The following is a 144,179-nucleotide window of genomic DNA, read 5'->3' on the forward strand; positions in this document are numbered from 1 at the left end:
GCAATTCTACCCCTAGGTATATACCTAAAAGAAGTATAAGCACAAGAGCCCCTGTCGTAGTTAGGTTTCTAACATAAAGTAAAACATTTAATTGAGGTGGCTCCCTTACAGTTCAGAGGTTCAGTCCATTATCATCATGGCGGGAAGGCAGACATGGTGCTGGAGGAGTAGCTGAGAGTCCTATACTTTGCAGGCAACAGGAAGTCAACTGAGACACTGGATGGTATCCTGAACATAGGAAATCTCAAAGCCCACCCCAAAGTGACACACTTCCTCCAACAAGACCCTACTCACCCCAACAAAGCCATGCCTCCTAATAGTGCCACTCTCTACGAGATTATGGGAGCCAATTACATTCAAACTCCCACCTCCCAAAAACCCTACAGATGAATGTTAAGAAGCTATTCATAAGCTCTATCTGTAGATGAACAAGTTATGAAATATACCCACACAACAGAATATAATTTGGAAATAAAGATGTCATACTGATACATACTGCAATATGGATGAGCCTTATGTTAAATGAATGAAACCAGACACAGAAAGCCACTTACTGTAGGACCCAGTGTATGTGAATTATCTTGTCAGAGAACAGATGAGAATTGCTAGGAAGAGAGTTAGGGAATGACTGCCAATGGGTACTGGGTTTCTTTCTATAAACTTAGGAATGAAATTTGAAGACATCTGGTATTAGATGGTAATGAAGGCTGCATGACATTGTGAATATACTTTACAAAACCACTAGCGTGCATAAAGAATTTCCATTAAGAGGGGGACCATCTGCCAGAGCTAAGCCTCTACAGGTATTCCTTATGGTAAAACCTATGGTGAAATGTCCAAATAGAACCGGGATTTGGCCAGCACCACCAAGCTGTACAAAATATGTCAGACCATTCAATCCCATCTTGCCTTCCAGGTCTTTGTATGGCACCAGGCAGGACACAGTCTTAGTTGTTTAGGCTATTTCCCATTTGGGTGACTTTGCAGTTCAGTTTCAAGTTTCTATCTGTACTACCTAAGCCCTCTGGAACATTATAGAAGCCTTCATTATCCATGACAAGCTGGCAGCCCAAATTGCTGTTCTCAGATGGGAGTTGGATCCTTGAACCATAGCTATGCACACATCAGATACTATGAACTTGTTTTCATCTCCTGAATGGGAAGGTGAAGAAGACACCCCAACATCAGGCAGTGAGAAGTTCCTAGGGGAGGAGGCTGAGCAATGGATGAGGTACCCTTTTTGCAAGGAATCCACAGAAGGGCTGTCTTTGTAGCCAGACTGTCCATCTTTCCCCTCCTATTACAGGCCACAATTAGCTGGACATTGTGGCAGCATTCTGAATGTGCTCCTCCTACCTGGAAACAACAGGGCCCATGGTACACCCAAAACACCTACCATCTTTTGGTTCTCCACAGATGAACTGATTTCCTGGTTCATTGACAACCATCTGCTTTCCAAAGCTTTCTTTTGGTCTGGGATGGGCTGGGGGTGGTGTGTGGGGTGGCTCTGAACTTCAGAGTTCTCATCAAGTTCTGTGTATATTTCTTTAGGGTGGGTTTTGTGTGTGTGTTGTTTGTTTTAAGATATTTCTTATCTTTTTCAGGGATTTTTCTTTCTCTCCATGACAAATATCTCAAAAACAATTCTAAAACTAAAATCTCCAATTAACTGCTTTAGGATTCCTGCTGACCCAGCTCCCTAAAACAGACAAGTATAGCAGTTTGGTTGAAGTCAGTGTCCTATGAGATGTGTAAGGCTGATCTACATAGATGAATGAATTTTAGATCTAGAGCCTGGGTTTGAACACCCAGTAAGGTAAGGTAAGGGCAACAGGTCCATTCTGCCCTAGGCCAAGAGCATCTAAAGGATGGGGATGGCCAGCCAGCAGCATAACCACCCTGCACTCTGGTGACTGTTTTTACTTCTTGACTTCCTCGATATTCTGCTGGAGATGAAACTCAGTGCCTAAACCTTACCACTGAGCTGCAGACACTACCCTTCACCTCCCCCACCCCCCATACCCATGGTTTTTTTTTTTTGTTTTTTTTTTTTTTTCCTCAAATTCTTTTGGTGGGCTCATTACGTCACTCTACTAATAAGAAACCAAAGCACAGACCAAGACCAGATGCCATTCTCCGGTGTCTTGTGAAACCCTGGCTTCACCCATAACCCAAACACAGGAACAGCAGGACAGCACTGTTTAGTGACCCTCAACCCCACACGATTGCAATTCTCGTGAAGAAGCTTCTCCTAAGTAACTATAATGGAGCCTTCTAGGTCCTACATCCACATGCACAGACAAGCAAAACACTGGCTTCAGTTTTAGTGGCAGAAAGTAAACTGTCTCTCCATGCTCCACAAGGAAGGCAGCCTAGAAGGTTGCAGGTCCCGGGACCCAGACAATCTAAAGAATCTTGTGACTGATATCTCCTCGTCCTTACGTCCCCTTTATAGTCTCTCCCATGTCACTTTTCTGGGAAGTATAAAGGACCCAGGAAGGAACAATGTTTCTCTCTGTTGAGTGTCAGTAAGAAACCTAGACAGAGTTGAACCAACTTCTGATTTCCCCCTGATCAACCCATCTATCCCAGGCATTGCTGTTCCCAGGCAACCCTGGTAAGTCACCTCAGTACGAGGCCTTCCAGATTTGCCTTTTGTACATACACACCACCAAACACTCCATCAACAACTCCAAGCACAGGAAACCATTGGGTAAGACACAAATATTAAAAAAATAAGCTGCGTGACATTTATTTTGTCTTGTTAACATTAATATCTGTAGAAACATTTTTATTGTCAGTATAAAAATTAACAGGTTTTATTAAATACTTTCTCCAATTTCAAAACACATAAAATCAGTGTAATCTGCATTCAGGTCGCACGACTGTAGCAAAGTGAGTGGGGTGTATCCAAAGTAAAACACAATACTTGACTACGGAAATTAACAAGAACTGTTATCTTGTCGGATGTAGCTATTAGGCCAGATTTTTGGGTGAGGTCTTGTCAGACGAAGGCGGAAGCCAGTAGCAAACCCTTAAGAAGACAGAAGAAGCTCCCAAACTCTCATCAGAGTAACACTGGGCTTTTGATATTCTGAAGGAACAGAGTACCCGAAGGGTGTTTTGATGCTGAAGATCCTGAAGTTGTTGTTGAAACTCACGGAGAAGTGAGGCTAATACGATGGATTGTAACTCAGGCAGAAGGCCAGCTGCCAGACAGAACCCACTCTGCTATCATTCCAATGGAAGTCTGTCCCCAGACAGTGGATTAAGGCATCTTGGGATGAGGGTGCTGGTACCATTTGATTTGGGAAGCATGGTTTAACGTTACACTGGGGTGACAGAGTTTAACAGGTTCCTTGTAAGTGGGCATTGAGGTGTCTAAACATAGTTATCGGACAGCAGCATTGAAACACAGACAAATCAAACACATCATTTCCCCCCAAATTAGTCATCTATCGTAAATATTTCTCTTCTCAAAGGATCCAATAACCAGTTAAGTCCAAGCATGGATTAACTAGTCCTCTGTGCTGCCTGCATAGAAATGCCACTTAAATTACAAAAAAAAAAAAAAAAAAAAAAACCCAAAAAAAAACAAAACAAAAACCACTATAAATGATTAATCATTTCGTATATTACCAATTGGTTAATAAATTAATGTGACACCATTTTCCCTGAAAGCAAAAGTATTTTTCCCACCTCTGCTCGGTGAAAATTAAGAAATTCTAAGAACAGTATTTAGCAAATATCTATTTAAAAAAAAAAAAAAGAAAGACCAATTTTCTAGGTGCATCAGGACATCCATTTAAAATCAATACAAAAAATAATTCCTTGTAAATATATAATATATATTTATACATAATTTGAATATATTTACATACATCCAGCACCTATATACTGCATTTGTGCTCTGTAAGTATGTGCTGACATATATTTTCTCCAATTATTACAAAATTAACAAGGAAGGCAGAACACGTGTCTGCCTTGAGTCCGACTGGGGCACAATCCAGTACACATAGTGGGTCAGAGAGGGTAGTGTGATGGCTTGCGGCTGTCCACTTATCAGGAAACATTCTCCCTGTTCTGGGAAGGTGACATGCTTCCAACTGTATAAATCTTTACACATGTGCCAAATAACGCTTCCCATTATTTACTCCTCTGGTCCATATGTACAAGTTGACACACACTCTGGAGGCACAGCCTCTCTGCTCAGTGTAAGTAGGTTCCTGGTTCCTGTCCCACGTGGGACAGGAAGACATGTTCGCTCATGTTTTAACACTGCCATTTACGTGTGGATACTGAGGCAGGCAGGGTTCATAAGGCATGGGGTCTGGAGAGAACACAGAATCGTCCCCTGAAGAACAAGAGCTCCTTGTGTCGGGGTAACTAGGAGAATACTGTTCGAGAGGCTGAGTGAGGTCCAAGTATTCCTGTAAGAAGGGAAGAGAGACGTTTTATTTCATCTTGCATCAGGATAACAAGGTGAATACGGTTCGAGAGGCTGAGTGAGGTCCAAGTATTCCTGCAAGAAGGGAAGAGAAGAATCTCATTTCAAACAGAAGCCTCTGAGTCATTTCCATCAGACTTGAGAAAGGACAAGGAACTCCTCCCTCTCCCTCCCTCAGGAAGGATTTGAGAGGCCCACCTCATCCCAGCCCACTGCACAAAGACTTCCCGGAGACCTCAGCTCCATTCCTTCCAGGCTGCCCAGAACTCTTCTCTTATAACATGGCATCAGTAAACCATCAGTAAGTGATAGATGATAAAAACACAGTGAACTTCTTGTTGGTGCTGGGCAGTCAGCCCTGCCCACAGGACCTAGGTGACCCTCGTCATGATAGCTCCTGCTTGGAGCTTAAGGCCCAATGAAGTAGAAACACAACAGGACTCCTTTAAATAGCCAAGCCATGAATATGTATTTTCTGAATTATGTTCTACAGTTGTCGTTTCTAGGACCATTTTTAAGGGAAAGGCGTCTCCACTCATTGCATAATTTAACAGATGTAATTCATTACTCTCAGAAGCTCTCAGAGTTAACAACATAAACAGGTTGGGGGAAGGCTTGGATGCCCTCGTGAATGTTAAATCCATAATGGGCTGCTAAATGAAAGTCTAGGAATGGAAGATTTCAGGCTTGAAAAAACTGAGTTTGTGAAGTTTCTCTGCTCCCCAAGCATCCCTCACTGCTGCCTCTAGACCACTCAGAACTACCCTGGGCAGGGTGTGAGCTCTTGTATGTTTCTGATTGGCCCATGTTTGTTCATAGGTAGTAGAAAAATTAAATCAAAGTCATATCTTATGGCACCCAATGACATGAAATGATATAAAATCACATGAAATAATGTACAGTTCCCAGTTTCAGAGTCCATAAAGTTGTAGCGGAAGGCAGGCATTCATTTATTAACATAGAGTTGGGGTTGTTTTCATGCTAGGACAGCAGAGTTTCGACGGAGACCATATGGCCTCAAAGCTGAAAATGTTTACTCTCTGGCCCTTACAGAGAGTACTGGACAAGCCTGGTTGGAAACTAGGAAAATATTTCTGTGTCTGTTTCTCAATATGTCTCTGTCTGTCTCTCAGTGTGTCTCTGTATCTGTCTATCTGTATGTGTGTGTGTCCTTCCTTCCTTCCTTCCTTCCTTCCTTCCTTCCTTCCTTCCTTCCTTCCTTCCTTCCTCTCTGTTTTGAGACAGAGTCTCAAGTATTCCAGGCTGGCCAGCCTGTTATGTGGCTAAAGATGCCCTTCATCATCTAATCCTCCGGCATCTGCCTCCCCCAGTGCTGGGATCTTAGGTGTACACAATCATGCTAGGTTTACATAGTGCTGGGGGATGGAACCCAGGGCTGTGTGCACACTAAGCAAGCACTTGTATCAACTGAGTTACATTCCCAGCCCCTGAAAAGATTTCTAAACAGGGGCCTTTCTTTTCTCACTGCCTAATGGCACTGGCACAATAGGGTGGCTTTGCTTACATACCCAGAAGCCAGCAACTCCTCTGTGACATGTGGTTTTGCTGAGGGGGGCAAAAAGCACAGACTACAGCATAAACAGCCCCAGTGTTATCAGCAGAGAGTCCATGGAATGTTGGCGACCATACAGTTTAAAAGACAAAAACCACTATAATTCATCACCAGGGTTGGCAAGAGAAAGGGTCGCCATCCAAGAAGGGGGATGTGTCGGCTCCAACAGCATCAGCATTAACCGCACCGCCAGAAACAAACACGCCCACCACATCAAAAGAGGACTTTTTGCTTACAATGATAAAAATGAAATTTTGTCCTAAACGGAACCATTTTTCTTGAGCATGTGGTAATGATTTTAAGAAGGGAAGAAACTTCGATTTTTATATCCGTTAGACAATATGGCATTCTGCTCTCTTATTTTAGGATACATACACATATGAAGTTCAGTAGAAATGGGTCCCTCTTTAAACATAAACATATCAATGTGTAACACTGAGTCAGGGTCCGGGATCATTAAATGAAAACCTCAGTGCCCTTCCCAGTTCTAAATGAAGCTGTAACTTTCAGATCTGATGGGGAAGGCGGGGGTGGTGGTGGTGGATATCACTGGATTCCAAGCCTAAGGTTAAAGGAACTGAGGCTAGAAACAACAATTTTGGCAGGAGAAGAAAGTTGGCTCCCCCCCCCCCCAACTACTCCTTTCCTTTCAACTTCCGAAGGTCAGCTGTGTTCATTTACATGCAAGCTTCCCCTTTGTCCAGCACAAGCCATAGCCAAGAGCACAGGATAAAATTGCCGCATTGAGTCTTTATATCTCTATATTCAACTGTTTTTCTTTTTATCATTCTATTTTTTTTTAAATTAGAAACTAACTGTATTCTTTCCTTTTAAGTATTTAGGAGATTTTAAAACTTTTTTTTAATTGTTGTGAAAACAATTAAAAAATCAACCTTTTTTTTTTCATGAGGGAATATTACTTGGCACATTCAGGGAATATCTTAAAATTCAATTATAATTTCTGGCAGGTGGTTTCCTTGATCAGATTTTTTTGTGCATAGAATATTCTTTCTAAAACATTAAAGGTCATTCGGTTTATGTTAAAGCCAGAATCATGTCTATATTTAGACAAAAACAGCATCATTGGTTGGCATAAATTACAAATACAAAAACTGAAAAATTCTGTGTGTATTGGCATATGCGTGGGTGTACATGCATGTGAAGGCCTTTTTTGATGGGACAGGATCTCTCCTTGGAACTTGAAGTTTGCCCATGAGGTTAGATTAGCTGACCATTCTGCCTCCCCAGTGCTGGGATCACAAGAGAACAGCATCACGCCAGGTTCTGGGTGTAAGTGCCATGCTTGTGTGTGGATCACTCTATTGACAACTAGCTATACCCCACACACACACAACTCCATCCCTAGGATAAATACCTTAACTACAGGCACCAACTGTCAACTTAAAAATCCTGTAAATCACTCATAACAGAATTATGTAATGTAACTCATACATGATATGTGTAACACACATGTCACCCAAAGAGGTCCAAGCCACGTGCCTTTCTAGACAGGCTCACACAGGGCAGGACCACATGGAGACAATAGAATCTCGTTGCCTTTCATTAGCTGGTCAGCCCCTGAGCACCGGCAGCATTCACACTAACTACCAGGACACAGAATCCTGGGCTCGTGTTACATGCTAGTGCCTTCCCACGCACACCAAAATACTACCACAAAACAGTCCCACCTCTTCCTTTCTACACACACACACACACACACACACACACTGGGACACAGCACCAACTGTTGCCATGAGGGCAACTCAGGAGGGTCTCAGCCTCCAGCCTCATGAGTCAGAATTCCCAAAATTCAGTTCTGAGGGGAAAAACCCAAAGAAACAAAACAAAACAAAACAAAACAAACAAAGAAACAAACAAACAAACAAAAAAAAAACACCCAAATGAAAAGGAACATACAGCTTAACTCCACATGATCCCTGCACAAAAACAATAAAGCCACCACCAACTCCGACAGGGGAGTTTGCATTTAACAAACAGGCATCTCCTGAGGCAAGACCAGGCTTCTGGAAGGAAGCTTTTACCTCATTGGTTGTGAGAGTTAGAATCCGATCCAAGTCTTCTACCAACTGCTTGAATGTGGGTCTCTGTGAGGGCACAGCATGCCAACAATCCCTCATCATCATATACCTAGGAAGAAGGGTTTCTCTGGTGAGCTGATGTCATTAAACAACTGGATACACAGATGTGGATGGTTTTAACAGGTGGCATGGAGACATCACCTAAATAACAAAATATAACTACCTACACAAGCAGTAACATTACAGAAACTTTTCTACAACCCAGAGTGCTTTAGGAGGGCGACTCTGCATTCCAAATAGGGACCTCTGTGACAGTGTGACCTACCATGACGTTGTGGCACTTTCCTGTCCTGCCTGAACTACACCAGGTTTTTTTTGTTGTTGTTGTTGTTTTTTTTTTGGGGGGGGGTGTTTAAGTCTATTGACAAAAGTTCCTCAGTTTAAATATATATATATATATTCAGAAACCACAACTTGAAGGTTTATACAAACTAATCTGCCACCACAGAGCTTTGAGCGAACTTCCTGATTAACTCTTGGATAGTCCAAGCTTCCCACCTTATCTTGATTATGAGTTTCGACAGACCCTCTTATGTTAGAAAGAGCAACAGGAACACAGGCACACAATAAATGCCTTTATATAATACTCTATAAAAAGTGGCCATTCATCAGCCCTCCACTGTACACCACAAAGTGCTGGTTGGGATTACTATTCTGAAATCCCCATGAAGGAGCACATAATAGATGGCAGTCTCTGGAACAATCGCTTTCTTAGTTTGCCCCAGAGGAGGGGCAGAACCTCACTGCACAAGGCACGAGTCATTAACACAGCACAATTTTACTTACAGTGCAAGGAAAGTTTCTAGAAACCAGCTCATACTTTCATAAGCAGAAATGGTACCCTAAATATGGTACCAGGATAAACTTTGGGTTCTCTGCTTTAAAATATGGGTATCCAAACACACTAGTCCATTTCTTTCCTTCTCTATTTGTCTGTGTGCATGTGCACACATTTGGAGGTCATAGGACAACCTGAATATTGTTCCTCAGAAACCATCCACTTTTATTATTTGAGATAGGATCTCTCACTGAGCCCTGGAGGTTTGTGGCTTGAGGCTAGACTGGTTGGCTAGCAAGTCCCTAGGATGTTCCTGTCTCCCTCCACCTCTGCAGTCTTTGGGATTACAAGTGCATAAACCACGGTACCCAGATTTTTATGTGGGTGTTGGCAATGAACTCTGGTCCTCAATCTTGTGTGGCAAGCACTTTACCAAATGACTAACTCCTTGTCCCCATCACTTTTTAAAAAATAATGTATTTTCATTTTATTTTATTTAGAAAGGGTCTTCTGCAGCCAAGGCTGGCCTCAACCGTATTAGAACCTCCCTGCTCCAGCCACCATGCTGAGTTGTCATGACAATTATCAGTGACTAAAGGTGCCTTGGAAAGAGTGCTTTTCCTACTTGGCATTGCTGGTGCTGTGAAAACCTTGTACATTCTATAGGGGCAGCCCTGTGGCATTCTTGCTTGATATCTGACCTACAAGTGTTCATGTCACTGCGTGGCACAGCACACTCCTTCCCATGGACATCCAGATTTAAGGTCCACTCCATACACTTTGGAAGATTGTTCTTTCTTTTGGACAAGCCATAGTTGTCTATCTCAGTGCTGGGGTTGAGCCTAGGCAGCCTCAGTGACTCACGACTCTTCTTGCTAGAATGTGTTTAGAAAATGGGGCCCTGAGGAACCCAGGACATGTCTGGAGAAACAGGATAGATGTGAGCCTACTACTTTGTCAGCAGGGGTGGCCATAGTCCTTACAGCTCATTGGTGCAGTTGGCAGGCTTGTCCATCCTGTGTCCCTCCTTGAGCAGCTTAAAAAGTTCCTCCACAGGAATCCCTGGGTAGGGCGAGCCCCCTAAAGTGAAGATCTCCCACATTAACACCCCAAAAGACCAGCTGCAAAGTAAAAAACACAGCATTAGTAATGTGCCCGGATCGCAGAAACCTAAACATGTCAGTTAAAAAAATAAACACCCACTCGCTTCTAACATCCATAGATAAATGAGCCCTCCAGCAATCCATCCTACATGCCCTTTCCTGACCCCCCAGGAGCCTCCCTAAATGAGGACAGCATGTGAATGGTCTGATGGAATTTTCCATTAATTGACAAAGAGCCACACCACTGTCTCTTAAGGTTCTTTGTCTTTTATGTGGTGCTAACTAATGTGGGAGGTCTAGACTCCTCGACTTCAGGCTTCTTCTGTCTAAATCACCCATCTCCCTTTGTGGCTGACACAAGAACGTGGATCTACAGAGGACAGCATAAGGCCAAAAAGCTGACTCTGTCAGAGGAAGCCTATCCCAGATGGCTGGTGGAGCCCTGTAGGGCAAAGATTCTGTGACTTAAGAGTGACGCCAAGGGAGTCAGCACAGGGCTGGGCTTAGCGAGGAAGAATTCCATGCCCCCAGAAGAGGCTCAGCCAACAGAAAGTGAGAAGACCTCACAGGGCGCTGTTTATTCTCAGATAACCACATTTGGATCTCCCCAACCTACTTTGGAGGACTCAAGGCTGGGAGACAAGCAAGCAGAGAATAGCAGGTTGCTTGTGTCCTGCAGCTGTGGAAACTCATGCATCCTGACTCTAGAAGGTCAGTTTCAACACTGAAACTGTCCCTGCTTTTCTACCAAGCATGAGCAGGGGCCACAGTATTGGAGGGGGAGACACTAGTTCAGAGCCTCAGTATATTCATCTACCAATAAAAACTACTACTCCTTCCCTTTGGGAAGGCTGATGGGACCAAGCAAAACCTTTGTCCTAAGGAGTAATTACAAAGCCATAAAAACTTTTAAAAAGGCAGTGGGGGGCATCTTTTACCCCTTTCCTCCCAGTAACATCTTTCAGCTAAATTTCCCAATCTACAATATCAGTTGGAGCCTGGCTCTAACAGTAGTTTAAATGAGTCATCAGAGAAATATTATGTAATTTCTACTGTATTTTTAGAATGTTATCAGAGGCTAAGACAAGACTTAAAAACTTATAATAAGCACACTGAGCAGATGTGGTGATAATACAAACTGACCATGCCTCATCCAGCACTAAGGACAAGCCTGGGCCAGAGAAGAATCACAGTCCCCTAACCAGGAAAGGCTTCAGGGTCTTCTCTCCTCCCATTTTTATAAAGATCGGTTCACACTACATATCCCTGGCTAGCCTTGGAGTTGCTACATGTAGTCTAGGTTGGTCTTGAACTTGTGACTCTTCTGAATGCCCAGCTAAGAGTGAAGAGCGTGCCACCCACTTGACAAATGAGACAGAGTGTGGTGTGAGCATCTGCCATCCATCCGTAATGGGGCACAGTGCTTCCACTGTGGCAGGAGGAGGATGGTGCCCCCCACCTCCCAAAGGCAGGCAGATCAGTAACTAAGCCCTGGGTACCAATCTACCAAGAGCTCATGCCATCTGAGATCCCTGACTCCTATGCGTGCTATGAACATGTGGAAGCTAAGTATTTCTGCAACTCCACCCATATAAGAACCAAGGACAGAGGTTACTTACACATCACTCTGATGAGTGTAAACTCTATCAAAGAGGGCTTCGGGAGCCATCCACTTGACTGGAAGTCGCCCCTGTAAGAAAATATAGAAACCCCTGGGTTTTACAAGAGTAGTGCAGAAGGCCCAACATGGCCATACCCTATGTAAGAAAACTCTCATTTTTGTAGCCCAGACAAGCCTACAACTTACAATTTACCCATGGTAGGCTCAAACTCTTGGCAGTCCTCTGCCTCAGCTTTTGAGCTCCCACACCTAGCTTCCTAATGCTGTCAAAATTTAAAATAAAGGACTTAAGAACTACATCAGTTGGTCAGGTCCTGTAGGGGCTTCCTATATGTGTGGAAGGATATGCTGAGCTTAGGAGAAAGTCTGTATATTTGCTGGAATATAGAGGAGGTTACTACAAACAGACAAACAAACCAAGGTCCCAGATCAAGTCAGGACTTCCTGGCTGGTTCCAAGAACTGGGTCTGAAAAGTAGGTTTAGGCTCCTGTCTCTTCCTCATTTTCCTAGTGTAGTGTGTCTTGAATTTGGGCTCCAAGCCTGAGCACCCATCTAGCACCCAGTAGTAGGTATCCCATGCTCCCTCACATGCCACTCCAAGGTATTCATCTAAACCCCTGAGTGGAGAGAGAACTTTCTAATGGGTTTTATCAGTTTACTACTAAGGGCAGAAATAAGCCCCAAACCCCACACATAATGACTAAGATGCATTTCTTTGTATTCTCATTATCATCTGTCTTCCTAGCACATAGCTATATCCTAGTCAGCCTCTGGACAAAATAGAACCCAGCAAACTTCCAAGCTCTAGTCTTTGCTTTGAGAGCTGAGCCATCTTGCCAACCCTATTATGAAGGTTCCCAAGAGAGCCATACAAACATTTGGAGGTTATTGATTGTTATCCTGTATAAAAGAGTGCTCCATACATACCAAACCTATCTCAGATGTAGCTTAAATTGGCTGATGGAGAGTTAAGCAAAACAACAGAATGCAGTGTGGAGAAAAGCCCCCATAGTTCTCCCACTGATAAACTTGGGTCATTCTGTAACCTTCCCTACCCTGCTCCCCAGTGTTACATCACACACTCACATTTGTGGTCTTTTTGTAATAGTCTATGTTGTTGATATCCCTGGCCAAGCCAAAGTCTGCTATCTTCATCACATTGTTTTCTGTTACCAACACGTTTCTGGCTGCCAAATCTCGGTGGATACACTGCAATCGAGGAAGAAGGGAGAGAAATAATCCCAGTGTGTTTTAAGAATCAAAAGAAAAATAGGCTTTTAAAATAAAAATGCAAGGCAGAAAAACACACCTCAAATCATAAACTGGGTACAGAATACTATAAGAGCAATACTGGGCTCTAAAGTCAACAGGCTAACTAGCATAGTCAAGAGCCCCAAACATGACACCACAATCACTCATTCTAATTTAAATAAACAAACAAAGTTCTTAGTCATCTTAGAAAGTAAAGGTTGATTACATAAATGCATTCTCTTTTATCTGCAAGTGCCCCACAACACCAGGGTATCTCTTGCAGCTTCACACAAACTTGACAATAGATACCATTTGAAAATCTTTGAGTTCAACACTTGCTTTCTCCAGTCTGCTAAAGCCCAACTTTCAGATGACTGGGTTAAAGGCCATCTTCTTCATCTCCTTGTCCCTTCTCTGATAATGTGACCTCATGTCCTACAAACACTTGGTCTCAGTAAGGTCTAGTTCTGTCATTTCTGCCTTCTTTCCCACTCTTGCCTCTAGGCTATATGAGGACCCTCCTCGCTGTTAGACCCAACTCTAATTACCCACTTTTTCCCTCTCTGCAGCTGGACACTGTAGATGCCTGTTTCTAGAAATGGTGTCTTTATTGCAGCCTCTACCACCTTCATTCTCTTGCTTCACTCTCACAGACTCTTGACCGACTCTCCTCTTCCCCTGGCCCTCAAAAGCAAAGAAACTGCTATACGCCGTTTGTGTGTTTCTTCTATCTGTTGCAAACCTCTATCACTATCCTGGCCTCTACTGAGACTGGAGGACTCATTGTCAAGTCATTCTGGGATATTTCCAGACAGTAATGCCCTCTTGACATCTCAAAGTCAATGTTTCTACTCCCCTGACTCCTATCCTGTTTGGTCCCTAAATAGGAAGATTCACACTCTACACTCAAGTCCTGATCAATCTAGCTTAAAGGTGTCCTCAAAGTCTGTCTTTCAGTGCTCATCTCTTAGGCTAGGCTGTAGTCACTGCCCTTCCTCTGTAGACTGCTACACTGACTGTCCAAAGGCTTTCTGGATTCCCCTGTTACATTGCATATACTATGTGCTTCAGACACTATGTCCTTTCCTGGCTCACCGCCCAGCCATTGCCCATCTATCCACATTCTCAGTGCAGTCCGTTACAATGGCCAGCCTGTGCAGGGGCTAAACTGTGTTTGCACATACAACAGGACCTGGCACTTCTGTGCTTGTTAGGATACATCTAATGGGAGATTGCATTGTCCCAACATGAACCACAGTCTCAGGAAGGTCTGGTCACTATTTTTTTTTTTTTTTTTAAACAAAGGACAGACCTTTCAAAGCTATTGTGTTAGATACATGGTAAATAGGACCCCTGGTCACCCACTTCTATTTTTAGAAGAGGTGTGATACAAAGAGGCAAGCATCACCCTCAAACACCTTTCTATAGGTCACGGATCGAGGTTAACGATCACATGAAGTGGAGAGGCTTGGTGTACTGGATGAACAAACTGGGAATGACCTACTGTTAGCTCTCTATGAAATAAATGACCACATAAAAATGGAACATGCCTACGGCTCTGAAACATGAATAGGGAATTATTTTAACTCTGCCCTCACTCATGCCTAAGCATCCCCTGTGTTCACTTGCATGTGTGGGTGGGCCAAGATCAGAGATGAGGAAGCAGGAAAGCCACCCAAGTCTGCATGTCCCCGGCCAGGCTACAAGTGGGAAATGTGAGAGCTCCCAGGGCTGCCTGCAGCCCTGCCTGGGCTGGAGTGCATCGCCGGTTTAGAGGCCTCTTCAAATTCAACTTCCAAGGCCCGGGCCAAGTTCTCCTGGTGGTGTGTGTGTTCCTGCTGACATGTGTTCTTGGGTTTGGCAAGCTGAGTGGTCAGAAGAATCTAGCTTCCCCTGCAGGGGGCTGTGACCACACATGGAGGCTCACCTGGGACAGAGAGGCTGCCATAGGCTACTGCTACCGTCTTGCTCGCTCTAAATCCCAGGGTGCTGGGAAACAAACACCAAGGACTAAACTTGAACCAGTGCTCAAGAAGAAAATAGCTAAAGGCAAACCAATTCCACGGCAGCACACAGAGGTCTGTGTTGTCCTCCAACCTGGAGTGCCTCCTGTCTACAGAATGAAGGCCCTAGGGAAGTTCCCCCACAGGAGCTTAAGGAAGGAAACCCGATAAGTCTGTGATGAAGACAGAGTGCTGGGCCACATGTCTCTTATCTAATTCCCACAGTAACCCATGAGATGTCATAGGTGGGGATGTGGAACTTGCTTTGAAATAAAACTTGCATCCTTGGACTAGAAATAGCAAGGATTTTTATAAATACTATAAGGTAAAAATACTTCCATTGCTATCTAGTTTACTATATATGCCATACTGTCTCTTTCCTTGTCTGACTCCACTTCCTACTCACAGAAAAATGACACTACCATGAGGTCAGGCATCTGAATATTCCCAGAGCTGGGCATACAGTCTGTTCCAGAAACTGCCTCTGGGTTGCTGTCAGAGATCTGCGGTACCAACAGTTACTTGTCTCCATTTACAAACTGTAACTCTGAGGCCCACCACTCCCCCACTTCCTTGTTGTTCTCATTCTAGAACTTTCTCTTCTTTTATAGAAGTGCTACCTTCTAAGGAAAGCATTCTTAAGATCTTCATCCAGCACCCTGCACACCTCTTCAGAGCCTTCATTGAGGATGGGCAGGAGCTAGAGATGTTAAGACAGCAAACCAGAAAAGCCATGTACAAGCATTTACCACAGACTCTTCTGCAAAGTGATGGACACAGCCACATAGGGTGACTAAGCACAGCCTGGGACAGAGACTATTGCTCTGCCTGGATCTATAGAGAATCAGGAAAACCCTGAGGTCATAGTGTGGCTGGCAGAGGCCCAGGGAACCCAGGTCTGGAACCAATCCTTTCCCTTTTAGCCCCTGGACATACAGGTCTCATCCCAGAAGAGAAGACAGTGACGCAAAGCATCCTTCCATGCCTAGCTATCTCTGGACCTTCCTCTATATAGGGATCCTGGACTATCTGTGATGGATAACCTTAAGTATTCACAATTTGCTTGATGCAGATGCTTGCTATGCTATGTCTCCCAGTTAGTGATGAGAGTAACTACAATGGTTATCATGTTATCTGTAAGGACAATTCTATTTCCCATTGCTTCTGCAACTCCCAAATATACTCATTCCTCTGCAAAGTTCATGTGGTAGCCCTTCCTCCACTGTACCTAGCAGCTGCAAACCAAGAAGTCTCAAGTCTACAACATTGGGGTAGCGAGGAACCATCACCAGTTCTGTGACCACATGACCAGTACACTCTTCTCCAGACTCTGAGCAGGGATACACAAATGACCTCAGCTTCAGCCCAGGAACCCTTTTTGTAGCACCCAAGAGTGACATCCTGGCCTCTCAGCCTCCCTCATTTCAGCACTCCCCCCCCCCCCAGTTCACTGCCATAATTGAAGTCACACCCTTTGACCTCCTAATGATGTACGGCCTCAGGGCTGGGCTTCAGCCCATGGCTTGCTGGTTGACACCTTCCCTTAACCAGCTCTCCAATGTGAGTTCTGCATTTCCTACTGAAATCACTTTCTGCCCTGCATCCCAACTCCCAGGTCTTCCTCGTTTTGGGAAGCATTCCGTTTCTCAAGTTGGATATCTGGAGCTGTCTTGATCACCCTCACCTAATCATCCCATTACATGACAGCAGAATGTGCCCAAATACCAATTACCAACTTCTTTCAGTGTCATCGGACCTCCAAAGAGGAACTCAGAATTTCCAATGCATCACCCAAGGGCATACTATAAAGCATACACCTGACCCTCGTACTCACCCCCCCCCATACCTTTGCACAGCCCCAAGGGCCAAGCCCAGGGTCCCTGCCTGGCACTGTATGGCCCTGAATGAGTAGGGCTTTATCATAATGTTTCAAGTTGGCTATCTACTTATTTTTATTTCACATTTACTGGCATTGTTCCCTACTGCTACTCATAACTCTTGCTTCAAGGTATCAAGGATGACACCCTTAGGACATCCAAGCCCAGAAAATAGTCATCTGGGGAATATGGAGGACAGAAGAAAAGGAAGAGGCTGTTCTCCTACCACCGCCTATGGCTGACTAGCTGGCCCAGACTTCCATGTGAAATTGTTCAAACATTTCAAGGTGAAATAGTGCCATGGCTGATCACATCTGCTAGGTTTGTTTATGAAGCTCATTCACTCACCTACACACACCAAAAACAAACACACATGTACACGCATACATGCATACACATATACCTGTATATACATAAATGCACGCACATACATACACACACAAAAATGCACACATGTACAAACACACAGGCACACAAACACTTGTGTGCAAGCATACAACCTGCTTGTTTTTATTGTTGATTGCTTTAGAAGTGAGATGCAAGCAACACAGTGACTTCACATCCTGGTTCCTCACCATTTCCTAATCCAAAACTCCAAAACATTTGCAGTGCTGACAGGATGCCGTGAGTGGAAAATTTCAGAATATAAATTTGTTTTATGTACAAAATCATTAAAAACTATGTAAAGGTACCTTTTGGCCATGTGAATATAGTTCATAGAAAACAGCTGATTTTTACAGACTTGGGCTTCATTTAGATCATGTCTTGTCACGTATAGACAAATATTGCAAAATCTCACCCTAAAACTCTAACTCTGGTGTTTTTAAAGATTTGGGTAAAGCGGGTGGGGGTAGGGGTGGTGCACACCTTTAATCCTAGCACTCAGGAGGCAGAGGCAGGCAGATCTCTGTGAGTTTGAGGCCAGCCTGGTCTACAGAGTAAGTTCCAAGACAGCCAAAGCTACACAGAGAAAACCCTGTCTTGAAAAAAAAAAAAAGGGGGGGGGGTGCTCAAGAGACAGCTCAGTGGTTAAGAGCACTAGCTGCTCTTCTATAGGAGCTGGGTTCAATTCCCAGCACCCACATGGCAGCTCATAGCTGTGTGACTCCAGCTCTAAGGGATCAGGCACCCTCATACAGATAAACATGCAGACAAAACACCAATGCACATAAAATAAGAAAAAAACAAAACAACAACAACAAAAAAGTTGGGTAAGAGATATCCCAATTATGCCTCCCCCATCTTAACACAATGCCATGGTTACCAGAGCCCAAATCCAACTTGAATGAACATAGTAATGTTATTTAAGATATAGTCCATGTTCAATTATCAGTCACTCAAACAGTAAAATCTGACCTTCACCTCCCACACCAGAGGGCCAGTCTAGGATTGTCACAACTCTGCATCTGGTTGTTTCATCTCTTTAGCCTGTTTAATCAAATCTATCTGTCTCTGCCTATGTGTGTGTCTCTCTCTGTCTCTGTCTCTGTATTTCATGTCATCCAGGCTGACTTCAATTAGCTGAAGAGGACCCTGAATTTCCAATCTCCCACCTCCACGTCCTGAGCGCTGGGACCATGGGTGTGTAGCACCGGGCCTGGTTTAAGTAATGCCGGAGATGGGGTTCAGGGCTTCACACATGCCAGGCAATAGCATTCCACTGACATCCCAGCTCCCCCAGCATTTTTTTAAACTAACATGACACAGATATTCTGGGAAGGTATCTTGTCAAATGTCCCACATTTTAGATAATGTCTGTTTCTTGATGCCAAAGATTTTCTCAGGGGCAACCCTCTCTCCACCATGTACACATACACATATACAAAATAAGAACTCAAAACTGTTCAAATTTGGCTTCTTAAAACCTCTATGTCAGGAGGTTTCATAATTGAAAAAAAAAATAAAAAAATATAAGCTCCATAAGCTGTAAATTTGGAAGAAAATAGAAAAAAAAATTGATAAAACAAAGCAAAGCAAAACTGATTGCACACGATAACTCTAAGCCATGTTCCCAGGTGATGGAGAGCAGTGTATCCCTGGAGTGCCTGCCACCTGCACCTCCAACACAGGTCACTCATTCATTCTTGACACTAGCAAGGCCCCTGAGGGAATCCAGATTTATGACCCTTCAAGTAGCCCAAGCTCCAAGTGACAGACAGAGGACCACTCTCCCCTACCCCCCCCCACACACACCCAGGGGATGCTTTTTGTCCTTGGCAACCTGAGGACTTAAGGACAATGGGACTGCAGCAAGCTCCATTCCAGGTAGGAGCCAGCCCATCTCTGCTCCCCAGCACCTTGTGCCCTACCTCTACATGTGGGATTGAGGAAGGGTGTCCTAGGTACTCGGAAATACCCATGAAAACACTGAGCACCTGCCTAACAGCTTCCAGAATAACTGGAATGCTTAGAGTTCCATTGTAAGTGGTTTGTTTGGAATGCCAACCATTTACCTCAGGGGACCTGGCCAACTTCTGACCACAGACTCACTGAAGGAGACAAAATAAACAGAAATCCCAGACTCTCGATGTCAAAACTACTCCTGTGCTCAACCTCCATTCTCAGATCATTTAATTCCACATCAAGCTGATCACTCCAAACGTAACACCCAAGTCCATGCTCCAAGCTCACTCCAAATGAAGCCAGATCAGCCCAGGAGCATCACACCTGCCCGGCCTCAGAGCAGAGTCCACGCCCCTGCAGTTGTTAGTTATGAGGTTGTGAGGTTGCTCTGGCCTTTCAAGAGTCCATTAAACTGGAATCTGAGTAACACCACAAACATTTTCCAGGTTGTACAAGACATGCAAGGACTTAATCGAGCAAATGAACACATCTGAGCTGCCCAGCTTCTGCAAAGACACTTAAATGGCTCTGCAACCAACCAAGCAGAATGGGAAGGACTCACTTTTTGGGAAGCCAAGTATTCCATGCCTCTAGCCAGCTGGTAGGTACAGGACACCAAGTCCTTGAAGGTCATCTGCTCCTCAGGAACTCGGTTAATGTCGTAGGAGTACTCCATGCCAGGTGGTCTCCGAGCTCGGAGGTATTCCCGGAGATTACCTTTCGAGGCATATTCAACTATGACGTAGAGTGGTCCTGTGACAGAGAGAAGAAGCTCCCTAAGGCAGCGAAGGCAGGAACTACCCTTGGGTGACTCAGCAAAGCTTTTCGTCACTTACAACCCACTGTAGTTTTGTAGTGCTTGTGAAGTGAACCCAGAACCTTGAACACATTAGATAAATGCTGGTTACATAGTCCATCACTCAGCAACAGCCCTAACTTTTTTTTTTAAGGTTTATCATGCAGAAGGCATGGACGAAAATAGACCCTTTTTTCCCTAACCTTCCCAAAATGATGACGAACAACATGATAACTGTCAAAGGTTTAAAGAGATAAAAGACGTAGCTATAGTAATTTTCTTGTCAGTGCCCTTCTTTCTCCCTCAGCCTTCCTAATGGTGCCAACCTTTCATTCAGTTCTTCATGTTGTGGTGACCCCAACTATAAAACTGTTTTCGTAACTACTTCATAACTGTAATTTTGTTACTATTATGAATCATAATGTAAATATCTGATATGCAGGATATCTGTGACCCCTGTGTGCACATACACATATATTTAAGTATAAGTAAATATTAAGTTTATAGGATGAAATAAAAGATGAAAATTTAGATGGCTTCAAATAGCCAGAGCACGGTATATACTCCAGGGCTAGAAAGAATGGTCCCCAGGCCACATCCTGAGTCATCACATTTTATTGTCACACAGCCATGCCCATTCATATCAGTATCATAATGGCTGATTTTCCAATTTAATGGTAGTGACAAGTAATTGTAACAGAGACCACAGGTCCATAAAAGTCTAAAATATCTACAATTGCCCTTTGGAGAAGAAGGTTCCAATCCCTACACACCTAAAGGAGATGCCACACAAGCATGAGTCTACTAATTACTGTCAAGTTGATTTCTAATGTGCCAGTAGGCATTCCTGGGAGCACCCAGGGAACCATTCCCCCGGGGGAGACCTTTCTTTCCTTCCACACTCTCTCTGTACAGCTATTCTTGAGAGCTCAGCCAACTGCTGCCTATAGCAAGACAGGATTCCCCAGCCCCCATTTTAAGGGAAGAACTTCTCAACCAAAGCATGCTGGTTTTACTTCAAGACATCTCTCTTGGCCCCTCACACAACAAAAGCATCAGAAGAAAGTCCTTCCCAAAACAGCCCCCATGCCCAACTTTTCACGCCCCACCCCCAACCAGGGGCCGCCACAAACCCGCTGTGCACCTGTGGCTGGTAACATCTTCCCAAGGGTAGAATAAAGTGACGTTTAAAAACATGTGCATGTGTACATATGCATATATTTGTTTGTATTTGTGTATGTGGGCACACATGCAAGTATGTGTGCATATGTGTGGCAGCCAGAAGATAGTCTTGTTTTTTAGATAGTGTCTCTCACTGACCAGGAACTCACTGAGCAGGCTAAACCAGGGGGTGGGGGAGGGGACAATGAATCCTGGGGTCCACTTTTCTCCATCTCCCCAGTACTAGGATCACAAGAGCTCACCTCTAAATATGGATTTGACAGGTCCTCATTTTTGCAAGGCTAGCCCTCTATTGACTGAAATATCTCTCCAGCTTCTACTTTCCTGTATTTTTGAGACTGGTGTCAAACTTGTGATCCTCCTTGGATAGGTGTGTACTGCGTGTCTGAAGGAGATATATGCCCTTAAAATGCCCTACAAACAGAAACCTGACAGCCCAGTTGTTTCTAGATAACATCTGCTGGCCAGTGGTGCAGTGTGTGGACAGAAAACACACCCTTCTCCTACTCACCATCCTGGGTGCAGGCCCCCAGGAGGTTGATGATGTTCTTATGTTTGCCAATCATCTTCATCATCTCCATCTCTGACACCAGATCAGAAAGGTCTTTCTCTGTGGCATCATCTAGGAACATGAAGTAGGTGTATCATAAATCAGTTGGTTTCTGCCAGGCTGTCATTCTTAGTCATCAAACTCATTTCTTAGAAAGCCATGGAGTTGAATTTTAGAACCAGAAACATTTCCCCATCTAATCAGCAAAGAGATAAAAGCTGAGGCAGGGGAGTGTCATGATCAGTACCAAAGAAGTCACATGGTCAAGAGTTGGGACCAAATCTAGGCCCCCAACACTAAGGCCAAGCCTTTTATAGCAAAGTTCTTGATCATGAACTAACCCTATTCTCTGATGTATTTTAGGAACCTTTACAGAATACACCAAACTTCCTGATGCTCCCCCCCCCCCGACCCCCCAACAACTCTAAGAATGATGGGAAGGAAACCATAGGAGGACCATTGGGAAGTACTATAAAATTTGTTTTTACAGAGAAAAAATTCCAAACATAATCTTTAGCTTATTCAAAGTTAGGCCCAGGAAGTAGCCCAGAAGGGCATCTGTAAATGTGTATGCATACAGAAAGTCTGAGTGAGCAAAAAGCCTTCTCAATAGCTCCAATTATCACCCTAAAAGAGAAGTACAAGCCATGTCTCACATGCATGGCAGAGACCCAGCACACATGGGCTCACAAGGCGCTTCAAATGAGAAGATGGACCATTTCCAGTGTGCTCTCCTTTAAGTTAACTCTTCTGCTATCACTTTGTTGTGTGTAGTGCTAGGACTCAAACCCAGTGCCATGAGCATGCCACTCAGACATTCTACCACTGAGCTAACTCAAATACAGAAAGGAAAAAAATCTGAGCTGAAAAAAAGAAAAGAGTAAGGGCTGAATCTGGCTTTAAAAATGAAATAAATAGGTCTATTGTAACCTACATGGAAAAGAAGGAAGGGAGGAGGGAATAGAGCAGCCAATAGACACACACTTAGCATGCTGCCTTCCCTAGACCTTGCCGTACTCTGGTTGTTACAAAGGATGCTGAGAAGGCTTTGGAGCCAATGTCCTCTGACCATGATGAAAAGGATGGTGAACAATCTTGTTTAAAGAGGGGGGCCAACCCTAAGCCCCCTTTTTGCAACAGCCCCAGGGGATCTCAAAACCAGGAGTCTATAGAAAACATTATGACACCTGGTCCTCCCTACCCCACAGTACCCAGCAGGTACCAAGGTCTGGTACCTAGATACTTGCAATCCCCTCCATGGTATCAACCTCCAAAACAAGGACCATCCCAGAGTTCCCTAGGGATCTCAGGTCAATAGTCAAAAAAACAAAATGAATGGTGTTCTGGCCCTTTCTTGTCTGCATGTTCTCAGCAGTGGGGGGATGTGGTAAGCATCCCACTAAAGAAAGAAATGGCTTAACTCCTGAGCATGGCAAAAATCCCAAACTTCCAAGACAGACATCTCTGCCCACAAGCGAGGGAAACACTGGGCACAAAATCTTTCTTTCTGAGATTCCCACAATAGGATTTATAAAGTGACCTTTCCCTTTAACTCTTCTTATAAAAGAATATCATGCAAGGAGAAGTTAACAGTTAAAAAATAATTTAGGCTCCTTGGGCATCAAGCTGGTTTGGAAAGGCTTTGTACAAACATTTGGCTCCCACCAAAAAAAAGGAGGGGAGGGGGGACATTTATATACTGGGGTTACTATTTCCATGTCCCTGAGATTCTGCATTAGAACCAAGCCTTTCTGTTCCTTTTCGGCTTCTAAAGACTCTTGAGCTCCACATTTTGACAGAATGTGGCTTTCTGTTTCCTGACCCTCCTTGTCCCACTCCAATACCTACCACTCCTTGTTTGTATGTTAAAATTTGGGTCCCAAATTTGCCTTATCAGTTCCCACCTAAGCCCCTGAGCCCACGAATACACAGGTGAGGAGAATCAACTCAGAGAACAACTGGACCCAGCAAGCTACCACTTGCTCATAAACTGGCTTTTCTTTTAAGTACACACAGCTCAAGGTAAATCCACTGTCTCAGATGCTCATTTATCCTGAAAGCCCCTCAACCTCCAGGTCAAGTATGTGCTCTCTGACCCCACATCATTGCAGAGTTCACGTGCCACAAAAGGAACACTCTTGATAAGGCCCGCCCTGCCCTCCCATCCACCCACTCACCTTTCAACATCTTCACTGCCACGGTGACTGCCTCCTTGGGTTTGTCTTTATCAATTCCCACTGCTTCAGCCATGACGACTTGCCCGAAACAACCTTCCCCCAGGGGTTTGCCCAGCGTCAGCCTAAATGTGTAAATAGGGGATTAGCACAGAGCCCCTGGCTGAGGGGCACGGTGAGGGAAATACCAGAACTAAATATAAAAAAAAAATCTTCCAGAGGCATGCATATGGAACCAATGAGACTTTGATGCACGCGCGGGGTATTTTCTTAGTGACGTTCTTCCAGAATGTCAATTACTGTTGGAGCAGCTATTAAATTTCACATTCGTGCTCTCGATTTATTTTCTTTTTCTTTATGGAAGGCGTCCTTGCTAGTGAGGTGGTCAGCTTCCCTGTGTGCCAACTGTGAGGAGCTTTTGGTCTTGAGCCAATTAAATATTTGTAATTTAAAATGTCGCAGAGGAAAACAAAAAAGTGAAAGGCTGCTCTTATTTTCTGTTCCTGTAAACTGGCAGCTTTCAAATCACTATTATGCAATAGCAGTAGATTTTATGGTTACACTGCTTGCCCAGATACATGGTAGGAATCACCTGCCAGTGCATTTCAAATAATACGTAGTTTCTTATTGAAAGCAACTTTTAGAAAACAAGCAGGATGTTTTTTGACACAAGTTTAGAAATTATTATACCACCCCAAATAAACAAGAAAATAGAAAGACAGTGGCACAAATTACACTTTTAAGCATAAAATTTCTGTGCGTGTCAGATAAAATAGCCTGACATTGTTCTAAGTGTTTCATGGAAATACTTTTGAGTGTTTTTTTTTAAAGATTTATTTTTAATTATGTGTGTATGTGTTTCTGAGGAGACTGTATGTAGAGATGAGTGTAGGCACCCATGGAATTACAGACCAGACTCTGGTCCTTTAGAAGAGCAGTACAGGCTCTTAACCAGGGAGATGCCTCTCCTGCTTGAGTGTGCGTCTTTTTTTTTTTTTTTTTTTTAAACATAAGCACAAGTATTGCGTTGTTTCACTATACAGCATTCACAGTAAGTACACATGTTTTCAAAAGCTCAAAAGGGAAAGAAAATGGAGGGTAGCACATGCTATGCTGAAGGCATCGCCTTGCAGTCCAGAAATAAAATTAAATCGAACATCTTGGCAGAAAATAAACATTTGCGTTGGAAAATGGTTAATTTATGTCCTATTGCCCCGCTACTACATGCATAACAAACCTCTCTTTGTGTGACTTCTGCCTCCACTCTAATAAACGGCTTCTAAATAGCCTTCATTCATTGGAAATCTGCTCCACCAACATTTGTGCTAAACACTGCTTGGAAATGCATAGCGCTCAGATTTTCCACACTTAGGTGAGGTCCCCCTCACCCCCACCCCCACACCCCTGAGTGCGAGCTGCTGGGCAACATAGACTTGCACTGTTGACTGGTGTCACAGGTGGCCAAAAATACAGACTCAACCTGAAAACTGCAAGTTTTTAACATACGAGCACAACTCCCCAATTCAGTCTTGTATACATTGGAATGTGCACATGAACCCAGCTCTTTATGTAATCAAGCATAGCTAGGCAGGGGTCAAGAGAAACATCTCTTCCTCTATCAAAAGCCTGTAGGTAAAGAAACCATTCTTTGTGTTTTCTCTGGTACCTCACCAGTAAAAATGTCCAATAAACATTCCCTGAACGAATGAAGGAATGTTCTTTTCACTGCAGTATACAAATAAACTGGAAATTATTTCTATTGACATAAACAGAGGGCTGCATAGACAGTTACTCAGCCCTCGGCTAGGATATATGTGACAATCTCTAAATTGTGAACCAAAGTACCTGGAATTGTGTGACTCAAAGACCCAAGTGAGGTCCAAGCTTCCCTCTCCTTTCAAATTAGAACTGGCCATCCAATCTAGGGAAATCTTATCTTTGTGTTCCTGAATGTCTGTACACACACACACACACACACACACACACACACACACACACACACAGAGTGAGTGTGTTAAACATACCACTAACATAATCTTAGGAAGGCACTGCAAATGTCAAGACAGGTGGGGGGCTAGTTGTTTTCAAGAAAGCTGAGAGTTTATTCCTCCATATCTGATTCAGAAACAGCCGATATTTCCACCTTTTGCTACTCTCAAGCTGTTTAGACTCTAATCCTACATGAAGGAAGGTGCCAGGTTTGGTCTCTACCTGAAGGGTAGAGACTGGTGGCCCACCCTCTGTACCATCAGCTCTGTTAAACTCACCATCTCACCATCTTACTGAAGTTTGCAGTTTAAAGGTTCCTGATTACCAAGATACAAGCGAAAATGAGAAATTCCAACAACCAAGACTTGTGCTCAGTCCCAGGAGGTGTAGACCATGACCCTCATTTTAAAGGCAAGAAATTCAGAGAACTGAGTGAATCTGTCAGGTCTGTCCAGTATTGGCTGGCAGAACTGGGATTCCAAATCAGCCCAGGCACAGACCAAATTAAATTACACAGAGTTGCACAGGCTGGGCCAAGAGACAAAACAACTCCTAGCAGTGACCATCAAGCCTGCATGGCAACCTTGTGCCTCAACACATAACTAGATACCTCTCTATCAACCAGTAAGCAAAAGTACTGTAGACCACAGAAGTCAGGTATCAGGTATAAGATTTGAAACTTTTCAGCCCAATATCACATTAGTAACCACTAAAAACAATACAAAACAAACAAAATCCTTAAGGCAATTTCTAGTAACCAGAAGTTGGAATGTCACCTTTGTTTTAGAGACTGCATTAACTCCACTTTTGTTCCATTTGACTAGGTTTGAATTGTCTAGAAACTCAAACAATGGTAACCATATGCCATCTCAATTGGCTACTAGGCAGAACTTTGTAGTTCTGCTTCAAAGGAGATACTTAAAAAAAAAAAAAATTAATTCTTCTTTCCAGAAGTGGGTTATTTAGAAATACAATCTCACTCCTGTTGACAATGTCAGAGTAAAACCTTTGCAGCTAAAGGCCATGAAAAGAAAATGTCAATCCAATATTTCCATTTACAGCTAAGAGTTCACTGGGGCTATGTGCACAAGTACTCACTTATCTCTGGGGAACTCCCACTTTGGATCCTCCGGCAACTCGTACTCAGAAACCCCTGCTAGCATTGGGGTATCTGCTGTGGAAGACAGGCGAGTTGTTATCCTCACCAGCGGAGTGTTGGAGTTCATGGAGGAGCTAGACTCAGCCGAAACCTGGATACAAAATGCAAAGAGGCAGATGTAATTCTGGCTCTACCTGAGGAGACTAGAAGTGAGCTGGGACCCAGCCAGAACATCAGTTCTTACAAAGAAAGGGGAAGAAACCAGGTTAAAAAAAAACAAAAACAAAAACAAACAAGAACAAAGAAAAATGAACCAAAACAAAAATATTTATAGAAGTTTAATTATAGTTTTTCTTCTTCTCATAATTTTTAAAGATGGCCACTTAAGAACGTACAGACAAACCCCATGGTTTCCTCACTGTCCTTTTGCCTTTCCTTGTTCGGGGCCTGGATGAGGAAGATCTCCTTAGCCCTGCTCAGACTTCAGATCAATGCCATGCCCCTGAGATTTGCTGACATGAAGGCTGGGCCCAAGCACAGAGTGCTGGCCAGGCATGAGCAAGCCCCTGGGTTCCATTTCCAGCACCATAAAATAAAAACAAATCCAAAACCACAAACACTGGGCAGATGAGTTCTTCCACTGAGTCTGCCTTAGCCTCCACAGTGTAAAAAGGGTACCTGAAGGAAAGAAAGAGGAGGGCATACATGGGAAGGGTAACTCGGCGGTCTTTCATTCAATGAAAGCCAAGGCCCAGGCATCAGAAGGTCATTCTTTATCTCTCCCCAGTCCTTCTGAAACTTGATGATGCAGACCATTTAGTGAAATGGGCTGGCTCTTGTCACTTTAGGTTCAGTAAGTGGGACAGTGGACAAGAGGTGAGGGAAAGACACCTTCTCTCAGAACCACATGGGAGGAAGGATTCTCTCCCACCTGGCAGCACACAGGGCTTCGCCAAGTTATTTTCTCATTTTCCTTGATCTGTATCGGCCTAGGTCAGACACAGTGTTTTTCTCTTAAACACACAGTCTCTAGTTGGCTGATTCCCAAGAAAGAAAATTTACACGGAGCCCACATGAAGGCTGTGCCTAGGTATGATGACACAGCCTTGGTCTGACTGTGGGCTGCTGGGCACTGCTTTATTCTATGCCATGACTGAGGCTTTGACCAAATACACATGGAATGTAAGGTTAGACAGGAACCATCCAGGCATCACAGCAAGCCACCCTGGCTTCTGTCGCACGCCTGATTGATGATCCCCATCTCCTCAATCTAACAGGCAAAGATGAAGCCAAAGGAACTTCACAGGTGGATCCCAAGGAACCCAAAGACCTACGCTCTTCCTAGAACTGTCCCATCTGGCACATCCTTCTACTCTTCAAAAATCCCAACCACCATTAATGGAAGTGAGAAAAGGCACCTGTGGTATTAAAATCAATGACGTTCAAGGTTATCTTTGGCCACATAGTGAGTTCAAGTCTCAAGAAACGAACAAACAAAAACACAAAGCCAAACAAAAACAAATATATTAAAATCAAGGAGTGAATTTTGATGTGAAATCCAATTATCATTTGAAATATACACGGGGATATTTCTGAACCTTCTGTGTTGTCTTTGGGGAAGGGGAAAGTTGAATTTTTTTCATTAAAAATTTTATTTGTGTGTGTGTGTGTGTGTGTGTGTGTGTGTGTGTGTGTGTGTGTGTGTGTTAGTATGCATATCTGTATGGAGGTCAGAGGACAGTTTCTGAGAGTAAGTTCTTTCTACCTCAATGGTTCCAGGAATTGAACTCAGATCATCAGGCTTGGCAGCAAGCACCTTTGCCCATTAGACCATCTCACCATCCCCCAAGGAGAAGTTAGATCTACATTTTACTATGCAGACAGGGCACAACGAAAGTTTATTTATTTATTTATTTTTAAAAGAAGGAAACAAAGGACTGATTTTGTAATGGGAAGCCACACCCTCAAGAGTCCCAATCTCAAAGGAAATGCAGAAGCGAGTAGGAAAAGATGAGCTAGGGCATGAGAGTTCCTCTTGAATCCACCCCCCTTACTCCTTACTAAAGTCATCAGAGTAGAAGCTACCAAGAGCCCCACCCTGAGCATAACAAAAGATGACTCCCAAGCCTCTTGCATGGTCTGTGGTCTGCATGATGTCCAGCCTTGTGGTGGTGAGCTGTCCTCATCTGCAGGCTCCATCAGAAACCAGGAGCTTTCTGACAACATCACAATATCCACTTTCCACTGGCCACAAAATATCATCCACAGAAAAGGGGCTCAGAGCTTCGATGCTGGAAGGGAGTGCTTCCCTGGAACCACCTGCCTGACTTATTCTGAATCAGTTTCATAGGGTATGCCTGAAGGAAGTGTGTAATTTCTTTATTTATTTGTTTTTAAGATCTTTCTGGAGGTCCTCCACACAAATAGGCAAATAAATAAATGAATGAATAATCATCACTTACTGCAGAAGAAATTCATGCCAGAGGATCAGAGGCAAGAAGTCGGGGCCAAATTAGTAAATGTCAGTGCAGCAATGAGACAATACAGGGCCCAGAGAGCAAAGAGCCAGCAGAGGCTATGTGCATCCAGGACACTCTTTACAGGGCCATCAGCTTGGCCCTGCATCACTGGACCCCAAAGTTCCAGAACCAAACTGTCAGGAACCACGGTGTGCTGGCACTAGTGAGGAGCGAAATCTCAGGGGCCCACAGTGCTGAATGGTGCTAATGTCACAGCTTCTGTGTCTTGTCCCTGGGGGTCAGTGCTCCCCCTGGGGAGGCTTGTGGGATGGGATGCCACCACTGGCGTTTTCTGGAAGGATATCAAAGGCTAGCAGTGGGTTTGGGGAGAGAGATCAAGAGTTGGAAGCAGGGTAAGAAACAGGCCTTATTCCAGAATTTTCTATATCATTTAGATTGTATTACCATGGTCTTCTGTTTCTTTTGTGTTTCGGTAGGAGTTCTTTCCTTTAACTAAAATATCATTTGGAATAGAACAAGCATGAACTAAGAGAAAGGAAGGCATAGGTTTGAAATATGCAGATTTCAGTTAGAGAATAACAAGATCCTTGTCTTCACCCTCTCTTGTGCCACCAGGCTGTTTTGTGATTTTTCCATATCCTTCAATATGTGTACCCAGTGATCATCCAAAGCCATGCTGCCCTTCCTGGGTCTGGTGGGCTACATCCTGGTCTAAGTCTCAATTATAATCCATATTAAGTGAGAGTCTCAGGAGGTCTCAGTCCCAGCTCACAGAGTTATTAGCACGACAGAAAGAAGACAGCACAAGCTAAGTGCCTGCTGCTGAGCTGGGACAGCCATAGCTCATCAGCGTGCTGTGCTGTGTGGGGTTGTTGTGATGTTATACAGGATGCATGTCAACTGCATGTCTGATTGATAAGATGGGACCCTCAGCTGCCAGCCAGGATGGCCTGGGGCTCCAGAAAGCAAGAGTTTTAAAACAATATAAGAGTTAGAGGACAGTCCAGGGCAGAGGAAGGAAGGCTATGGGTAACAAAGTTCTGCTGCTGAATATGACTTAGCAGTTACCTCTAATCAGAGAGATTTACCATCTGGTCTGACATTAACTACTCTATGGAGAACCTCTGACCTAATGGAAATGAACACCACAGCCCTGTGGCACAAGTTTATCATACACACACACACTCTGCAGCAGGGCATCTCTGCAAGGGTTTAATGTGAACATTTTTCAAAATGGAAAACAGAGCATGTGGGGGATGGGGGGAACCTAAACATGACAGGGAAAAAAAAAAAAAAAAAAAAAAAAAAAAACCTTGACAGTCTTTGCTGTAGCTACTACTATTAAAACATAAAACTGTGCTTATGTGTGGGAATCTTGTTCAATATAAAGTGCAGGTTCAGATTCAATGTACAAGTCTGGGAAATACTTTGTAAAAAACACACAGAGAGAATGGGTAAGAAAATACCCAAAGTATCTGAACATACAGAGTCTGCTCTCCCTGTCCACAGAGGTACATCTTAATTTTACCTCCATGCTTTTTACTATACTTTTAAAATCCCCTCTGGGACCGTAAAGTATGACTGGCTTTCTCTTCACTCCCCTTGCCTCAGAAACTCAACCTGTCTGGAGGGCTTGGCAACACTCCGCCAGGGGTTCCCCGAGGAACCCTGTGTTTCGAGGGCTCCTTCCCTCTGAATCATGGCCCCGCCGCCCACCATGGAAGTCATCCGTTTCTTCAAAACCATCATATTACTGATTTCATTTCTCTTCTTCTTAAATTATAACATCCCTCCTCAGATATTCTCCAATCCTTAATCGAGAAACTTCAATTTTGGAGCTCCCCTGTTAGAAGTCACTTATAAACAATGAATGCAAACACTCTAGTAAACGGTTTCCCCACCCACCCAAATCTTGGCAGGCAGTTTTTTAAAGACGTGCACCCTTCACAGCCTCCAATTCTGCTGCCTTACATGGTGGGATCCCTTTACCACGCGCCATAAATCAAGCTTTTAACTAGATGTGCTTTTCATATATTTCCACAGCACATATGGGAGATTAAGGAAGGAAGTGGGTTTTCTCCCCATTTCTTTTTAAAGGGCCACCAAGAAATAGCAGCATCTCTTTATTCTGGATTAAGCTGACATCCAGAGGGGAACCTCACAGATGACACAGAAGCAGGCAGAAGCAAAGTGCAGTGGCGGCGAGGAATGAGTCACGTTTGTCTTCATTCCTGAGGACCGACACATACCCTTGGACCACAGCAGACCTGAGACACCCTCTGATTACCAGGTGGTAGATAGAGCCTTCCACATCAGAACAGCAGCCCAGGGTGTACATACTTCTGCCATAAGTCTAGCTGCACAGATCTCTAAGGCCAAGCAGAAGGCCTGCACTGTACCAAGCTTCAGGGGACTTTTAGGGGTGCATTTTCCCCATTGGATAATAAAATCTAGGTAATTACTCAAGCGTCCCCTTAAACAGCCCCTACTACCCACAGATGCTCGAATGGTCTGCCACAACAATAAAAGTATCTAGTCCAGAAATTCTGATTATACTTGACCTCATCAGAAAAAGTCCAGGGTAGATCTGGGTCAAAGAGGCTGAGAGAAAAGACAGGCTGAAGGGGGGTGGGGTGGGGAGAAAAGGCGAGAGATCCCTACGAAAGGGCAGACTCCACTAGGGTCATCCATAATTAACAGTTGTCTAAACGTTTTCTAGAACCAGCATACTGCAACACTGGATAGACAAGGATCATGGAGTCGAGCTACTAAGCAGTGAGCAAGTCAGAACTTACTGAGCTTGGTATAATTCAAGACCATAAACTTCTTGCTGCCCTGATCACAGCTCCAGAATCAAGTGTTCCTTCATCCCACCCCCTAATAACCATATGCCTCAAAGGCATGACAAAATTGTTCTCCGGTTTTCTCAGCTACCCATGCCAGTGGTTGAGGCTGGGAACAGACACTTCAGTTCCTTGCGAGACTGGGAGATGGGTAGGCAGTGGATTCATCTAGATCTGGCCAATCAACAGCTAGCTGAATCTCCATCTTACCCTATTGCAAGCTTCTGGCTTCAGAGGAAAAGCTGACACACTGTGAAATCTTCTCAACAAACACAGCACTGCCTTAAGCCAGGCTTCGTCTGTCCTTCTCTACACCCACGCTCCCCCTGACAAGGGACCTGTGGAAGTAACAAGGCAAATCCCTCCCCTTGGACTCGGGGGTTCACAAAGATCATTTCTCATTTGCCACTGATGGTGCAAGTGGCTCACAAAGGGCCCTTCTCTGGGTTGGCTACTGCCACTTAACACACCAAGTACCAAGAAGTAGAAACAAGTGAACAGTGCCTACAAAGTGTCCAGTCCTGGCCTTGGAAGGCAGAGATGAATCCTCATGAATAGGGAGATCCCACAAGCTACCAGCTTGTAAAGTTGCTTTTTTTCTCTAAGCATCAAAGTACATAACGAGTCTCCCAAAATTAATGTTTACTAGAAATTCTAAAGGCTATAAAGAATTTGATACTGAAAACAAGCAAAAACCTACCTTTTGCCTCAGGAAAATAGCATAAAGTGAAATATCTGCTTTAATCAAGTTCATGGCAGGGAAGTAAACATCAAGGAAAAAGAAGGGCTGAGAAGGAGATGGGTCAGTAGGTAAAAAGACTTTTTTGACCTGAGAGCAATCTCCAGAACCTACATTTAAAAAAAAAAGCGAGCAGGCATGGTAACTGACGCTTGGAATTCCAACACAGAGGAGGGAGGGTCAGCCCTGGGGCTCACAGGTGAGACAGCCTAGTCGAATTGGCTAGTTCCAGGCCAGTGAGTGAGAAACTGCACTGAAAAAAAAAAAAAAAAAAAAAAAAAAAACCAAAAGGGGTAGGGAGTGGAGCATACCTGAGGTTATCATTTTACCTCAGCACATATCTGGACACACCTACACACCTGCATGCATGAACGCACACACACAGAAAACAACACGAATAAATACATCAACTTTTCTTGTTCTAAAACAAAGACAAGGGTGAAATGAGTGGAGAGAGGCTGTGCACCTCCGTGCTGTGAAATGTCAAGAATCAGGGCCAGGAGGGTCCAAAGTGGCCTCTAGCTGCATCATCTGGGAGCTCAGGCCAACAAGAAACGAAGCCTAGACTCTGAATGCCTGGGAGCACCCATCCTCCAGACATCTGATTACAGGCTCATCTGTCGCCAGGTAAAGGCATGCTTGGCATCCCTGTGGTATTCACTCTGTCATTAACCTATCTTCGGGCCTTTGTGGGACTTTTCCCTCTAGCCACAGCCCAATACTCTCTTTATCCAGATACAAGATAAGCATCTTCTCCTCCCCACAGTGGGCTGTGCTTTGGAAAGTCCTTGGGAAGAGAGGTACCACACTCTAGGAAATGCTGGGGTACATCAACACCCTCTCAACTCATTCATCTCCCAGAGACTTATTTATCAAGAGGGCCTGGTACTCACACACTTTTCTTATATTGCATGACCCAAATGAAACATTTCAAAAGGACCTTGCAATCAATGGCAAATGGGTAGGCTTTATCTGACATGACACTGGCTCAATTTATTATTATTAATTTATTTTGGTGAGGTTGGGGAATGGACATGCCAGCAAACACTCTACTACCATTCATTGAGCTACACCCGCCAGTGTAGCTAGTTTAGGCCCATGCATGAAAATAAGCCGTACATCTAGTAAATGATGATGAATGAAAGAAAAGAGGAGGGAAATGAGAAGAAACTCAAAGTTTCCCTCTGGGTACACAGGTAATTTGAGAAAAATGGAGAGCTTGGGTGGAGATGGACAATGAAGAAAGTCAGTTGGCCAAAGAGAGAGGCAAACATGATGAACATGTATGTCAAAGGGAACTCAAGGGCATCTGCCTTCTATGTATGAAGCAAAAGGAAGAACATGGCAGAAGATGTGCAATTTTTTCTTTAAAAGATGATGGAGTCAACAAGATGGCTCAGCAGGTAAGATGCTCAGCACTGAAAGTCCTACCTGCTTGATTCCTGGGGACCACACAGTGGAGGAAGGCCCTGGCTCCCATGTAAATTGTTCTCTGAACACACACACACACACACACACACACACACACACACACACACACACACACACAGACACACACAGACACCATAAATTAAAAAATCCAAGGAGAGTTAGAAGAGTTTTCTTTAAAAGTGATAGGGCTGGAAAGACAGCTCAGTGGTTAAGAGAACTTACTGCTCTTGCAGAGGACCCAAGTTCTAGCCCCAGCAGCCATATTAGACAGCTCAAAACTACCTGTAACTCCAGCTCTATGGGATCTGATGGCCTCTTCAGTCAACCCAAAGAGCTTCTGCACACATGTATAAACATCCATACACATTTAAGATAAATTGTTTAAACTATGAATTAACTATGGGCCAATGGCATAGCTACATCAAGTTATAGATTTCACTTGTTTCTCCTATTATAAAAACAAATAATTTTATATAAAGACATCATTGCCTTTATTTAAACACCCTATGCCAGAGTTCCAATACAGAAGATGTTATGGAAGAAGAATGGTCCAGGAAGAAGAGATAAGAAGCTATGAAGGGGTGGCTATTCAGCCTCAAGCCTTGGCAGTACCTGCCCAGGTCAAAAGACTTTCCTTGCAACTCATTAACCCCAGCCCCATCTTGCTTCTGTAGTCCCCCAAATGACAGTAATGTCATTCAAACTGGCAACAACATTCTTGGGAGCCAGAAGGAATCCACCAGATTTCTTTGATCCCCACATTCAACCTAGTTGGTTATCGGCTGCACCTGACATACACTCCAGAGTTTTCCCCAAGCCTCTGTAAGAAACAGCTGTTGGAAAGGAGGCTGAAAGGACCTGCTCAGACCTGGTGGAGAACATCCAGGTCTGTGTCCAAACCACTACTGGACAGCTGGTTCCTAGTCCCTTCCAGAAACAGAATCTTGTCAACAGAAAGGACCTTGCTAGATGAAGGTCCAGGAAAGGCAGAATTGGGTCAAACCCAGAGAACCTTAGGGTATCACATAGCATCACCTGAGGAAGTGTTTAAAATGCAAACTTCCAGATCCACTGAATAAGAATCTTGGGCTGAGACTAATGAATATACAATTTTAACAAACACTTTCAGGTTCTACTAAGATGCACGGTGGAACCCAGCCAGTGTTGGCCATGTCAGTTTCTACTTAAAAAATAATGACAGCCTTATCAAAATCAAGTTCTATATCCTTTCATAAAATTTGCATTCACCTATCCCCAGCCCTCAGTCTCCACAAACAAGTAGAAGAATTTCAACATTTCCTTTCCCATCTACTTTTGAAGGGCATTGTTTCCTGGCACAGTGAAGATTCCATCTTGCCTCATCTTCCCCCAAAGCTAGCCATCAAAGACCAAGTTCAAGGTAAAAGGTAATTTTGTACCTGTTCCATTTAATAATCATCTTATCTGGGAGTTGGAGACATGGCTCAGTAGTTAAGGAGTGCTTGCTACTCTTCTAGAGGACCAAAGTTCAACTCCCACCACCACGTCAAGAAGCCCCCAACTGTCTATAACTCCAGTACTCGGGGATCTGACATCTTCTGGCCTCCACAGGCACCTGAACACATGTGCTTATAACACACACACACACACACACACACACACACACACACACACACACACACACAAACTCATCTTATCACTGAATCCTAGCCACACCTATAACCTACAGACAATAATATAAGCATACAATGTTATTTCAAAAAACCAGACAGATTCAGACAAAACCTAGTTTAGAAGAAATCGCAGTCCACTCTCATGCAAGCAATCATTCAGTTGTTCCTCCAGACTGTGTGTTTCTCATTTCTACTTAAAACAATAAAGCAAGCAAACAAACAAACAACTAGAGTCTCTTTCCTATTCATGGTGAACACTCCATCTGAATATCCAAACCAGTCTCATAAAGAAGTGACGTATCCCAGACAAAAACACCTATTCATCCAACAGACTCCTGTCGTTGAATCTCACCACCAACCCAGAGGACACTGCCTCCAGAGTAACTGTCCATTCCACTGAGTAGCTTGGATTTGCACACTGCTGTCCTTTCTTCCTTTAAAATTAGACCCCACCCACCAACCCCAGCCAGAGCTGCTCAGTGACTTGAGGCTTTAAGTTCCAAATGCTGATTGATCCTCCACAAAGTGGCAGGTTATACCTGCATGCTGAAGTTCACAGAAGTTAGAGGGGGAAATCAAAGCACAGGAAAAGATCCTAGAGCTGGCTGGGTGATAAAGGGGAATAAGTTTCTTCAAACTCTTTATCTACTTTCTGTTACCTGTCTCCGCAGGGGGATGCGCTTGGTCAGCTTGTGCACCGCTGGCTGGCTGCTGAAGTCCGGCTTCTTGGTCGTGGTCTTCATTCGGCACAAGATGACTGTCACCACCATGCAGGCAATTAAGAAGACCCCTATGCAGTAAATAGCTATTTCCAGGTAATCTGGGGAAGCTGTGATCTCCTTTTCTCTCACAGGTGCTAGATTTCAGATCACGGGAGAGGAACAAATAAGCAGGCCACAGAGTTAGGATACCAGAGGGATGCATCATAGCATATCTCAAAGGAATCACTCCAAAAGCAACAAGGGCTTCCCTATCATAAGTCAATGCAAAAGGGTACCCAGATGCACAACAGCCTTGTGCTTCCTGTCTGGGCCTTTCCAAAAGCTAACAAGTAGCCAAGGGCTGCTCAGTTTATCACCACAGCCCAGGCAGCCACCTTCTCTAGCCTCAAAGAGCATCTGCAGCCAGTAAGAGCTGATATCAAATTGTGATGGCAGGCTACAAGGTCACAATCCGCTATGCCCCTGGGCAGAGCAGGACACCTAGTACACACACTTTAGGTGTGGCAATGATGAGAACTATTAAAAAGGAACATGTCACTTTTTTTTTTCTAAGGAGGCAGGGACAATGCTTTGCTGTTACTAAAGGAAGCACTTCAAGGGAAGGCTCAACAGGTCCCCAGAAGATCACAGCTCCACACGGAGTTCATAATCACCTCATAGGCTTGCCCAAAAAGTTTTGGTGAGTCCCTTTATACAGTCCAGAATATTATTCAATTAAACAATATGCATCAGATAGTCACATAATATATATATACATATATGTAATACCTAATAACCATTAAAATGTTTGCATATCCAATTACATTAACTTGTTACTGAACCTTTAAAAAAAATGGTACTGCATGTGAGTAGTAACGTAATTGATTTAATATGTTCTTCTGTCAACTACATTGGTCCTCAAAAGGTCAGTCTACAAGCAGTGTATTCCCAAACATTTTTATCCTCAAGCTGCATTTCCTTAAGGGGTAGTGCTGTCAGGCAAATTGGTTAAGAAGTACCAGTTGGGCACTTAAAGAGCACAGCATTGCAAGTACAAGCAAGCTCAACAGGAGAGGTATCTCTACTTCAAGAATAAATACTCACAGAGCAGATTCATAACCAAAGGGGAAGATGGATGCAATGGTTATTGTTTTAAAGCTTATACATTTTAATCAGAAAAAAACAAATATTTGCAAAGACAATCAAAACTCTCAGCAGCACACACAGCACAAAAATGAAACGATCGATTTATTTTTTACGAGCTATAAAACAAGCATGCAGTAGGCATGGTACTCTAGAAACAAGGCATTAATAACTGGAATAGACGAGCATCATGAGCTGCAATAAACGATCTACGCGGTTTTCCAAAGGAAATGCGAGGCAATGCATGAGAGAGGGCAGCGTTTATTGAGAAAGTTGGACTAGAACAGAGGCATTGGTTAAAGACTTAGATGGCAATGGGCTTCGTTGATGTTGATTTCTCTGGAAGGCAGAAATCACATCAAGCCCGAGATGGCATACACATGCTCTGCCATGAAAGCAAACTGAAAGTCCACTCTATTGAGGCATGCAGCAAGCCACCCGATTCCCAAGGTAATACACTGCTTCTGCATACCTACATTAGAGGTGCTTCCCAGGCACCGCAATATAAATCCATCTGCACTCAAATGAGATATAAGCAAGACGGACTGAGAGGCATCAAACCACATATGGGATTTTAGCAAAGTGTAATTTGCAACAGGGAAAAATACTACTTTGAATTTCACCAAATAATTTTGACTTCCTTCTTATGAGCAAGGGAGTAGGTTCATTGAGTCACCAGGCCAGTGATTCACTAAAATTACAAGATCCCTTTAGGGTTTAAAGGTGAAATTTTACTCGACATACAAGTGTGGGATCCTCCTTGTATGTGAATATCTAAGGCAGTTTCTTGTCCCTGGGGGTGATTTTGAACATTTATTTTCTTTGCACCGTTATGCAATAGATAAAAGGGGCTATTTCTAAGAACAGAAGCTGTGTTAATTTTATAGCAATCAACCAAGAAAGGAGAAAAACCCACGGAGAGAAAGAGCAGTATGTACCTGGCAGAACTGTCAACCATGCAGAGTGAAAGGATATCCCAATAGAATTACCCGCCAAGCACGTATACTCCCCAGCATCCTCAAAAGTTACATTCCGAATATAGAGAACCTCAATCTCTTTGTCCGTGGTGTTAACACCGGCGGCCTAGAAAACAAAGGAAGCAAGAAAAAGGCTAGACATAGGAATGATTGTGGAAGGGGGCCTTGGAACCAAGAGGCCTCGTACCAGCGGCTCCAGGGGGTGCCGGCCATCAGGAGATTCCGACTGCAGCCCATCCACAAAGCCCACAACCAAGAGACACTGGCCAGCTCACCTCTGCAGGCCCATCACCACACCGGCGTCACCACCTAGACATGCATGCAATTGAACACATGGAAAAATGAGCCCACAGAGTTCTCTTTGACTTTGCTTTCATTTGGATTTGGGGGTGTGTTTCCAAAGTTTGTTGCCCAGAGGGCTAATCTAGGTTCTGGTCCTGTTGGATGCAATCTCCCATTGTGAAAAAAAGGGGAGGTTGTTCTGTGTGATAGAACAAAACATGGAAGAGAAACCATGAGGTAGTCGGCTCACACATCCCTCGGGCTCCATGGGAACCAAGGTGGGAGGTTATCTTAGTTACCAGATTTTGGTTAATTTCTCTCAGGCTAAAATCATCTCATCTTATAGAAAAACTAGATTTATTTTTGTTGTTGTTGCTGTTGTTTCCTTTTTCAATATGAATGTCTGAATGTGACTAATGATAAGAGAAAACTCAACCTTTTGCTTCCAATATCATCTAGTCACACATTCACTAGAAGATAACCAGCCTCCAGTTTCAGATAGGATTGGGTATGAAATCAAAAAAACAAAACAAAACAAAACAAAAAGTTTCATTAGGCAAATCCTATCACTCGAGCATTAATCTACAGTGTGAGTCCTGACTAATATTCAGATACTGCAGACACAGCAGGCATGCAAACTCCAGGTTCCATTGGCACTTAGACACAGTGCTCATGGGGAGTGTGCAGTCCAAACACGACAGACCAGAAAGGAGGGCTTGGAAACAGGATGGGGGTAGACGGTAATCTTCAAGCACTTTGAACATTGTGGGCATTTTTCCATGGCTGCTGGCATGATGCCAGCTGCACCACCAAAGAAAGATCATTATAAATATACCAAGGCCACAAGAGTTATTCTAGAAGCTGCCTGCTGCCTCCCAAAGCACCGAGTCTTTTCAACTTCTATATCCAGTTTTCTTTTAAAAAAAATAAAAACAAAAATAAACACAAACACAAAAACGTTGTTACCTTGCTGTTTGGGCAGGACAGTGAGCCAGGCAGACTGGTTGGCCTGCCCTATATAATTGGAGACCTTACATATATATTCCCCAGCATCCATCTCCGTCACATTGAACAGAGCCAGCACTTCTGCATTGGAGCTATTTATCCCCGAGTGCTAGAACAGACATAGGAAAACAATATAATGGCCAACCAGGAAGGACTCGGTGCTGCCTATGGTCCCATCACCAACACACCACAAGACAACAATCTCCATTAATTACTTCTAAAGGGCTGTGGGTGAGAAAAGAACAAAATAAACCGAGCGGTGGAGAACAGTAGTGATCTGATAGTACAGGGCAGAAAAGGGTGAACAGCTGGTGGGATGGATGTAGCTCTCCAGGCTGGTCATCTTTCTCCAGCACTTTGGATCCTGGGTATTGCTTGCTAGAGAGAAGACTTTATTGGTTGAGAGTTCTTCATTAGCCTCCTGGAGCTCCTATAGTTGCATAGGAAGACTGTTCTTTGTAAGCACACTCCATGTGAGCATGGTAGATAGGCAGTCAGTGGCTTAGAATTGACAACACAGGCTCAGTTCACCATGCTGAAGTGGAAGCTAGACCCCCAAAATTAAAGAGGCTGAAGCCACAAGAACTTGAGGAAGGGGAAAAAGGGATTTCTTTTAATGAGAAATACAAAGAGATGGAAGTTTTCCCTATTCATTATTTTACAGATGCAGAAACATCCCAAGTTTATTCTCTGGACCACACCAAAAAAAATCAAAAAAAGGTAAGAGAGAATTTTTTTGAAAAAGGAAAGATTTGTTTCTAAAAGTTGGCTACTAAAATTTGATTCTAACAATAAATATGACATCAAAGATCACAAAAAATAAAACAACATCAGAATAACATTAGTACAATGTCTAGACCTTTCAGTTATTTCCATCTACTCCATCCCACATATACTCAGCACACTGCCTTGTAAGCCATAACCTGACCCAGCTTTAAAGATGTACCTCGGACTAGGCTGCACTGGCATCTCCTGTAAGACCTCAGGGCCGATCAACAGCTGAATCCTCTGACTCCAAGTGTAGGAGCCCTTCCCCTACTCCACAGGCCCCTTCAGAAGAGTTACTAGCAGGCCTAGTAGTTCTTTAACACATTCTACTGACTAGTCCATAAAGAGACCCCTCAATGAAACCCAACAGGAAATCAAAGAATCTTGCCCAATCCCCAAGGGAGCCCTCCTTGTGGGCCCCTTGGGATTCAGAAAATCCTCACCTTCAGGACCTTGAGGTAGGGCAGCCCATCAGGCCCATATTTACTGCCATTTTTTTCAACATGCTTGATCCACTGGATATGGGGCTGGGCATCGCTGTAAACTTTGCAGACGAACTCCACATCTCCTCCGACCACCGCAGAGGCATTTGCAGGCAGTCCAGCTTGGAGGATGGGCCGGTGTGGTGATCGCTCTGATAGAGAGAGGCAATGGGAGGGGGAGAGAAGGCAATAAATAAATTGTGTTGTCCAGAAGGCTGTCGAGGAACTCAAGCCAAAAAGGCCTCCCATCTGCTGGCGGTCTCCTTTGGAATAACACAGGGGCCCCATGCACAACACAAACGACTTCAAAGCGGATCACTGGAGCACAGCCCTTGTAAAGGATACTTTTTTAGAGAATCCAGAAAAGAACACTTTACATTGCAAGTTACAGACTACCGAATGAACAGGGGGAAATTCTTTATTTCAACAATCTGAGAGACAGATGGAGCTGGCGGAAGGACACTTACTCACTTATTTGGCTTGAGGTAATACCCAGATTCACTTTAAACACAAACTAGGCATCACAGGAGACTGACATGGCTAACTCTCTCTTAAGGTCACCCTGGATATCAAGAGAGGTTCTTCTATACATGATCTCTCTCAGTTCATTGCTTAAAATGGTCTGGGAAGTCTGGTATTCCCTGCTTTAAAAAGTAAATTGCAAACTAATGTCCTAAGTGATGATGAAACCAAACTACCTGGATCCATCCTTTTATCATGACACTACTCTTTTCTTTAGTTAGTCATTTATTTGACAAGTACCAAGTGTCACTATGTGCCAGGCACCAGATGTGTATACATAGATATTCCTTAACTTTTTCAGATGTGGTACTAAAGAAACACAGGGACAGACTCCTGTTTCCAGGCTAAATTTTACAGTCTCAGGGGAGGCCCCATAGGAGGGATGCTTTGTCATTCTTTTCTAGCCTCAGAGAAATCTCAACAAAGCATACTCCTCCTTGTCTTACCAGAGGCTCCTCTCCAGATGAGAGGTGCTCTCAGAAGAATTGTACAGACAGATGGGGTCAGGTGTGCTGACAGCTACACTTGAGGTCCCTCAAGAACTAAATAATAGTCAATTAAAAATAGACTAAGAACTTTCTCCAAAGACAGACATACAAATGGCTAATAAGTAGTTGAAAGGATGCTTAGCATCTATAATCATTAGGAAAACTCAAATCAAAACTATCATTAAAAACATAGTAAGACAAGTTGAGGGCCTGGAGGGTGAACCTCTGCACCACTACTTCCTGTACTAGGGTAAGGTCAAGAAGTTTGGAGTGAAAAACCCAAAGCAATTCATCTGATCCTGCAACCCTCACTTCAGTGAAGATCTGAGATACATCCATTATAGGGCTATTCGCAACCAAGATTTTGATTTAATCATCTTCAATGCCCATCAACGGAAGAATGGGTAAAAACTTTGGTCTCTATATACAATGGGAAAACTAGCTTTAAAAAGATGGAAATCATGCAATTTGATGCCAACTGACAGCAGTAGTGGATCTGGAGGATATAATATAGGGAAAATACATCAGTCACAGGACAAATGCTGTGTGATCCCTTATAGGAGGGATCTAAAACTCTCAACTCCATATATCAGAAGAATAGAATAGCGGTGGCCAGGGAAGAGAAGAAGAAAAATAGAATGGGTAATCACAGAATATAAACTTTCAATCACATAAGATGAATACATTCTAGAGATCTGGTCTACCTAGGATTGAAAATGAGATACTATACACTTAAAGCTACATTAGGAGTATATCACATGTTACTAAATGAATGAACAAATGAATGAATTATTGAGTAAACAAGAAAGAATTAATAGGTTGGGCTGCTGCTTGATCTCAAATATAAAAGCACTGTAATTATAAATTTACTGGACCTTCCTCACAGCGGCTCTGTCATAGCTACATGTGCCCTAGTGGACAGCCCATTCACAAATATGTGCTTAAACACCCCGATATTTCCCCTTTCCTCTTTCTCCAACCATGAGTTCCACCAAACAAATATAGTTCAGACAGAGCTGGGCATGATGGCATACATTTTTCATCTCAGCACTTGGGGGGCAGGGACAAGTGGATTTCTAGGAGTTTGAGGCCAGCCTGGACTACAGAGTAAGTTCCAGCCAAGGCTATGTGGTGAGACTTTATCTCATAACAACAATAAAAAATAGTTAAGAGAAATAAGGAGAACTCCTACATACCATCACTACCAAACCAGCCCAACAATGGCTTCATGTTTGAGATTTCCTATGCGATGGACTAGAAGCAGCAAATTAGAATGATAGATCTCTAAGTCTTTCTGTATTGGGGCCTTTCCAATTAAACTATAATTCCGTGGAATTTGCTGAACCAGAGCCAGACCATATACAAATTGACTCTACTCCATAAGCCTGTTGCTGGCCCTTAAGGAACTTTTTTAAAAGCAAGAAAAAGTTTGAGCACATTTCATTCTGGAATCTTCCATCACTTCATAGACACCTAGATTTCCATACAATAAAGATAAGAATTTCAGAGCCCCGCAAACAGTCATTCATCTGCTCCTTTATCATCCATGTAGGCTGAGCAGAGAACAGAGAAGATGAACTGTTCATTTTTCTGATTGGAAAAATAATATCAAAACATAATTTCTTCACACATCACAGGAAAGCCTCAACTCTACAGGACGATGTGCTGCTTCTAGGCTGGGCAGAGCGACTCATGTGCCACAGACAATGACCAAGGTCTTCTTTACTCACAGCTGGGCCCTTTAATGTGGGAAGTACAGAGTTAAGTCCCCTCAACCATGTCCCCTCTGTCTTCACTAAGCCTATGTCCCAGGAGTTCTACCATCAGGATGGAAGCTCTCTGCTGGGGAGTTGCACCAGTCAAATTCACAAAAGATGCTCATTTCTACCTGTTAAATATCAAGAAGGTCTGTAGGGCTGGGGACATGGCTTTGTCAATCAAGGATCTTCTACATAAGCTGGAGGGTCTGAGTTCAACTCTAGATGAAACTTTAAAAAGCCAGGGTGATAGCACATGTCTGAGAGAAATTAAAGCAGTGGAGAGAGGAATATCCTTGGAACTCAATGGCCAGCCTCTACAAGTCTGTGAGTTCCAGGCTCAATGGGAGTCCCTGCCCATAAATAAATAAGTAAATCAGCAAATCAATACATACATACATATGTACATACATACATAAGTTGGAGGGACACTAAGGAGCACTAGTCTTTAGCTTCCACAAATGTATGCACACATGTACACTCACACACACACACACAAAGTGCTTATGTGTGCATATGAGTAGGTGTGTGTGAGTGTGTGTGTGAGTGTGTGTGTGTGTGTGTGTGTGTGTGTGTGTGTGTGAATGTCTTAGAGGCCAGAGGAAGACACCAGATCCCCTAACACTGGAGTTACAGGCAGTTGTGAGCCCCCATCATGAGTTCTAGAAACTGAACTTGGGGAGGTCCTCAGCAAAACTAGCGTGTGTTCTTAGCCACCAAGCTATCTCCAGCTCCAAGGAAAGAATTTTAGGTATCAGTTTATCCCTTGCCTTTGTTTTCCAATCTCGCACTTACAAATATGCTTTTGTACATGTGTGTGCATGAGCACACTATTGACACTCTTTCTTTAGAAACAGAACTACTACAAAATCTCTAAGGTTTTGAGCCAGATCTACTGAATTTCATGGCAAGCCCTTTTCCTCAGCTATATTTGTTTCTAATAAACTGTCTCACATGCAAACACTACACACGTAATACCAAATAACCCTGCCTGTGAACAAGGAGTGCTTTGAGAACGCAACATCTCCTCCTGCGCCAGCCTTGGGCAGGGAATCCGTCGCTGGGGTAACACTGGCAGGGCCTGGTTCAGAGCTTGCCGTTTTGTTTTACTTGTGGTCAAAGGGCTGCTGAGCTCCGGTTATTAAGTTATTCCAAGCTATCCGGACTATTTTCACCCAAAGGGAAAAAAGAGACCTTTGCGATGGTTCAATGTTATTGCATTTGCAAATTACAGCATACCAAATGTTACAGCTCGCAGTCTTGAATTCATCTTTCCAAATTTTCTCACCTTATACGAAATAACCTCTTAACTACTCCCTCTCCCCTCTCGGCTCTTTCTCACTTTGGGCAGAAAAAACTGCAAGTACGGTTGCTGTGTAATAGAAACCTTACACCGTCTCCCAAAACTTCTTACAGCTGCGCTCAGTATAAAATGAAACCTCAGAGAATGTTATTTAAAATGTTTTTTAAAAGTCAGTAGGCCTCATGTTTCATTTCTCCACATCGGGCTTTGATTTCCTTTGCAACCTTAGTCTCTGCCCTTAAACAAGTCGAAGAATGAGGCCTGAAACGTCTTGGAAAAGGTCCCAGGATGCCAACATCTGCCAAGTACCACGCTCCTCTTCTTGTCCTCCTCAGCCATCCATCTTCCACTGGTGTCAATAGACCCTTAATAACAGCTATGGACCTGCCAGTGTTGAAGGTGCATATTTGTAATCCCAGCACTCGGAAGCCAGAGACGGGAGGAACACAAGTTCAAGGCCAACATGGGCTACATAGTGAGACCTTGTTGGGGGGGGGGGGGTGTCAGCAAAAGGCAGCTGCCAGGAAGTTGTTAAAGTGCATGGAAAACCTCTGGAAAGTTGGGGTGCAATCAAGTCAGATGGCTGATGAGGAAGCTTGGCAAAGCAGGTGGCCTTTCCAGTGGACTTAGGAAAGAGGGTGAGGGGCCGAGAATGACAGTCCTCTAGAAGCTCATCCAGCCCCAAGCGAATCACAGCCCGCACGTTTGCAACTTTTCACTGAAATAAAAGGGTTAGTCTGCGAATTATTTCTGGATGAGAGTCTGAAGCCCGGTGCTGGCTCAGCTCTTCTACGTGACACCAAAAATCACATCTCCTCCAGCAGGCAGGATTTACAGTGTGAGGCCAGCGTCTCTTATGGCATGTTGAACTCTCGGATATTATAGAAAACACATTTTTCTTTTTTTCCACGGGAGTGAAATAAATACACAAAAGGCAGATAGGCTGATGGGCAGCTTACCTCTATTTCCTGACTGCAATTTAAAATAGTTACAATTTGGACTTACAGGTTGTAGGTACGTGGACCCAAAGAGGGGAGGGAAAGGGGGGGGCTTTCAAGTAGCCCCTGTGTGAATTTCAAATTAAGACGCGACATTAAAGCAGCCCAAAGGGTGTGGCTGTGGCCAATGGGACAGTTGGCTACAGCTCTGGAATGAGGTTCCCATGAATAAATGCTTAGCTAATACAGACTGGAGTGCTAAAAAAAAAAAAAAAAAAAAAAAATGCCCTCCTGCCTGTCTCTCCCTCACTCTCCCTCTCACCGCCCTGCTTCAAGTGTCCACTTCACGACAGCAGAAAGCCCAGCTGCTGGGAGAGTAAATGGACACATTAACTCTCCTAAGCCTTGCTCTGTAGCTGGGAGCCAAGACCTAGTCAAAGAGGGTAGAAGGACAACAGCCCGCTTCATTCCAAGGTAATTATGGAGCTGGGGGGAAGAGGGGAAATACCTGAGTGACGAAGAATAAATCTTTGTTAATTGACCACTGAAACATTATAGCATGTCAGGACTCCTCAAGACAAGATGATAAGTCAGCCTACAAGAGACCTACAGCTTTTCTGTGACAGCGCAGACGCCTCCTGTCTTCAGACACAGTAAACAGGTAGCTCGGGGGTCAGAGGAGGACCGGGCTCCTAAATCACACCTATAAATTAATCAAGCCCAGAGTTCCTGGTTTCCTGGCATGTCCCAGTATCCTGAGTTTTTCTCCTTAAAAGTTCAACAGCACTTATCACACACACAGAAAGAAAGAAAGGAGGAAGGAAGGAAGGAAGGAAGGAAGGAAGGAAGGAAGGAAGGAAGGAAGGAAGGAAGGAAAAGAAAAAGTTGTAAGTCACTTTCTCTGGCACATGGCTGAAGCCATGCCGAGTTCCCAGGAAGGCCCTGGAAGCAGCCGGTGCCCTCTTGGAAAACCCATTCATTGTAGGTGTATAGATAACTTCGCCTGCTCTATCTTTAAATTGAAATCAAATTTTAATTGCCCCTCTTCCAAAATGGCAGTTTCTTAGCAACTGCAAAGGGCTGAATAGAGAAAGAACGTTCTGCGAATTGGAAGACAAGTGAAAACAAGAGAGAATTCTTTTTTCTAAAGCCAGCCTGGCTTTTCTCTCAACAATGGGCGGTGGCTGATTTTGCTGCATGAGAACGCACTACTAAACCAGTTGGTGAAGCATGGCTATTAGGAGAGGCCGCCATCAAAGCTGCTGCTCACGGATGTTCAGGGCCCAATAACCTGCTAAAGGCCTCACAGTCATTACAATTAGCAGAATGAGTTCATTGCCTTGTCAGGCCTTTGCTGACACAGTCACACCAGACAGGCTGGACCCAGCTGGGTTCTGAGTTTTGTTTTGTTTTCCCTAACTTTTTCCCAGCCTCCAGATGTCAGCACAAAACCCGGCCCAGAACTAAAAATGATCAAGAGAGGAAGGCAGTGTGGGGCTGTGATCAAGGGGGCACTGCACTTTCAGAATGAGTGCCGGTGCCCAGGACAGGGTATCAGTGCACAGTCCTCTCTCTCACCCCCGTCCCCCAATAGTTCTGGCTGTCCTGAAACTCCTATGTAGACCAGGCTAGCCTTGAACTTACAGAGATCTGCCAGTCTCTGTCTCATGGATTTTTTTCTTGCTCTGTAGCCTGAGATGGGCTTGAACTCATGACCTTCCTACTTCTGCTTCTCAAGTGTTGGGCTATAGGCCCAGGGCTCTACCACTTTTTTCTTTCCTGTCTCTCTTTTCACCTCCCTGTGGAGGCCAGAGGTCAACACTGAGTGTGCCCCCTTGGCTACTTTCTCCCTTTGTTTTATTAATATGTGTATGATGTGTGTGGGGAGCACACAACTTGCCACAGCACTGTGTAGAGTTGGTTCTCTTCTCCCACATTACCTGGGTTCCCAGGATCAAAGCCAGGTAGGTCAGCAGGACCTGTATGGCAAGCACCATAACCACCAATCCAACTCACCAACCAGCCCCTCCCCTTTACTTTTGGGACAGGCTCTCGCTGTCCTGGATTGCTCATGGACTTGGTTGACTGGTCAGCAAACCCCAGGTCCCTCTGTCTCTGCCTCCCCAGCTTTTTTGGTTGACTGCTGGGGATCTAAACTCGTGTCCTCATACTTACACAACAGGCAACTTTACACACTGAGCCCTCTCCCCAACCCCTCCCTGCTCCTGCACTACTTTTAAAAAATATTTTTATAATTTTTAATAATGTGAGTATTAGGAAGGTGGGAAGTATGCTCAAAGACGTTGGGTCCTCCAGAACTCAAGCTAACAGTGGTTGTGAGTCACCTGATGTGGGTCCTCCCGCAAGAGCAGTGTGCCTGCACTCTTAACCACCGAACCTCCTGCCAACCCTCTGTACCACCTAGAAAAGATTAGAACTTGCACTGGAAAAGGAGCCTGACTTGCGGTCTGTCTTCTGATCGTCACTGCTGTTCTAGCAGACAGACACCCCTCTTTGCCTATGCAAAGTCCTGCTGAACCAGGCTGGGGCTCTGGCTGCCTTCAACCAACCCAACCCAGACCCTCCCTCACACCTCTGCAGAGACAGCAGTCTGAGGAGCAAGGTTGTTTAGGAAAGAGATTAAGTGTCTCCCCTCCAGTGCTGAAGTCACAGAATTTCTTATGAAGGGTGCACCGTGCAAACTGCTAGAAGCAAAACAGCACCAATTCCTTTGTGATTGCTCACTGGTGTGGACAGGCAGAGCGAAGGGCTGGCAGGCTGGCTGGGCTCAGGGCTGGGAAGACCAACCAGGTAGAAGCAAAGGACCCTCCCTAAAGAATGTCCCAAAGGATGACTCAGCCTTCTACCTGCTGGGTTGTCAATTTAGGTCATCTTGGGGAAATTATAGGAGCAGAGCTTAGTGTCACTTAGACCCCAAATGTGTAAGATACCCTTGAGCTCTGGGCCTTCAGCGGTGCACCAGCACCGAACACAGTGTTTAGATTCGAAAGTGCCTCTGCTTTTCTTTAAAGGGGACTTGGCTCTAGGAGATAAACAAATTCAGGAGGCCAGACAGGGTGATATTTTCAGTGAGTTAAATATCACTAAACCCTAAACCATACCTTAAAAAAAATTTAAAATGGTCAGTTTTATGTGATCCATGTAGCCCAGGCTGGCTTCAAACTGGCTACATTGCTGACAATGAACCTAAATTTCTGATCTGTCTGCCTCCAACTCTGATGATAGGTGTACACCACACACCTGGTGTCTGTGGTACTGGGGATAGAACCTGAAGTTTCAGACATATTAGGCAGACATCCAACAACTGAGCTGTAACTCCAGCACAACCACAGCTTTTTAAAAGGGAGACGCGGCAAAGGTGGCAACATCATTGAACCAATAAGGTCTACCTACCCCTAGGGGTGGCAAACCCACACTCTTGCCTTGCTCACTCTACTAAATGGAAGTTGTTCTTTCAACATCAAGTCTACAGAGGCTCCCCTACACCCTACACCATCCCCTTTGGAGCGGATGATGATGCTGATGCCAACTCAGACGTCAGATGTCCACAGGCTCCCTCCTGAGGGTAAACACAGCTGACAGCCACCCTACCGGGTGGAACACCACAAAGCCTGCACCCCACAGCACAAGTCAGGAATGTGTGATTTTAGCTGGAGTGTGCAGAGCTGGGCTGCCCTCACAGGAAAAGCATGCTGGACAAGGTTTTGTTCTTTTTAAATTGCTCAGGCATTAAATGCACCCTCTTATTAGAAAGGCTGGACTCTGAATTAGACTCTGAATTTGAGAGACATCTTCTCTCAAATGATTTGCAAAGAAACAAACCGGGAGGCACTGGAAAACTAAAGTCGAAAATGCTAATGTCTTGGGTTTCAAATGTTAGGCAAATATCTATCTGAAAGGATCAAGTTAGCCTATCTTTAGAAATACGTCCTTGAAAAGTATTCACAGGCGCCCAGTTAATAGATGTGTACGGAGCTTATTGTGGTCGTGTTTTAATGAGAACAAGGGTATGCACAACCTAAATATGATTATATACTATGGCTATGATAGCAGCCTATAGGTCACAAGGAAGAATTTAAGAGACTGGTATGTGTAGTCTCCCATCACCAACTTTCACCATTTAGAAAGCCTCTCTTAGAGGAAGTCCAGAAAGCTCCATGCTAATCCATCAGCTGCCTTGTTAGGCTCCTGGGGTGGATCAAGCAGAAGGAAAAGCCTTCAGCCCATCTGAGCAAACAAGAAATGCCTCCCTTAGGTACAGACAAACACGAGAGGCTGAGCCATCAACTGTTTGTTTTCCTGGAGCCAAAAACAAGGGTGCTGAAAATTACTTGTGGCTCAAGATGCACTAAAGTAGTAGAAAGACTCAAAATCATCACCCAGATCCCAAGCTCTGCACTGTCAAGATAGAGGACTCGCCATCACTATACAATACAGACAATGTTCTAATGTCTCCCCTAAGCCATGACAGTGGCATCCTCTCTTTTCACAGGAGAAACAGAACACCATTCTCAAGGCAACATCAGTGTCCTTGGCCACCTCCTCCCCACAGCCTCCTGCCCTGGGCCTTCTATGTAAAAACCACACCAGTCAAAAACTACAGCCTTCCAAATCAAATCTACTGTGTTAGCAGCACAACCCAGCCACATCTCCTTTCTCCCTGTCTGTGCACATAAACTGAACAGGAAGATGATGAGCACAACAGCAGGGTGTTCTTAGAACAAACCTAAATGTATCGCTTACAAAGAGAAGAACATAACATCACAGCCATACTCATTCCAAATGGGAGCTGGCATAAGACTCAACAACATGGCCCTTTACCTCATTAAGGCAGGTACTAACTAAGCTGTATGTATTAAAAACTCCATTGTTTTTCTGTTTCAGAATTTGAAATACATTAGGATGCCTCAAACTCCAAATATAAGTTACTCATAGTCTCTCTGTTACAGGGTAAATGTGTCTTATCTAAAACTCTTGGGGCCAGAATTTCTTCTGATTATGGCATTTCTCAAATGTCAGAATACGTGTGCATCTGTTTTACTGGTTGAACATCCATAATTCTGAAACTCTGAAATCCTTACCTCTCCAAAATCTGAAACTGGTAACAGGACAATCTTTGACTCACAATACAATCAGTGAGAGAATTAAGACGTTTTGGAAATTGACTTGGCAGGTTAGGGATGTTCAACCAGAGGGGCCTATTACCATATACTGTGGTATCCATGAACACATCCTCAAGCTAGGCTTGCTCCCTCCCAGCTGTAGTTAAGTAGCTCTCTACCCACCCACCAAAACCTGCACTTTCTGTACACAGACAGCCCCAGGAAGAGTCATCTTCACATAAAAAAAAAAAAAAAAAACTGTAAGACACTAACTGTAAGACCTGACTGCAACACTTCCATATCCTCCTACTACAGATGCTGTGCCAGGACTCCTGCCAGAATTGAGGGAAATCAATAACCTTCCTTTCTCAACTGTGGGTCAAAGGGCATCTGAAGGTTTGCAGGAACAGAACAAATGTAGACTATTACCAAGTGCTGACAGGTCCCTACCAAGTTGGTACCCATGAGCTATCCTCTCTGCTCCTAGAGCTCACAAGGGGTAACTTCTTCCAGGAAAACGCTCATTGGCCAGCCAATGCCCTTGAAGCAGCTGACTGCTGACCAGACTTTGCCCTGGGAAGCCCTGTGTTAAGGCAGGAATGTGGAGCCGCTCTGAAGGCATGAAATCTCATTAAACAGCTTTGACCCCAGGGAGTTTGGAAATCCCCATCCTGAAGAAAGTACTAAGTCTCACCATTCCTGTAATCACAAATAGGTTGAATGTGTGTCTCAGCCTGGAGACAGGCGAAGAGGCATGGGATTGCCTAATAAGAGTGACCAGTGATCACCCGTGCCATGATTTAGGGCACTTCTCTCACGGCAACTCTTTCTTTGGTAGGTGCTACAAACACAGCAGGTATCACCCATTTTGGTTTGAATCAGAAATAGCCCCCAAAGGCTTGGACTTGGAATGTTTGATTCCCAACTGGTGGCCCTGAGTGCTCTGTGGCCTTTAGCAAGTGAGACCCGGCTGGCAGAGTGAACGCAGACCTAGTTGTGCTCTCCCCGATTTCTCATCCACTCCACCCCAGGCTCTCACAACAAAGTCAACTTCACTCTCTTTCCTCTGGTGATGGATGGAAATACCTCTGAATCGTGAGGCAAAATAAACCTCTCTTTCCCAAAGTGGTATAGAGTACATGATCACAGCAACACAAAATACCCCCACAGCACAGGTACTAGGGCTTCCCAAGGTCACAGAAGGCAAAAGTGGAATATAAATGCTTTTACCTTTCCCTGCCGCCACATAATTCCCACCTGACTCCCCAAAGGCACAATTTGGCAAGGGGACTGTCACATCCTAACTGTGTCAGCCATGGTTTGAAAAGATAAAAATGGCTGGGGGGATGTGTTTACCGCCAGCTGCTGCTCTGGGGCTATCTGCGATTCTGTGTTATTCACTGTGTCCTATCACCTGCATGCAACCTTAACCCTTAGCCCACTTGCAGTGGAGGGGAATTCTGCTTCCCTCCAGTTAGTCTTCCTAAGTCCAGAACTGGCAGAGAGAGAGCCAGCTCTATTATAAAACAAGCAAGAAATGGGAAAGTGTCCGTTTGCAGCAAGGTTATAAATATGGACAAATGTAGACAAGACCTGGAGGCCAGAAAACCACAGCAGGGCCCTTCAGGAGCCCAGTGCCAAAACATAGGCCTTCCTATGTTCCAAGAACGGAAGGAAAACTGGCATTCAGTGCCTTGAAACCTCCAGATCTTGGTTCACGGTCATTTCAATACTCTATCTAGCCAAGACCCCACCTGCCACATCAAGCTCTATCAGACAGAAACCAAGACTTGAGTAAAGTCTTCCTCAGCAGAAATCAAGGTAATCCTACTAGTGGCAGTTTCAATGATGAACTCAGTGGTTAATTGATTTACCATTAAACTTACTACCGCCATTTCTCATTTTCATTTTTGATACAGGCTGGCCTCAAACTCACTTTTTAACCAAAGATGTCTATGAGCTTCTAATCCTCTCCCCAAGTGCTAAGATTACAGACGTGCCATGTCACCCCTGGTTATGTGCAAGGGTGGGGATGGAACACAGGACTTCACCATGTATGCTAGCAAGTGCTCTACTAAGTGAGCCACACCTCAGACCAAGCCCCTAAGATCACTTTTTATCAGTGACAAGAACACTATTCCAGATCCACAGCAGATCCAATAATCAGATATGGTTTGAGGAACTCTGACTTCCCTGATCCCTTCCTCACTGCTCCGAGATCACACCAAAGCCTTTGTCACCCCAGCCTCCAAACAGCAAACCAATGCTCTGTGCAATATCTCCCTCTCTCACTGAAACTGCCAGAGGCTCCAGGCCAGGGGTTGGGCCACACAGCAGAGCTTAACAGTCCACCTGGAAGAAGCAAGACCTCCTTCCTGTTGAATACACACCTGAGGTTCTCAGCATATGCTTGCTACCAGCCTATGTCCGATCCTATCTAGAACAGAACTGTGGAGGATTTGTGTCAGGGGATAGCCAATGTCATCATCCTTGCCTGCCCCATCACATCTAGAACAGAACTGTGGAGGATTTGTGTCAGGGACTAGCCAACATCGTCATTCTGGCCTGCCCATAACAAGTCAAGACTGGTGGTAAAGGCTGAGCCACCTCCACCCAGCCTGAAGTGAAGAACGGCATATGATACCCCCATCCACCCAACACCTGGGGTGGAAGATGAGACTCTAGAGAATTAAACTAAGAAGGGATCTGAGGTACCATCCATATTTCCACCACACTCTGTCCCCCACATATCAAACATCAGAAGAAAGGGGTTACCAATTAGCATCCAATAGTCTCTGGGAACACAGAGGTATAGTGGGAAGCAAAATCATAACTCCAAGACAAAGGGACTACATGAGGGAGAAAGGTCACTAATCCCCCACTTCTTCATATGTGTGTATGTATGTATGCTTGCACATGTGTGGGTCCATGTTTGTGTCTACCTGTAAAGGCCTGAAGTTCATATCAGAAATTTCCTTAATTACTCTTCTACTTTATTCTTTGTGGCAAGGTCTTTCAAACTCAGAGGCCCCTAACACAACTAATCTCAGTAGCCAGCTTGCTCAGGGATCCTGTCTCCACCCTCCAAGGCTGGATAAGCCACAGTCACCCAGAATTTACCAGGGTTCTATGGATCCAAACTCTAGCCCCAAAGTCCATTTGCTCAGCAAGCGCTTTACCTACTGAATGATCTCCCCCATGCCTGACACAAATCATCTGAATTAGAGCCACAGAGAGTGTCAAGTCTGAGATGCCTGCTCTGGTGTCTTCTCCAGTCCTTGCACACATCACTGACTCCTGCTCTGGTGACTTCTCTGAGTCCTCACACACATCACTGACCCCTGCTCTGGTGACTTCTCTGAGTCCTCAAACACGTCGCTGAACCCTGCTGGGCCCAAATTTCCTCAGCTCTGAGATGGGGGTGAGGGATGGAAGGAAGAGAACAGAGGTTGTGAACATCTGTAAGTCAACAACCAAGCCATTCTAGATAGCCTGAATGAATGACATCATTAACCAGAGGTGCAAAGTCTGCAGGAAACAGAACTTCACCTACTGCTCCCCAAATGCCCCTCAATTTGCCTAATTAAGACACCTGCCTTCCAACTATGAGAACCTGGTTTGATCCCCAAAACGCATGGACAAAAAGACAAGCATGGTGATGTATACTTGCAAACCTAGTGCTGACCAGCCAGCCTAGCCTAATTGGTGAGCCCAAGATCACAGTGACAGACCTTGGGGTGTATGTGTGTTTGTCTCATAAGGACCAGCACTGAAGTTGTCCCCAGCATCCACATAAACGACTAGACACATTCTCTCTCTCATTCTCTCATTCTCTCTCTCTCTCTCTCTCTCTCTCTCTCTCTCTCTCTCTCTCTCTCTCTCTCTCTCTCTCTCTCTCAACTAAATGTTATTAAAGAATAAGCCACTACTTGGGGACATTTGTTACACTCTTTTAGGACACACAAGTGAGGTAAACATCTTCTTCCCAACTTTACTGGTTATAAAGTGGGTCCAGAAGAGCTCAGTAGCTCTTCTGGTGCCCAGATGTTCCTGCCATTGGGCTGGCTGCTCTTATCACAACACTAGGCTTTATTTGTTCCTAACATGCCAGGGCTCAGTTCTTAAATCAGACCCAGTGAAAAGAATTAATGACTCCTAGGTACCACTTAGTGGTGGCAGGACATCCATCATCAGATCAAGGACTTCAGCATCCCTCGCTTAGGAATCATGGTGAAGACTTACCACCTCCCCTAGCCATTTACTTGGCAGACAGTTTTATTATTGCCACAACCACTGAGACGTGGAGCTTCTTGCTAATTTTCCTTTGCTGCAAATGACTGAAAAATAATGGTGTCAGTTTTAATGAGGATCAAGCAAGGCTCCTAAAAGGACCTTGTAAATGAAGAGCAGTCTCCTCACACACAACCATGGCCCTCTGTTTGATTCCAGAACATGAGTATCACTTAAATTCCACACTTTCACACCACGGAGCATGCGGAGGTGGGGCCTTTCGGGCTTGCTGCATCCTAACACCTGAGCCACAGATGGACACCGGGCAGCAACACTCCACCACAAGCCAGACTTCCTGGTCAATGGAAACACTTTCTGGTTGTCTGTGTAATAAAGGGGGAACTGAGACCTGTTAACACACAGCAATGTACTGCATTTGGACTCCAGGGCCACCAGGAGCTCATTGCCTAAGCCTGAATCCTTTCTGTTTCCACTTGCCAAGATGTTCAGAACGGCTGCCAACCCTGTAAGTCTCTATGAGGTTCTTCGGCTGACTCAATTCTCATTTTATTAGTGCCTCTCGAAGCAAATGCTGGGGTTTTCAGCAATAAATAAATAAAGAATAAGAGAGAGGGAGAGTATTTCACACCTCCATCTTTACTGAGAATGCCTTATATTCCACTGACTTTTGGCTTCTATTTATAAAGAAGGTTCAAGGCTTAGAAAGAAATCACTGGGGTTGTGCTTTAATGGATATTCCCAACCAGCATTGTGTCATTATTGGCCCGGGTTGAGCTGGGCGATCTCCCAAACTTGTGACATAATCAGGCCTCTCTCTCCATTGCTCTGTACACTCCATGCTCCCTCCACATCACACCACTGAGTCATCCGCTCTTTTCAGCAAGACTGATTGCCAGGGGATTAACACGAGACAGCCCAATTCCATTATTCAGCAGCCCCATTCAAATCCCTGCCCTAAACTCTAAGAGAGACTTCAGAGCTTTCACCGGGATGAGCTGCCAGAGGGCTCAAAGGGGAGGTGGGGCGAGGGGCTTTTGAATGTTTAACACAACAACTCAAGCTAAAACCTGCTGTAAGCAAGACCCTGGGGCTACAGCAGCCCTGCCTTGACTCCTCAATTCTTGGAATGGCCCCAATCATGAATAATTTGTAGACCTGTGCTAGGCTAAAATCCCAAAGGACTCCTACAGAACAATTTTTTTCCCTCCATAATAAATTACTTAATTTTAAATTTAAGCATTCAGGACTTTTAGCTCCAAATCTAACTTTGTTTCCCTAATGCAAACACTCCTGTCAGATTCAGTCCACGAAGCCTGAAGTAAATCCCAAATCATGTGCTCTTTGATGAATGGATTTAGAGCCATTTGTGACAAAAGAAATCCTCTCACACGTCACTCTGCTGTGTGTGTGTATTTACTAAAATATCTGAGCCTCGCATACCACAAACGTCTCTATAAGAAACAGGACCAGAGCCAGGCCTGGTGATGCAGGTTGTAAGATGAGCTGCTCAGGATGCTGAGGCAGGGGATCAAGAAGCTGGCCTGCCCAGGGAACTTAACAAGATCTTGTCTTAATATATAATGTACATATTTTTTTTTAATGTCTAGAATGGTGGTGCACACCTTTAAACCCAACACTTGGGAAGCCCAGGCCAGCCTAGTCTACAAAGCAAGTTCTAGGACAGCCAAGGCTACACAGAGAAACCCTGTCACAAAAAAATCAAATCAAATCAAAACAAACAAAAAACCCCAGAAAATGTCTGGATTATAGTTCAACAATAGAGCCTAACACACAGCAGGCCCTGATTTCAGTCTTCAGTATTTAGGGATAGGGAAGTGGGAGACACAAGCCTGGCCTGGTGGAAAGCACCTATAATCTCCACACTAGGGAGGTAGAGACAAGAGAATTCAAGGTCTTCAACTACACAGCAAGTTCAAGTCTAGCCTGGACTACATGAGCCTCTATCTCAAAAAAACAGAAGCAAATAAAAATTAAGGCATAAAAGAAGGCTTTGACACTCTTTTATGGATAGTCATAGGGCAAATATCACACAATGGCCTATCACATTTTCACATTAAGCCCTCTGAATAACTCAAATACTCTTGTCACTCCAATGCTTACAGTCAAATGGAAGTTCAAGACTGTACAAATGATGCTGGGTAAGGCAGAGTCTTTGTGACTATAACCTCACTTAACTAGACAGAAAACCAATATGATTTTCTGTTTAACTATTAGTTAATTTAAATCTTCAATTAAACAAATCTATGCAATTTGGTAAATCCTATATTGAGGAATTTTTTTAGTGGTTCTTAGGCAATTGAAGAATTTGCGGAATCTCCCCTCAAATAGTTTATATTTTATAAAAGAGACAGAAAGACCCATAGATAAGATAATATCCAGGACCATGCCTAGGAAATATTGTAGGAGAGTCTTATTTACAGAGTAAGTAGGTAGACACATTTGTGGAGTTAACAAAGGCTGTGAGAAATCAAAATGGATCCCTGTGAGCCCTGAGATGAGGCCGCAGTCAACAGTCAGAACATGGAAGAGTAACCCAAAGAAGTGACTGAGGACAGGAAAGCAGCCAAGTGTCATCCTGCCTGACAAGTCAGAGCATAGACAGCTTCTATAGGGAAGAGAAATGAACCCACCATCCTCAAAACACAGAAAGTCCTAGTTGCAGACTCCTTTTGGTGGCCATGACAGCAAACACTTACTACCAACTTGACAGGACTTAGAGTTGCCTAGAAGACAAACCTTGGGGGCAAGTCTACACAGGAGTTTCCAAATTAAGCTAATAAAGGTGGGAAGAGCCACACTACAGGTGGGTACCCCATTAAGTGGACTGCACAAAAAGAGGAACAAGGTGTCTTGTTTCTGACTTCATGCCTTTCCCACCATGATAGACACAAACTGTGAGCCCAAATGAAAGCCTCCTTCTGTAAGTTGCTTTTATTGAGTATTTTGTTTAACAACAAGAAAAGTAACTAATGTAGCAACCAAGCCAATAACTTCATTAGTCACAACAAAAACTCATGATAACCAGTAAAACTTGAGAAGAATTGTTTCTTTTGGGAACTACAGGCTGCACAACCTTAAGACAGGCAATGAAAATGACCTCCTTATTTGTGACAGAGACATACTTGTGACTCTCATAGGTGGTTCTCTTTGCTCAGAGGAACATCTTCCAGGAATCAGCATAAAACTACCTAATGGCCATCTCTGACATTGACTTTTTTTTCTAGCCAGGCACAGGCTCAATCATTATACTAACTTTTTCTTTACTCTTCAGCAAAAGTGATAAGTTGCCCTTCTTTAAACAATGTTCTACGATTTTAAAAACAAAATTTTCCGGGGCAGGAAAGGCAGCTTAGCAGTTAAGAGTCCAGAGGACCTGGGATCCATCCTCAGCATCCACACTGGGTGGTACACAACTGTCTATAACTCTAGCTCCATGGGATCCAACACCCTCTTCTGGCCTCTACAGGTACCTGCAGTCACTTGCACATATCCACACACAGATATGCATAATTAAATGTTTCCTGCACACATTAAGATTATTCAGAGCAACCTTAGCTTCCAGAATGAGCTTATACCACAGCCCCCTGATAAAAGGTAGTGCTTAGTGATGGGTGATGCCATTCTGTAAATGCATTTCTCTTATTGGTTGATGAATAAAGCACTGTTGGCCAATAGAGAAGCAACATAGGTGGGTCTAGGAAATGAGGATGACTCTGGAAAGTATAGGCACAGGGAGACTCAATGTTGATCACAATAGAGTAGTAGGCCCAGACCTTTTCTATGGTAAGATTAGATTATGTGGAAATACTTATATTTATAGAAATAGGTTGGTAATAAAGACAGAGCTAGCCAATAAGAAGCCCCAGTCAATGGCCAACAGCTTTATAATTAATACAGTGCCTTGTGTGTTATTTAAGGGCTGAAGCGGTGGTGGGACCCAGATGGCTGGCGAGGAAGAGTATATGTAACAGCATAGGTACCAAGAAGATCCCCCTGAATTCCATAAAAATCTGGTTAACCAGGAAACAGAACACAGTCATATGACAGACGGAACCTTCTCAGATGACATCTTATGGGTATAAAAAGGAGTCAAGCCAGAATAGATTGGAGCTGAACCGCTGCCCAAAAGGCAAACTCACCAACAACATCAAGGTGGTATGTGTGATTGATGGACCCGTACTCATTCTCCACTAGGCAGGTGTAATTGCCTTTGTCCGATGGGACCACACTCTCCATGATAAGGCTCCAGTGCTGGTTTCGTACCTGAAAAGGCCAAAGGAAAGGTGGTTATTTATAACAAACTTAGCACCAGATATCCATAGCATACTTTCTTGACTTAAAATGAGGTTGGCTGGGGCTGAGAGTTTGTTTAGCTCAGTGGATACAAATGACCTGGGTTCAACCCCAAGAAATTAGTGGAAGCAGAGAATGTAGAAGAACTGTAAACTGCCCTCACAATTAATATTCAGAATGGTGATGAATAATAAGAAAGTTTCCCTAGAACAACCTAGCAGGCAGGTATTGGCAGAGTACACAAAGTTGTGACCCTGTCTTGGCTTTGAGGTTCCATTAGGAGAACCCACATGGCCAAGAGGTCCAATCACCAATCCATACAATGTCATACCTCACTGGCTACTAAGGCCAGCTTTCCAATGGGAGCCTTAAGTCCCTAGTACACCGTGGAATCACCAGGAGCCAACACTGGTTACCACCAGCTATATACCACACCTTCTGCCTTAGCTAATTTAATTCCCCCAGAAGCCCTTGGGTCCCATCTATTCTGTTCCTAGAACCCCTTGTTTCTTTTTCTGGGCCCCCAGATCTATGGAAATCTCAAGAAGTTTCACCTGGGACCAATGGTCTGCCCTTCCTCCTCCCTGCTGGGAGATGAATAAATGGCACATTTTCCTGGTATTCCCAGAATTCCAGACATGGGAGCAAGGACTCCAAGTTACATACCCATTTGTTTATAAGTGCCTTGAGACTTTCCAAAGATGAGAAGTGCATGTGACAGTCATGCTCGCGGCCTATCAGCTCACACTAGGTTCTAATGTTCTCATCTTGTGAGAACCTAGACTGGAGAGTAAGGAGGGCCACCTCATAGCCACGCCCTTCTAGGAATTGAGGGCAGGCTTGTCCCATGGTGTACCTGCGAACAGGGCTAAGAGTGTGCCAGTGACTGTAACTGCAGAGTGGGGCTGCTGCTGCTGAGCTCAAACCAAGACCATTATTCCCCACCAGGGTGCCATATGGTACCACTGGGGTGAGGAGCTGGATCCCTCTTAACAGCCCAAGCAAAGGGTTAGGAATGAGGCTGAGTAGTCACCTTGCTTAGATGCCACTGACCCCAACCCTTGCACAATCGTGGAGTTGCCTCAGAGTCCAGCACGGGAAGGTGGCAGAGGAAAACTGACTCGCAAGCAAGACAGGAGGGAGAGGGAGTGAATCTGAGGACTCTAGACTGGTAATGGAGACAGTCTGTGCTCTACTCATAACAATCACATTGGTCTCCTCGCAGGACCTGCAAGACAGCCTGAGAGGAAGCCAGATGGCTCCCTGACAGCTAAAAGTGCCCTGCCCCATGCAGAATGAGTGTGTTGATGGGAGAACCCATGCCAAATTCCACGGGCTCACGGGAACCGATCTAATTCCTGTCCCAGGGAGCTACCTGAAGCTGTCACTCTGTGAGATGGGTAGGAAGTGACCAGGGCTCTTGCAGAACTCAAGGCAGACCCTCCGCATCCCAGGATCTCGGGAATATCAGAAATGGCTCTCTCCTTGCCAGAAACATGGAGGGCAATTTAGGGATGCAGCCACAGGCTCCAGAGTCACCAAGCCTCATAATCCAGCCTTGAGCCCTGCTGTAAATATTCAGTTCTTTGAGCCCCCGCTCAAATGTCACGTCTGTAAGCCTTTAATCATGGCAGCGCCTCACTCTGGACCCCATCCAAACTGTCAATGTCTTTCTTGTGTCTGGATTCAGACTCTGGCACATGGCGTATTCCAAATGGATTTGCCCCTGAACTGCTAAGGGAGGTAACGTTAGCTGCCCGAGACAACAGATCTTGGCTTGGAGCAGCACAGCCGAGCAGTTGCCTTTTTGGACACCCACCCCCCCACCTCCCTTACGGAGCACATGGTCAGTTAGATGTTTCCTTGGGTCTATGGCATTCTAAGAAAGAGCCCTGAATATTAACATCTTGGAGACACACTACAAATACCAGTAAGTTAACATGGATAAAATGATATTACAATAAGAAGCACATATACCAAAGTAGGTATCTCCTCTCTTTTAGAGCCTTGTTACTCAAATCAACACTCCACCACATGTAGTGCTGTTCATGTTTTCTTTCCAACACCACTGCTCCCACTTGAATTACTCGACACACCATCAAACCCAAATTTTAAAGCTGTGGCATTTTTCAAACTGATGCTCTCAGCAACTGCCAACAGTGGAGCTCAGATACTTCTATAGTAGAGGAGAGCCTACCGTTAATTAGTGACTGCTTAACAGCAAGCCAAACAATAATAGCAACTCTGTAAGAAATGGGAACCAGCAGGGCAGTGATGGTGCATGCCTTTAATCCCAGCACTTGGGATGCAGAGGCAGGCAGGCCTATGTGAGTTCAAGGCCAGCCTGGTCTATAGGGCTAGTTCCAGGACACGTAAGGTTTTTATACAGAGAACCCTGTCTTGAACAACAAGACAAAACAAAAACAAAAACAAAAAAACAAAAAAAGAAAGAAAGAAAAGAAAAGAAATAGGAACCACAGGCATCAAGTTTAGAAATGTATTAAATCAGTATGTGCACACCAAGCTTCTATGTGACCTGAAGAGCGTACCCTTGCAGCAAGCATTGTGTGATCTGAAGAGGGTACCCTTGCAGCAAGCATGCAAACGGCACCTTGCCCTTCAGCGTGTTCTTCTTAGTGTCTCAGATCTGCAGGGCCACAATTATTTTGTCATCTAGGTCAAATGTATGTACATTGTTTTTGCTTTCAGAGAACAAGGACTGTAATCCCCCTCCCCCCACCCCCCCAAAAAATCTGAAAAGCTGCTCAGCCTCATTAGCAATCAGGGGAATGCAAATGAAAACAATAATGAGATACTTATTCACCAGATGATTAACAAAAATTAGGAAGATCAGTGTCACTTTAGAACTTGGTGAGTGAATATAAGGAAATACAGACACAACTGGAGAATCGTGAAATAAAGCCGGAGAAACCAGTCCAAGGAATAATTTGGTGGCACCCATTAAAATTAATGACATTTTTTTTTTGTTGTTGTTAATGCTATGTCTGGGTATCTTGTCCACAGAAAATAATCAGTCTAGCCAATCAGCAAATTCAAGGTTCAGTGAGAGCCTTGTCTCACAAAGATAGTGATTGAGGAAGACACTTGATGGCAACCTCCACTCCCCAAACACGTGTGCCCACACAGGAACACACAGATACAGGAACTAAAAGAGAAGGGTTCCTCAGCCATCCAATGGGTCCTAGATCCTGCTCTGGGGAATGTCCTCATCTGGATCTCTCCAGCTGACCAAGAACAAAAGGCCATGGACAGGAGGGATCCTGCATGGAGTAACATTCCTGTAACTTTATTTGCATTCCTGCCCATAGCCAAATGTGTGTGGAATTCATCGTTATTTTCCAGCTGCCAAATAACAGAATTGGCGAGCAGAGCTCCAAAACTATGTTCACCAAGGTCTTTCTTGAAATAACATTTCAGTATTGAAACAAAGCAGACCATAGCTAAGCCCCTGAGCTCTTTAGCTTGGAACACAAAAAGCAGATTCCACAACTGTTCCACACCCCACCCATAAGAAGACAGAAGGTGGTCCAGACAGTTGGAGTATTTTGTTTTGTTTTGCATCCCCCGCCCCACCCCCACCCCCAGACTCTTTCTGCTACTCCAAACCTCTCTAAGTGCCTGTTAAGGCCTCAGCTACATTCAGGTGACAACAGGGAATGAAGATTTAACATCAATACAGAACCAAACGTATCACCAGAGAGTCAAAGGCCAAAGGCCCCAACTGTCACCTGGATGTTTGTCTTCCTCATTTCGAAACAAGAAAATATTCAAAGATTTCCAAATACCCAGGTGTTCACTACCAAGTAGAATAAACACCCAGAAGCTGTACCCTGAGCCAGCTTGAAGGAGGTGTCCATGTGACAACAGATGCCTCTGTGACTTCCCAGAGAACAGCTATCGCTGTAGTCTGGGCTTCAGAAAGGTGGCCTATGAATACACCCACTGTTGTTAAGATATGGGGCTTATTTCCAGAAGGCTCCTAGAGATGTCAAACCATGCCTTCTGAATGTAATTGTGCATGGGGCTCACACGTGTGGAGGGACTGGCACTTGGGTTTGCTTATCATCACCCAGAAATGAAGGCAAACACTTGTTAATGCTTAAACCGGCATCGATGGGTAGCAGTTTGCTTTGCAGGGGGTGGGGGTGTTCAGAGAGCAGGGCTGCACCATCAGACCCTGTCCCACAACCAGTGGAAACAGAATCTCTTCACTCTGCCCCATCAACAACCCCTGAATCTCCACAAAGGCTGTGTGATTTATTCTGCAAAATGCAAGGGTGTCCACTCAACAGCCTATTACTTGAAGGCGCTAACAAAATGGGTGGCAGCAGGGCACCCAACACCTTTTGCACTCACCTCTTCAACAATACTAACCTTCAAAACCTACACAAAGAATTGTCATGTGATCCAGCAATTCCTCTAAGTAACACCCCAAAAATTGAAAGCAAGGACTCAGACACATGCACATAAATTATAACAAAAGGGGTAGGGACATCCATTTGATGAAATATTAATCATCCATCAACATGAATTAAGTTTTGACTCATACTATAACATTGGTGAATCTTGGGTACATTATATTAAGTGAAATAAGCTGGGCATAAAGGGCAAACATCCTGTGATTCCATTTACATGAGGTACTAAGAATAGGCACATTCATAGACCAAAAAAAAAAAAAAAAAAAAAAAAAAAGACTTGAGGATCTCAAATGCTGGAGGAGGAGCTGTTTCTTAATGGGTGCAGGCATTTTATTTGGAGAAACAAGGAAATTTTAGAGGTAATAAAACTGGATAAACAATATAGTATTATAGGACAATTTTTGGTGTTTTTTTTTTTTTTTAAGCCTCATAACCCAGAGAAGTGACAGAGTTAGAAGAACAAACACACACACACACACACACACACACACACACACACACACACACACACACACAGGGAGAGGAAGAGAGAGACAGGGAGACAAAGAGAACCATGCTTATGGTCAAGCTTTACTTGGCCGCTGTCACCCTCATCTCTCTGCACATATTAAAGAATATAAATGCACACGATGGGCACATTCCTGTTATTTAGCACTAAGGAGATAGAGGCAGGAGGATTGAGTTCAAGGACAGTCTGGGCTATAAAGTAAGTTGGGGATCAGTCTTAGCTACCCAGTATGTCTCTAATTAAACGGCAAGACTAAGTGCAGAATGCCAAATATTTCAACACTAAAAACAGTCTGGGTCCTTTTAGGGGTGGGGGTTGTTTTTGTTTTGTTTTGTTTTGTTTTTTTTCCTTTGAGTCAGGGTTTCTCTGTGTAGTCTTAGTTGTCCTCGGCTGTCCTGGAACTTATTCTGTGTATCAGTCTGGCCTTGAACTCACAGAGATCTGCCTGCCTCCCCCTTTTAAAAATACTTAATTATTTTTATTTTAATAATATGTATTATGTGGGAAAGATATGTGCATGTGAGTGCTGGTGTCCTCAGAGGCCAGAGACACACCAGATCTTTGGGTGCTAGGAACTGAACCCAGACCTTCTGCAAGAACAATACATGCTCTTAGCCATGGAGCCATCCCTCCATCCTGAGTTTTGATCCCATTTTTAAATTCTCTGATTTCAAGGATTTTGTGTTTTCCCTTCTCCCTAAAATGGCCCATGCACAAGTCCTCCCAAAGCATGCTGGGGTGTGGTGGCCAAGGGCCACAGAGCCATAAACCAGTAAATAAGAAAAGCTTGCAAAACTGGCCTGGCCATCAAAGTCGAGATGGGCTGCAGAATGACCGGGTTATGAAGAAACAAGAAAAGTTGCACAAATAACCAATTTTCCTTTACGGAAACTTCCAGGTCTCTGGCTTTCTGGAAAAACATACTGTGGAAAACTTGACACCTTGCTTCATTAAAAGGCAAACAGGCAAGAACCAGAGGAGTCGGGGGTTGGGACTTGGCAGGTCCTCTCTGTGGGGTTTGAGTTAGGTAGGTCTCTTCAGTTAAGTATCTCTTGTGTGATGACATGGCTCAATGGGTAAAGGCAATTGCCTCCAAGACTGACGGTGATTCCCTAGGACCATCTGGTGGAAGAGGAGAACCAATGCCCTCCCACAGAGTGTCCTCCCCAGTTCTAAGGGATGCGAAGCTACAGACTGTTCCACACAGCACCTCTGGTCAAATGTTGGCAAGTGCATTTGTTTAGAAGTTCACATAGCAATGAAGAAAATATCAAAAAGGAAACCTCTACACTGGGACCAAGATTCCCAACACTGTGCCATGAAGGCCCAGGTGAAGAATATAGTAGACAGGTGTCAGGCAGGTGTCCCCCAGGAAGGAGGATCCAGCCCCAGGAGAAGGTGTTGGTTGAAGGACCTCCCATGATTTATGACCCAGGAAGATGGGGGCAGGTTTAACACATCTTCAACAAAGAATTATGCTTTAGGGAATCATGTTTGTCCCAGAAGCCATAGGGCTCCACAGAATTTCTAAATTTCCAGTTTCACCATAATGAATGTCACACTGGTGTCAACCTTAATTGCCCTGTTGTGAAAAATCTCTATTGCACCATCATTTACATTGGACAGATCACCTCAGGGGCCACCAAGCTACAACCTCCTGCATGCACCAGAGAGAGATCAGGAGAGCAACCGGGTCAGGACCACACATTCCAAAGGCCAGCTTTGCCTTCGGCCTTTTTACCCCTTTCCTTTACCTTTTAGGGGGTAGACATGCGTAAGTATAAGTTTGTGTGCAAATGTGTACCGATGCCAGAGGTCAAATTTGGGTATCCCCCTCCCCTCCTTATTTTTATGACAAAGATATCTCTCCAAACTTAGGGATCACTGATTTGACAAGACTAGCTAGCCAGTGAACTCCAGCCCTGGATCACAGTCACACACTAGCATATCTGGCTTTTTTCATGGGTATTGAACTCGGATCCTCATGTTTGCATAGCAAACGCTCTACCAGCTGAGCCATCTCCCCAGCCCTCAAAAACAAACAAACAAAAAACAAAAAAAAACCCACCCTTTTTCCTAAACATCAAAATGTCCTTTAGACATTTACAGTTTTCAAATTCCTTTTTCCTTGCCTCCAGTAACAGCTCAAGCACTAATTAACAAAAACCCTCTAGGTGGGGTGGGAGGGTTAGAGAAACAGCCTGGTGTTTAAGAGCATTTGCTGCTCTTACAGAGGATTCACCACCCACATGGCTGTTCACACTGCAATTCCAGTTCCAGGGATCTGATGCCTTCTTCAGACCTCTGAGGGCACCAGGCAGGCATGCACAAATATACAAGTATGCAATATTCATACACATAAAACAAATTAGATAAATCTTAAATAAACAAATGGCCTGGGCATGTATCCTCACAGGCTACAGCCATTCTTCGGGGTCCTCCTGGGTGTTCTTATTTAGCACAACGCTGTCATGGGTAATTAAAACTTCCTGCACCTGTTAAAAATCAAGGGCATTCCCTCATTAAGCCCCTGTGTCTAACAGCTCCGTAATGGTAATCACTCGTTCACATTTGCAAAATGTTCCTTATCCATAATAATGATGTACAGCCCATTTATTTTAAAACCAAGAGTCTCTGGAGACTCACAGACTCGCTTTGTACCTGCCTAGAAGTTGTCTTCCTGGGTAGAATTCGGATTCTGACCACCATTCTCACAGTAAAACGGTGAAGTATTGACTATAAAGTCATAAGCTGGAGCAACTTGTTAACACAGCAACTGATTAACTAATACACCCTTGCCTCTTCCAAATGCACAGCAGACTTTCATCATAAGGTGTAATGACATCTCCCATCAATAAGGTTTCCTTAAATCCTCTTCACGTGCAAATTCCATCTCTCCCTTTTTGGGGGAAAAAAAATCCTCAAACCTTTCTCTGTTCCTCTTTTTTGTTTGTTTGCTTTTTGGTAGTTGTTGTATGTAGACCTGGCTATCCTGGAACTCACTATGTAGACCAACCTAGCTTTGAACTCAAAGAGATCTGCCTGCCTCTGCCTCCTGTGTCCTCTGATTAAAGGCGTGTGCACCACCTCTGGCTTCCCTGGCTCTCCTTTATCTCTATCCCATCACTGTGCTAATAAATACATTTCTTTGCCTTTTCTGCCATGGTGCTAATACCACATTTCCTTTTATGCCCACCAGATGCAGCACGCACTTGTGTCTTCATAGCCTCCAAACACCAGCTCTTAGGTTGACCTCCCTGCCAAACCAGGACACCTCTTTCTTGAAGCTATGCCCATCCCTGTTTGCTTTAGCTTCCCCAGTGCCTAGGTAGTGTCCTATATAAGGATACTCCGTCAATGAAGGTGAATGGATAAATAAAACCATAAGGAGTATCCCCAGGAATGTTCAATCAATGTTGACAGATGGGTGAGCAAAACTATACTTAGCAACCCAAGGAGCCTTCTCAGGGATGTCACAGTGTCCCAACTCCCCAGTGAGTGATGAGACTAAATTTTTAGGCCATTCTCTGATGGGCCCTTGACCATTTCTGGTGATGAAGGATGGGGTGGGGGGGCCCTGCCTCTGTCATTGTCCAGCATCTCTCCTGCTAAGGAATACTAGTTCATACTCCCTCCTCTAATCCAAGCTATTCACTCTTCATAGAACCCCGCCCTCACAGGGCAGCTGCACCAGTTCGTTTTACAGACCATAAAGCATATAGAAAACAGACCCTCAACTTTCGACCCCCTGGTTATTAAACTTTTCTCATGTAAAGAAGAATGCAAATGGGGACTAACTTTAAAATTACAGGGGTGTCCAGGTCCTGCCAACCTCAGAGGACTTTAAAAAAAATAAATAAATAAACAATTCAGAAATATGGGGCTTTAGATAAAAGCTCAGTCCTACCTTATAGCCTCCAATGCGATGCTCCTGCTTAAACTCCTTCCCGTTTTTTAGCCACCTCATTGTGGGCGTTGGATTCCCCCCAGCTGGACAGCGGAACTTCACAGTGTTGGCGGCAGGGACGGCATGCAGCCGCTTCTCCATCTTTTCTGTGTTGGTCCAGTATGGTGCTCCTGAACGGGAAGACAATGAAATGCACATAGATGAAGGAACAGCCTCATCAACGCCAGAAAGGTAAGACTGCTTCATTGTAGGAAAGGATCTGATTTTCTTTTGACTCTTTGAATAATATTTATGTTAGGAAAATATTTTCAGAAGTCTGGTCCAGCTGGCTTCGCAGAAGGTCCCCAGAGGAGCTGCTTATTGGGTTATGACTATTAACAAGGAAAAACAGCATTCGAAGCACCTTCTCTCTTGCTCCTGTCTGGTGCCAAAAAATAATTTCATGTCAAAGCATGCTTTTAAATGCTACTCTATATTCACAGAAACAGCCCTTATAATAGCAAGGGCCCAGTCTTCCAAAAGCACATCATTTTAGATCACCACGCCTATTAAATGGTCATATATACACTCTATGAAAATAAGCTGTCCTTAGGGACATAAACTTACCTATCAGAAATTTCTTTCTGTGTGGGTATGGGTAGAGGGGTGTTCATGTGAGTACGGGTGCATGTGCACGTGTGTGAGGCCAGAGGTCAATTTCAGGTAACATTCCTCCAGAGCCAAGGTCTCTCAGTGGTCTGGAATTTACCCAGTAAGTTAAGCTGGCCCACATGAGCCCCCAGGAATCTGAATGTCTCCATTTCCCCAGCACTGGGATTATACATGTGTGCCATCATGCCAGGCTTTTTCTAACATGGGTTCTGGGGATCCAACCCAGGCCAATCCTACTTACTGCACAGGTTCATTACCTACTGACCTAATACTCTAGCCAGCCCAAAGCAGACTTGTAAATGGCAATCAATAGCATAAGTTATCACCTTAGCATGATAATGAAAGAGATCTTTTCTCTTTCCAGTGGTGGTTATGAATACTATAACCCCAATGCCACACCTAAGCTTTGTAGGAGGCAACTAATCAAATGCTAAATAAAATCATGGCTCCTAAATGGCCCTCACAGTCACTGGTACAGTGATTTTTCCTTTTCCTTCTTTTTTTTTTTAGCTCAGAAAAAGAGGCAGCTGTTCAATGACCAAGTAACAAAGTAAATTTTATAAACAGGTGCCACATCATTAATCCAGAATGCTGCTATCGATTCTTCATGCCTGTACTAATGGCTATAGTGACCCAATGTTAATTTGCCAAGCATTGTTCCAAGAGCTTGCACAAGCTTAATGTGTAGCCCTCCCAACAACTCAGTGAAGAGCTATTATCATCCTTGTTGCAGGTCAAGGAAATTGAGGTACTGAGACCTTACTTGTAAATAGCCACAGCACTAAAAGTTATGCAACTGAGATTTCACCAAGATCGTCCTGATGACCAAGCCCCGGTTCTTTGCCCCAGTCTCCTTGCTAAAGAGACCAGCTCCACCAAGATGTCAATCATACCTTCTAGACACTGAAAACTAGACTCTGAAACAGTCAGTTGGGGCAAACACTTCAACCTTCAGTATTATCCAGAACTTCCACTGAAATGTTGGGCAACAGGTATACTTTCCACGCAGTGAGAGGCAGCAGGAGGCAAAATGGTCACAGCCAGGGAACTTATTTGTCAGTCTCCCCTCTAGCATATGCTGGGAGAGGTTCAACCTGAACATTCAGGCTCTCTTGTTACAGTTCCTCTCAGAAGTAACTGGCCCTGCCCCTGCCCCTGGCTACCTTGCCCTTGCTTTTGGCACCTGCTATGAGAGGCAGAACTGAGATGTCTTAATGAAGGGTGCACTGTGTCTTCTTCATGTTAATGCATTCCAAGGGTCAAGGTAGTTGGATTTGGGTGGCAACCTCATGACACCAAGACTGTGCAAAACCACAGCTGCTCACCCATTTGGAGCAGAGGGGGGAAAGGTAGAGAGGAGAGGCAGATGGAGGGGAGAGGGAGGGATAGGAGCGGAGGGGAGGCCAAGTGAGAAGAGGCTGCCCTATTTCTATTCACTCCAGTTGCATTTGTGATATGCATCTTGGAGACCTTGCAGCTTGGGTATATGGATGCTTGTAAACACATCTATTCTCCTGGGAGCTCACCAAGGGACCACTGGACTCCTACTTACTTATCACAAGACCCCAAGGACCTGGCATACCCTGGAACAATCTCAATCATCTTTCATTTTAAAAGCTTCTACTTAGAAAAATCCACCCAAGGCCACTGAAAGCAGTCATTGAGATCCCAAAATAAATAATGAGCTTTGTCTCTACACAAAGACTTTAACAAATCTGACCTAAATGGAAAGCATACCTCATGCTGTCAGGTGTCTGGACTCATGTCATCTGTTTAAGTAAACACAATGGCCTATTCACATGAATTAGCTAAATATTAATGCAGTCACTCTTTCAGATAGCATCAATTACTGCTGGGCTGAGCTCTGGAATGTCCTTTTTTAAAAAAAATTACATAAAAGAAATCAACAAATAGGTGCTTACAAACCATTAGGCATGATTTTCACGTTCTCTGACATCAAAAAGAAGGGTTGGTCACAGGAATTCAGAATGTTCTTTTCTACTCTAAGCTATCAATGAGGCTGCACCACCACAGGGGACTGCCCCCCAGCCATGTGCAATGTGCTGTCCTGTCTTGCACCAGCAGCGCACTGGCAACCCAAGAACCCAAGCCTTTTTCCTGGTAGCCAAGGCATGACTTAAGGAATAGGCTTTAAAAAAAAGAAAAAAAAAAAAAAAAAAAAGCTTGGGTTTCTTGCAAGTAGCTGCTTCCCTAGAGTAAAACTGTATCTAGAAAAATCTGCTCTCACAAAACAGACTCTAGCCACATACCACAGTGTGGGCATTGCTTCTTACCTCAGTCTCAGAGACCCAAGGTGGGAACTATGAAATGCAATCACTACGAGGCTGTAGCTGGAACTGAATTTCACAACAGTCCTCTGGAAGCTGAAAGGTCACCGAGCTAACTCGTTCAAGGTACCAGTGTGCCAGAGAAGGGCTGTCCCAGTGCTCTGCTGGGCTCCTGATTTTCTGGTCACTGCCACTCTACTCAGCACTACCTTGGTGCAACAGCCTTTGCAACTGAGCCTCCCCTTAGGATGACAAGTGTGCATATTGCTAAAAAAATAAGCATGACACCTGCAGAAGAGATAAAACTGTTCTATTGTTAATAGTGACACATTTTTAATTGCATGGCTCTTCCTGATGTAAACGTAAAGGATCTACATAATCTGGAAAAATAACGCTCCTATCCCATACAACCATCCTACCATGCTTCCTTCCCTAGCAGCCTCCTGCCCTTTGAGACAGTCTTGTTATATAGCCCAGGCTGGCATCAAACTCAAGATCCTGGCCTCATCTTCCCTAGTGCTGGAATCACAGGTCCAACACTCTGGACTCTGCAGTCTCCTCAGTATTCCTTGCCTGCCATTTCCACAAGGTAGCCACCTACAAACGTCCAAGCACCCAATAAGTAGAGTATTCGTCCAGAGAGACAAAGGCCAGGCATCTTAGAGAAGCCAAGCCAGCCTCTTCCCTACCAAAGCTTGGGAGCATTTCAACAACCCCGCGTGGAGCAGGAACTGCTACATGGAGTAAAAGCCTGCAGACACAGAAACCATCCTGGTACCTAGTAGATGGCCCACACACTGGCTAAGCAGCAACCTTACTGGAAATGAATTGGCAAGCCAAGAGCGCACGATGCTGTCTGAAATCAGGATGGTGAGCAGCTGCTTTCTATGCCTCCCTTGGGGATGTGCAGCACACACCCAAAGTCACCTGATTTATAAGAGGAGATTGTGGGACAGACCTCGAAAGGCAGAAAAAGTAAAAGCACACCAAGTCATTCGTGAAGCAAACCTGACATTCACAGATCTCCTCACGGTAAACACAGCAAAAGAAAAATGTCCAATTGGTCACAAAATACCAGCAATAAGCAAATCAAAAGAGATGTAGCATAACAAATACGTAAAATCCAATCAGAAAGATGCAGTCAACCCTCTAAGAACCGCCCTCCTTGATACCAGCACTGATCACCCCTGGACGATCCTGTTAAGTACATTTTCACTCTGCTAAAATGCATCTGAATGATGAGGAGGGGCCCTAACTCCACTCACAGTCCTCACAAGTACCCCACAGCTATCGTTAACCATCCTGTCCCACCATGGCAGTCCACACTTTTTCCTCTGTAAGGGCTTCGAGAACAAAACAGGCTACAGCAGACCGTGTGGAAGGATGGATGATGGGGCTAAATTTACTATAAACCAGGGAAGCTGTCCTGATAAGGTTCTAATATTCTTCCCAGGCATCCCTGTGCTACACAGGTATTGATTTTGTCAACAAATGGTAGCACTACAGGGGTTTTTGACCCTGCAATTTAAACTTAATGATAAAACGTAGGCTGCTGGGCCTGCCCCATAAAAACCCTTACACGGCCAAGTATTGACATCTAAGGTTTACAAGCTGTTCCCTGTCCAGAAGCAAAAAGCAAGCACAGCCCAATATTTTAAAGCAAAAACAGAGACTCATATTACAATGTTCCTCCATCTGGCTTAATGGCTGACAGGATCAATGTCACCCAGAAAGGTTAAGTGATTTGATCAAGGTCACAAAGCCAGAGGCTGGGCCAAGGCTAGCCCTGAGTCTCCAGCTCCCTTAGCAATGCTCTCCAAACACAGCGGGCTGCCCTGTGAACTCTCCCACAGTAATTAAGTCAAAAGTTCACGATTTATGTGAGCCCAGGACGCTGACGACTGCCAACTTTATTTTTATTGATGCAGAAATTTTAAAATGCACAGGCTGTTTCAGCTCTTAGATCAAGTCTTCCCAACTCCCTAAAGCCTCACTAAGGCCCCTGCCTTAAGTCTATAATTAGGGCTTTTAAAAATATCACTAATCAGGACATCTGAATGCTATGCCGCTAATGTGTTTGGTTTTCAGTTTTGTTTTGTTTTGTGTTTTAATGTTGCTATTCTTGCAATAGACAGTCATTTATCCACTTTTGGTTTGATATAAACTAAGAGAAACCCAATCTAGCAGAGTAAGAGATGGCCTGGAGTGGGTGGGTGGAGGTAACTTAGAAAAGAGTGTTGACTTAGACACTGTTCTAGTGCTGTGAGGAGACACCATAACCAAGGCAACTTTTAAAAGAGAAAGCATTTAACTGCAGTTTGCTTACAGTTTCAGAGGCTTAGTCTATTACCATCATGGTGCTGGAGTTCTACATCCTGATCCATAGGCAGAGAGAAAGAGACAGAGATTGACAAGGGCTTTTGAAACCTCAAAGCCCATCCCCAGTGACAAGCCCACACCTCCTAACCCTTCTCAGATAAAGCCACTCCCTGGTGACTAAGCATTCAAATATATGAAGCTTGGGGGTCATTGTTACTCAAGCCACCACAGGTACAATCTGGCTTCTAGAAATTTCTATCAAGCAGCTCACTGACCAGTGAGGTGTTTAATCCAAAACACATGCTGGGGAGAGGGGGTGTCAGCCACTCACAAGAGAAATGACTAGAGTCCCCTGGGAGGCTCCATGGAATTCCCAGTCATGAACAGTGCAGCTAGCCAGGGGAAGGCTCAATGGCATCAGCACCTTCTGCCATGAGGTGCCTGAACCCCCCTACTGATGAGGTTTCCCTTAGGAGGAATTTCCAAAACATTCGACAGCCTACATACACACTTTGTCTTCTTCACTCTTTTCAATCCCTACATTCACCAACTTGGATGCTATCCCCAGCAAGTTTTACAAACAAAACCATCAGAGGGTCGGTGACTCAGGATTGTGAGCAGCAACAGGGTAACTGGTAAAGAGCCTGGGATCTGCCAGCACTGTACTTTGGTTTTCCCTCATTCCTCCTGGCCCTACCCCTACCCCACCCATCACCCCACCCAGGGAAAAAAGAAGAAAATAGATCACTGCCTTTCTCTTTCAGGTGGAGTAAGTGATATTTGCAGGTCTCAACAAAGATGAAACCAAAATGGAAAAATCCCTTGTCATTGGAAAGGTCACCTCCAACAATGGGAATCTTGACACTGCTGTCCTGCTGTGGTCCCTCCAGTTAAACCACAGAGCCAAACTTCTACTCAAACAAGATCTAGCCAAGAATTAACTCTAAGAACCTTCAGAAACAACCACTTTAAACACAAGCTCAAGGAAATCAATTTTTTTAAACCTCCATAAATCTGCTGCCAGATAATCTATAAAGACACTTAAATTCTCAGGAAAGCAGGAACTAGGTAAGTTACCTTTCCCATGCTGATGCTATGGCCTCAACCTGATGTGTTTCAAAACCCAGCATTTGAATTGGTAACATCTGGTCCAGAGAAAACAAGTTAAGTTGAGCCTATGCTTATGATGCATCACAGGATTGCTCAGGGGAGTGAGCTAGTGCTGGCAAGGTGTAAGGACATCATCTGGTCAACTACTAAAAATATGGCCTGGGGATTCTCTTCACACCTGTGATAGAAAGACTTGGCTTAAAAGGGGATGAGGAGCCCTATCCATCCAGCTGGCCCATGCAGGCATGAGTGTGTGTTTAGCATGCTAGAAAATGCTAAATTTTAAAGGGGTCTTGTGGTCACTAGGTTTGAGAAATCCTGGAAAAGAACGCTAAACAGATGTTTTACTAGAAGACCCCGTAAAGCAGGGATGGTGCTGTCGGACTCAGCCTCTAAGCCAGGGTAAAAAGCATGAGGCGTTTCCTAAACTTGCTACAAGGTTCAAGTCACTTTCAGAAGAGGCTTATTCTGAACTAGGGTTCCAGAAAACATGCTTTGAAAAATGATGGCTTGGTTTCTTCACATATGGGCCAGTAAACACCACTCTGCTTTAGGTGAGACCCATAAAAGATGCTTGGGAAGGCTGTAAGGCCAAAAAAAAAAAAAAAAAAAAAAAAAAAAATTCATTCCATTCATTCTACTCCAGACTGGTCCTTGCTCTCAAGAAACCAATGGGTTACTGAAAAAGGCAGGCCCACAATTCCATGCCAGGTCATGTGGTAGACAATGTCACAAAGGAGAAGAGATGAGTTCCCAGAGCTTATATGAATGAGATGGGCTCCAGTCTCTGAGCAAGATCAGCAAGAGGAGAGTTAAAAGTTAGGAGCAATCCAAGTATTCAACAATATCCACCTAAAAATCGAACATCACCTTCTTACTAAGGCCACCAGCTTCTTAACCAAAACTGCACTGTTCTGCCTCATTCCATTTGTGTTTCCTTGTTTTTTTTTTTTTTTTTTTTTTTTTTGTTTGTTTGCGGTATTGGTGATGATCAATTGGGTGACTTCCTCTTAATTCCTTTCCTTAAACATGCATGCTGACTATGCTGGCTTGTTTTACATCAATTTGACACAAGCTATAGTCATTTGAGAGGAGGGCACCTCAATTAAGAAAATGCTGTAGACAAGCCTGTAGTGCATTTTCTTAATTAGTGATTGATTGGGAGGGGGCCAGCCTATTTTGTGTGGTCCCACCCCTGGACTAATGGTCCTGGGTCCTATAAGAAAGTTAGCTGAGCAAGCTGTGGAAAGCAAGCCAGTAAGTAGCACCCCTACATGGCCTCTGCATCAGCTCCTGCCTCTAGATTCCTATCCTGAGTTCTTGCCCTGATAAATGGCATGTAGCAATCTGGCAGAAGGAATCACTTGGACATTTTTTGAGCTGGAGGACAGAAACTTAAAACATGGAATGTCCAAGAAGGAAGCAGGAAAATGGTGCTGACAAAACCCAAGATTACCACAGTCGGCAAGGTCATGGGAGCACCACTGGCTAACTTGAATATCCAAGTACATTCCAGTGGCATCCTCGAGACAACAGAGGCAGCAGGGGATTCAATGTGGACACAAGGATGTTTCCAGGTGTCTGAAAATGCAAAGAATTCAGAGCCTCTGCATTTTTGATAGTAATCAGGTCAGGTATTTGACACTTGAGGTGGAAAAAAAAAATTTGTATAGTAACATCCCCTATCCCTCCTTGCCAAATATCCTAGTACCAGCATTCTTTGGTCCATACACACAGGCCACAGCTGCTTAATCTCAGCTGCCCCAGGCTGCACCTGTGAATCAGACCAGGCTAATCACACTAACAGATGGCAGAGGCCAAGTAGCCAGCTAAGAACTGCTATCACTTTAAATAGCATCTAATGTTTCACAGGGCCCCTCCCTGCAGCAGTATCTCCCTGGTACAGCTAACACCAGCCCTTAATCACCACACAGCACCCATCTCAGGGACAGAGCTGGTGTCATTTGAGAGCTAATTACCAAAAGCCCCATTGCAAGGTGAAAGTGTGGCAACCTTAATGGGGTGGCACCATTACACACCGTGCTCTGCAGCCTGATCCTTCTACACAGATGCTGAGCAGTTAGGCAAGTAGCCATAGCAATAGCCCCAGAGGTCCCCATCAGGCAAACTTGGAGACACTGAGATTCCAATCACTCGGGCTTGGTTGTTACATAAGCTATACCTGCTGTTACACGTCATGACATCACACATGCTCCTGACAATATTGTCAGGCAGCATGCTTGACCCAGCACAGAACAGTTCCCAGGTGTGCCAGCAAAACCAAGTGGGTGGAAGCTGCTGTCTCAGCCCCGGAGGTACCCACATGTGGTACCACTTGAGAGCTGTAAACAACTGTGGATAACCACCAGTACCAGTCTTTGAGTGACTTGCCTTTACTCCCTGGTCACTATAATAAAACTTGCTACTTTCTGCATTAAGGGTACCTGTGCCAGCAGCCAGCCCCAGTGCACTTCCAGAGCCGGTTTGGGAGGGTTCTACCTCCTGCTTCTGGCAGAGCCAAAGAACATCAACTATGAACAACATATTCTGCTGAGCCTGTGTTGTTATCAGAGGATAGTAAGAAAGGTAACAAGCTCCTTCAAAGCTGTCACAACTCACAGTAGCACACACTTTCACTTGCCTTCTTGGTTTTTATGAACATGGCTAGTAGTTTCTGCCTGTTTGGGGCAAATGTGTGTGTGTGTGTGTGTGTGTGTGTGTGTGTGACACAGACACGGACACACACTCCCATGCCCCTAACCAGCCAAGTCTGAAGACAAGCTTAAGGAACACACATTTCTAGAGGGTTCCCAAGCAATGCTGACACTGCTGATCCAGACCCACTTTGAAAACCACTTTCCTACGTATTCACTCTCCTTAAAGTAAAAATTATATTCTCCAAACTATTGAGACTTAAGAACAAAGCCAAATACTCATTGGAGTTGACAATATTCACCCCAGGACCTAACAACATTCTCTCTGTTAGCGAACCCGGGCTATGTGATGATGTTTTCAATAAATGGTACAGGAATAACAATATTCAGAGGCAAGAGAAAATAAATCTAGGCATAGACCTTGCAAATGGGTCATAACTGGGATATAAATGCAAAGCAGGAAGCTATAAAACCCTTCAAGGACTGCCTTTGAGTTCACTCCTGACATCTCAGAGACAACACCAAAGGCATGAGGGGACCCACAAGAGAGCTGATAAGCAAGGCTTAAAATGCTCGCTCTGGGAGGCACTATTGAAACACAGGTATTCATTCACACACTAGGAGAGAGAACTTGAATAAAGAAAAGGAGCAGAGGACTGCTATCCAAAACATAATCTCTTGAAACTCAACAATCAGAAAACAACCAACACAATTAAAAAAATAAGCCAGCGCATTTACCAGACACTCAAAGAGCACATGGAGATGGCACTCAGACCATCATGAGGAAAAGCATTCTAGGATGGCAGAAATCCAGAGCACCAGCATCACCAAATAAATGCTGGCAGGGATGCAGATCGAGGGGAGCTCTCCTTCATGGATGGTGGCAACGTAAAATGTTGTGGCTGCTTTGGAAAGCGGTTTGGCAAGCTTCCAATGAATCTGAACTTAACCACAGCATCTAACAGCTATGTTCCAAGGAGAAGAAGAGGAAGTGCGTATCTAAACAAACCCACACCTACTATGGCATCTCTACTCGTGACTGCCAAACCTAGGCAACAACCAAGACGTTTTTCAACAGAGGGTTGCATAAACCCTGTACATACAAATTAGGGGATACTATTCAGTACTGAGGAAGAATTAGCTGAATTTTGTGGAAAATTCAGGGGGAAAGAATGTAATGCATATCACTAGAGGGAAGATGTCAACCTGAAAAGCCTACATAGTGTATGAATCTAGCATATGATATTTCTGAACAGGCAAAGCTATGAAAAGATGGTGGTGGCTAAAGGCTAGGTGGGTGTATGTTAGTACTGTGTGTGTGTGTGTGTGTGTGTGTGTGTAAGTGATGCTTAGCAATGTTTAGGACAATAAAAATGTGTGTGATAGCACGATAGAGATGTATTGTTATTCATTTGCATAAGTCCCAGGGCCTACAGTGAACCCTGAGGATCACAGACCTCCTTGGGCTCCAGTGCTAAGTTGATGTGGCCTCTTCAGAGGTGCAAACGGGAGACCTGGGGCAGGGTATGTGGGTAATCTCTTAATTTTGCTGTGAGCTATCTTAATTGCAAGCTTTTTCTTTCTGATCCTCCTTCCTCCACGCCTGGAGCTGGGACAACAGGCATGAGCCACTGTGCTCCGTCATGTAGTGCTGGGGACTGAGAGGAGGGCTTTATTCACGCTGCTGGGTAAGCACTTTACCAATCAAGGTACATTACCAGCCCTGAAACATATTTTTAAGGCCATGGGTTCATTTTAGTAACTAATTGCTATTATCTATAACTCATTTAATTCACTCATGGCCAAATTTTTTTTTAAAAAAAAAAAAAAAACCTTAATACAACAGGCAAGGGGGAACAGTCCAGCTCTACCTGGAGAAGGTAACCGATCCTGTGTTTTGCCTCTTTAAGGAACGAGTCTTCACTAGCGCTGAGTCTTGGAAGCACGTGCTGTCTCCTTCAGTCTCCCTAACTTCCCAGAAAACATGGCTGCCATTCCCATCTAAAGTCCAGACAGCAAATGAGTAGTGAATCAAGACCGGAATCTGGCTGCCCAGCTCCAAGAAGCTGGCCATGTTATTCTTACCCAGAAAGTCAGCACCCTCAAGAGTGAAGCCCAGTGCCCACTGCCCTGAGACACGCCAGTACTCACCCCCTTTCTCATCACCGTCCTCAAAGTAAGACGTGCTCTCTTCCCCTCAGCATGAGGCAGGGTTGCAAAGGCTGGGGTCTCTCAGCCTCAGAGCATGTGTGCTCTGGCCCAGATCATCTTGTTAAGCTATACACTGCGTGTAAGGAACATCTCTGACCTCCAACCACGAGCAGCCACCAGGCCCCATGGAGGACTTTCCAAAATAGATCAGACAGGCAAGGTGGCTCACACCTGTGGGCCCCAGCACTGGAGAGGCTCATGGAAGGATCACACAAGCCCAAAAGTTCAAGTTCAGCCTGAGCAACCTTGTCTCCATACATGAATAAACCAGCAATAACGATGCAATACTCCAGGGAGGGAGGAGTGGCAATCACTCCTAAATCAGGAAGGGCATGATGGGGGCTATGAAGAAAACCAAGATGGCCACAAGTCCTACTAGTGGTCTATCTGTGAACACTGAGAGACCAAAGAAGAAAGTAAAACTACAGACCAGACAGAAATAGTGTTTGGAAGGAGAGCCGTGGACACAAGAAGAAAGGACAAGTGGCGAGAGGGTGGACAGCGACACAGTTTATTCTCAAGTTGGAAAATAGGGACAGCAGACATGGAGCGGGGCAGTGTGGGTCAAGGGACACAGCACGGTGGTTTGGAGGAGCTGACAGAAGACAGGTGAGGGCTCCACAGACTCCACTCCCCTCGGCACTCCTCTCTCGGAGACCTTCAGAGGCAGGTTACTTACTCTGGTTGTTCCTGTTCTCATTGACAAAGTCTTCGGAGCTATCTGTGTCGTCCTCGTCATCTCCAGATGAGATGGCATCTGCATTCAAAAGAACATATCCATGGATGCGTTTGCAAAGGCAAAAGTCACCATCACCTGCGGCTCAACTACCCAAGAGCCCAGGAGGAATGTCAGAGACCTTGTATTGTTAAGACGGTTTTAGTGGCTTAAAGTGTCTCTGTGATGTGTCCATCTGACTCCCACGGTTTTCTCCTATCTAAAATTAGGATGGTTTTTTGGTTTTTGTTTTGCTTTGTTTTTGAGCTTCAAACAGTATACAAATCACCAACAATTTTTAAAAAATTTTAATGACTTTATTTATTTTTATTTTACATTCACTGGTATTTTGCTTGCATATATTTCTGTGTGAGGGTGTTGGATCCCTTGGAACTGTAGCTACAGACATTTTTGAGCTGCCATGTGGGTGCTGGGAACCTCTGGAAGAGCAGTTGGTGCTTCCAGTTGTGAGTCATCTCTCTAGCACTACCCCTACCCCAACAAATTTTGGCTCTGTAATAGTGAATCATTGGTTTTATTCTCCCTTTTCAGCATTTGGGGTTCCCTTCAAAATAGAAATGACTCCCTAACAAAACGCAGTTTCCTGTGTGGGCCTTCTGATTGCTAGCTAACATTCTGAAGGCAGAATTCCCAACTGGCCACCAAGGAGGCCTGCTGCTACCCATCCCTTCACTATAATAACAAGGAGAAATAATAAAGGAACTGAAATCTAGATCATCTCATTTTAATTCTATACTGTAAATGCCAAAAATGCTGGGAGTGTGTGGGGGGTGAAGAGGACTCTGTGTGCTCTACCTTGGAATATGTCTGTCACGTGAGAAATCTGTGGCACACCAGGGCCCAGTGAGGAATTTCAGAAGTAGATCAGCCCAGCATAGTAGTCTATGCCTGTGGTATCGGCGTGTGGGTGTGTGCGCACGTGTATGTATGTATGTATGTATGTATGTATGTATGTATGTATATAGGTAGGTAGGTTGGGGAAGGGGATGGTGGGAGGCTGATATGAGCCTAGGAGCTCAAGTTCAGCCTGGGCAACAAAGGAAGACCTTGCCTGGAATGAATACCAAACTGACATTTTACGTGCCTGGCAGTCAATGAGTACAGCTCACTGTGATTTCACTTGGCCAAAAATAATAGCAACTTTCAATCAGAAAACAGCTACAGAAGAGACAGAGTGTCACACTTGCAAGCCCACTCACCTGTGACATTCACCATGAAGTACCAAGTGTCACTGTCTACCGTCCTAGCTGTAGTACAAGCATAGAGGCCGGAGTCTCTAGGTGTGGCGCCTTTTATCTGCAAGTACTCCCCAATAAGCACTGTCCTATTGCTGGGCCCCAAGTGCACCCCATCCTTAGTCCAACTGATCACCGCGGCATCTTTCAACATGCAGTGCAACTCTAGCGACTCCCCGGGGGCGACCACGTACGATTCTGGTTGGGAGATTTGGTATTTTGTTGGTGGCTCTGCAGAACAGGTGGGAGAGAGAAGACAGAGGCAGATGGGAAGGAGGGAGAGGAGAGAAGGTTCAACAAAGGTCAGTGGAGGCCAGTTCTTTCCCAGGAGACACTGTGCTTGTTTTACGAATGGCCTTGGAAGGTGCCCATCTCTCACCACACCCCAGAATCCGGGAAGCAGCCCCCACTCAGACTTGACTGGCAGCCCTGGAAACAATGGCCACAGAAGCAGCCAGAAGCTGACCTGTGTTGGTTTGTTTCTACATAGTGTAAATAGGGCTTTAAAAAACCAACCATGTCCCAGAGAAGAAGGAAAACCCACAAGGAAAGTCTAAAGGCGATTGATTGTCGGGCTAGTCATTCAACATGAGGTGTATGTGATACATGTTCTCTGTCTGTCTGTCTGTCTCTCTCTCTCTCTCTCTCAGACTGACTTAACTACTTACTCATGTTTCGTTTAGCCTGTTACCACAGAACCAAGGTTTTCAATGTGAAATGTCTCAAATTCAAGAGCAAATGGGCCTACGAATTCTTGGCCATTTAGGAAGTGGCAACTATCGGCTTGCTCATTTTTGTTAGCTCTCAGGGTCCAATCAGTATTGAGCTGGTTCTGTACTGGGTGAGCTGGGAGATGCTGTCTTCCTCAAAACCATAGATACCTGGATACCTTTTACATCAAAAGAAAAGAAAAGTCCCTGACAATTAATGGCCCCCTATACTGCGAATCAGCTTTTGGATAAGGATGTCCACCTCTCACATTACTAGTGAAGCCAGAGCCATCCTGCCCCAGTCCCCAGTCTCCTCAACATCCTTCTCTTCTTTATGAACACAACACCTTCCCTCCTGCTCCTGTTCAGCCCAGCTCCTCCTCTGATGCCCAGATTAATCATGGTCCTCCCTGATCCACCACCCCATATCAGTCACCTGGCTGGAAATAAAAGAGGTCTCTCCCACTCTAAAGTCCATCTGCCTGCCCACCCCACCCACCCACACACAAACTACTGGGATCCACACATTGCCTGTGAATGTTCTGACTTCCTGAGGAAACCTTGGAGTCCCATGTGGGAAAGCTCAATTCTAACAGGTCTTCATGCCCCTCTCCCATCTCCATCCTACGGCACCTTTGACATACACAAAGAAGGCAGGCGTATTGAATGCTATCACAGTCCTCGAAGAGGCAGAGCTGGATGAGAGACCACTGGCCTTCCTCAGGGCCAGGGTGACCCTGAGTGCCCTTGAAGTAAGCTTTCATGCTCACAGTGAGAGCTGTGAATGGTACCCAGAGTCCCGAGCCCAGAAAACACAATGCTTTCCATCCATTCTGGGACAATTCCAGATCTGGGCAGCAACATCACAAGGCACTTATTCTGCCCAGAGCCCACTCCAAAGAACAAATCTCCCACATGACTAAAAGACAGTCCATTCATGCTTTAGTCCCACTATTTAATACACATCTGGTCCAAGAAATACCAGCACAGCAGCAGCCAACACAAGGGGCCTGGGGCTTTTCACAGGGGATCCCCTCCAAATGCACACAAGCCAAGAGAGGCACAGAAAGAGGGAAATCCACATGAGGAAGAAGGTAGGAGTCGATGAAACAGAGAAACAAAAGGCAGGGGTGGGGTGGGGGTGGGGAGGCAGAAAACAAGACCCAACTGACAGCCGGGTAAGGCTTAAGGGTTTGTTTTTCTCACTGGTTCGCTGTTTATTGAACATCTACCACAGGCCAAAGTTTGTTCTGTATGCTCAGGAAGCAACGGGAGACAAGGCAGAGTCCCTGCCCTGGTGGACCTTCCACTCTAATGGGGCAAACGAAGGTAAATCGGAAATTGACAGAAAATATGAAGTGTGTGAGGTAGTCTTAGGGTGAGACACCTAGGTAGCAGACAGACCACTTAGAAATGGTGGGTGAAGGCCCCACGGGCTGCAGGAGCCAGCAAAGCATGGCTTGAGGACCAAGCCAGCCACTAGCTTTCATAAACAAAGACTTCTTGGAGCAGTGCCATATACTCCTTCGGGTATGTATTGTCTGGGGCAGCTTTTGTATTACAAGGGCAGGCTGGAGTCATTGCAAAAGAGGTCTCATGGCCTGCAAGCATCAAACACTAAAAGTGTTGCCCTCACAGAAGGTGTTGCAGCTTCTGTTGTAGGAGGTGATGGGAGTAGCAGGTACCCTGTGTGCTGACAGGCAAAGCACAAAGCCAGGTTTGAAAAGTGTAGAGAGTTCAGTTGGAAGGTTCTCAGATCAGGTCTCCCAGGTCTGTTTAAAACAAGAGGTGACTGAACTGAGCAGCTAACAGAATGAGGGAGCGGCAGGTCTGTCAGGACAGCTCAGAGGATGAAGGCACGCTTGCCCAAAGCCAAGACTGCTTCCCAAAACACACAGAAAGGTAGAAAGAGAGGAGGAAACTGACCTACAGGACTGCCCTCTGACCTCCACATATGCAACGTAGCATGTGTGCCAATACACACACACTCATACATCATACACACACTCAGTCACAACAATAATAAATGCCAATAATAACAAGGAAGAGAAGGAAAAGAAATGCGGAGAGGAAAGGGGACTCAATTTGACCCCAAGTCTCACATTTGTCCCAGCCACTCTAGTCCCAGCATGTCTGAATGAAAGATTCACACATTAGAAAATGGTAGGGCCTTAAAGGCTACCCTACCCACTGAGAAGCCCTTCCTCTACATGATACCAACCAAGGCTCAATACTCGCTGAATTCAGAATGCACTGCCAAACTATGCTGGACCAATTCAACCATACTGCACCACCATTTCCAGTTCTGCCATGAGAAACACAGGCTGGAGAAGGGCTCCCAGGTAGCACAGGACACGGGATGCTTGGTAAAGGGGCACTGCCCTGGGTACAGAAGGACTCCTGAGTGCATTTCCACTCTGCTCTGCACAGTCTCTCAGCCATAGGGTCTCAAGATACAGGAATACCCAGGCATTATATGTAAGGCACTCAAGAGCCATGCACTCTGGAAACTTAATCTGGCAGTCACAATCCACTGAGGCAATGTCAGTCATCCCACTGTGGTTCTAAAGCTGAAGGTTTTAACCATGGCTGTGGCAAGACGTCATGTCCAGAAAACAATGAGGAAACAACTGAGTTTTATCTCAAGACTTCACGGATGGGCTCGCATCTCAATGAATGATGAGGACAGCCTGCCATGCTCAAAATAGGATCTGATTTCTAGTGGAAACTCTCTAGTTTCCCAGGAAGATGACTGGCTTCTGAGACAGCAAAGTATCTTCTGCAAACACATAAGAGAGATAAGCATCTATGAAGTCAAGCCATTCTAAGGCCAAGGCTTCCTCCAAGGCAACTGCCTTGGATAAGGTGGACCCCTCCTGCCTCCGCGATGTCCATTCCACAAGAAGACCCACTTAAGGGCAGCAGCATCAGTAGTAAGCAATGCTACCTCCTCCTTGGGCATCCTACAAAGGAGGGAGAACAGGTGAAGGACAACAAGAGAGGGAGAGGGGAGGGTTAAACACTGCAGAGTGAGGGAAGAGATAATAGAGAAGGACATTGAGGGATGGACAGAACCTTAATAAGGAGGAGGAAGAGCAAACCAATGGCATCCCAGGCCATCTACTGTCCCCACTGATCCAGCTGGTAGGTCCCTGAAAGTGGAGCACACATGAGATCCATCACGGGCCAGGGTACTAAGAACAGGGGACCCAAGAGGCATACTGGGAAGAAGCTATCCTGTTCCTGCCTGGCCCTGGAGCCTTGCTTGAGAGCTGAAGCCTTCTGTCTGTCCCAAATCCTTCAGAGAACTTCAGGGCTGGCTACTCACACATCACTTGCTGCTAGAGTCCTGTGGTATCACATACAACTCTACATGGTAATTACCTCATAGTGTAATAAGGGGTCAAGACAACAAAGACACCGTGCTTAACACACCCTGCCTGTCTCTCCCACTCAGGCAGCCTTCTGACACAGGCTGCTCCTTGCCTGGCTCTACCAAGCTGCTCTGTGTAACACATGACAATTGACATAGGACAAGGAACTCCCTGGGAAATCCAAACAGTCCCTTTTATAGCAATATCAACATTCCTGATGCCATGGCTTACAGTTCCCTTTTCCTTAGAGCACTCACTTCCAAACTCCCTCCTCTGCACTCGCCACAGCACAATGGGGAGAGAGTTCCAGAAGCAACTCTTCTTGACACTAAATGTTCTTTAGGAAGTTTCCATAGACCAAAAAAAAAAAAAAGCATGCTCACATACATTTTTTCATATTAAATGGAAACTTGGAAAGAAGCATGGGAGCTAGGCCATTCACTGTCATTGTTACCTAAACTCTCCGAACAAATAAGGAGACAGACATGTTTACTTTCTGGGAGGGATCCACTCAGCTGTTTCTACCTGCTACAAACACATCAGTGGCTGGAAGCTCTCCCATGCGGAGGCTTAGCTGTGTTTCTACCCACAGGTTCTAATCCCTTGAGACATGCCAGCAGTTTCCATGTAGTAGGATATTTTCAGTGAGTTGAATACCCTGATAGTCATTAAAAAAAAAAAAAAAAAAAAAAAAAAAAAGAGTCCTTCACAAAGTCTGAAGTCAATAATGAAAATATCAACTGTGTTGGGGCATGGTGGCACTCAGTGGGCATTTAAGAGGTCAGGTTAGGAGGGTCATGTAAGTTCAAAACCTACATCATGACATCAGCTTCAGAGTGAGTTTAAGGCCTACCTAAGCTGCAGCAGAGTACACTCAAAGCCAGTGAGAAAAGTATATATATTCCTCTCATCCTGCCATGAGCCTACTTTCTGTGCAAGACATCCCTCATGCCACTATTCCTTGGAAGGTAATGGAGGATTTAGAAATGAGGGGCTTCGGACCCAGGTTTCTAAAAGGAAGACTAAGGCAGAATCTTCCTGACCCCCCCCGACCCAAGTCCCTCTGTAGATCCAGGGAGGTCATAGCTTCTGGGTGGGACCTACCTGGATGTTACCAGTGACAACTTGTGTGTGTTTACCCTCCTATAAATGAGCAGAGTCGGGAGACTTGATATGTGTGAGCCGTCCTAGGAAGGGAATCTGAAGGAAGTAGATGAGGCTGAGGAGGAGGATGGCCATCTTGAGGTTCCCAAACAGCTATAGCTGTTTCAGGTAAGGGAAGCTGCTTCAGGTAAGGCTTTATGTTGCCAAGCCAGCGATAGCAGCACTTCAGACTGTCACTTTTTATAATGTTTGCCCATAAACTTTTCCTGCATGGTTTCTGAAATGGCGCCCAAGTGCAAACAGAGAACAGATGGGAGCCCAAGTCCTGCCCTGGCCAATCACCTCCTGCAGAAGGCAAGGAAGATTCTCTCCCCTTGGGAAGAAGCAATCACCTCTGCAGACCACCGCTGGGGCAACCAACCACAGGGCATTTCACAAGTCAAGCCACTTCTAGGATGCTGCCAGGATGACTCCACAGTGGGTGGTCCCAAGCAGCCTCACTTAGGGAGTCTCCCCACAAGGGTAGATCTGATCCCGGAACACCTTCCTCTAGAAGGGAGAGAATGGGAGATTGGAATAGATTCTCCTAGAAGAGGGAAATACAGGGAGGGAGGGGGAGGAGGAGAGAAGAGAGGAGAGAAAACCAAGGAGAGAAGGGAGAGGGAGGAGGTGGAGGAGAGGCAGTCCCAGTAGGCATGTCCTGTCAGGGGACTGGGCTGCCCAGCTCAACTGTCCCCATGTGCCAGTACACCTTTAGACTACCAGGGTTGCTTCAAGAACACTGGGCAAGCACAATAACATGGTCTGGTGCTCTCCCAGACGGTGCCATCTAGTACAAGACAAATAAACACCACAACCACTGGACTGCCAAAAGTCGTGACAGAGAATGGGGATCAAGCTGCTAAATGTCACTGCAAAGTCACAGGACACCAGGTTCACAACAGGTGAGTGGCAGTGGGTTAGCTCTCTCTGCCCTCGGCGCCACAAAGATACACTGTAGGGGCCACTCCACAGTCCTGGTGGGCTGTGTTCACTGGCCACAGAACTTGTAATGTTCTTTGTAACCACAAATCAAAAAGGTGTCCAGAAAGCAGGGCGGGTGACACCTGGCATGCCCACCTAGGCTTTTAGAAACCTATGACATTTGGGACCTTGGAAGAGCCCCCTGTCTGTACATTTTTTGCATAGCATGGAGCTGGCACCGGAGCTCCATATAAAGATATTAAGGGCAACAAGGTCCTTTGGTGGAGTCAGGAAGAACCACCTCTGCTGGATGGCCTGTCCTCAGACACAAAAGCAACATCCCAGAGCTGCCTGCTGCAGCTCCTGCTCTCTCAGAACGTCCCCTTTACAAGAAACAACTTTGCAAATCCTGATATCAAGCTCAGGCCTTATAAGGTCTTGGTACAATTCATTCTTAAAGAGAGGAGGGGGTCAACACCCACGCAGGACAAAGATGGAAGTTCTCAACCTCAAGAAATATTGCTGCATAAAAACCTGGGGTGGGTGGGAGGAAAGAGACGTAAAGGCTGGGGAGAGGAGATGGGTGAACAGGCTGCCAAGGCTTTCTGTTTATAACCAATAGCTGGGGCATCTATTTAGATGAATGTCAGAACCACATCACCCCCACTAACAGCTACCTCAGCCGCAGTAGCCTGACAGCCCCAGAAACTCTGGCCTGGCTCAAGCTGCCCCATCAGAAAGGACTAGTAAGAAATAAATGTTTCCAATATGGGAACCATTACACATTACGTATTTAGGCACACCCCTCATAATTTAGGCTTGGCTTTGAGAAACAGGGCGAACAGCCCTCTGTGTTTAAAAGAAATTATGCTGAAAATAAAAACGTAAAAAAGGCAAAAGGGTCTAAGAATGCCCTCACTGGAGAATGAGTCACTGTATCACCCCATACTTGAACTCAAACTGGCAGTTCTACTCCTTATCTATCTGCATCGCCTCTCCCCCGACCCTAATGTGATGACTGCATCCAAGTGACATAGGGGCGATTTCACTCCTGGTCGCAACGTATGCACTCAAGTCATACATTCACAAGAGTGCGATTCCCACAGAGCTGCAAGTAGAAATCAAACCCGTGCAGTCCACACAGATCCCCTGGCTATTGACGCTTTGCTTGAGCAAGAACTGAAAAATAGAGCAATTGTTCAGACACTATATCCCAAAGAGCTCAGCCATTGGATCCCATGGCACCCAGGAAGTGGAAACTGGCGCTACAAGTTATGTCAAAGCACCTCGAGCCGATGGCTCATCGGTACAAAGAAGAGTCTGTCCACAGTCTGGCCAGCCAGCCCCAGGTCTCCCGCGTCCTGATGGCACACTTGCAGAGAAAGCATGGGTGTCCTAAGGTCTGTGGGACTCCTTGGGACACACTGTTCTGGAAACCTTGCCATCTAGGGCTGGATCTACAGACAGACAAATGCCATTGGGAAACTTCAGTGAATCTCTTGGCTGTAGGGCCAGGTGTGTCCTCCCTGTAGCTACAATGTCAAGGAACAGGTGGTAAGGAGGTCTAAAAAGGTGAAGGCCTGGATGGAATGTATCTAACCTACAATGACAGTCTTAAGGGTTACTGAAGTGTCTCTCTGGAAAATTAATTTACAGCATTCCCTGGGTCGCAGATTCCTCCCTTCCTCCTCCCCTCATTCATTCCCTTAGTGACTTGTCTAGCCTGAGGGTATACTGTCCTCACCCCCCCCCCAACTACTACTCTACCAGAGAGGCTTCTACACAGCTTTCAAAATCCAACCGAAATGTCCCCACTATAAGATTTCCTAATTCCTATTATGACAAATCCCATCATCCCTGTCCCCATGACATCACAGCCTTTGTTTTATCCATGTAGTACATACAACAAACACATTCACCCCTCACCCAACAGCGTCATGGAGAGATTTTGAGGAGGTGGGAGGAGGTGCAATGACATTGGTTTATTGTGTATAAGAAGCACCTTCTGGGGTCAGGTGGCGCTGCCAGTTCAAAAACCCTTTGTCACAGACCAGAGCTTAAGGCTTGCTGCTGGCAAGAATGAATGTGGTCACTTGTACAACAGCACCCTTGGTCCTTGAGACACCACCAAGGCCAGCTGCTGACCAATGGCGGCACAAAGAGAGAACCCAAGGCTTTCTGGGAAGTCCCTTGCGCACTCTGATATAAGAAGCACGTTGAGAAACAGTGCCCTGCACATAGTAGGGACAGTGCACTACCTGCAGCCCTGCACCAGCCGGGGACCCCTGGGGCTTGGATTTATGGGTCACAACCTGATTGGAACAGGTCAGCTGACGGGTCAGCACGTGATTTATGCAGCCCCGTGAGAATGTCACTCGCATTTCTCTGACTCCAAACCAGGGGTTTCTTTCAAATGAACAAATCTGTCACATCTTATATGTGCGGATTCCCTAAGTGGGGATTCCTGCAAGGTTCCCAAGTGGAACTAAACTTCTGAAGGTCTTGGGAGGTTCTTCCTCATCCAGCCCATGTCTAATACCTGCTTCAAGAAGCTAGTGACAAAAAAGCATACCACCTACTGTGCCTGAGGGGGCTGGTGAAAAAAGCTAGTGTGGTGGCAGGCAGAGACAGGTACATTTCTAGTGCCTACTGGCTGGCCAGCTTAGCCTATATGGAGCATTCCAGGTCAGTGAGAGACCCTGTTACTAAAACCAAGGTGAACAACACCTGAAGAAAAACAACTGAGGTCACCCTCTAGCCTCCACACAAATACAAACATACATGTATACACACACACACACACACACACACACACACACAGCACACCTGCTAGTCATCCATTCAATTAATACACACACCAGGTTACAGCCTGTAGAAAGTCCCTACAGTCAAAGATGCCAGCAGGCTGTTATCATAACCCCACAGATGCTGGGGATAAGGCCTGGGACACCAAACAGGGGACAGGCCCAAGAATCCTGGTGCCTGAAGCAGCTACAGCTTGAGGGCCTGCTTGCAATGAACTAGGGTAATTGGCAGGTGTTCCAGAGGCCCAACTACATTCCAGAGGCAAGTTTGCAAGGACTTCATGTTGCCTGTGGCCCTTTAGAAGCTGCATCTGGAACAGGCTTGCCTCTCTGACACTGAGATAAATATTCAATACATGGATACACTCAAGTGGAGATATTTGCCCTCTAATTCCCTTAAGGGGCAGATCGATGCCCAAATCCTATGTGACATTTCACTTGTTTAGAGCAGGCCCTCCCTCCTTCGCTTGGTAAGTACTTTGTGAATAAAAGAATACTTTTAAAGTGGCCTGGCTACAAAAGGCAAGGTTAAGAGTTAGCCCTAGAGGGCAGGCTGCCTCCCGCTTTTCTCTGACTCCAGACCTTTGGGGGTGTATTGTTCAGCAAGTTTATTTAAAGGGCTTGGCCTTTCTTTTCTCAGTAGGACCCTAGTTACACCACCATTCAGAGCCTGCAGATGTGTCCCCAGGACCAAACCTCTCCACAGCATCCCAGCCAATTGCAAATGAAGGGCCAGCAGCTGGAGACTGAGAAACAGATGGCCTTCCTCCTTGGGAAGGGTTTGATCCTGTTGCTGAGGCTCAGCTAGCTCTGGCCTGCATGGAAGTCACTGAGAATCTCAGCTAGAGGATTGGTCAGCAAGCAGCTGGACAGCAATGACCTCACAGAAAACTGCTTTCAGGAGAGGGCAGGGTCATCTTGGAGTTAGGGGAGACACCACTGCAGCTGGGTTAATCTGGCAGGCCCAATGAAGGCAGACCAGAGTAGTAAGGATCCATGGCACCACTACGGTTAACTTTTCTCTCCTGCCTTCCAGACCTCAGATTTGCCTGGAGGGGAGGCTTTCAGAAAGCAAACAGATCTGCAGGGTGCCTACCTGCAGACTTCACCACTGAGTCTAGAAGGTCCCGGGCAAGGTGCCCAAACATTGTGGCTTCCTGAGGACAAGGTGTGTCACTGTGCCAGGCAAGGAAGGAGCCATCACTACTCTGCCCACAACCAGAAGGACTTTCCTGGCCTCTCATCTCTGGCCATTTCCTGGCTTCCATGACAATTGGGCAAGAAACCAATCAGAGATGAAGTGCCAGGAAAGAGACATTAAGGAGCAGAGGAAAATAACCCAGCTACAATATGGCACAGCCTCCTCAGACTGGGCATAGAGTGGCTGGTGCCTGTAATCCCAGCACTCGGGAGGTGGAGACAGGAGAATCAGATGTTCAAGGGTAGCCTCAGCTACATAGCTGGAGGCCAGCCTTGGTTACCTGAGACGCTAGCTCAACCACTTAACCAATACATTGGGTAGCTGACTCAAAAGTTACTAATCACCCCGAGAATGGAAAGCCACCTAGAGCATCTTCTCTCTGCTGGCTTGGGCAGTGGTCATTGTACCCAAGGACTGTGTCATTCTGTGGGAAAGCTGCCTTGGCTCCTTCTTGTCTCCAGTGACCACGCTTCATGTCATGTCTCCACCCTCTGAGAGTCACCACTTTACTGAACAAGTGACCTCTACAAAGACCGGTACCCTGGCCAGTGCCACTCACCTCCACTCTTGGCTGGGACCAAAGACCAGAGTCCACTTTTTTTTTTTTTTTTTAAACCAAAGTGAACTTTGCTTGTTTTAAAAACAGGCTTCATTTCCTGGCTTCTTCTGCCCCTAGGGATACTCTTCTTGGCCAAAGTTGAAGGAGGAGTGGGTGTCTTGGCTTCCAGACTTTGGTTTTTGGAATTTTTTTTTTCCTTTTTTCCTTGGGGGAGAGGGGAGGAGACAGAAGGTAGGTAGAAGAGTGGGGAGTCCCTAATCGCTGGAGAGGAGTGACACTGAAAGGGCCCCCACACCTATCCTTTCCATGACCATGGGCCGAAGGAGTCCAGGTGGCCTTTGATTTCCACCTGGTTACAAGGCAGAAACGCTGGGTTGGGCAGGATCTGAGGCAGACCATCGGAGGGCAAGGAAGATCTGGGGTGACTTAGGACCAAACGGGCAAGAGCAGGATGGTCCTTCCTGTCCTGGGTGCCTGTCCAGTGACTCAGCATAAGTCACCATCCAGGACTCTGTGCAGTAATCTCCCACTGTTCCCCCCCCCCCAGCAGCGGAAGACATTTCCCTACATATCACCAGAGGCCATTATAAAGAACCACAGAATACAATTGGTGGGAAAAATGTATTGCCTGAAACTCTTCTTTGAATGACATAAGGAAGGGGTGTGGGTCAGTAAGGAAGAAACAGAATCAACCAGCCTATCCTTCAAAGTTTAATGCTCTAAGTAAGAGGAAGTAGGAGGTAAGGAGAAAACAAGAGGGGTGTCCAGAACTCCCCCAAATATGCTGTTGTTGAAGAAGGAGGAACCAGCTGTGAAATCCATCTTCCATCAGTAAATTCACCTAAGAGCTAGGTGGGTGCTTACTGTCTGTGAAGCTGTCCAGAAATCACAGCATCTCCAAGAATTGTAGTGATTTTATTCATGAAATGGGATCCCTGGGATCTGCTTCTTTAGTGGAGTGGAGCAAGATGTCAATGTACCTAGTACAGCTGAGACACCACAGTCACTTAATGAATGCCTGGCTGCTCCCATCATCGCCACCTTCACCATCATGATTAAAGGAATGGAATGAAGAGCATGACTTCATCCATCCTCATGCTAACCAGGATGGAGCTGAAGGACATGATCTCACCCTGAACCTTTACTCTCATCAAATCCTCCTAGAGGAGCCATGCAAATGAATACTCCATCACCACTCTGGATTCCATCACTCAGTTTCTTGAGCTCCTTACCTGCAGATTGAAAGACTGGTACCTAGCAACCCTAGCAGGCTGATGGAGGAAGACATTACAGGAGAAGGTGAAAAGGCAGTCACCACTGCTCTGGGAGCAGGCAGGTTCCTCTCTCACGTGGACAGAGCAGAGCACACTGCACAGCACACCCAACAGCCTCTCTCCACCATCCTTCACTGGGTCTACATTATCCTCTAGAAACCTCAAACAGAAGACTTGCCTGCCAAAATACAGCATGATAGTGTTCTCACTGTGTATGGTGAGGCTACAATCGACTTTCTTAAAAAAGAAAAACCGTCGACCTCAAAAACTTGGATTGGAAGCAGCAGAAGGGTCACATGACTAAACTCCAGGGGGGTCTTGCAAAAGCCCAAGAGAGCAAAAGGAATGGGATAAAGGAAGATCTAATGTTCTTTTCTATTTAAATGTCTGAAATTCACCATTTATCACTATAGATTACAAGGCAGCCATCTTATCAGAGTCTGAAATATGGGTTTTATTTACTTTGAGGAAGGTATGAGATGGGAAGAAATCAGCATTCGCCAAACACCTGCACTGAGCCAGGAACTACAGTCCAGTTTGTATTCAATCTGCACAATTTAGAGAGATATTATCTCCATGTTTCAGAAGGGTTATCTCATTTGGCTGAGGTCAAGTAGATAGTAGAGACATTCAAACCCAGCTCCCAAGGGCAATTTCCTCTGGGAACAGACCTCCAGAAAGCACATCACACATTATTCAAACCAACCCACTACTTCTATTTAAAATGTTCAGAGTCAAATGTTGAATCAGGTCTCCTTGGTTTTTAACGTGAACATTTCTCCACATAGGTTATACATTCAGCGGTATGCCTGCTACAGCCAGCTAAACAACAGTCTTAGCAGAAATCCAAAGGGTTGGGGCAGAGCAGGAAAGAGGTGCCTTGAAGCAAGTCACATGACTTTCCAGCTAGCCAACTGTCAATTCTCAATGTGAACTTGAAGGGTGTCCAAAGAGAATAAACTTTACAAAGATCTCCAGTCACAAACATCTCTAGTTTCAGTCGGTAACAAACACACCAAGTTGGCCATTTTCAGTGTCTGGATACCTTTAAAACTTGGTCACATATGGGGGAAAAACACTATTTGTAAACTATCAGGTGTAACAACACCCTACTGTGTAATAAAAGAGAAATTCCAGGGTTAGGAAACAATCGTGGAATTTATGAGTTTATTTAGTTAGTGCTCAGTATTGAGATGTTTCAGGAAAGCTGCTACATAAATAACAGGAATAAACATGCCGGGCTGGTTCTCACTCCTGAATCTATCAGCATTCTCCTTATGAGCCACTTTTAACATCCTCATAAAACATGCTCACCATAACCTGAAATTCTCCATGTAGGCATTCAGTTCAGAAATGACTTAGGATTCATGATACTTGGGTTGGACAAAAGTTAAAGGAGAGGGTATGTGACAGTTTAACTCCCTGACTTGGCCCAGTCAAAAGCAAGCAGCACAGCCCCTCACTTAATCACAGGGCAGGGGAGATGGCTCAATGGTGAAGACCACTGGTTCTATTTTCAGAACCCACATGACAGCTCATAGCCATCTGTAATTCTAATTCCAGGGAATTGGAAGCCCTCTTCTGGCATCTACAGGAAATATACACATACATGGTGTATATACATACATGCAAACAAAACATTTATACACATAAAAATAAGTACACCATAAAAAAATGCAAGTTTTCCAAAATTACTGAAAATTGAGACAACACACTCTTCAAGAATGACAGACAGCTGGGTATAGAAGTTGAGGCAGGAGGACTGATAGTTTTTGGCCAACCAGGTCAGTCTGGGTTACATAGTGAGACTCTCTACCAAAAAAAAATCCACCAGCACAAAAGAATGACCACAGTTTATCTTGATGGCTAAACACACTTTTGCAAAATTACAGCTCAAGTCGTGTGTGTGTGTGTGTGTGTGTGTGTGTGTGTGTGTGTGTGTGTGTGTTGGCTTTTTGAGACAGGGTTTCTTTGTGTGGCCCTGGCTGTCCTGGAACTTGCTCTATAGACTAAACTGGCCTCAAACTCGGAGATTGGCCTGCTTCTGCCTCCCAAGTGAGTTAAAGGCCACCACAGCCCATCTCACCAATTGTATATTAAAAAGAGACTACTACTAAACACCTTTGGCCACCGCTCACAGGACCACCATCTTGGCAATCATGACTTAACACAAGGGGATACACATGTGTAAAAAGGGCATGTGCAGTCAGCAGTATGTCAGAGGCACCCAATCTCCCTGGAGCTGCAGATAAAGACAATTATGAACAGTTCCCTGGGGGGGTGTTGGGGACCCAACACCGGTCCTCTGCAAAAGCAGGAAGTACTCTTAATCACAGAGCCATCCTCCCAGCCCCTACAGGGACATTTCTGAACAGGAAACCCATAATTATCTGTAAAATAGCCTGCAGCACCCCCTCCCCCAAAATAATTCCTGGCCTGTAGACCAAGCCAAGATCCCCTGCTGGATCAAGCTTCCCAGGGATTTGATCAGAAATAGAAAAATAAGGCAGACATTGATGAAATAGACTTGGCTGTCCTTTAACAACCACTATGACTTTGTAAATAGCTAAACAGTCTGCAAGCGTGGGGGCTACTGCATGCACAGGGCTACAGCAAGCATGCCACAGAGAATGTGAACATTAAACATCCCCTTCCTGTTTAAACACTACCCCAGTTATTTCATAACCATGTAATTATTCATTAAATCTGATATTGGAAACATCTCCTATTGGAATGCTCGGTTATTTGAATTCTCACCGTCAACAGAAAAAACAAACAAACAAAACCAACTCTGAAAGATCTTGGAGCAGAAGAAGATGGCTCAGTGGTTATGAGCATATGCCACCCTTGTAGAGGACTCACATTCATTTCCAGGCCCAACTTCAGGCCATCCGAAACTGACAGACTCCATGGGTACACTTACATAAACACAGAAATACACATCCATGCACCCTATTCAAAGGAATTTTGTAAAAAAAAAAAAAAAAAATCTTAAAAACAACAACAATGAAAGGCCTTTAGTGCTGACTGGGGAAGGGAGGAATATTTTTTTAAGTAAATGATCTTTTAACTGACTAAAATAAATAGGCAACACAGACAGACACACAGACACACACACACACAGACACACACACACACACACACACACACACACACACACACACACAGCCTTGCTCTGTTTGGATCAGCAGCCTTGCTCTGTTTGGATCAGCGGAAGCCAGCAAGAGAAAGTTATATAAATGCCAATTTTCTGGGCTTGCCAGGTTTTTGCTCTAGAAGTAATATTAAACACAGTTCTTTGTCTGTGAATTGTGAAATATGTTATATACTAATGAAGAATGTGTACTCCATTGTATGTTTAGCAGCATGTGCCTGCATTTGGTTTAATTGACCAAGAATAAGCCCTTGTTCCACAGCAAACTATCAAGTTACAGTCAACTCTTAAATATTCACACTCATACTGAGGAACAGAAATGTAGATAATAGGAAGCACAAGATTTATTTTAAACCATCCACTTGCACCATGCAGATATCTCTTTTCTCTTTGTTGAACTGGCAATTAAATGTGAAGGACTACAGCAGGTAGGATACTCTCTGACAGAGAACTTAAACTACCCTGAAAAACTGACTTCAGCAGACCTCACACTCATCTCCGCTCACTTGAATCCAGGGCAGCATAGCCCTCACCCTTACACCCCAGAAAACTCAAAACAGCATCGCCCAAAAAACAGTGGTTTCTTTTAAAGGCATGCAAATTACTTTCCCCAGGTTGTTGCTTTGCAGAATTTCAGTTTGCAAAGGGTGGCAAAGTAATTAAGGGTTTGGGGTTGGAAAAGCCCTTTTATTTTGGCTCCTACTGGGCTGGGGTAAACAGATTCCCTTAATGTCAACAATGACTTAATTAACTAGAGCAGGTGACAATGTCAGGGAGAATCTGAAAATAAGAACTAGGACTGGCAGTCATCAAGCTTGACAACATTGGGAACATTCGAGATATGAACCAACAGAACAGTTCTTAGAATCAGGACCACCCCTCCCCACCAGGCAACCATTGACACTGTTGTCCTTTGTCACAATGAGTGACCAGTTGGATACATTTCTATTCTGAAACACTGAGTAAAATCTTACAGAGATTACTTTCTTCTTAGGTCAACTGACTTGACCCAACTCTGCTGCTGCCACTTAAGAAAGTGTCCAGAGACACACAGGAAGGACAGGATGGGGGATGATGACAAGCACTCCATGATTAAATATAATACACAGAACTACATGACTGAATGTAACATTTCCCTAAGGGGTCAGAAAAGAAGGGTTCCTTAGTAGGGGAGCTATGGGCTTTTTCTAGGAACCCCTTGATTACATACTTCTCTGGCATTATCTAAACTGAGCTTCCAAATTAACAAACCAAAGTCTTCCATGGTAAAGCTCCAGATAATCAATAGCAAACCTAGTGTCAGCTAAAGTTCTAGTGGCACTCACTGTGGTGGATGGAGGGACATACACATGCACATATCCCATTCGGAGCCACCAGAGCCTAGCATGGAGTGAGCTGCATCTCTATCTTAGTAATCTTCTCATCACCTGGACACCAGTGCAATGTTGCTCTAACAGACAAGGAAAGAACATGAAGCATGCAGAGATCCAGCACAGCTGCCTCTTCCCAGAGCAACCTTCATCCCCCCACATAGCTTGCTTGTTACTGTGAGAACTGGCACCACCTTGTCCCCAGTTTGTTGGGGATGGTGACGGTCACAGTCACCGTCAATGCCAGAAGCTGTGCTTTCTGTTCTTTTTGTCCAGATCACTGGTGAAACACAAACCTTCTGAGGCGCTCACCAGAAGGTATCTGGGGATGTTACTGTGCAATGACTATTGATAGAGAGATTCCTCAAACTCGTCATATTGAACCCTCAGAGAGTTCTCTTTTTCCAGCCTGTTCTAGTGAAGCTCCACACCTTAAAACACTTTTTCTTTTCTTTTTTTCTTTTTTCTTTTTTTAGCATTTCCCAACTCTGCATGTGATTTGAACTTCATGCAAACTCTGAATCTAGCGAACTGAACCCAAGGGCATTGGCAAAACGTGACCTACAACTTCTGGGACTTCATGGCCTTCTTCCCTAAACCTACATGCACCTACAGGTCCCCAGGTGGTGGGATCTGATTTCAACAATGCTCACATTGTTGGATATCAATTCATACACAAAGAGCCATTCGGGGGACTCCATCCCAATGTCCCTCCTTCCTCTCCCCCACCTGTCTTCTCCCTGCACATACACACATCTTGTAACTTCCCTTAGGTAATTAGATGCAGTCCAGGAAACCCTCCAAGACCATTTTATACTCTGCGCTGAAATCAACTCATAGCAACACTGCCCCGAGAGCCCAAATGAAAAATGACAATTCTTTCCTAACTAGGGCTGTTTCCGAAGCCCACACTGTAGGAAATCCCAGTGCAGCTTCCGTAGTTTGTGCTGAGCCACACACTCCGGGGAAAACCAGCAATTAGGGGAACATCCATTTTAATTATTAGCAAAATTAAAGAAGTGCAGACCAGACTTTCAGAAACCCAATCCTTTCCCCTCACATTCAGCCCTTTGAAAGCTTGTCACAGTTGCACATTACACTCTCCCTGTTGTCACAGTACAAGTCACAAAGAGGTGGTTCCAAAACTGGCTATGAAGCTGTATGTTGAACAAGCCTCACACACAATCTCCTAACATATTTCCTTTCCAAAGACACGACAGGTGCCACAATATCTCACCTGGTAATTTATAACATTTCCGGGCATCTATGTAGCCCAGCGTCCCCCAGTCTCGTTCACAGAAGGCCAGTGACAGTGCCTGGGTGGAGCTCACTGGGGACCCATCTCTCTAGCCCTCATCTCAGATGGGTGCCTAGCCCTCCTTGTGGGCATCGTTGGGGGTTCTGTCCACCCTTGCCCTCTGGATGAACACTCTGTCCCTCAGGACCCTGATTCATGACGCAGAACCCCAGCAGCTCGGTTGACCCGCCAGCACTCAGGACCGTGACGGACTCCAAAGCCCAGCCGGCACCAGGTGGGCCCTCGGCAAACACGTTCATTAAGTGGCGATGAGAGCTGGGATCTGCAGTGTCACGCTCGGATTACCACTCAGAAAATAACTCGCCTACCAATATTCCCTCCCGATGACAGATTTCCATGCCACACCAAGCAGAGAGGCTTGGCTATCGACCACATCTCTGAAGGACCTGGGAGCAGGACCACATCTTTGCCCAGCTCAGTATTTCAGCATGTCCTCCCCACAACCAGCTTTTCACATTTGCAACCAAGTGTCGAAAGCCAAATACCAGTGAAATCTGGCATTTCCTGGGATGAGGGAGACCCCCCCTTGGCAATAATATTCACTTTGGAGTCTTCCTAACATGAAACCTGCCACTCTGTGATGCTGGGCTTAAGCACAAAGAGCTTACCACAGCTTCGAAACCATTCACCATGGCAAGGCAGTTGGTGCTCAGCTTCAGAGCCCCCTTTTCTTTTAAACAATGCAAAGAAAACATCAGCCTTCACAGGCCTCCTATTTCCTTCAGCCAAAAAACAGCAATTCAAGGCTAACCGCCATCCAGAAAGCAACTGCAGAAGGCCACCGATGACAGTCATCTTGCTAAGACACCACTCCAGAGTTCTGCAACGCAGTAGCTGAGAAGGAGCTGCCGCTGCTGCCCTCACCCAGCAGAGAGCAGAGCAAACTAATCACTCCACTCATGCCTGGGAGCCAAGACCCTCCCTTCTAAGCCCTGCTGTGGAAGATACAGAGAGGGGTCGCCCTCCTAAGGCAGCTGGTTGAAAAAAAGGCCTTTCCTTCAATGGCCACTTCCCCCACACATATCCCCCAAACAATTCCGTACCCTAAAAATGACATGTGAGAACTTACCTTCTGGTTCTAATGTGGTATCCTCAACTAAACTGAAGGAGGGCCGGGCCAGGGACAAGGTTGCCATGGTGACCAAGACCAGGCAGATGAAGTGCCCCCAGCTGCCCATGGTCACGGTGCCAATCCCTGGTCCTCTTCCATATCTCCATGTGGACGGTAATCCCATCTGCACACTTCCTCAAGGACCATGGGCTGCCTGCAATGCCTTCAGCCCACAGGGGGCTTAGGAGCCAGGGCGCTGTGGCGGTGGCTGTGCTGGGGCTGCTGCTGCTGCTGCTGCTGCCGCTGCTGCTGCTGCCGCCACTGAAAGAGATTCAGCCAGTTAGTACAGTCTTTCTCCCTGTGCCAACTCGCTTAAACCCAGATGGGATAAAACCGTTTCTCAGCCCTGCACAAACACATTCCTTTTCATTATCAAAGCCTCCATCCTCACCTCAGTATCCCGGTGTTTCCAGACTGGTCCACAAGTTGGAGTAGGCTAATCTTTTTAGAAGCTTACTTTTAGGAGACACCAAGATCAAGAATAGCCATAGGACCCAGCCACCCCGCTACACACGCAGTATGCCCCTCCATCCACTATCAAAGCTACCAAGTTGCAGAAGCAACCTGACCTTCCTTCCTTCCAAGGGCAACTGCAAAAAAAAAAAAAAAAAAAAAAAAAAAAAACGAGTTTAAAACGCTGGGCCTGGCACAAGCAGCCTCATTAACTTTTCTTACTCCAGCTGGCCTTTAAGAGGCTGACAGGAGGAGGGTCTGCTCAGAGCTGGGCTAGAGCAGTGCGGCATCCCCCCACCACCCCCTTTAGAAAGAGAGACCAACAGAATCAAAGAATCCCAGGAAGGCTACAAAAAATTCCCACCAGTTTACACTTGTCAGGATTCATTTTCAAATGCAGGCGTGTATTTTAGTCTTTCGCCAAGCAGCCACTTACAAAGAGTGAGTTTGATCCAAACGGGGGACTCAAAGCCTGAATTCCCTTCCACTGACTACAAGGCTGTGTGCAGGCACACTAACTAAATGTCTTCACCCTGCATCAAGGGGGTTAGGATCCAGAACAGACGCAAACCTCGATGAATAATGCAAGAGTTTATTAGTAATGGTGATGGTACGTGTAAGTTGTCCTGGTATGTGATTGGCCTGGGGGACTTTCAATATGCCAACCTATTGGCTAAACTTTAAAAGTGTCAGTTACAAGGGGACTCAACTTACTCTACCCAAAGTAGGGAGAATTTCCCAAGAAAGCTTGCCACAATACAAATAACTTTAAGTTTGTTCACTATCCTCACTGACTAAGCCTTGAGTCAGAATGCACAAGCTTCAGTGACCCCGCTTAAGACAGTGGTGGAGAAAGATTCCACAAAACCTTGGGTGCCAGAGTCCATGAAGCTGGGACTGGGAATGGGTGAGAGTTTTAAGAGCAAAGAGAAAAAGTCTTTTGATGCTTTCATTTAAGACACAGGAGCTCAAGGCTGCAAGAACCTCCCCAAAGGTTCTGTCCTAAAATCTGTGCCTTTTACTCTTCACTGAGAATTAAAGGGAGGATAGGCAAAGAGGATGGACACACCATCTCCAAGGGGAAAATAAGAAGTTGGTTTTGTTTTGTAAGCACTGTTAAATGGTATAGTTAACAACAAAAGCCAAAAGTGTGTGTGTGTGTGTGTGTTCCCAGCATTTTTTTAAAGATGCCTTAAAAGATTTTTTTCCTCCCCAACTCTTCTTAAAGTCAAGAGTCCCAAAAGGTAATGTCCTGTCTGTTTCTATATACCTGTCAGAGGAAAGAGCACAGACATTCTCATTGATTTACTAAGAACTTCCAGAATTCAGGGAAATTCTCCACCTCTCTAGCAACTTTACAATCAATCTCAGATTCTAGTAGGTCTTGCTTGCATCAGGGTGCTCACAGCCTTCCCCACAGCCCCTACCCAGGCGCCTAGGCTCCAGCTGGAGGAGGAAAATGGCCAGGGCCCGGGCTGACTCCACTTCAACGTTGGTTCTTGGCAGGCCGGGGCCCCACAGCAGCCCCCTCCTCAAACCTCTGTAAGGTGAGAAGGAAGGCAGCAGGTCTGTGCAGCTCCTCACAGGAGTGGACAAAAGTGCTGAGCGACCTCCTAGGCAGGATAATTAGGTCCCAAGGCTCGGTGTTGGGAACACAGGCCCAGCATGCTGCTGGCGGCCACAATCCCAGCTTCCTGCCTTCAATACCATAATCCTTCCTGGAGGCTGAGCCCCAGTGAAAGCCCCAGCGTGTTTATTTTTTCCCCCTGAAAGGGAACTCTCTTCTCAGCCTACGAGGGAGGAGTCCTCACCGACGCTCTGACGGATGGCTCTTCACGGCCACCCGCCCCTTGGGGTCACCTCCGTGCAAGTCTGCCTCCAAAGACAGGCGTCGTGACCAGCAGAAAGGGCCTGGTCGCTGGTGAGCGTGCACACTGCTATACAACTTTGCACGCTTTTCCCCATCCTCAAGAACGCAGGCTAATTGAGGGCCAGCCTGGTGTGTGTGTGTGTGTGTGTGTGTGTGTGTGTGTGTGTGTACGCAGGCTAATTGAGGGCCAGCCTGGTGTGGGTGTGTGTGTGTGTGTGTGTGTGTGTGTGTGTGTGTGTGTGAGGGAAGGGGGGCGCTACTACCTTAAAGAATCTTTCAGTCCTCAAGATGCCTTAGCGGGCTGAGCAATCGGGATTTTATTCCCAAGTGGATTTCTCGTGGGAGAAGTCAACACAACTGGCTAATATTAAATGTAGATCCCCCCCCCCATACTGGCTCAAGGGTTCCTTACTTCTTGCGGGGGCTGAACAGGGAGGGGAGCTGTCATAGGCTGAGGGCGGGGTAAGGGGGTCTTAAACACAACGAAATCCCAAACATGCAAGCTGCCATAAGGATACAATCCCTGCCCTCCTGTTTCACTGGGTACTTTGAGCAACTTGGGGTGCACATCACCACCCTACTTCATTGTAGCGTTTCTTTCATTTGTCAGCCTGGAATATCCTGTTTTGTCCTTCTTCTTGGGGCGCTAAAGAGCTCTGAGAAATCTGCATTTTAATTGACATTCCAACGAGAGGGAGAGGGGTGCCTGATTGCTTTTCTATTCAAACTAAACAGGCTTTTCAGATGAAAATGAGTCGAGGCTGGTGGAAGATTTACAGGGATTTGGGACGCCGGGAACAATAGAGTTTTAAATGTTGATAGCATTTCACACCAAACACATAATGGGTGCCCTGAGTTTGAAAGCAAGTCTGCCTTTAAGGGTAGGTTTTTATTGAACTGGGGGTGAAGAAGGACGGTCTTGGGAAGTTTGCAGGGGCGCGGAGAAGGCTCCGCGCCTGGGACCGGCCTGCCTAGCCTACTCCCTGGCCGCGACGGTGGAAGCCAGAGCCACGCAGGGCCCTCGGCCGATTCCCCCGCGCTGAAAGAATGAGCGCGCAAGTTAGAACTCGCCTGCGCTTTCGACATCTCGGCGCGGCTGCGGTCGGAGCAGCTAGGAGAACTAGGAAAAGTCGGTCCAGTTCGCCCCCTAGCCCCAGGCGCGCTGCGATCCCTCCTGCGCCAACCGCTGTGGCGGGCGACAGACGCCCGGCACTGGAATCCGGGACCCAGCCATTGCCTCGCTAAAGGTGTCACCCGGACATCTCCATCCCTTTTGGGAGGTCGCCGGCCACACTCCAGCAGTTTCTTCCCAGGAAAGAACCCCTCCCAGAGACCTGTATAGTACCGAGCTGGAGCTCCCAGAGCCCAGGCACCCCGAAGATGCCCTTCCCGAGCCCCCGCCTTAGGGCTGTGCCACTGGCAGGCAGCCCCATGGCGCGCCGGCTCTGAGCTCAGAGGAACGCGCCCAGTCGGCACGACTGCCCGCCGTAGTCTGACAGGGAAGGGGTGCGGGCGGCAGACACAGATGTCAGCATCTGGATGAAGGTGCTGAAAGAACTTCCCCCAAAGCCAACCATCCACATGTATCCACTCCCCCATCACCAATCCAGCCAGAAACCGACAGGGCGCGCCCCAAAATCTTTTCCCCCGCGATCTCCTCCCGGAGATCCTGCGCCCCGCGTCCTCCTACGGCACCCACTTTCCCTGCTGGCGAAGCTCCCGGAGGCGTACGGCTATTACCTTGAATGGCAGCGCTCCTCCGCGCTCGGTGCTGCCGGAGCCCGGAATGGGTCGGGATGGAACAGACGATGAGCTCGGAGGAAAACTCCAAAAAGAGAAAGATCCCTTGGGTTGCAGCCGACGCCAAGGTTCCAAGGCTTCACGCACGTCCGGGATCGCAGAACAGCGAGGACATGACGCCGGGGCTGCCCTCGGATCTGGGCAGCGAGAAGAAGAAAGGACTGGGGTTTGGCGTTGCCTACTCCAAACTTTGCTGGCGAGTGGCGAACACTCACAGCGCGAAGGAACGCTGAGGCCCGGGGGCTCACGCCCGGCCCCCGCCAGCCCGGAGAGCAGTCTCCACGCCGGGCCAGGGACGCGCAGGCAGCCCCCGCGCCAGAGCTTGTGCGGCCGCGCACTCGATCGTCCGTGCGCCGCTTCTGCGCCCGCCGCCGCTGCTCGCCTCTCCCGGCGCTCTCGCCGCGCCGCTCGCGCCGCCGCCGCAGCCTACTCAGGCGGGTCACGCCCCCCGCTGAAACCCGAGCCGTTTCCTGGACGGCGGCGCCCGCTCTGCCAATCAGCGCCGCGCTCTGGGGCAGTCCCGAGCCCCGCGCTGCTCCCGAAGCCTAGCAGCCGCAAAGAGACACCCACCCGAGAAGCTAGGGGCCCCGCCGCGCATTGCCCGCAGGAGTGCGAAGATGACCTCGTGGAAACTGGCCAGTGATCGATCGGATCATACGCCCTGTGTCGCCGCTGCCCCGTCCCTAGCCAGCCAGCCTCGGTGTACTGAGTGGATGTGTTACGTTTTTTTGTGTCAAGTTAAGAAACACATAACAGAATCCTATGTACCTTCAAGCACCGTAGAATATGTCTGCAGGGTACTTGGGCCAGACATTTCACGCCACGGAAGCTTTGAACGTGGAAGCAGCTAATGTTTGTGGGAAATGTTGCGTTATTTTGCCCTTCTGAACAATAGAAGGCAGTGGGGGCATGTATTTCGGAAGCCCTACTTTAGGAAGCTGACAAGTAAATAGGTAATTGTACTTCATCTGCCCATAGGCCAGATTCTGAGAAAGAAACTGAAGAACAGGGAGGTTAACACAACTAGCTATTGTTAATATGGCTGTCTCCAGAAAAAGTCTACGTCAGCAAATACCTTGTTTAATTGTATCAGTGTAGGGGCTGGAGAAATGGATGGCTCATCGGTTAAGAACACTGACCTCTTTTTCAGAGGACCTGGGTTCAATACCCAGCACTTGCATGGCAGCTCAGAACTGGCTGTAACTCCAGTTCCAAAGCAAAACACCAATGCACATAAAATAAAAATAAATACAATTTTTTTTAAAAAAGGAATAGTATCAGTGTAGATTAGCATAAAAAAATCCAAAGGAGATTTGGCTAGAGAGATGGCTCAGCAGTTTAGAATGCTTCCAAGTCTTCCAGGGGACCAGAATCCAATTCCCAGCATAATCTCAGGCCCTCACAGCAGCCTGTAAATCCAAAGCCTCTGGCCTCCTGAGGAAACTGCACATACCCCACACAAAGACAGGCACATAATTTAAAAAATAAATAAATAAATCTTTAAATGAAAAGAAAGAGAGGCTGGAGAAATGGCTCAGCAGTTAAGAGCACTGACTGTTCTTTAAAAAAAAAAAACCTCTGGTTCATTTCCCAGCACCTACAGGCTTGATCACAACCACCTCTAACTCCAGTTCCTGGGGGCCCAAAGCCCTCTTCTGACCTTTGATGGTACTGCATGCATAGTGTGCAGACAGACATACAGGCAACATCCCAACCCATCAAATAAAATGAAAAAAAAAAAAGAGACATAGATTAGATAGATAGATAGATGATAGATAGATAGATAAATAAGTGAAGGAAGGAAGGAATCGAAAAGAGTCTAGAGGACTAGAGGACTTGGAAATGCAGTACAGTGGTAGATCACTTGCCTTGCACATACAAGGACCTCTATTTGATCTCCAGCCCAAAAAGAAAAAGAAAAGAAAAGAAATAATGGAACTTACATACTTAATTCTATCAAGATCTTGAGCAAATTGGATTCTCCTCTCTGAATCTAATGTTCTTCTGGAAAGCAGAATTCCTTAACTAAATGTCAAGCCATGTTGTAAATGATTGGCATCTCCCATTTGTCTCTTCCATCTGACTATCTTGGGATCAATTATCTTCCAATAATCCCTCTCACCCTTGAGCAACTGGACTTAAATTCAAGACCGCCTAATTGTAATCCTAGCACTCCAAAATGTGACTAGGAGGACTGCCATGAGTTTGGGACCAACTTGGTCTATATAGTAAGTTTAAAGCCAGTCTGGTCTACTCAGCTATACTTTGTCTAAATAAATAACTTAAAATCTTAATTATTGAACCAAGCATAGTAGCACATGCCTGGATTCCCAGAACTTACCAGATGAAGAGAAGTTTGGGAGTTTGAAGCTAGTCTCAGGTACATGTTGAGTTTGTGTCCAGCCTGGGCTACTTGAAACCCTGACTCCAAAAGGTCACAAAGTTCAAAAAGACTCCTCCTGGGGCCTGACGATGGCAGAGCCAGACAGTGAAGTCCACCTGGGAAGGCCAGTTTGGAAGGAGAGTGGCACCACAGTCCCGAATAGTTGGACTTTGTGCCATTTATACACATGAATTCCTCAGACCCTGCATGATTACAAGATCATCTTTATTCACAGAATAGCCTGGGAAACTTTTATGCAAATCACTTAAAAGTTAGCAGTAACAAATCCATTTTCTATGCCTCTGGCAAATAGCTACAAAATTATAGTTTGAAAGTTCAACAAAAATAACAACCCAATTCCCAAACCAAATGATCTATCTGTTTAGTGAAAAGGGATGTGTTTTGGATGAGTCCTCCGGCCTACATCAGGACACCTCAGCCAGGTGACACCAAGCCATTCACTAGCAGTGCAACATGTGTTCATTCTCTGACCTAGAATTACAACCAAAAGGCTATGGTCCCACTCCAAGCTGTACTTCTATCCTTATGTTCCCCACTGATGGGAAACTACACGTCTCAGGACACAGAGAGCCCTTTCCCATACTGCAGCGGGTCCACTAGCCATTGAAAACGAGGTTAGCACATTCTCACATAAATTAATGGCCCAGGAAGCCGCTGTCCCTGTCCCCCCATTCATCCATAGCTTTATGGATGCTGAATGGGAGGGAAGTCTTCCGCTGAAAACAAAAACACCTTCTTTAACGTCAGAGGCAGTGTGCAGAATTTGTTCTTTACAGAGATGAAAAGGTAGCCATCCATCCAAAGTCCCTGATTACCAAACAGCACTTTTTTTTTTCAAGTGAGCAAAGCCCACAAATTCACAATAGGAAATTCTTAAGTTCAAAAAAAAAATAATAATAATAAATGTAAGTATGCTTGGAATTTTTGGAAGAAATCAATTTTGCATCATATTTAGACTTCAAGTGACCTCAAGGGTTCAGGGACGCTTTTGCCCCAGCCAGACTTCTGAAAGAGAAAATAATCTCTTTGCAGGCTTTCTCCCCCTCTCCTGCCTTCAAGTGGCTGGAACCCCTTTTGTCAATGGCCTCCCGTGAATGCTGTTACTAATAACCCTATTAATGAGTTTCCACGGCCGAGTGTGAATAGGTAAATAAGCCCCAATCTGTTGAGGTTCTGGGGGTGAGGGCAGAAAAGCCAGCAAGAACTCAAGGTGACAGTTTAAACTGAAGGCAGCTAGGCGGCAGGTTTCAGCTGAAAGAAACGCCAGACAAGGCCACATTCTCCACCCTCCACCCCCTACAGGGCCTCCTTTCTTCCCAATTTTCCCCTTTTACAAAATGCCTTGAGTAGTCACCCTTTTCTTTTTTCCCCAAAAGGCCTCAGGACGCCCCCTCCCCACTACTCTAGTAATGATACATCAATGGAATGAAAGAAAAATGAGGGTACCAGAACCCTGCTATCCGATACATTTCAAGAAACAAATTGTGTGCTTAGCCCATTGCTGTGAGAGGAAAAAAAGGAGAGGGGGGAAGGCTCGGCCTCTCTCTGTTGAGATTCTTATGTTTCCTTTTAATAATTTGTATTTTAATGGGTTGTGTTTCCTTCACCCTATGGAAAGATTGGGTGAACAAAGGCTTGTGACATTGAAGAGCTCTCCAGCCCTGCCAGCATGGGCCAGGCTACATGCAAAATGATGGGTTTTATAGTCTTTAAGTGACATCTCTATAAAGTCCAAAGCATGGTCCAGGAGCACAGCCAGACAGCGTACTCTAGGATGAGAAAAGAACCCAGTCTCTGCACCGCCATCAGTTTGTGACATTTCACTAAAGACAAAAAGGCATTGATCCCATGGTACTGAATGTCATCCAGGATTCTAAACTGCATGGACCTGCTTCCCTGGGGATATGGAGTCCTTCTGGAAGCCAGACATGGTGATGCACACCTGTAATTTCAGCACTAGGGAGATAGAGACAGAGAACCAGCAATTCGAGGACAGCCTTAGCTGAGCTAGGGGCCATCCTGGGCTACATGAGACAATGGCTAAAGAAGAATGAAGTCCTCCTGTTAGGACTACCTTACTGTGATGCCAAGGGAATTTGCTGTTTGAGGGTGGGAGGCCTTGTGGCACCCTCCCTCCTCATTGGACCGTGTAAACCTGAGTCTGTTACTTCATTTCTCTGAGTTATCAGTTTTCTCAGAAGTCAAGGATGGGTCATAGTGGCTCTTACATCTCAGCTGCCTTGAGAATCCCAAAGAACATGAATGGATGAGGACAGGACAGACCTAAGGTACTTGCTGGCCTTTCTAGAAACTATGGCCCATGGGAGAGGCACATGTATTCTATGCTAATCACCAACCACCCCACAGGTTACTATTCCTACCTCCCAGGATTGACTATCAAGGGATTGTGCTTGGAGCCTGCTATGGCTGCCCTATCATTATTGTGCTATTACTAATAATTAGTAAGGCCCTCCATTAATATATTCCGGAGACATCACTACTGCCATGCCCTCCCACCCTGGCAGATCAGCCCAATGAGAACCACCTGAGCCATCAGCCTTGTCCTTGGTTGCACAGAACATGGGTTGGAGGAGGAGGGTAAGGCACCTCTGTGCTGGTCAGTACCTACTGCTCCTGTGAGGTAGTTCCTGGGGGACGGTGAAAGGACTTTATGGAGCATTTGACCCTCAGGATCACCCTGCAAATCTGACATCATGTGCCCTTCTCTCTGGAGTGTACACACATAGGTGTGCATTCTTCCTCCTTTGCTGACTATTTGAATAATTTCGTAATTTTTTTAAAAAGCAGAGGAAATGCCACAGGTGGATGGCGAGGACTTTCATCTCAACACTGCCCCTTTCTGCCCTGTGCCCAGTGAACAGGGATGAGTTCCTGCCATCTGCTAACCTGAATGGGGAAGGGACCCAGCAGCCACAAGGTCAGCTATGATGCCATGAGTCTCTTGGTGGCTGGCAAGCAGCACGGGGCAGTAGAAACAGCACTAGGTCCAGGCACCCCAGGTTTGGTTTTCATTCCAATGTTGTCAAAAGGGCTAGCTGTGATTCCTGTAGTGCTGTGATCATCCCTATTTGCATAATTGAGGTTCCCCACCCCAATCCCCCCACTCCCCACCCCTTGCCACTGCGAGCATGCCACCCATCTAACCTAAAGAAAGGATAAGCTCTCTGGTGATCTATGGTGGGTCTCCTTGCTTACACCTTGAGGCCCATTACCTGTTGTCATTTACCTGTCACTGAAGGACAGACATTGTTATCACAGAAGCTCAGTGTCTACATCTAGGAACTGACAGCTGTCCACAAGCATTGCAGTTGACCCCTGCCTCCTTATAATGAGCCTCTACTGGAGAACGCCTCTAATCCTGGCTCATCGCTATTTAAAGAGCAATGTATGGCATGTCATTTCTTGGCTGCAAGCCTCCAGGCCCTTCCGTCATCATCCCCACCCTCAGCACACAGGGACTACCTCCACTATAGCAATTCACCCCACGCCTACCCCTTCAGCAGGCTGCAGAGAAGTTACGCATATGGTTGTATCTGGTGCTAAATAAAGAGGAAGAGATTCACTATCATATTCAATTCTACCTTTAGTCCCCCCATCTGGAGCCCCATGCTCCAGTTTGGTAGCCCATGTGTAGCTAGAGTTGCCATGGTGAACAAGAGATGTGAGAAGCTATTGCTACCATGACGCTGCACTGGACTGGACCAAGCCCTTGCTTGCCTCTTCCTCCTCCAGGAAGCCCTCAGGAGTTGTTCCTTCCTACCCAAGCCTATCTAGATTGTTCCCATGACTAGATAGGAGCACCCTGCATTGTCAGTAGGACTCAGGACAGTGGCTCTCAACCTTCCTAATGCAGTGACCCTTTTAAGATAGTTCCTGGTGTTGTTGTGACCCCCAACCATAAAATTATTTTGTTGCTACTTCACAACTGATCTTGCTACTGTTAAGAATCATAATGCAAATATCTGTGTTTTCTGATGGTCTTAGATGATCCCTGTGAAAGGATTGCTTGACCTCCAAGAGGGTTGTGGCCCATAGGTTGAGAACTGCTGGCTTAGAAGCCAGCACTTTGCTGTTTAGCATGGAAACAGCATGGAAGAAGCACTGGGGAGGTTTCATTCAGCAAATACAATGTTTTACTGTTGCATTACTTTCCCATCCTGAGACCCCCTTGAGTAAGCCCTTGCCCTCAGAGGGACTTTCTATGGGCCTCCAACTCCCCACACTGAGGGTCACTGTTCCCTCCAGTTCTTGGAAATTCACAGCTGTGAGCACCAAATGAGAAGGACTTACTGAATCAAGGTAGCCCTGGTCCTGGGGCTAAGCCTAGCAAAGACTCACCTTGTACAATGGGCTTGGAGACAGGAGCTGAGTGGGGAGTGTTAGACTATCACGACTGGAAAGACACAGCCTCTGCCTGTCTGGGTTCCCAGGGCCCTGCCTGCCTGGTGTATTGGAGCAGTTTGGTGAGTTCCTGCTTGTAGCTAACATGGCTGTAAAAAGATTCTCGCTTACTGCTGGTGACTGAAACATAGCATAGCCTCTTCCCATCTCTTCACAGGGTGCCCGGGAAAGCATATTTCAATGAGGTTTTACAAACAGTGAGGTCTACCTGGAAATTAGGGAGAAAAAGCCATTTTAGGGAAGACTGACTTAGCTATGTGTCACCCTTGTTTGCGGTGACCCAGTTTCCAGGTGCGAGCCTCCTTTTCTGCCGATTTCTGCATTTTCGTTATTCTATTTCTCGAGGGTGTGTGTCTATTTTGTCCAACTGTGTAAAGAAGTTGCCTTAATAAAGCAAAAGGAAGGAAACTGTTGCTGCCAGGATCCCGCTGAACTCAGAGGGGAATGCAGAGCAGAATAGCGCGTAGAACCACAAACCCTGTAACCCTTTTAGGGTCCCAGAGTGCTTGTATTTTTCTCTCCAGGTTGGGGAGAAAAACCCCCAAGGAGGGGGAGATTTCTTTCACAAACTTCTAAGAACAGCACTGAGCAAAAGTTAACTTCTTGTCTGAACTGATACTTGGGGACCCAGGAAGCAGGTGGCCCTGGGTGCAAGAGACTTCGGACCTAAGTCTGAGTCTGGGGACTCTTTGTTCCTCAGGCTCTGCACAGGGTGGTAAATGAGTAGCGGACACTAGCGCCCCCGTGTGGCCATAGTGTAGCTGCAGACAAAAGAGAGGAAAGCAAGGGGGAGGCCAGCACACTGGCCCTGGGTGGCCTGAAAAGTAAAGTGCAAGGGAAGGGTTTTCCAGGATGGCAGGAGCATGGCCATGTCCACACTGCTCCTGGCTTCTAGGGGTTCTTGCTCTGCAGCTGATGCAGTACTTGGTGGGGAGGCGTGCCCGCAGCTAGAATCCAGGTGCTTGCCCAATCCCAGCTGACATGGCCTGTTTGGGTCTGGCAGCCAACCTGAAAGCTAGCATCAGCAGTCAGAGGGTTACTACTTCAGGCCTCTTCTCTGTCCATAGGGTGGCTTAACCCCGGGCAATCTGTTCTACATGTCCTGCTTGTGGGCTCATCTCTCCACCTGGATGAACAAGGTTTCCAACAACCTCTGCAGCTTTGCCCTCAGCCAATCTGCATTCTACCCTTAGCAGACCTGACTGGAGTCCATCTGCACAGTGGCCTCCAAGCATGAGGGCCCCAGCTCCCTTCCACCGAGGCTAGTCAGTGCCCTACTGTGGGCTGTACTCTTTCTGGTCCTGGAGACAAACTATGGTCCATCTCCTTGCTATGACCAATTACCTGAGAAAAGCAATTTAAGGAAGGGAAGGTTTCTTTAGACCAAATCATGTCAGGAATGTCAAGGCAGCTGGTCGTTTTGCTAGATTTCTCCTTTTTACTCAGTCCAGGATCCCCACCCATAGAATGGTGACATGAATTTAGGGTGTGTCTTCCTTCTTCAATTAATCTGATCTATGCACAGATAACTTGTTTCCATGGTGATTCTAAATCCTACCAATTTAGTAGTCAAAACTGACCATTTCAGATCCCTTTAGGATCCCAGCCAGTTCTGCCTTCTCTCCATTAGTCACCCTGCCCAGAAATGGGGACCACTACCCTCATTATCCAAGAGGTCACTCTGAGTTTTGGTGGGTCCCCATTTGCAGGGTCATGACTCAGTACGCTTAGCATGTGTGTGTGTGTTGGGGGGGGGGTGGTTTCTGGCAGACATTCATGGGTGCTCAGTGTCCTAGCACTTTAGGGGTTATCTGATTTGAAACACACGGACCCTGTGAAGAATCCTTAGGTGATCCCTGGTAACTAGACAAGCTTCGGCATTGGGAGATCAGCCCAGAGCACTGTCATAGGGAAGAAGTGGGTTTTAGAGATGTTGACAGTGGCCCTGGGAGCTGCACCTTTGGCTGGCTGTAGCAGGCATGAACCTGGGATTTGGAATCCAGCTGTAAGGGACTTTGTGTCTGGCCTTTCCTCCCACAGACCCATGTGTAAAGTGAGTTACAAGCCACTCTGCAGATTTTCAGATCCTATGTCCATGGATTCAAGCCTCTTTTCCCGCCGAGACAGGGTTTTTCCATGTAGCCCTGGCTGTCCTGGAACTCACTCTGTAGATCAGGCTGGTTTTGAACTCACAGAGATCCACCTTCCTCTGCCTCCTAGGGTGCTGGGATTACAGGTGTGTATTACCACTGCCTGGCTCTGTGTCCATAGATTCAACTAACCAAGAGAAAGATTTGGCAGAAAAAAAATTACATTTGCATTTAATGTGTGCATATTTTGTGTGCTGTGCTATCTTTCCTGAACCACACAGTAGAGTGACTCTCTACATTATACTTACATCGTCTCAGGTATCACAAGTATTAGAGGTTATTTACAGTTTACTGGAAGATGTGCAGTTGATATGCAAACACCATACCATGACGTGTAAAATATCTGAGCAGGCTGAGCAGGTGGCCATGAAGCCAACCCCTCCCAGATGGAAAAGGACACATAGAACACTGACATCAACTTAACAACCATCTGTAGGGACTGAGAGGCCTGGTAAAGGGCTCCGTTCAATGTGAAGGACTGATCCATGCCCTTTGCATCATTTCCTTACCAGACTCTCTATCCTACCCGGGGGGAGCCCTGTTCTAACCCTGGCCTCACCTCCTGCTGTTTCTCTCTGCTGGCTGACATTAGGTAAAGGATGTGGCCCTCCAGGCCCCTGCATCCCTATTTGTGAACTATCGGCAGGCATCAGTTTACACTGTCTAGGGCAATGTGTCCCCTCTATTTCTGCTAACGGATCCTCGACATAGCCCAGAGAGCCACCCTGTTGTTAGCTTCTCTGACAGCTGGAAGACTCATCTTTTATCACTGTACTCCCATTTGTGCTGTTCTGTAAACAGGGGGAAAGATTCATTTTTTTCTTTCTTTAGGAAAATCCTCAGTGTGCTGAAAAGGGGTTTAGAAACCATCGTTAGCCTCATTTCCTCCAAATGAGACAGCACTTCAGAACTCTGAGGAACCTGGTTGTCACATCTGATACTCTGTGTGTGTGTGTGTGTGTGTGTGTGTGATTCCTTATTATATCTAAATTTGAGGTAAACAGCAACTTATTTTTTTTTATTTTACTGTTTGCCCACACAGCATCATATGAGCAAATATCACATAGGACATACATACATTAAAGCATTATTTATCATTTATTTGAAATTCTGATTTAACTGAGTATCTGGTATTAAATATGGCCTCCTGGTGCTGGATAGCAGCCAGACTCATTGATGTTCTTCTACCTTGCTTCTGTTGCTATGGTAACACTGACCAGAAGCAACTTGGGGGAAGGAGAGGTTTATTTCACTTTTATGTTGTATGTAGTTCATCATGGAGGGACATTGAGGCAGGTGCTCAGAGAAGGAACCTGGAGGCAGGAACTAAAGCAGGGACTATGAGGAACACTGCTCGCTGGCTTGTTCCCAGGAGTACAGTCAGCTTCCTTTCCATGGACGGTACCACCCACAGAGGACTGGCCCTCCCGTATCAATCGGCAGTTAAGAAAGTGCCCCGTGTACATGCCCACAGGCTGATCTCACCTAGGCAATTCCCCAGTCGTAGCTCCGTCTTCCCATGTGACTGCAGCTTGTGTCAGGTGCACAATGAAATCAAGCGGGACACATGGGTGGAGTGGCTGGAGCAAGCCCCAGGAAGACAGGCAACGGGACACCCGCCATTCTGGATTTATACAATGTGATAACGGGAGGGTAGCACTGAAGAAAGCATTGCAGTCTTTCTTGGGTTTGGTTTCCTGGGCCACAGCAGCAACCTGGGCTTGCTTCATAGGGACGGGTATATTTGTTGATAGAGTTGTTACACCTTTGGTGGTAGTTGCAATCGTAGCTTTTAAACCCACGCTTCCCGTTGAATGAGCTACTGCCCCGGGGTTGGACCTGAACCCCATCATGACAATGCTATAGGGAGCTCGGGTACAAACAGAGCCTTTGTCCTCAAAGGAACCATAGGAACCCTGCTCCAAACATGCCCTGCCTCCAGCTCTTTTATTTCTCAGTCATAGCCCCTGCCACTGGCTCTGGTCCTCCGAGCATGCTTTGTGTTGGAACACCCTCACTGTTGTCAAGCAGTCTCAGGTGACCCCGCCAGTGCTGGCTACACCCCTGCCACATCCGTTTTTACCTCTCTGCCCACTGTCTTATCCACAGATCTGCTCTGTCTGCTCTCAGTTTCGCCTGATGCTCATCTCTGCCACACACTCCTTAGCTCTAGACAGCTAACTAGTCTAGGTCTTGGGTTTCAGTTTGACTTGGGTTCCATGGCAGCTAGGTCATCTAGCCTTCCTACATTGTACACGGGTTGTGATATTTGTTCTGTAAATGTCTTACAGCAGTTACCATGAGACTAAAACCACATAAAGGAAGCCAGATGGTGGTGGTGTATGCCTTGGGAGGCAGAGGCAGATGGGTCCCTGTGAGTTCAAGGTCAGCCTGGTCTACAAAGTGAGTTCCAGGACAGCCAGGCCTGCAAAGAGAAACCCTGTCTTGAAAAACCAAATGGACAGACAGACATAAAACCATATAAGGGTGCTCTCACGGGTCTGTGGAGCACCAGTCTGGGTGGGCTCTGCTGCTCACAGTTGCTCTAGGTGGGAATCGGCCTCTGCATTCATACGGAGTACCAGCTGGATTCTGTTCTGGCACCCTGGCTCTCAGATCAGGTTCCTCATGCATTCAGCAGGAAGCATGTCTCAGCTCTCCCCTCCATTTTCAGTCAGCACAACACGTAAATGCCTCTCAGCGCCATGAAGAGCTTGTGGCATATGCTGTCATGTAACTCTGCTCCAGCAGGAAAAGTTGTCCCTTTTGTCTGTCTGCTTGAAGAGAAGACTCAGCCAAATAACTTCATAGTGTAAGGAAACACTAATTCTCTCCTATCTGAAAAGTCATTTTTACTGGGTTTGGGGTATTAAAACTGATGGGAGATGTCATTCTGTAAATATGTTTCTCATACTGGTTAATGAATAAAGCACTGTTGCCAATAGGAAAGCAAGATAGGCGGGACTAGGAGACAAGGAGGAGAGAAGAAGTAAGGAGGAGATTCAAGATGGAAGACAGAGAGAGCAGAACACCAAGCCCTCTCTCCGGTAAGATAAGACCACATGGAAATATTTACATTGATAGAAATGGGTTAATATTTAAGATAGAGCTAGCTGATAAGAAACTAGTAACAGACTTTATATCAAATACAGTCTCAGTGTGTTATTTGGGTCTGGTGGAAAAACTACTCCTAACATAAAACAGGGACATCCTGAGAAGGATAAAAGACAGAGAATACACCCTGCCTCTGAGAGAACAAAGAGAAAAATCTTCTCTTAAGGCTTCTGGAACAAAAACCAAGTAGCTGGACCAGGAACTAACTCTCTCCTGGGTCCTGGAGGCTGAAAGTCCCTAGGAAAGATGTCTATGGAGTTGTGTTCTCTCCGAAGCTCATGGAAGGCTCCTTCCTTTCCTTTTCTAGCTCCTAGAGGTTGCCTGTCACCCTGGACCATCCCAAGTATTCTTAGCACTCTATGGCTTGTGCCTTAGCTTCAGCTTTTGTGTCTCTTTACCTGGTGTTCCTCCTGTGTGTCCCTGGTTAACTTGCCTTTTAGAAGGCCATCTGCCCTATTGAATGAGACACCACTGTCAAACAGGAATGGATTCTTAGGTGCCCCAAAGATGATACTAGAAAAGCATTCAGCACAGGGCTGACCTCTAGCTGGGCATGGCCAACAGCAGCAGTTGACCGTGCCTAGGGTAGATCTCCTTTAGGTCACTGTGGGAGTCAGCCAGAATGGCAAGTGAGAATCAGTCCAAAGTCATGCCTCCCTCTAGCCTTCCAGCCTATCTGACCCCTGCCCATCTTAAAATCGACTTCCCCGCTCTGCCCTTTACTGTGGCTGGCTCCTGCCTGGGAGTGACCTTTCACCTCCTGGGCTATCCAGGTCCGTATTTTGAATGATCTTCAGATCTCACTATTCTGGGAAGTCGCTGACTTCTTGTCCTCACCCCCACCCCAAGGTGCTATGCTCTCTGGCAGGGCAAGCTGAGTAAGTAAGGAGCTGGATCTTCATTATCCTGTTACATAGCTGGCTGGAGAAAGAGCCAGGCTGTTAGGAAACTCAAAGTGAAGATGCCACTCATCAGGGATAAAGACACAGGACATTTCTGCTCTGGGGGCTGCAGTTTAGATGAGTGGTTTTCAGACAAAAGATTAGCAGCCTGTCTATCCCATACCCACAATAATCCATCTTACCATCATGACCTTCTCTTCATAGGAAGAAAAACAATGTTCAAATCCTTTGGCCAGAGTAGCCTACCCTTTTTTTGTTTTGTTTCTTTTGGAGTGGGGGACAGGCTCCCATAACCCAGACTAGCCTCAAGCTCCATATGTAATCAGAGGATGCCCAGGTACTACTAATTCTCCAGCCTCCGCCTCCCAAGTGCTGAACTTACAAAGCAGATACCACCATGCCTAATTTATGCCATGCTGGGGATGGCACCCAGGATTTCATGCATGCTAGGCAAGCACTCTACCAAATGAGCTATACTTGAAGGCCCCTAAGCCCTTTCCCCTTTTTATTGTGACCACTACCAGTACCCATCCTTCCTGCTTAATTCACAGCGGAGGCGGAGCACTGAGGATTCAGGGTAGGCTGACAGGAACCCTACTTAACTCTGCATTCTGTGTGACAGACAAGATCCGGGTACTGAGGGGATGCCTAATGCTTGCTCATTACTGACCTTACATTGGCCTGCCTTAAGCTGTCGAGGGGGAAAAGTTGATACATCCCTTCAGCCGTCCAGGGATCTCACACCATGCTCTCAAGACGTCCACATTTAATAAATCAGAACACGTGTGGATACAGCAGTCCCCAGCCACAGCAGAGTTCTGTGGAGAGCAAAGAATGACTTCCAAACACTCCAGCCATTCTGACCTTCCTCATTTCCGGAAGTGTCTTTAAGCTCACTCCCCAGGCGCACGTGGGAATGGAGCTGGAGGAAGATGAGGGACAGCTGTCGCTGCTAAGGGACCAGAAAAGGCAAGCAGAGCCTCAGACCGTTTTCCTCTTTGGAGGAAAGGGTTTCCCGGGAACTAATCTAACCATCTTTGTATCACCAGAGTCTGACACTGCCCAGGAAGGAATAACCATGGTTTTGTTGAATGAACAAATCAATAAAATTATTTTAGGCTGCTGGGGAAGGTTCTAGAATACCTCTAATCACCCACCCCAACCTCTGACACACACTGCAAATAGACGCTTGGTTTTAAACCCATGCAGTGCCAGAAGCAGGCTGCTCTCCTCTTACAGCCCACCTGTGGCCTGGCTGAGGGCAGCGTGGTCAAGAAAAATGGAACCACCACTCAGCCACAGTGGATCAGAGCTGAGAGCCACGGCCACATGGGAGGCAGAGCCCTTTGCGGCTGTTTATGTGATGTGTATCTGATGGATAAATAAACTTCATTTTCCAGGGCTGCCAATCTCTAAACATGTAGAAATATACATTCACTCAGAAACTGAAAAAAAATAAACAACTATGGTATGTTTGACTGGATCTTCTTAGCGCCCAGCTACTCGCCTTTCAGCTGCTTAATAACTCGGTTTATGGGTCCCTCCTATGGGCCTGCTTGGAGCAGTTCCGCTAGGAGAAAATGTTCCCCATCAGGCTGCAGTGGGGAGGGAGAAGGGGAAACAGCAGAAAATCTTTCTTTTACAGCACCAGATCCTTCTGGGCAGGAGACATTCATGGGTCTAAGAGGTGGCTCAGCCTGAAGTGGGAAGGCTCCTGAGGTAGCAAACTGACACTGGCCCAGGCACCTTAGATAGGCACCTGGGATTCACATTCTCTTTCCCCTGTGGGACATTCAGACCAGGGCAAGAGGAGAGGAGGGGGATTTGGTCAGGCTTTGCCTTTCTCCCCCTCAAGCTGGAGTCAGGTACCAAGAATCCTTTCTCCTTCCTCTCTTGACCCAAGCTGCCATGATGGGGTGTGCACCAGTACACCACTCACCCAGGACTCTCCCATAGTGGATCTACCCACACAAGGCCATTCATTCACTCTTTTATTCATTCATTCATTCATTCACAGAGAGCCCACACAGTAGTAGGCCCTGGTTTTTGTGCCCATTGGTCACGTTGTGATTAGTAATATAGTCCAGGGACACAGGATCCAGTATCAGGAGATAGAGGCCCAGACATGTCTTAGGAGTTTGGCAGAGGACTTAGATGACCAAAGAAAGAGACCCAGAGTCTGGGGATTACTTCTCCACAGAGAATCTTCTAACTGCCTCTGTTTTTCTTCCTAACAAAGATTAGAAGAAAAATGGGTGTTTTTCAGCTGTGCAAACCAAGACTGAATTTTAAAAAGCATTCAGATGTTATGGACAGGCTGGGTATGAGATAGGAAAGATGTGAAAATAGCATGATAAGTTTTCCCCTGAGGTGTTATGAATTGAATCAAGGGTCTTAAAATTTTTTGGTGTGTGTGTGTGTGTGTGTGTGTGTGTGTGTGTGTGTGTGTGTGTGTGTGTTTAGGTTTGTGCATGTGAGTACAGGTACCTTTAGGGGCCAGAACATAGCAACAGAACCCCTGGTACTGGAGTTATGTATAGGTGGTTGTGAGCCACTCAATGTGGATGCTGGAAACCAAACTTGGGTCCTTAGAAAGCAGTAAGCACTCTTAACCAGTAAGCTATCTCTCCATCCTGAACCAAGATTCTTTCACATGTTAGATAAGAACTCTCCACTGAGCTGCACACCCAGCCCTGCAACCCAGACTGTAAAAATAATTTGAGACCAGGGTGAAGAGAAGGATGACCCTGGGACAAAGGGTAGCCTGCTAAATGAAAGATGGATGGGGTTGTCTGCCAGGACTCTTCTGCCTGTGGTGATGGAGAAGTCATCTACTAGGCCCAGTGTGCGCTGTAAATGCACATCCTGACCATCCATAACACTTCATAAGAAATGAGGAAAATGTGTTGTCAACCCTCAGATTAGCAAACCATTTCTGGGATTCTAGGTGTATCAAATGATTCAAAATGCAGCCATCATAGACTGTCACATAGTTCTGTTGCTGAGTGGGCCCAGAAGGGTGATTCTCCTACCTTAAGGTGGTGGTCCCAAGAACTGCTCTCCTGAAACTCACGTGGCTGGCAGTCCATGCTGGTTGTCAACAGAAGTGCCTCAGTTTCCCTCCCTGCACTTCTCAAACTGTGGTCTGTTAATAGAAGTACCCCCATTTCCCTCCCTGCACCTCTCCACCTTAGTGTGGTGGTGGGTTCCAGGCAGGAGTATCCCAAATAAATGAAAAGCTACAAATCTCTAACAGCAGCCTAGGAAGTTGCAGAGCAACATTTTTCACAGCTCATTGAGCAAAGCAAATCAGGAGTTAGCTTCACCCGTGATGGGAGGTGTGACAAGAAATGGGAAGTCTTCTCCCCACCACAGGTCACTAGGGTAGGACAGTGAGCATGCTAAGACCTCACTCATGGGCTGACTTACAAGGGAAAGGACAGAAGGACAGTCAGTCGCAACCAGTGAGGAGACCCACAGCACAGAGGTGCAAAGTCCTGGAAACAGAAACATCTGTACCTTCTCATCTACATATGAGGTGGGGTGGGCACTTGGTGCTTAAGTGCCATTGGCCATCTATGTCTTCTTTCTGCTTGAGTTTTCGGGTTCTAGATGCAAACAGGAAGTGTTTGTTGATCACCAACACCCACTTCAGGTCCATGGGTGACACCAGACTAGGAAAGCCATTTCCCTTCTGCACCCAAACTCCAAACACATTTCCCAACACATGCTGTTCACCATTGGCAAAACTGTGAACTAAATGGAACAGTGCTGTATCCTAGAGCTTCATTCACATGTGGGAAGTCACAGCTCCACAGACACGGGACAGCTCACAGCTCACAGCACATACGGGACAGAAAGGTTCCTCCTCACACCTGTGTTTTAGCTCATTTCCCCAACCCTGCCTGACACACATGCAGACCACAGATGTTACATCCTCAGCCCAGCTGGGCTCTCAGGACCCCCTGCGCATCCAGAAGGCCAGTTCTATTCATTCCTGGGCAAGCTGGAGAGGGGTGTCAGAAATCACTTTAAATCACCTTCAATGCCTCTCCAGAGAGTAACACAGCAGATTTCCAGACTCTCTCACACACACACCCCCCAAGGCAATTCCAGAGCACAGGAAGGGGACACCATCCCCTGCAGCTCAGCAGCCTGCACAGGGCTGGCCACTGCCTGGCCCTTAAGCATCCCTATCCCCTGCTGCCCGGAACAGCTCATAGCCTAGAAGCAGTTGCCACATATTTGTCATTTTTTTTAAAGTTGCACTTATCCCCCGCCACACACCGTGTGCATGTGTGCGTGTGTGCCTGTGCCTGTATACCACTGTGCATGTATGGAAATTGAAGTACAATTTGTAGAAGTTGGTTCTCTCCTTCTACCATGTGAATCCTGGAGATTCACATTCCTGGGTTATCAGCTGGTGACTGGCACCTTTGCCTGCTAACACATCTTGCCAGCCTGACATATGGCTTTCTACCTTCTTTTGTAAGGTTTGCTCGAGACAAATTTAAAATTAAATGACTGAAACAAACAGGGTAGTTGATCCCCCTCACACCAAAACATGGCCTAGATTTGGATTTTTTTGGGGGGAGGGGAGTTGTTTGTTTATTTTTCAAGATAGAGTTTCTCTGTGTATCCCTGGATATCCTGGAACTCTCTGTGTAGACCAGGCTGGCCTCAAACACAGAGATCTACCCGCCTCAGACTTCCAAGTGCTGAGATTAAAGGCATGAGCCCTGCTAGAATTGGATGAAAACAAAACAAACACTTTTTATAGGGGCTGGGAAGATAGCTCTGGGGTTAAGAGCACTGACTGTTTAACCAGAGAACCCAGTTCAGTTCCCAGCATCCACATGGCAGCTCACAAGCACCTGTAACTCCAGGTCCAGGAGATCCAATGTCTTCTGGTACACACATGGTGCTCAGACAGACATGCAGGCAAAACACCCAAACACATAAGAATAAAATGAAAATATACTTTAAAAATATTATATGAGCAAACCTGCAACAAATAACCAAGAAACTCTGAACGTGTTCCACTAAATCACAGGTTGGTTTATTTATTCATTCAACTAACACTTAGCAGCAAGCATGAGCAAGATTGCCCCTGTGGCTGAGGTGGGAACACCGGTGCTGGACAATGACAAGCATGGGCCGAGGCGTTTGAAGGGAAGCCCAGTGCCCATGGATAGATCTACATACAGATATAACATCAATTAATTAAGAGAGAGGCCGTGAATTTGAAAGGGGGCAGGGAGGGCTATATGGGAGAGTTTAGAGGGAGGATCGGGAGAGGGAAGTGATGTAATTATATTATAACCTCAAAAACTAAGAATCAAATAATGAAGTGAGTCACTGGCGAGATGACTCTGGTGGTGAAGTGTCTGCCATCGAGTCTAATTGTTTCAGTCCCTGGCGCTCACAGGCAGAAGACAAGGAGTGACTCCAGTAAAGTTGTGCTTTGACCCCACTCATGCATTGTGACACCCATGCTCCATCCCGCCCACTTGCACACAAAATAAATAAATCTAATATTTTTGTAATGAATAGTAGTGTCCATTCTGCGTATGTCAGTTACAAAGCCGTTAGATGAAGTCTTATCTGAAAATGTAACCTTCTTTGAACAAATGATTGGTGACCTGTACTGACTGCCACCACATGTTGGTCATCTTCTGCTCCACATTTAGGCTGGGGAGCTAGTGCCCAAATACTATACACAGATGTGTCTAAATGCCACACCATCGGAAAGCTGTAGGTAAACAGACACGACCTCAGTGGAAATCAAGCCGCCTCTCCTGGATGGAATCCCAGAGCCCATCAGTTAAGACAAACACCAGTACTTACCTTCTTTGGGGTTTGTTGTTTGTGCTTGTTTGGGGAGTCAGTGCTAGTCCCTCAACCTCTGTTCCAGGCACCCATTCCCTGTATCTAGTTTTGCTTGATAAAAGTTCATATTAGGACTGGGGAAAAGCCCTTGATGCTCAAATATAAGGGCCTGAGTTCAGACACCCAGAGCCCACTTAAAGCCAGGCATGGGAGCATACATCTGTAATCCTAGAATGCCTATGTTGAGATGAGAATGGGAAATGGGAGAATTCCTGAAAGCTGGTTGGCCAACTAGGCTAATATATATAGCAATGCACAGAGCCTGTCTTAAACAAAGTGGAAGGCAAGAACTGGCAACTGAAGTTGTCTTCTGACCTTCACATGCATCCTATAGTGTGTGTATATACCCATATTTACACATGAACATACACACACAAAAATAAAAAAAATGCTGGCAATAATAATAATAAACTACCTTGTGTGTGCTTGATAAGGTTGCTGATTTCAAACTGCTGCCCCATTACTGCAGCTGAACCTGAGGAAATAGAGAAGGTGTGTGTGTGTGTGTGTGTGTGTGTGTGTGTGTGTGTGTGTGTGTTTTGCGTGCACACACAAAGTGCATGCGTGCATGTGTGTGTGTGTGTGTGTGTGTGTGTGTGTGTGTTCCAAAGACACAAAACAAGGGTCCAAACAAAAGGTACAGGTAAATGGGTTCTCAGAGTTAGCCCCAGAGTGGCCCCAGAGGAAGAGCCTTCCCTCAGCTGGGCATGTTGGTACCGTTTGATCTGGAATTCTGGGACACTGAACACCTTGCTTACATAAGTCATCTAAGTTGGGTTATTGCTAAGATCAGTGTGAGGACTGCAGCCATCAGGATTCAGATTCTTCCAACAACTTCACACCCAAATGGGCACATTTCCATGACTATCAACTGTAGGAGGTAAGGTACTAGGGATCCAGCTCCTGAATAACCCATTATCTTGTGCCCATGAAGTTTCCATTCCAGGAGAAACAAATCACAAACACGTAGATGAAAAGACTATCAAAGTCCAAAACAGTCAGAAGAGAAAGGAAGTTGGTGGAAATTGGCTTTGTCTTCTTGGCCTTGGATCCTAACTTTCTGTAGATAGGTAGCCATGCCCTAAAGCAAGTGTCTACCTGAAGAGCAATGCATACACTGGGTACTTGGAAGCCTTATAGAAACATAGTGTCACTAAGGGACTAGTGACCACATGGTCACAGAACTGAATGTTCTTTGAAAGCCCCAGTGGTTTCTTTCTCCAACGAAGGCACCTGAGGACAGTGCCTGAAGGACTTACAGAATTCCAGGGATTGTAGAACCTAGTCTAAGAGCAATGGATAGACCTAACCCTCACACCCTGACTCACGTGGGAGCTGCAGTAGAACTCAAAGCTAATGAGTCCTGCAGCCAGGGGCTGCTAGGAAACTAGCAAGTAAAACTGCCTCCACCATTGAAATACCTCTCTCTCTTTCTCTCTCTCTCTCTCTCTCTCTCTCTCTCTCTCTCTGTGTGTGTGTGTGTGTGTGGTGTGTGTGTGTATGTGTGTGTGTGTGTGTGTGTGTGTGTGTGTGTGTGTGTGTGTGTGTGTGTGTGTGTGTGTGTGTGTGTGTGGCTTCTCTGTAGCAGTCATGTTTGATGTAGATTTGACCTGAGGATATGAGAAATAGCTCTATACCTGGTCATGGCTATAATCACTCTGAGTAGGAAAACCACTTTGAACCCATCTCTTAATGCCAAAGACCCTGAAAGCTGCCCCCCGGCCTGACATCCCCAGAGTGCTATGGGAAATGCATACCTTGGGGACCCAAAGACATTCAAGTCAAGTTCTATCCCTAACAAGTACTCACCTTCCCAAATCCCCTGTTCCCATTCATCCACAGAGCCAACATCACCTGCCTCACTTGCCTTGTACTGTGCTGTAGCAGAGCAGAGGAGATAGATAGCTTTAGTTCCTATCAGGAGGCCTGGAGAAGGACATCCATCCACAAGATAGGCAGACTGGGACCCTTAGCTGAAGTTTGAAGAAAGACTGACAACTGCCAAGCCAGGAAGTTCTAGAGATTTGGTGCAAGATAGAAAACTTCATCAGGAAAACAGTCAGAAGCCACGGATAAAGAAAGATATAGAACAACCACTTAAAATTGCTGTCTAGAGGGCTAGGGGGCCAGGTCAGTCAGTGAAGTTCTTGCCTCGTAGGCATGAGGACCTTCGTTTGCTTACTCAGAACTCATATATAAAATCTGGGTGTCAGGGCTGCAGAGATGGCTCTGTGGTAAGAGCATGCACTGCTCTTGCAGGGGACCTGAGTTTGGTTCCCAGCACCCAACTCACAATTTCCTAACACTCAGGTCCAGGGGGATCTAATGCTCTGACCTCCCGGCACAGCACTTGCATTCACATATACATACTCATACATGCATATTCACATACATGCACATGATTTTAAAACAATAAAAATAAATGTTTTTAAAATCCAGGTATGGTTGTACCTACTTGTGAACCCAGCGCTGGGCAGGTTAAAAGAGGCAAATCTCATAGACTATCTGGCCAGCCACCCTCAACAAATTGACATGTTTCAGGAGCCCCTACTTCAAGAACAAGGTGAATGATACCTGAGAAATAATACTGAAGATTGACCTGTAGCCTCCATGTGCATACACATAGCACTCACTCACACACACACACACACACACACACACACACACACACACACAAGCAGGTGCACATACATAGGTATCTAGGTATCAAGAGACACTCCTCAGACAAATGTGTGAAACAGGACACCCACAAGTCCCATCTTTCTTTGACCACTTTACTTCTTTCCCTATCTCAGACCCTGATTTGAACAAACTAGCCATCCCTGGGAAAGTAATACTGTCTCTTTAAGGCCCTCTTAGATCTGCCCAGTTTTCTTTGGCATCAAGGTTGGGCATCTCTGGGAATCTGACCCACATCTGCCCAGGATAAAGAACAATTATCAAGCTGAGACATGCCCCCACCCAGCACACCTACTTAATTGGTGCTTTGCCTAAGCTAATGTTCAGTTGATGTGGGCCTCCCTAGAGCGCCAAGCTGAACATAAAGCCCATTTGCTGAATGCCTTCTTAAATGCCTAATGCCGCCTAATGCACACCGACATTTAAGTCTGCCAGCATGCACACTGGGCACTAGCCTAATATTCTTAGCTTATTAGCGGTGACTAAGTTCATATGCCAAGCTCTTTGAGCTTGTTTCTAGAAACTCTTCTGAGCCACGAGACTGGAGTAGGACAGCAGAGGAAGCAGTGGCTAAGAGGGGGTGAGATGTTAGTGTCATGTAACCAGGATTGGGTCCTAGTGGCAGTATGGCCTGAGGGCGTCTGCCGAACATCTTCATTGATGAAATGATGATATGATATCCTATTTACAAGGAACATTTAAAACATGTTAGCTAGGAGCTTGGGAGATGGCTCAGTGGGTAAAAGTACCTGCTTTGCAAGCTTGGGAACCTGAGTTTGAGTCCCTAGAACTCGCTATAAAAAGCCAGCTATGATTAGGTATGCCTGCTACATGGGTTGGGGGAGATGGGAATATACAATGAGCTTACTGGTCAATCAGTGAGTTTACAATTCAGTGAAAGACCCTGTCTCAAGGTCATAAAGACAAGACCTTGACACCTCAATTCCTTTCATCTATGTGTGCACACATGGACCCATACATCCGCACATCCAAGGGCATGCAAGATACACACACACACACACACACACACTAGCAGTTAAAGGTGACATATACACACTATTGTCTAACAGGAACATTTGTGATAGTGTAAAGGGCAGGCACTGTAGTTGTACCAGAGTAGCAGGTGTCACACAGGGCTGTCCCAGTGAAGCTAGCTGTGTGGACATTCTTGCTATTCTGGTTTACTAAAGGAGAGCCTTAGAAATCACCAGCTCAACCTACTGATTGAACACACGACTCTACCAAGTCCAGCACAGGCTTTAAGTGGCATGGAACACACAACTCTACCAAGTCCAGCATAGGCTTTAAGTGGCACAGAGTCACATTGCCTGTTATCAGCAGAACAGAGGTCGCAGGTCACTCCAGTTGGACCCCAGGGTCAGGCTCACCCTGTGGATGTAACCGTCCCAGCTGCTGTCTGCACAAACATATCTGAGAGACGTTATAAGGTGGCCGCTAGCCCTCACTATGGTCATGTGAGGGCTTATTTACCAAGGGCAGCAGTGAACTTCCAAGAAATTAAGAAATACATCCAAAGCCACATCACAGCAAATGGAGCTGCTGGAAAGGTAGAACTCCTTCCTTCAGGCCCCAGCAATCCTGTACTGAAACACAAACAAGGTAAGGTACAGCATTTAGTTTATTACATTCTCTCTCTCTCTCTCTCTCTCTCTCTCTCTCTCTGTGTGTGTGTGTGTGTGTGTGTGTGTGTGTGTGAGAGAGAGAGAGAGAGAGAGAGAGAGAGAGAGAGAGAGAGATTCCTGCCTTTTAAAATCGCTTCTAGGTTCTAATGCCAGAGAGAGAGCAGGCACATGCCTGGCTGGCACTATGAGTGGTACATCATGGCTCACAAATACACTTTTGCTGAATGGGAATGTTCCAGAAGCCCATCATATTGCTGACAATCCTAAAGAACCCATATTTCCCCCACGAGCCACAGAAACTCTCCACAGGAGCCCATCAGAATGTGGCAGCTGAGTGGACTGTCTCCCTCCAGTAAAAAGGGAGTGTGGCCTACTACTTCCGGGCTGAGCCTCCTCCTGCTCCTGCACGGCTTTGTCCTAAGCTGCATTCCCATTTCCACCTCCAGTCAGGAAGATGCTGGTTTTGTGTGTTCCCCCAGGTTCCGGGAACCGATGGAGCCCATTCCTTCTCAAGGAATGTTCAGGAAGTCAGATGGAGAGCTTCCAACTGGCCCTTGTAGAGGGATTCATACCATGGCCCTTGGAAAATGCTACAAATTAGGGCCTTTTCCTGACTTTCTTCAGAAGCAGTTGTTAAGCATTCACCGTGGGCTCCAAACTTCCTTCCTCACCCAGCTGCTTGTGTATGTCCTGATGCTGTTCTGTTTTCCCGGTCTCTTCCACCTCATGCTTCCCAGCAGAGCTGGTTTCTCACATGTTCTGCTTGCCCTACCCCTCCTCCCCACACAATGGTAGGTCATCATTATGCCCGGTTGTAAGATAAGGGTTACCTACAACAGAACCTTAGTCAACCAAGTTTCTTTCCCCACCAATGAGTCGGTTCTGAACACGGCTTGTAAAAATGTGTTTACAGTGTCTCTCAGATCTCTGCCTCACACATGCCTTTACTTGCTAAAAGAATTACCCAGTCCTTTTCCACAACCACCACCACCGCCCCCCCCCATGTCCCAAACAAAGTGTGATCACCATATTTTTTTAATCTCCAGCACGCCCTGGGTCTTGTCAGGCACCCACATATGGACTGAGTTTCTTTTAAACAGGCTAGAGTTTCTCCTGTCTCCATTTAGTCTTTACAGATCTGGCTTGGGCGAAAAGCACTCGCCACTTCTAAGCCAGGCTGCCAAGAAAAAGCACAGCAAAGACACCCTGCCCCCTCCTGCCCCCTTGGGGGGAAAAACAAAAACAAAAACAATGAAGAATGCTGCTTTACAGAGTTAAGTTCAAGTGGACAACCACAGACTGTCATAACCCAGAAGCGCGCTGGTGATGAAGGATCCACAAAGCTGCTTGCCTCGTGGAACCCGCCTTTCCACTTACGTTCCCTACTCGCAGTCTGTCCACTGGAGTTCTTTGAGAGCAGATACCCAAAGGTTAGGAACGCCACTGGCTCTCCCCGCCCACATTTCTTGATGATGGTTTTAAAACTCATAAATCTTTAATAGTTCTTCAGATCGCTCTTGCCCTCCTGCCCATTCTCTCACCCCCGATTTGCTCCGCAAGTGTGCAGGGAGCGTTTCCGCAAGAAGATGGGAGTCTCTGAGAGTTGTCGCAAGATCAAGCCTGATTAGTTTAGCTGTAACTCGAATATTTTGGAAACAAAACAAAGAGACTGAGAGAAAAGTCTTGCAGCGAATCAGTCCGTTGAGGAGTGGAAGAGGTGGTTTCTGGGACAATTGAGGAGCAAATGATGATCCTAACCCTGCCAGAAGAAAGCATGCTGGACCTCAACAGAAGCCCCACCTCCTCAATTCACTCTGGGGGGGGGGGCTGCTTGCTGCTCACTGACAGTGCAGGATGCATAAGATGGGGAGGGACTTGGAGGTGAGGGCCACTAGGGAAGCTGGAAACCATATTTTGAGTAGCATCAGGTAGAAAAAATTCAAGCAAGTCCTTCTAGTTGGCTGCTCCCTCAGGCACAGTAAATCCCATTGCGTACCTGGTCCCCACTTCTGGGCTCAGAGCAAAAGCCCTGTGCTCCCTTAAATGCCCTAGCATACACACTGCTATCCATCACTGCTTCGTGTCTAATGATTAGGAACCCACAATGTCCATAGTCACTCTGGTAGTGAGCATCGCCATAGACCTTAACCACTACCTACTTCTAATTCTGTATGGTGCAGGTGGCTTGCATTTGATGAGTGCTTGCTATCTGCTGTATGTACAGTTCTTTCAGTGAAATGGGCTGTCTAGACTTCCTCATCTCAGTCACCATATGCGCACATTCAGCCAGGATCTAGTACATTCAGGGTTATGCCACTGTCACCACCATCCATCTCTAGAACTTTTTCAGCTTCCAAATGGGAACTATGCCCATTTGCACTTTTCAGCTCCCCTGTTCGAGAGGCCCTACTGTTTCTCATATCTATGGGTTTGACCACTCTAGGGACGTCATTTGGTGGGACTGTAGTGTGGTCATCCTTTGGGATCTGCCTTGTTGTACTTAGCATACTGGGATTTCTAATTTTTATGTCTTGGATTTCTTTCTTAATTTAAAAAACCAGTCTTACCCACACAGGCTATATGAAAACTGGTAATGGGCTCCATTTGGCTCAAGGCCATAGTTTGCCAACCTACCTCTCTTCTAAAGGTTTTCATAGGTACAAGTCTCATCACTTTCCCTTTGATAAACACTTCAAATAAGGCACAGAGAGACCAGCATAGTTATCTACTGGCGTGGTGGTGGTGGCACATGCCATTAATCCCAGCTCTCGGGAGGCAGAGGCAAGAAGATCTCTGTGAGTTTGAGGCCAGCCTGGTCTACAGAGCGAACTCCAGGACAGCCAGGGCTGCACAAAGAAACCCTGTCAGAAAGGGGAGAGAGAGAGAGAGAGAGAGAGAGAGAGAGAGAGAGAGAGAGAGAGAGAGAGAGAGAGAGAGAGAGAGATCTACTACAACATAACATAGCAAACCAGAAACAGGACATAAATGCCTCATTTGTTCATGAACATTGTTCCATGCTGTGAAACACAGCAGGAAGTTACCATCATCTCTGGCAAACATGTAGAAGAGGTCTCTCAGTCTTCCAGCCAGGGGATGGGAGATTGGTGATGCCGGGAACACTGCTGAGTGACAGGAAAAATGTCAAGTATGCATTTGTCCTCTATCATTCAAGTCACACGAACCAGGCCCAACAGTGACTAGTCAGCTTCATACACATTATTTCTATGTATCTCCAGATGCTTAAAAGATGCATTTTAAAGGACACTGAAGGCTGCTCTGCTCCTATGAGGTGACCAAGGCTATCTTGAGTTTGTAGTCCCAGGCTCTCAGCAATAATCATCCTGCCCTATTCTATCTTTCCTTTTCCCGGGAAGTCAGAACTCACACACTTGGGTTTTTCAGTATGTCGGCAGTAAAATCAGGGATGGGATAGTGGACCCAAAGGAATATCACCACGTTGCCTCAGCAATGTGGACCGTGCTGCTGGCCAATGCTAGGCTTCAGCATCCCAGATCCTGCACCAGCAGATGGTAAACGTGTCAAGGGCAGGCAGAGATTTTTTTTTAACAACTGTCTTTCAAAAGCAGGAAAGGGAGAGGCCATGTGTCTTTTACTGGGTCCTCTGGATGAACTCATCATTTTCTTTTTCACAGCCCCTCCCCCCCAGGATCCTGGAAGTCGAATTTCTGAACAGTGAGCCCTGGCTCCAACCTTCTCTGTTGGACAATACACAGTGTACTCATGAAATAGGATATGGCTCCAACGCTTGAGGTAGCCCATGCTGTCCCTGCAGGAGCCCATGCAAAATGAAAACAATGGCCCAGCTTTTAATCATTGAGGGACAAAATTTTGCAGGGTGGTGTTGGGGTTAAAGTTGTCTGACAAGGGGAGCCCTGCCTTCAGTGAGTCTGGTTCATTGTAATTTCCAAACTAGCTGTCCTGTCTGATTAATAAACCAGCTCCATGGGAATGAATAACAGTGACAGCAACTTGATGATAACATACAGGAGATGGGGGGGCAGGCAGTTCTGGTTGCTTGTCCAGTAGTCAGAATACAGTTCTTCTGAAAAGGCCGGCCCCCTCTGTGGAGCTGGGAACCCTGAGCTGCAGTGATGTTCATAAAGGGAGACTGGCCCTCAGAGGTCCATGGTCCAGAAGAGAGATGACACCCACTGATCAAAACCTGTAACCCAAGGCCAATTCAAGGACAACTGATAAGGTGGGGTAAGCAAAGGGGAAAGAGAATCCAGAGCTTCCAGTGTCTTCATGCTCGACCTCCAAGGCCCTGTTCTGGCAAGTGGCTGCACTCTGATGCCCACTGGTTTCTAGATGCAGCTGTTTCTGCTGGTCAAGCTCCTTGGTTTTCTCTGCCATCACTGAGTCCCCAGCTCAGGGACATGGCCAGGGCTGCCCAAGTCCTGCAGATGGAAAGCTCATGTCCCTGGGCTTCCAGAGAAGAGACTAGATCCAGAACTGCATTCTGTCTGCAGAAAATGCCACCTATCTCAGGGGGACCTGTGTGGGCACCAAGAGGCAATTCTGCTAGCCTGATATCAAACTCTGGGACTCCAAAGGCCAGGCCTTGGCTGTCTGATTTCAATCCACAGACAAGTTGTGGTGAAGCAAAGGTGTCCTACACAAGTAGAATGGATCATGGCTGGGCACAGCTGTCCTGGTGATGACATGAGAACTAATTGCAATGACACAAGGTGACCCGAACCTTCGCTATGTGATGGCTGCAGCCCCTTGGGTAGGAGAGAACTGACTCTGACTCTCACAAATTGTCCTTTGAACTCCATACATGCACCTTGGCATGCACACACACACACACACACACACACACACACACACACACACACACAAACACACACACACTACTCTAGTTTGCTTCTATTGTTGTAGGGGGGAAAACTGGCTAAAAGCAAGTTCCAGGTCATAGTTCATCCCTGAGGGGAATTAGGGCAGGGACTCAAGCAAGAACTTGAAGCAGAAACTGTGGAAGAACATTGTTTTCTAGTTCATATTTAGTTAGTTTTCTTAAACCGGCCAGGAGCACCTGACTAGGGAATGGTGCCTCTCACGGCAGGCTAGGCCCGTCTGTATTGATTAACAACACAATCTCCCACAGAGGTGCTCATGGGTCAACTCCCATCTCAGGTGACCCTACACTGTGTCAAGTTGGTAATGTTAGTTAGGATATAAATAAATAAGTGAAAATAACCAAACTTCTGTGTAAATTATAGTCCAAACTAAATGTCAGATCAAGAAAGTGACATAAAAATATACAATAAAGGGTGAAGATATCATCCAAATAAATGGGTATTCTAAAATGGAAAAAAAAAAAGTTCCTTTTTAAAACATGACAAGAAAACAGAGCAGCTATTGTTAAGATAGAAATCAACTTTTCTGGCATGTATAAAGAATAATCAATGTCTCTAATATCAAATTACTTCACAGCATAGCAACTTTCAGATGTAGTGTTCTATCTGTGAGAAAAGTCTAAGAACATAAGAGATGCACTTTTAGCCACTGGTAAAAACAAACACATCCATATACCTCAGTGGGACTGAAGTTCAGACAGCTTTTCTGAGAAAGAGGTATTTTGTTTTGTTTTGTTTTGTTTTTGTGGTTTTGTTTGTTTTTTTGTTTGTTTAACATGTCAAACACGTTTTAGAAGTGTGTTTAGTTTTTTGTTCCAGAAGGTTTATACCCACAATTTGTCGTAAGAAAAGATGAATGAATGCATACAAAAACTTGTTTTCTAAAGCACATTGCCTTCCTTATGGATTATAATAGTGAAAGACAGGAAACCGGCAGAATGGCCAGCCATGAGCCAAACAATACAACAGGACACAAACATGACAGTTCTGAAAAAGTTTAATGACATGGAAAGATGTTCATAGTAAATTAAGTGAGGAAGAGCAGATTGCAAAACATGGCAATTTGGCAACTTTTTGTAAAAAAACAAAAAACAAACCCATTCCAACAAGTATTGACATAAATAAGCATCTGGAATATGGACACCAAGGTGTTAATGGAAGTTTGTTCCTGAATAGGTGGAATTGTATTTGGACACACCCATATACACCCTTTCTTTCTCTCTCTGTTTCTCTCTCACACACACACACCTTCTTCTATTTACTTATATTACCTGCATTTTCTGAAACAATCATGTGTTTTTTAAACAAAGGGAAATATGACTTTAATAATAAAAATGCATGCATCATAAAGAATGAAAATAATACAGTAAAGAATATGCTAAAAATAACAAAAGTGGAAAATGCAGATGAGACAGAAAATTTTGTAACACAACATTGCAAAACAGATGAATATATTCCAAAAACAAAGACTCGGAAAACCAGCGTCACCAAGAGAGCTCAGAAGGTAAAGGTGCTGGCTGTTTGATCTCTCAATCCTAAAGACAGAAAGAGAGAACCCATTCCATTCCACAAAGTCACCCTCTGAACTACACACTCTCACCTTGACATCTCCCCCCTAAACACACACACATACACACACCATATACACATACTCACACATACACACACACCCCTACATACACACACATCATCCTACATACACACATACACACACATCATACACACACATACACACACCATATACACATACTCACACATACACACACACTCCTACATACACACATCATCTTACATACACACATACACACACATCATACACACACATACACACACCATATACACATACTCACACATACACACACACCCCTACATACACACACATCATCCTACATACACACACATCATACACACACATACACACACATACACACACCATATACACATACTCACACATACACACACACCCCTACATACACACACATCATCCTACATACACACATACACACACATCATACACACACATACACACACCATATACACATACTCACACATACACACACACACTCCTACATACACACATCACCTTACATACACACATACACACACATCATACACACACATACACACACCATATACACATACTCACACATACACACACACCCCTACATACACACACATCATCCTACATACACACATACACACACATCATACACACACATACACACACCATATACACATACTCACACATACACACACACACTCCTACATACACACATCATCCTACATACACACATACACACACATCATACACACACATACACACACACACACTCCTACATATACACACATCATCCTACATACACACATACACACACACACCATATACACATACTCACACATACACACACACACTCCTACATACACACATCATCCTACATACACACATACACACACATCATACACACACATACACACACCATATACACATACTCACACATACACACATACTCCTACATAGACACATCATCCTACATACACACATACACACACATCATACACACACATACACACACACACACTCGTACATATACACACATCATCCTACATACACACATACACACACACCTACACACACACCTACATACACACACATCACACACACACATACACACACACATCACACACACTATACATGCACACACACCATATACACCCACCATGCACACATACCCATACACATAAACACCATACACACACATACCCTATACACACCCACCATATACACATCACATACACACACACACACACATACTATACATGCACACACACCATACACACACACACACCATACACATAATAATAAATAAAAAAATTTAAAGACACTGGAAATTGTTTAGTGTTACAAGTAGTAAAACAACTACAAAATCAATAAACGATAAGGTTTAATTTTCCAGTTAACTAAAATATTCATGTTAAAAAATAATCAAGTTCTTTTTCTATCAATAAATATTTATTCTGACTCAAATGTGAATATCTATAATTCCTGTGGTTTGATTTTTAAATATCTTTTGTATTATTTTTAATTTTTTGGAAGTATGTGTATCTCTGTGTGAGTATAGGCATGTGCGCACAATGCTCTTGGTGCCAGAGGCATTGGATCCCCTGAGGCTGGGGTTACAGATAGTTAAGAGTTGCCCCACATGGGTGCTGGAAACCAAACTCAGGTCCTCTGTAAGAGCAGTACATGCGCTTAACCACTGAGCCACCTCTCCAGCCCCTTCCTTTTTTTTTTTTTTTTTTTCTTTTCTTTTTTTGAGGCAGAGTTTCTCTGTGTAGCTCTAACTGTCCTGAAGTTCACTTTGTAGACCAGGCCTCACACTCAGAGATCCACCTGTCTCTGCCTCCAGAGTACTGGGATTAAAGGAATGTGCCATCACAACCCTACTCCTCCCTTCTTTCTTAAAGCAGACCATAAAGAGCACAGTTTTTCTGATAACACAGGCCTCCTGGAAATCACTGATGCTGTCTCTCAGGTACAGCTGCAGCATTGATTTTGACACAGTAGCTGTAGAAGGTAGGGTAGCCGGAAGCCCATGCTCCTAAGTGCTGATAGGATCTTCCTCTTCTTCCCATCCCATAAAAGGCCTGGAAAACTGCACAGCCCTCTCACCTGTGAGAAAGTATACTTCTCAATCAACCAAATTCACTAGGAAAGTGGAGAAGGGAGCCGAGCTCCGTGGTTCTCCTGTCACCTAAATGCAGTCCTCAGGAGCCTCCATCACATTGTAAAGTCTCCGGCGACACTGGGCATTGATAGCTGTGGAGAGCAGAGCCCTGCAGAGGTGAACATGCAGCAACCTTGGTGCCGGCTGGGAGCTTGTCACTCCAGAACTCTGGAGTCAGACTGCATTTTCAGCCTGCTCCCAGGGTGACATGCGCATGCCTGGAAGAGTGAGCGGAGAGGGCTTAAAGAGAGCTAAGTGAACAACCCACCTGGCTGGGGCAGCAAGGACTTAGGGAAGTCTTGGTAGATGTCTGCTAATAAGTACAGGTAGGCAGGGTTGGTCGGCCCGTGTCACCTCCATGACAAAATGATGGACCTGGAGAAGGTGCAAAGACAGATGAAATACAGAAAGGGACTCTGCCCACGGAGCCACCGCACATCCTTAGAAATGACAGGAGTGATGGCAGGATGGGTGTGGCAACGGAGGACCTTTCTAAACCTAACCTGAAATAGAGCTGCACATGAAAGCCCACAGCTGTGGTCTCAGTACACAGGACGTAGAGGCAGAAGAGCCACAGGTTCAAGGATAGTCTCCGGCTTCATAGTGAGACTTTATCTTGGAAAAAAAAAAAAAACCAGAAATATATGCACATATGTATGCCAACACACATAAACACACAAAGGAAACACAAGGAGCTGAGGAACATGTGAAATGACATCACAAATATGAAAATCAAATATTTCAGAAAGTTAAAAAAAAAAATAAAAGCAAATATTTGGCCCAGAGAAAGAAACTGAGACTATTCTAGAAGACTAAAGTCACCAGCTAAATCCAGAGGTTGATGACTGTTCCCTGATTTAAACACACTGATGATAAAAGAACATTTCTGACACAACCTGAAAACTGGACACACTCCAGCATCAAAGGATAGATACGAAGGACTGATTTCAGGGAAGATGATGATGGTATTGTAGTCACATTAAAGAAGGGAGGTCCTTATGTCCCACATAGGCTTGCTGAAGTGTCTACAGATGAGATGTGGTATCTGGATTAAAAACTCTAGAAAACAGCAACAAAAATGAGGAAGAAAAATAAAATAATAATCTAAGAGTTCACTTGTAGTCATCCAAGCCAGGTAATAAGTGCAGGTTTGTTATGTAATTTTATTTTTATAAAGGTCTATAGTTTTTCTTAGTAGGTTTGCATTACCTATTCATTTATATTTTTAATATTTTGTTTGTATCTGTGTGTATGTTTGTTTCTACTTGAGAATATGCAGTATGGAGGCCAGAAGAGGGTGTTGGACTTCTTGGAGCTGGTGTTACAGACAGTTGTGAGCTGCTCCATGTGGGAGCTGGGGACTCTGAGTGCCTGGAAGACCAATGGGTGCTCTTAACCACTGATTCCTCTCTCCAGCCCCATTATTATTTGTTTGTTTAGTGTGTGTGTGTGTGTGTGTGTGTGTGTGTGTGTGTATGAACGTACATACAGAAGTCAGAAAACAACATTGTGAAAAAGTCTGTTCTCTCCTTCTACCACGTGGGATCAAACTCAGGTAGCCAGGCTTGAATGGCAAATGCCTTTACCCACTGAGCCATCTTCACACCACACACACACACACACTTTAAAAAAAAAAAAAAAACTGTTCAAAATCACACCATGATTCCAACACTGGGTTACCAATGGTCTCTAGACTCATTACTCCCATTTACAAATGAAGTGAAAGCTTATCAGATAACTCACATAAACCACATTCAACAACACTCCAGCACAACTTGCCATCTAGTTGGTATTTATAAACCAGCTCAGAGAGTACCCAGCTCAGTCGACATACAGCAACAGATGCAGGTTAGCTCTCTCTAAATACCCTGACTTAATAAAATCCTTCAAAACAAAGGTCTTACCTTATGGGCTAGACACAACTAGAGGCATTACCAGCCTGCCCCTAGTTCCCACCCTTCCTGAAAACAGCGGACATTGGCCAGCATCTATTATCAACAAAAAGACTCTGTGGAGTTTTAAAATCTGTCTTAGTTCCGGCCCAGAGAGTTGTCTCCTGAACAACTTCACAGGATGCTTCTAGAAGGTCACCTGTTACTGCTTATTCTTCCTTGTGAAGCATCCACAGGTGCTGTGCCTCTGCTTTTATCACTGAAATGATCCTCTCTGGAAAATGCCAACCACCATACAGCCCCTACACCATGTGACTCAGAGTCAGCCAGGGGTCTTGGCAAATACAGTTTCCTTGTAGATGGGTTCCACTTCTGGGTGGCTACAACATCACTTTCAGTAACATCAGCAATGAGCCTCAGTCTTTGTACCTGTACATCGGGCACAGTACCACGCCATGCACGATCTCTTCATGAACACAGGATGAATGCACACATATAGCTTGGGGAAGGCCTTGAATTAGCCTGCTCCTCCCGGAGATGTCAGCTGCGACCAGCCCTCCAGGACCCCTTTGCTCTGAGAAGGAGCCCCTCACTTGTTTCCCCCTCTTTCTCAACACCCCCAGACACCTGTAGAGCCAAGCAGCTGCTCTGTGTAAGGCCTTGACACCCCTGCTGAGCTGACTTCCTCACTTCAGACCCTAAGTACCACAGCATCCCCTATGCTGAGACCACTCCTGTCTGGCTCCTCTGCCTTGTATTTGAACCAGCTTTAAAAGATGCTTCAAATCAATTGCTTGAGCTCCTCACCATGTCGTCCCCACACGTGGGCTTTAAGGTGTCGCACTCAGTCACTCCTACCTCGTTGCCTCCCTCCCCCACACACACAGTGTGTCTACAGGCTTGCAATCCAAACAGGGACAGGCATTAACTCCCAGCCCTTTTGCCTTGAAGGAAAGGGCAGAACACAATCCAGGCCTTCTGCTGTTCCACTCCAGTCCTAGAGAAAACACCAAAGCCCCTCAAACTGAGACACTGTGGACCATGCCAAGCTCAGAAAGACAGAGCAGGCCTCAGGCTCTGCCAGACCAAGCCTGAAGCTGCTTACTCATTCCCCACATTCCCTTGGGATTAGGGTGTATGTTCCCTTCTGATTTTAGAATATTCCAGATGCCTGAGTGCACTCACACTCTCTATAGAGAGCCCACGCTCCCATGTACACTGAGCCCCTCCTGGGGATGCTGACTCAGAAACTGGCCAAGGCAGCCCCAGGAGAGGAATTAGTCCCCCTTCCTGTCCCCTGCATCACTGTACAGCCCATGTGGCAGTAATATGACACCCAAAGCCACACTAACTGTTTACATATGACTGAGAACAGAGACTGCAGCCAGGGAGAGAGGCCCACACTTCCCATACTCCCCACATGAGCACCACAGGACAGTCCCCACGATGTGAGTGAAGCCTCCAATATCCTGGGTTGTGCTGTGGGGTAAGAGTGGCATCCACAGGCTCGGAAGAGTGTGTTTGTCAGTCACAGGTACCCCTTGAGCTGTGGGCCTCTGACCATTAGCACAGCAAAACCATGATTCATCTCCTGTTAGACAAACTGCTGGGATGCCTATAGTGGTGAAGGAGCCCTGCCTGGGTACCCTGGAGCCCGAGAAGCAGCCCTGTTACTTCATGGGTACCCCATGAGGCTGAGTCAGCAAACACACAGCCTAGGCACAAGGATGATGAGTATAGGGTCTCATGAAGCCTAAGATGGACTGAGCCCAGTAGCTTGGGCTCACCTGGGTGCTTGACTTAGTTAGAATTTCTATTGTTGAAGAGACACCATGACCACAGCATCTCTTATAGAGGAAAACATTTAATTGAGCAGGCAGGGGTAGGCAGTAGGGGTGGGGGAGCTTGCTTACAGGTTCAGAGGTTTAGTCATGGTAGGAAGCATCAGGCAGACACAGTGCTGGAGAAGAAGTCAGTTCTACAACTAGACCAGCAGGCAGCAGGAAGAGAGAGTAGGCCACTGGGCCTGGCTTGAGCTTCTAAAACCTCAGTGACACACTTTCTCCAATAAGGCCACAAGTCCTAATCTTTCCAAATAACACTCCCTATGAGCCTATGGGGGCCATTTTCCTTCAGACTACCACAGTGACCCAGCCCACACCATTGAATAAGCATCTGCATTCTGCCACAATGGCCAGCTGATCTTCAAGCATGTTTAAGGAGTTGGAGAAGCTGGAAGCAATAATAAATTTGTTGTATCAGCCCAATGATATAATGTAACTATCAGCACTGGCCAGGTTAGCAGTTAAGGAGAACCTGGGGCCAAGTAAGATGGCTCAGTGGGTAAAGCTGCTTGTTGCAAAGACTTAGGACCTGAGTTTGATACCCAGGACCTTCATGGTAGAACTGGAGAACCAACTCCTCCAAGTTGTCTTTTGACCTCCACACCTACAGGCTATTTGACAACCTCAGTTCAATCCCCAGGGCTCACACAGTAGAAGGAAAGAACCAACTCCCACAAGTTGTCCTCTGATCCTACACACACACACACACACACACACACACACACACACACACACTGTGGCACATACGTATATACACATGCACAAACACAAAAATAATTGTAATTTTTATAAACATTTTTAATTGGAGAAATTGAATTTGTTCTCAAAGCCACTAAGAAAAGGATGTGGGGAGAGAGAGCCTAAGAATAGCCATGTCTGGCTCCAATCTGGTTAAATATGAGCCATAGCCTGCCATGCAGGGCCCCATCTGTTCCCCATGACACTGAAGTGTGTCTGGAAGCCCTGTAATTCATAGCCAGGTAGTCACAGATGCCAAGTAGTAGCGCTCAGGTCTCACTAAGACAAGGCCTTGAGAGAGGCCTGGCAGTGTGCTTTGTGATTTACAGAGAAGGCCATATTGCAAGTCAGTTAACAAGTGGGCAGAGGGGAGACTGTGCTTGAGCAGGGGTGGTGGTTGCACAGGAGACACAGCCATGATTTATAGCTCAGAGTAGTGAAGGCATCGGTGAGAGGCCCTGGCCCAAAAACTCTGAAGCATCTCCCGGTCAGATGCCCAGGAATTAGCTCTCCGAAGCCAGTTGCCCACATTGGAGCAGGATGGAGGAACTCTGAATGCTGTGTCTTCTCCCGGGATGTCTCAGGAACTGAGGACAATGACAACCAGTAGTTCAGATCCCTTTCTTGACATTGGCACCCATCACTTCAGTAGATGAGAGCACGGACAGTGGCCTCAGCATGAGTAGCTACAGTGTCCCTTGAACCCCTGATGACTTCCTGATGAAATGGATACAGGTGACACTATCAACCAAAGCACCCTGCATTCACAGCAGAGTTGTTTCCCAGACTACCTTGAAGCCATCCCTGGGATAAATGTGGACCTTGGGACACTGGAAGGAGATGTGATAAACACAGAAAAGTGGGGAAAGCTGATGCCCAGCCTACAGGAAGCACTGAGTTCTGACATCCTCAATGACATGGAGTCTGTGTTGGCTGCCACCAAGCTAGATAAAGAAAGCTTTCTCACATGGTTATAGAGCTTCCAGGAAGCCACTCTCCAAGTCTGTGAAGGATCCACGGAGCTTAAAATGTGCATCCCTGAAATTCAGATAAGCCAGTGGTCGAGTCTCTGACTAATACAGGAAGCAGATGAACAAATGTCCAGCAGGGATCTTCCATCCACTGTTCTGCTCTTCTCTGCCCATCACTGCTGTTGATGTTGCTGACCTGTTCACAGCCTGCCCTAAAGAATCAGAATCACATAAAACAAACAAACAAACAAAAACCCTTTGGTTTCTTTCCCTCTAACCACTACTGTTCTCTGGGGTTGCTGGGGAATATCCTGTTTTGATGATGGATATTCTTCCTTTTGCCCGGTGGTGTCTTCACCCATCATTTTAACTGAACACTCAGACTGGGAACTGAAATGCTTCATGTCAGAGCATTTGTTCAAGAGGGGGTTTCTTCGGTTGCCTTTGGTCCTCTGGTCCAACAAGCCAAAAACATGGATGGCCTCTGATGTCAAATACTCAGTGCTGATCGGGAGATCTCGAAGACTGGTGGACTTTTTATTTCTTCTTTAGTGATACCATTAGTCACATAGTGACCTGGATTTTATTTTAGAAGCTTATAAGGCATGAGACAGTTTCCATAGAAATATTTTAATTTGGTATTTTTGAGTGGGTATTTTTGTGGGTGCTGGTTAGTCTTCCTTCCTTTATTTCATCCTGTCTTTCTTTCTTTCTTCCTTTCTTTCTTAGGTGATTGGTTTTGTTGGAACATAGGCAAATTAGTAAAGTTGTTTATGGCTATAGCTTGGGTGGGTAATACTGTTCTTTCGGGGGAAGAGGCAGGAAATCTATATTTCCTCACTTTTTACCATCTTATTTAAATCTTGGTTATCTACTTTCGACATATGTACACACACTTATGTCTATTGGAGTGTGATAGCAGAATGTATCTTTTTAAAGGTTTCCCTCCTTTCCAGTTTATTTTTTAAATGGTAGGCTTGAGCATACACATTTAGAATACATGACTAGTAGTTTATGTTTCACAAATACTTTAAATTCTTGTCGGCAACCTGCAGGTATTCAATGTAGGGCTAGAAAGGGCTCTTGTTGTGGTGAAGCCTAGAGGAGCTCTCTTGCCCTCTGTACACTTTGGCAACTGGGATTGAGGCAAACAAGCGGCCCCACTCCCCTCAGACCAGTTCGCATTGGGCAGTCCCTGAGCAGGAGTGAGCTTTCGAGGCAGCCTTCCCTTTGCCTTCACCTCGGTTTTGGGTGTGAACTCAGGTATTTCAGTCCTCATTGGTCATGATCACAGTGAAGAGCAGATTGAGTGTCGCCTACGAGATCATTCTTACAAAACCTGCCCACTGAATGGCCCCTGGGGGAGTGTGTAGAAGGCTGTGAGATCATGGATTGGCTGGTAAAATGATAAGACAAGTAAATGTGTGGGGGTAGTTGAACTTAGCAAAGAGCTAAAGATAAGGATGAGTATGCCTTTATTTTTGCAAGAAGAGAGATTGCTAGAGTATATGTCTTCAGAACTAATAATAGCTTCCAAAGAGTAATTTTTAAAGAAACAAAATAAGCATGAATTAACTCTTCAATATAAGCAATGATGTGTAATAGTTGGTTATCAATTGTAGTGGCACCAGCTAGCACCTCTGTCATTTAAGGGTCTTTGAATACTTTTAGAAGAATCCCTTATTTTTCAAGGGTTTTTAATGAGCAAACAAACAAAC

General features: G+C 45.5%; 1 protein-coding gene across 7 annotated transcripts; it reads right to left on the minus strand.

Moving 5' to 3' along the window:
* Positions 1-2,727: 2,727 nt before the first annotated feature.
* Fgfr2 (fibroblast growth factor receptor 2) lies at positions 2,728-101,340 on the minus strand. 7 transcript variants are annotated; one of them, XM_051193142.1, is made up of 17 exons: positions 101,044-101,340; positions 82,108-82,374; positions 80,852-80,929; positions 68,940-69,109; positions 59,932-60,055; positions 41,351-41,541; positions 38,814-38,958; positions 36,691-36,887; positions 26,886-27,037; positions 23,802-23,923; positions 21,586-21,696; positions 19,659-19,849; positions 12,709-12,831; positions 11,620-11,690; positions 9,881-10,018; positions 8,063-8,168; positions 2,728-4,430 (listed from the first exon to the last, which is right to left on the minus strand). In XM_051193142.1, the coding sequence occupies exons 1-17, from the start codon at positions 101,207-101,209 to the stop codon at positions 4,266-4,268; spliced, it is 2,517 nt and encodes an 838-aa protein (XP_051049099.1). In that variant the 5' UTR covers positions 101,210-101,340; the 3' UTR covers positions 2,728-4,265. The 7 variants fall into 7 exon arrangements, with proteins under 7 accessions (XP_051049099.1, XP_051049098.1, XP_051049102.1 ...); XM_051193141.1 differs by lacking the exon at positions 38,814-38,958 and adding an exon at positions 40,101-40,248; XM_051193143.1 differs by lacking the exon at positions 38,814-38,958 and adding an exon at positions 40,101-40,248 and having other exon boundaries at positions 4,287-4,522.
* Positions 101,341-144,179: the final 42,839 nt, after the last annotated feature.

The sequence above is a fragment of the Phodopus roborovskii genome, unplaced genomic scaffold, assembly GCF_943737965.1.
Source record: "Phodopus roborovskii unplaced genomic scaffold, PHOROB, whole genome shotgun sequence".
Lineage (NCBI taxonomy): Eukaryota > Metazoa > Chordata > Mammalia > Rodentia > Cricetidae > Phodopus > Phodopus roborovskii.

Coding starts and splice junctions, on each gene's coding strand:
- Fgfr2 (XM_051193141.1), bottom strand. CDS start 101,209: ATGGGATTACCGTCCACATGGAGATATGGAAGAGGACCAGGGATTGGC. Junction 60,056..68,939: donor ATCGCATTGGAGGCTATAAG/GTAGGACTGAGC, acceptor TGGCCTTTTCAG/GTACGAAACCAGCACTGGAG. Junction 12,832..19,658: donor AATACTTGGCTTCCCAAAAA/GTGAGTCCTTCC, acceptor CCTCGATTGCAG/TGTATCCACCGAGATTTGGC.